Source organism: Apis mellifera, linkage group LG15 (genome assembly GCF_003254395.2).
Source record: "Apis mellifera strain DH4 linkage group LG15, Amel_HAv3.1, whole genome shotgun sequence".
Lineage (NCBI taxonomy): Eukaryota > Metazoa > Arthropoda > Insecta > Hymenoptera > Apidae > Apis > Apis mellifera.
This window is the reverse complement of record NC_037652.1, coordinates 4761726-4886639: the sequence shown is the minus strand read 5'-3', so window position 1 is coordinate 4886639 and position 124914 is coordinate 4761726. Positions and strand designations below refer to the sequence as shown.

Genomic DNA, 124914 nt, shown 5'->3' with positions numbered 1-124914 from the left:
TGGAAAATGCAATTAACGCGTAAACGTGTTTCGCGCCAAGTTGTTGCGCGTTAAATTTGGCCGAAATTCGGCGCGCCGCCAAATTGTGATTTTCCTAAAATTAAGGATGGCAAATATTTGGAGGGGTGCGCGTGAGAATCGGATCGATTTTCCGCGGTCGGAGCTCGAGAGTTTGTCGGGAACCGGTCGATGATCCGTCGAACGCGCCCGGCCTCCCCGGTTTTCGCCGATTTTTACCATTTTTCATCAGCCGAATACACGTCGAGGAAGGAATGGAAGACTTTTATGGATTAAACTTGAAACTTTTGAAACGAATTTCTGCGTCCATCTTCTTCCGTTGAATCGCTTTTTTTTCGTTTGTTTCATTTTTGTTTTTGCCTCGAAACGAAGCGTTTATAATATTGCGCTTACGCGGTGCTATGGCGATGTAAGAATCCGTGAAATTTTGAAAGCTCGATTAGTTTTAATTAGAATAACATGAGGAGTTTTTAAATTATTTGAATAGAGAAGATTTGTTAGTTGGAATTTGTAAATTTCGTGAATATCCAAATTTTTGTAATTAAGTATTACTTCTTGTCAGAATTTATAGAAATCGAATCTAATAAAAATTAGATTCAGAATAATCAATATTTTATTTCAGACACTTCGTGTGTTCTTCTTTTTTCACTTATATATTTAATTTTCTCATAAATAAAACGATAGATCAAAATAAAAAAATCTGAAACTCATCATTTCGATCCGCTTAATAGTTCTAGCGTTATTAATAAACTACTTCGTATCGTACAAAAATTATGGAGGAAACAATTTGAATTGATTTGCTTCTCTTGGATCACAGAATCACTTCATCGAAAGCATAAATTTCTCGCTCATCGTCACGGATTCTTACCGACACATGACGAAAGAAAGTTGTTTTCAGGCTCGATTCATCTGTGCATGTGTGTGTACATATGACGTGCGATTTTACGAAGTAGGTTGATTTTTCTTATTGCTGCGTAAGTAATAATCGTTTCGAGAATAATGATTCCACGATTCATTTTGAAGAGGAAACGAGATGTAAGGAATAAAAAGAAGGTAGAAAAATCGATTCGACAGTTCGCTTTGTTGAATCGCATTAGCTTAGCTCCCAGTGTCAGAGAACGTGTTCCTCTTTTTCCTCCCTCTCTTTCTCTCTCTCTCTCTCGAAAAACCTCTTTTTACAATTAATCACTAAACAACGAGTATCGAGATCGATTAAGCCGTCCAAAGCTTGTTATTCCAACTACCAGTAAGAATAAATCGCTCTCTCGCGGTAGATAAACAGTATAGTTTAAAAAATAAAAACGGAAATTGCTCGCCTAGACGGTGTACAGTTAGATCGATGAGTCTTAGCGTGACTTAGCGGAATAATTGGAAATTTTGATTTACGTTAGAATTGCGCCGGGTTCCGTGCATTTCATCGAACGAACGAATCGCTACGGAGGGGGGGAGGATCGTATTGGTACTGTTTCGTACCCCGTTCCGTAAGAGGAATTGGTTAGTTAGCGCTTGGAATAGATCTGGAACGGTGGTATTACACCGATTTACACATCGATCGACGCGACCTCGCATTCTCGGGCGGAGGAAAGGTCGAAAGGGGTGACGAGGGAACGGTTGTTTCGTGATCGGTATTTGTATTGCATCGTTCTTCGTTCGGATGATTGTTCAGCCGTTGTTTCGAAGTGGGAGATGCGTGGTTGTCGCTGCTTTAACCCTTATGTCGATACCATTTCATCCGCACAGGGAACATCTTTAGATGGATAGATCCTTTGGATTTTGCAGGGTATCCAAATTAAAATTTGTAAGAGAGAGAGAGAGGGAGAGAGAGGGAGAGAGATTTTCGAGATACAATATCTCGAACATCGCAGAGCTCGAAATAATTTGACCTTTTCGTGACTGCAGCAATAGGATTTTTACCGTATCGGAATGGTAACTGCGGTATTACAATGTATTTGGATCGCAATAGGTATCCTTTTAATTGAGATCGATCTTAAAATTGTCTTGAAATTGCGTCAAATTTTCTACTCTCGCCTATATTCTTCCTATTGATCTGCTATCGATTTCAAAAAATTACATTTTTTTCTGGAATAATGGAATTAATTTCGGGTACAGGCATAAGGGTTATTAACGATAGTAGCGATCGTAGGGAGTATAAAATCGAAAAGGTGTTGTTCCAGACTCGCAAAATTCCAATCGTTCTGACGCGCAACGCGTGAAATCCTCGATCCGAGAATGTATTAAATTACGCACTTCTCGACGAGTCGTGTACGAGTCGGATTAAAAGGGACATCGGCGATCGAAATGTATGATAATGGATTATTTATATCGGTGGAATAATTGTATTATTCCGTTCGAAGTTTCGTTGAACAATTTTAATTAATACCGCGTTGGCGCTAGGCGATCGATTATTCCCGGATCGAGGCGTCCGAGGCGAACGATGGTGTCTGTTCATAGAACAGAATAAGAGCGCTCGTTGCCACGCGATCGAGCCTTCGAAGGGCGGCCGTGCGAAAGGTAAAAAATTGTTTTTCGATTGCCTCGAGGCGCGTCCGAATGAAACTGCGCTTCGGAACACAGACGAATACGCTCGTTAAATTCCATTCCCCGCGAACGAACTGCAACATCGTGGTTTTTCACCTCGCAATGATCGCCCTTCGGATAATCTCGACCGCTGACAGTTGGTTCGCGTTACGTTTAATACGCGTGCTCGCTATTGTCACTGGATAGAATTCTCAGCTTCTTTCTTTTTTTTTTTCATTTTTATTTTCAACGGAGATTACACAACGCCTCCTTCGTCTCGCGCGTTTCTTTTCCTTTATCGGCGATCGATGGCAATTTCGGAGAAGGATCGTTATTCGCCCCTGCTGTTCAGATTATTTAATTTTTGCCTACGAGAAGAATCGAGGACAAAGGATTAAAGGCAGACGATTCGCGTAGTAATAGAAGCTTAAGACTTTAGGCCTTACGCGGGCCTATCGTATTGCCGAAATTGTCCGAAATTGGCCGAGACTCACCGATGTTGGCCGATGTTGGCCGATGTTGGCCGATGTTGGCCGATGTTGGCCGAGGCTGACCGACGTTGGCCGGACAATTGCTGAACAGCATTGGCTCGTACGCTAGAAATACTCTACTATTCGAAGAAAAATCGGAACGAACCGGAACCGATTGTCCTTGGTCGCGTTTCCGGCGAAGAACGCGATTTTTTTTTTTTTTTATCTCTACGGTGATCATCGCGAACCGGAAACGGGAGTTTTCCCGATCTGTCGGGCTTCGTACATTAAAACATCGTTGACAGAAATATCGTATCGTTCGGCTAACTGTATTTTAATTGTTGCGTTCTCGGTTTTGATGTTGCGTAACTGCGCTCTCTTTCCGCGACATACGAATAACGCTATTAGACAGTAGAACTTGTTGCATCGATAGTAATGTCGGCTAACAACGACGGTAATAATACGATGACGTAGTAGTCTTTAGTGATTATTAATAGTAATCCGTAATATCGGTACACTCTACGCGTATATGTATATGTATATATAATAAGTATATATACGTATATACAATATAATATGATTTACAATAATTTACGATACCATAAATCTTATTTTCTTCTCTTTCTCTCTCTCCCTCCCTCTCTCTCTCTGTCTGTCTTCCCTTCCTCACAAATACCTAATCCATTTCTGTAATTAATTAATTAATTAGAAACGTAACCACGCCCAGCCTGGCGAGTATGATAGTAATCGTCGATCCCAACACACACCTTGAAAGCGTTTTAGTGATATCACAGTGATTTCATTGCTCCAATATATTATCGATAGAGATCGTTTCGCGGCCCCTAGCGCAAGATCGTTCGGATTATTTCTCAAAATTAAATTTTGTTAATCCTTTTCATCAAAATAATCTTCGTGATAGAATTGGATTATTGTTATTCCGTGTATTTAACATTGGATAATATTATTATTAGGAAGATATATTCAGAAATCAAAAGTTGAACGAAAGTTTTGTTGTGCGAATACATACGTTAAATAATTTATCGAATCGATTAACAAAATTAAATTAATTCGCGAAAATCTATGCCAATTTAAAGATACGGCGCGATCTATGGGAATTGAATTAAATTAATACGTGTTTCAAATTGTCCAAACATTTCGTTTAACGTTATAATCGTAAATAGATAGGATGGGGCTTTAAGAAGAGGAAAATGGAGGTTCGGGTCAAATTAATTATTCGACATATGTATATATATATATATATATATGTTGAAATTCCAAATAGTTGTACATTTAATACGGTGGAAATTCAATTGACTGTTTAGTTTGCATAAATTCTCTCCTCTAAATGTATTATTAATGGAAAGATTATCCGAATGTAAAGTTTACAAAGTTGGAGGGTCGATAAGTCTGGATTGCCAGAGATAATTAATTCAACTTTTTAGCCGGTGATTCGGAGTGAAATGTACCAGTTTCTCTCGGTTATACCAACAGATTTTGATTCCTGGAACGGAATATTTATAGAAATTTGGACGAATTTACAACGTAAACGAACGATCTCGCTCTCAAAATCAAAGAGGTGATGGCCGCTCCACGGTCTTAAGAAATAATAATTTCAAAGTTCGATCGTTGGATCCTTAGGGCGACGCTGGATTATATTATTTTATGTATACTATGTATATATTTATATATATGCGTGTATATAAGAATGATCGATGGTAATAAGAACGAGAATGACAAATGGCGATAATAAGAATAATGGTAATCTGTTAATAATAATAAGAATAATATTAGTAACAATATACATATCTGTGTACAATGTGTATAAATACAAAGTATCGTGTCGTTCGTTAATTCATTATTTAATTTCTCTCGACAACGTTATTATTAGTCGCGTTATTTAGTGATCGCTTAAGATTATTTATATAAGACGGTACGAACGTTACGAATATTAATTAATTTTAATCAATTAGAATGATCGTTCTTGCTTCTTAAAACATTTTCTTCTCTAACATTTTTTTTTTCTTTTTTTTTTCTTTCTTTTTTTTTTTCTTTTTAATCAACACCATCGAAATCGCTTTCCCTTTCGTCGTACGTCACACGACGCGGCTCGCTGTCCTCGTGTAATATCCTTTCGCTTCGAAAAATGCAAAATTTCCCTTATCCTTAATTTAACATCGTGTGTACGTAATGATAAGATAATTAAGTTACTGACACACACACAGAGAGATTCATGGAAAAAATTTGGTTTGCAAAAAATCTCGGCCGACCGCCTAAGGCGAGATCGCCGACGTACACGTACAGTAGTTTTTTTCGTTAACATTATTTAATTGGTAAACGACATTATTCATAATTACTTAGTACGTTGCTTTTTACGGATTCACGGTATTTCCTCCTCCCTTTTTTTTTTCTTTTTTAATTTTTTCTTCCTCTATTCTCCTCGCTCCTCAGCGAAGCCAAGCTTTCTTCTTTTTTACACGCTAGCGTAGTTTCTTTCTCTTTCCTTTTTCAATCGATCTTAAATCTTACGCAAAGTATCTTACACAAGTAGTCGTTTCGTTTACAGGAAAAAGTCGATTCTCGTTTTTTAGCTCGCTTACATCGATCTAATTAAGAAACTAACAACGAGGAGAAACGTTTCGACGATTCTTTCGCTCCTCCCTTTTATATTGCCCTATTATATTTATAATATACATATGTATATTTATATCTCGATCATTTCGAGGATAAAGGATAGAATCTTTTTCGACGATTTTCGTTCTTGCTTTCTTTCTTTCGAAGGAGAAACACGGCGAGGTGTAATACAACTTCACGAAACGAGCGAATAAAACGAAACGAAAGAAGAAAAATTGAAGAAGAAACGAGAAGTCTCTCCAGCTCTCGAAATTACTCGTAGATAAATCGCGATTCGTACGAGATTCACAGCGAGAAACCGTAGCTATTGGAAATCTATCGGAGGATCTGTGGGTGGAGGATCAAGAGTGGAGAGAAAAGCATCGATTGCTTGATCGTCTAAAATATTACCGTGCATCCTGTCTCGCGGTTAGAACGTAAATTCCGCTCGGTTCCACACGTATCCGTATCCGGCTTTCGTTTACGCGAATATAATATGTGTGGAAGGGGATGGAGAGGGGAGGGTCTCATCTCCAGCCCTTTTATTTCGTGCACGATAAATTCCCGAGAATCCGGTGGTCCGTCTAATACGAAGATTTACAAAGTATGCGATGTAATATTTCGCGGAGGTCGAGGATATCCCTCTTTGGATATCGAAAAAGGGGGAAAAAATCCATCCCTTTTTTCCCCTCGTGCCCCCGGTATTTTAATTTATTTGATGTTACGTTATCAAAGTGAAAATATGGAAAATATGGATTGGACATTGGATGGTTCAAGGATTATTATTCTTCGAGAGCAACTCTCAAATTATTCTCACGTGTAATCTCTCACTTTGAAAGTAAAAAAAGATTATTCTCTCGAACGATCGACTCGAGAGAAAAACACTTCTGGGGAAGGTTGGATAAAGCAAAATTCTCGAGAATTGTCGGACAATCGCCTCGAAGATAAAAACTTACCAATCTCCATTTGAAATAAAATACTGCCGATAAAAAATAACGAACGCTTGTCACGTTTCTCGAAACATTTGAAATCAATTTCCTATACGAAATATCGACTGTGAAAAATCTGCCTCCACCCTCCCTGCCATTCTTCCTCCGCGAACCGTTGATTAATCGTAATGCAGTTTGCGCCTCGTTCGAAAAATTATACATCAATCTTTTTCAATTCCCCTTTTATCTGAACAAAAATCTATCAAACCGGTATCGATCTACCTATCTCTCTCACTGATCACTCATACGCTAATAATCCGACAATTTGCTCAATCTTATCGGCTCGCCTCTTATCGATACATCCGAGGAACCGTTTCCCTCTCGACACTTTGCCCCAGTTACAATGCGTCGAGCTCGAAAGAGACAGAGAGATAACGCGGCATGCAGGAGAAAGCGCACCACGACGTACGTATGCACGCTTTATTGATTTATCGTTGCGTGTGCACGCGTGTCGCACACGCAGAACGGGGAGGGAGGGTTGGCTGCGAAGAGGCCGCGGTTAATTCGCAAATTAGACGCCACTGGTCCATCGAGCCGATGTTACGCGAGAAATGGACTGTTTTTCGGGCTGGAAAAAAAAAAACTTCATTTACAATTACGTAGTTGTCGGAAGAGGGATAATTAAATTTAATTTTGGTTCAATTCGTTTTAAATTTTAATAATCGATAACCGTTGGAATAGGAACGGAATATTTCGACGAAATATTTTTATTTTCGAATGAGAGAAATGTTTAGTTTGGACGAAGTAAAGGCTGGGCTGTAAAAGAAAGAAAGAAAAGTAGAATTGTCGTTAATTTATCGATCTCGTATGCCGTCGATGTAAGAAATGATATATTTATTACTTACTAGAAATCGAATGAAAACCGATGACGCAGGTATAATTATAGCAATCGTTATTAAAATTATTGAAATATAAACGGAAAGAATTCTATTTTCGAAATAGAAAATGAAATTGAAATGGAATTTCTCTTATTTTATATTCTCGATACCACGGTTCGCTTCATTCTGTGAAAGCTTTTACGAAATACGGAATACCTGTCCACCTCGAGAACAGAAAATTTGTACAAGATCGTGTTCGCAAAGGTACGATGGCACACGATGTGTTGGCCGCGTGAAACGTATCATGGCTCTTAACTCCTAATCCCGGGCCGAAAATAGCCGGATTTCGAACCGTTACCTTCGCACAGAAATTCGCACGGAGTAATTTTTTTTTATCCGCGTTCCCCGTGGCCAAACGGCGGGAGGATGATCTTTAATCTGCGAAATAGAAAGGGCAGATTGAATGCAACGGTGGAAATTGTTTCCCGAAATTTTGTCCCGAAATGGGTTGGGCGGGCGGGGCCGCCCTTTTCGATTTACGAGCAATGTTCCTCTTTGATTCGTTCCGGTGGATCCCTGTCGGTGGAGAAAGTGCGCCGATGTTTCGGCCACGCGCTCGTGGAAAATCGTTTTCGATACTTTGCGCGTGAAACTTCGATTTCCTAAAAATTAATCAAGGAAGAAAAGAAAATTATTGAAGTATTCGAGAATGCTCAACTATTTTCATGAAAATTCCTTCTTGCCATTTTTTTTCTAACTCGAAACTCTCCGAATTTTGAATATCTGTTTCCCTTTCTTTTTCGTTCGTTGCAATTTTTAATCCTTTCAGATTTACGATATCTCAAAAATGAAGCGCAAAAGATTAATAAATTTTGATTTTTCGAAATTCGATGTCTCCAATAAAAATGTATGATTTTTCAAATACGTCTTTTCAAATATTGATCTAATTTACGCAAAATGAATCTGCGGTTGAAAAGAGGGAAGATGGCAGATTTTTAAGACGTTAAGTTTGATCGAGTTCGAGGATAGATTGGACGAGCAGGCGTTAAATTATAATTGGCGAATTGGCGCGCAAACATTGCGCAATGCTGCGTAATAATTGAAAGGGCGCAGGTCTCTCCTTCGTGTTGGCGGTGTCAATATAAACAAATAAAACTGGCCGTTTATCTTTGAACAAAGGAGCAACAAAATTGAATATTTCACACATCGAAATTAATCCTTGGCGAGCGAACATTGCATCCTCTTCTTTTCCTTCCCTTTTCGTGCGAATTTTTTTTAAAGTCGTCGCACGTTTAACTACGCGAGAACGAATAAACATCGGTGAGATTTCATACAGTATATATTTTTTTGTATGGTAGAATTCCATTCACATGGAGTTCGTGTAAATTGTTAGCCGAATTCCTTCGCTCGTTGTAATTTTCGAATAAATTACAGGAATTCGGGCTTAGATTATGAGATATAATACGATAGATCACAAATGGATTATACACAGAGAAATTTTCTAATATAATATCACTTTGTCCTTTATCAGTTTCCTATAATATCAGTTTGTCCTTTCGACATCCTGTTGTAAAAAAAAAAGAAAGAAAGAAAGATTATTTTTCAATCGAAATTGCACGAAAAATGATAAAATCAATTCTTTGGTCGAGAAACCAATTGCTCCACATACAACCCTATTCTCTACGCATTTGTGAAATGAAAATTTTTCGAGATGTCTTTATAATTGACCGTACGTGAATTCAATAACACGTAACACGTTTCCTCGAATCAACGCGGCTCGTCCTTCTATTATACGTCGTTGTATTTATATTTTCATTTGTTGTAGCCAGAGACGTGTGATTCGAGCGACGCTTACAACTAATCCAGATAATAGGAAACTCTCGGGTAGAGTTGGCTTAATTACGAAAATTTCGTTCCGTTGAATGGAGTACGGTTGAATGGAATTCTATTGTACATATTTTAATTAGAAACGCGTCCATTTAACGACAACAGCAACAACCCTTCCGTATCCCTCTCGATAGTGGCACGAGTAATAATAATAATTATTATTAACTAGGTGTTTGTTCAATTTCATTTTATTGCAAAATACGTATGCCTCCCTCGTATATAAACAACTTGTTACTTGTTTATTGCTGATGCGTGACGTTAAACTTCCACGCAATAACACTTCGACGCTGCTCGCCGATACTGGCCACTGGTTATTAACAATCCCTTCCCTCCCTTGCTTTTAACATCCGACGATCTGATCCCAAATCCATCGTCCGAGATAATCTTCTCCCCGTGTTTCTTCCCTTTCCTCCCCCACCATCCCATTTTGTTTCCAAACCGGAAAAGTTCCTACGATTCTTCTTCTTTCCTTCTCGCTCTCCTTCCAATTCTTTAAATCGATAAAATTGGAAAAAAGCGCGGTTTAAAAATTTGATTAAACCGCCCCTTTGAACGCTTGTGTGACACGTCTATTTATAATAGACAACATGCTTTCATTCGAATCCAATGAGATCTCGCTTCGAGATCCTCGTCCCTCCGTGAGAACGCATCGTCAGTTTCGCGATAATTCCTCCCCGAAAAATCGTCTCGATCGGGGCGAGAGAAATCTCTCCCTCTTTCTTCCGTCACTTTTCGTCTTATTCACACGCACACGCATACACACACGCACGCACGATTCTCTCTCTCTCTTCTCGAAGAAAACTTCGATTACTCGCGCATCGGAAATTTCAAATACACGAATCGAAGAATAATTTCGGCGTGAAATCGAGCGAAACTAGACAGAAGTGTCCTCTTTCATCCAAACTCCCCTACGATTCGTATTGAAGATACATATATACAGATATATATCTTCAATATACGCGGGGAGGGCATTATATACACACACGCATATGCTATACATATCTACATTCACGATACATCGATAATTAAGTGGATTGTCGCGACGTTTAATTATTTTTTACAATCTGCAAGGAGAGGGAGGAATATACACGGAATATCGGAGAAGAACAGGCCGTGTACTTGCCGTCTCTCTCTCTCTCTCTCTCTCTCGTTCCGTTTCCCCGTCGGGAAGGAAGATAGAGGTGGTGGGCGAGAGGAGGCTCGATTTCGAGGCTCGATCTCCGTAAATCAAGGATGAACGGAGGGGACAATAACACTGTCTTGGACACTTTTCGATGGATTAATTCGAGTCCCTCCCGAATTCCATCCGTCTCGGATGGTGTCACGTTGAATCGACAACCAGTCGGAAGTTCGCGTATCCGTATCCCGAGAGGCGGCAGCTGTTGGCGAAACACTGTTGGCGCGGATCACATCTCGAGCGAAAGATTCATCGATTCGACGTAGCTCGGTCGAATAATTCGTCGTCGACGAGCTTTTAAGCTTCTGGAACAAAACGCGCTTTTTTAAACTCTTTCTCTCGCGCGTGGTCCAATCCGCTGGACGACAATTTGAACGCGCGTTTGAATAGAAAAAGAGGATAATTCTAAACTCCGTCTGCCTCTCGACGAGGAGAAGGAGAGTTCAGATGCTCTTGCTGGATCCTACGATCGGCGTTCCACCCCGGTCCAACCGCGAGAGCGATCCGCACGCCCCGCGATTCTCGTTTCTTTTGCCTGGAAGAACTGGTTCGCGAACGTTCGTCCAGGGACGACGGGATTATTTGAAGAGTATCCTGCGGAAAGCGCGGCGGAAGTCCTTGTTGAAGACGGTGTATATGAAGGGGTTGAGGGCAGAGTTCATGTAACCGAGCCAGAAAGCGATCACGAACGCCTGGATCGGTATCTTGACGTTCGGGAAGAGGGGTTTCGCGATGTAGAGGACGAAGAACGGCAGCCAGCAAGCTATGAAGCTGCCCATTATGAAGCCGAGTATCAGCGTGGCCCGTTTCTCCTTCTTCCTCGCCAGTCTCCTCTTCTCTCTCTCCGGGTCCCGCGGCTTGGACGACTTGGCCTCGCCGCCCGCCTCGTCCTTGCCGCCCGCGCGGCCCCCGTCCCCCCCGTGCTCCCTTCTCAGCTTGCCGATGTTCCTCCGCCCGAATATGGGCTGGCAGAGGCGAAGCTTGAGCGGCTTGACGACCGCGCATCTCGAAACGACGCCGCTGTCCGACGACGACGGATCGAACTCGGACACCATGTCCACGTCGATACCGACGCTGGGCGCCCTGCATCGGGACGGGACGCTCGATTGCTGCCCGTCACCGTTCACGGACAGCGTCGCCTTCAGGCTGCTCTTTTGCACCGGAACCGGCATCGTCACCTGTCCAACAGATTCGTAACCATTTGAAAGATAAATCGCGCGGCGGGAGAGGAGCAGAGATCCTTAGAAATTTTTGGAATTGAGATTAGTCAAAGTAAAATCGAATAGAAGGGATCAAGGATATGAGATTAATGAGCTCGTCTCTTTCTTGTGAGAGATGTTAAAATATGTATATGATTGTATTGCGTAATAGAATCTTAATACGTATAATCGGAACCGGCATCGTCACCTGTCCAACAGATTCGAGGAGTAGAGATCCGAAACTTTTGGAATTGAGGTCAGTTAGAGTAGAATTGAATAGAAGGGATCAAGGATGTGAGATCGATAAGCTCGTCTCTTTCTCGCGAGAGATGTTAAAATATGTATATGATTGTATTGCGTAATAGAATCTTAATACGTATAATCGGAACCAGCATCGTCACCTGTCCAACAGATTCGTCACGATTTGAAAGATAAACGGTGATAAATAATTGCATGGCGGGACAGAAGCAGAGATCCTTAGAAATTTTTGGAATTGAAGTCAGTCAGAGTAGAATCGAATAGAAGGGATCAAGGATGAAATCGTCTCTTTCTTGCGAGAAATGTTAAAATATATATATGATTGTATTGCGTAATCTTAATACGTATAATCGGAACCGGCATCGTCACCTGTCCAACAGATTCATCACGATTTGAAAGATAAACGGTGATAAATAATGGCGGGAGAGGAGCAGAGATCCGAAATTTTTGGAATTGAGATTAGAATCGAATAGAAGGGATCAACCCTTGGATGTGAGATCGATAAGCTGGTCTCTTTCTGAAAAATGTTAAAATGTTCGGGTTGTATTGCGTAATGGAATCTTTGATACGTATAATAAAGCGATTCCTAATATACGAAGCCAAGAAAAGGGAAATTAAATTTGTTTCAAAAGAATTCGTTTGAACGAGTAATTAAATATAATTGGCTTAGAGTATCTTGAACGTTGGAATAATATCTACGAGCGCCTCTTGGATTGCACGATGAATTGAAATTTGCTTAGCGACGACGAGAAAAAGAGGATATCGATTCTCTATGAAATCGGTATACGACGAAACCGAAATCCAATAGCGAATTTCTGAGATTTACGGGCTCGGGTTTTATGCGGTGCACGGGGGGGGGGAGGATCTCTCGAGGAGGTTCGTGACTGTAACGTCAAACCGGATCTATTCAGATTCCCGCCACGAAACTGAAGTTATTGGGTAAGTGCACTCGGGATACGGGCGCGGAGACAGGTGTCTCGCGTGTCTCCAAGGCTCGAGAATCTGCTACCACTTAGGGAAAGGAAAGGCCTGGAAAGATGTTTGACGTTACGGAATGGATGAGGAAAATTGAGAGGAAAAATAAGATATAAATATTCGAGTCGAACAACTTGCGAACTACGTTTCTTCGAGGATAACGAGGAATAATATTTGTTCGACGATATCGCGTCGCGTTACACTTGCGAGACATGGATACAATAGTTGCAGGGAGAAGGAATATTTTCATTCCTCCTTGCAACTCTCGTCCAACTCCTCCTACAAGAATATAATCCGAAAATTACCCGAGTCGGATCGTCTTTATTCGCCAATATTTTCATTTTTATCGAGACTTCTCTCCCTCGACTTTAAAATCGAATCTTTCGAAAGAGGAAGCGGCAATGGTTGTCAACCTTGAGCGTGTCCTTCTCCTCCATGGGGATACTGCTCCCCCCTCCGGGATCCGCCTCGGAGGTGCTGACGTCGCTGGCAAAGTCGCACGTGACGATGGGTATCTGAACGGGCTGGTTCTCGATGGTGGCGACGTTCTCCATGGCGGAGCCGGAAGGCGGCTTCTTCGCCTCGGTGGCGGGCGTGCTCTGCGTGAAGCTCGTCTGCCTGACGTCCGGCGACTCGGGCGGCACGACCGCGCGTGGACGCGGCTTCCGGATCCCGCGCCGCGCCCGCGCCTTCGCTGCGAAGTAAATGCGTATGTACACGAACACCATGATGCACGACGGGATGTAGAAGCTGCCGAGCGCCGAGTAAAGGACGTAGCCTATGTCCTCTGAAAGCTGGAACAGAAACCCGGCCAACGGTTCAAACCAACGGTTCAATCTCCATCAAGTCTCTGAGAATTCGAAATTAGAAACGCGTTTGTTCGAGTATCATTATATGGATTTATTAAGGGATCGAGATAAAATTATCCTTTTCTCGATACTCGAAAAATCCTCCTCTCGTTCTTTGAGGAGAAGGGAATAAATATTCTCCTTCTCTTTTTCGCAAATTTCCTCTCGACATGGAAAACGGGCTCGATGCGAATGAACGAGCATTCGTAATTTTCCATTTCCATCCGAAAGTTTTCTCGATCGTTGTAATAACAACTTTTACGAAGTGGGTTACCGTTGCCTCACAATGGGCAACGAGCGAGGAGCCTCGTAAAAGTCGCGTGGCGTTGGCGTGCATGGAACGTGGAACGACCCGCGTGCGAGTATTACGCGAGCGTTAAAGTCTAATTCAATTTAATTTACGCCCTGGCCTCCTCTCCTTGAAACACTCGGCTGCCATAAAATGGGACGTTGCCTCCTCCTCGCCCGTGGACAGGGGTGAAATAACTTGTTCGTCACCGGCCACTGTAAGGCATCCCCATTTGCATTTCAATTAAGGACGAGCCGTGTTCATTCGGTTTATAAGTTTCATTATTCGCGGGATAAGTGGGACGACGACACTGGCACGATCAGAGCGGATGCTCGTGGTTGGACGAGCGAAACTATCGACCAAATGATAGAATGGAATAAGACAAATGAAATCGTAAGGAAAAAGGTAAATCTTTCTTCAACCTTTCCAAAAGTTGGAGGCGAATAAAGGTACAAGAAAGAGCAGTATGTATATATATATATAAGTAGAATTAGAAGGGGACGTTTTAACGAAAGATTTAGCGAAGGCGTTGAATGGCGAAACGAATCGAAACAATTGGCGGATAAGGAAACTCTGGAATGGATCCATTAGAGGGCCCGGATAATGGATAGAACGGGATGTCTGGAATATCTCGATCGACGCAGAATTAAGATCAAAGTAAACGGAGGCAGACTCGTTTCACGGACTTAATCATCGGGAACGGGGATGAAACCGATTTAGATCTCCTTATAAAGCATTGTATTCTACCCTCCTCCCTGCTGACGCTCGGTGTCGCGTTTCGTCCTTCTCTCGTTCTACTCGAGTACGACGTTCCATTTGTTGTTGCCGCGGAAATAACACGAGGCCCTCGAGGGGATATACGTGATAGTTAAACGGGGACGAGAATTGGGTCTATCTCGCTATCGTAATTCGTGACGCGATCTCTTCGACGCGATTAATGCGCACGCCCCTAAATCAGATTCCGACGATTTAATCTCCATCCTCCTCCCACCACCTCGAAACGATTAGCGCGTGTAAACTTCAATCTTTCAACCGGTAACCGTTTAATCTTCTTCTTCTTCACCTTTTTCCTTCTCTCTCGCTGTCGTGTTGCCGTTTTTCCAGGGCTTTCATAACGCCGTTACACCCTCGAAAGTCTGAAAAAGTCTCCGACACCTAACCGGTCTGCGCCCGCTTTCTTTCTTTCTTCTTCTCCTTTTTTTCTCTCTGTCTCTCCTTTTTATCCCGTGTCGAGGTCGGTGAAAGGCGACGAAAAGAGTAGAGTGGAGCACCTATCGCGCAAACACGCGGAATAACGAGCCGTTTCGAGGAAATTCGAGAAGAGTTTGAAAATTTTTTCGCGAATCGATTCTTTTTTCTTCTTCTTCTTCTTCTTTTTTTCTGCTTTCGAGAATCTCGTTTGACTTTTCCATCGAGAGACAAATCCCTCCCCCGAGATGATTCCTCGGATGATCGTCGGTGGACGAGGTCGATTCTTCCGCATCCTTGAAACCGAGGGTTCGGTATTATCGGTCACCTGGTCACGCCACCTCCATTCTTGCCAAGAGAGAGGAGGAAGGGCGAGGCAAAGTCTGTCGTGGTGACGTCAAACGTTACTGGGCCACCCCTTCCACGGCGAATTTTACGGTTCACGGTTGCAGAATGTGTATATATATATTTTTCTCTATTTTTCTCTCTCTCTTTCGACCGTGCATTTACACTCGCTCGGTCCTCTTCCTGTCCACCACCTTCCTCGTGAACAAGCCTTCTCACGCATCTTTCCATATCCGGCTTAAGTAACGAGCAATCTCTCTCTCGAGCCACGAGGAGAATGAAAATTCATGAAATGATGAGTAATAAGGTCGGTTCGAGGGAAGAGACGCGTCATATTGGTCAGCTGGAAGAGAATGCTGGAGGATGGATCGAACGGCGTTCGCCTTTTATATACATTGAAAAATTGAGGATAAATATTCGCGCGATCGAAGATTCAGAGATCGAATTGAATCTGGGAAATCGCGCCACTCGTGCTCGAGGAATTCGCTTTCAGGCGTCGATGACCAACAATTTCAATGACGAATGAACGATAGACGATATAATGGAAATTGGAATAAGCATGAAAAATATCACGTTCTCGAATCATCGAATAACGAACTTAACGAAGCTTTCTACAATTTCATTCCTTTCTTCGCGAGCGCGAGAATCGAGAAAATTCCTCGAAGCTTCGAGAGTCGAAGCGCACAGCTCGGAGGGGGAGGTTCAATTAAATTCAACGGGGCCTAGGGAAATGGCGGGAGTGTCGAAGGCGTTGTGTACGCCGTTTTGTCCGCCCCAATTACATCTCTTTCCTCCTTCTTTCCATCCGGATCCGGGATAAGAGATCGCGCCCCCTTTAAGCGCGGCGTCAGCGCGAAAGCCGAGAGAAACGATTACATCTCTCCGCCGCCCTCTAAATAATTGCATTCCGCCACTCTCTCTTTCTCTCGCGAATATGGCCCCGGGGAGGGGAAAAATTACATTTTTCAGAATGCTCTTAATTGAATTGCACGGCCGTGATTAAACGACGAAGCACACGGGCAACCTATCCTTCCGTCCGCGAAATATAATATCGCGAACGACAGAGAATATATTATACCCCCCGTGTTTCCCCCGCGGTTAATCGAGTTTGACCCTTTCGAGGCTGGAGGGAAGGGATGGGGTGAATATTTTTCTTCCTTCTCCAAGTAGTACGTTGCATTTACACGAAATTTCTTATCATTCGAAAATTATTCGAATACTGCTCGAAAGATTCTTTTCCTGGAATTTTTGTAAAGTGCAGGATCTAAGATTTTAATTTTATTTTTCAATTTCAATTGAAGAAAGTATCGGTTGTAAGAGATTCGATGAAATATTGCAGGCTTCGTAACGAATTGTTTTAATTAAATCTTCTTATTCTTATTCTATATCAGTTTCGTTAGTATTATCATTTCTACAAAATCTACTTGCATTAGAAGAATGACACGTGGGAACACGTGTGACCCGATTTTTAAAATTGGCACGCACAAGTTTGAAATTTGATCGATAACGTGGTAAGAATTAAATAATAAAAAGAACCTGCCCCTTGTATTTCATTTGCATTATTCCATTCTCATCGTCTCGAAGGAGGAGACGTTTCTTTTGAAAATAGAGAGAAGTATAGTTGAGCGAGAGATCAGAAAAGAGAGAATCGAGATTACATCCGCGAAAGAGAGCCAGGGATCCGAGTTATCGGTTACCAAAATCCATCCCCCTTTCGGATGCAACTTCTTGGATTCTTTTCAATAAGAACATCTCACCGTTTTCACGAATATATATATACAGCGTTCATTCTTATTCCTACGTTTCTTTCCCTCTTGGAGGAAACTCGCAAGGATTAGAAATTCATCACGATGGTGGGGGTGTGGCGGCGTATTTTACGGTTTCGTTGGACGCCGCGATTGATACTCCCTTTGTCCTCCGCGGGACTATTGTTGCTTTTCGGTCGCGGGGCAGCCCGACTTGAAATGGAAACGCGAAGAAATGAATTTCTCCCTTTCTTTATCGAACACCATGAAAGTCTTGAAAGGGGAAAAAGGGAACAATGCCCGTTATTAGTGTGTAACGTTAACTAAGGTTAGATTAGACTTGCTTCCTCCGCCTAATTGTGATATAATGAAAGAAATCTAATTTCTAATAACTTTTTATTATCTTATCTTGTAAAAAAAAATTAATTATTAATATGCTCGTTTCTAATCTTGCAAATGTTTCAAGAAAAAATTCAAAGATTCAAGTAATATTTCAATGGTAAAGATCTACCTGTTATACGAATATTATATATATATATATATCTTCCTCTTTGAAATATCTTTAGAATTCAATTTCTTTTTTGTCGCTCGAAGAATTGAGAGAAGAAAGTGTGTGAAATCTTCCATTCACGGGAGATTGATCGAGCGCGACGTTTAATTGAAAATCATCCCTGCCGAGTATCGAGACGCGTTATTCCAATATCGGTGTACATTTTCTTTCTTTCTTTTTTTTATGGGACTGAGAAAAAGCGGAGCGGAAAGAAATAAGCGCGGGAATCGATGAGTCTGTCACGCGCAGATGTAAAGTGTTTGACATTGAAGTCGCTATGGGGATGAAAGGGATGGTTCGAGGCGGAACAAGCGCTCTGTGGAATCAAATTCGCGTGACGGCCTAGTATGACCTGGATCCCTCCTTTTCTCTCTCTCTCTCCCTCTTCCTCCCTCTCACTTCTCCGCTTTCGCGTATAAAAAGATGTTGCTATTCCAACGAACGCTCTTTTTTTCTCTCTCCTACTCTTTTACCCTTTTTCTCTCTCTTTCTCTTTCTCTTTCTCCTTTTCAAACGACGCATTGTGACATGGCAGGATAACGTGTTACCAGGTCATAATGGTGGATGAAAGCGAGAGTTTATACCGTCGAATCGAAGGTTTATCTTGGAAAAAGAGAGATGGACGAAACGTTTCGTTTTCTTCGAATTCGTTAACTCTTTTCTTGTTATAATTTCAAAGAGAATTATAGAGATATTTATCGTTGATTTTTGGTGAAATCTTGACTGAAATATTTTCCAAATCTTAAGAGGGGATTTCTTTTTAAAGAGGATCGTTCGAATATTTCATTTCCCTTAAATGGAAATACGAGTTCATCGAAATTATATATACACACACGGTTGAATACGGGATTAATAATTGCTAGGCACGAGGAACGTAATCTCTCAGCTAGATTCCCCGAATTTGCATCTTATTAAAAAATAATTCGCCCAGCTCCGTAATTTCAAGCCTATTCCACACGGTCGAGGAAACTAAAACTAGGATCTCCTCGAGCCTGTGTCAACCTTTAATCATTTAACACTGTGGAATTGGAATAAAAATGACGAATATTCTCATTAAACGCGTTTTCATAACGTATTCAATCTACTTCCTCGTCACACCGATTTTTCGAATTTCGGGCAAATCTGTTGCTAAGATAAAGGATATAACTTTTAACAGCCACTGACTGTACCCCATGCACGAACGATATCGCGTTTGTTTATATGTAAAACAGATGCTTAGGTATTTTTAGCGCGAAGAAAATTACAAGCGATTTTGGAGGGGGAATGTTTCATTAACCACCCTTTCGTGCTCGTTTCTCGAAACAACAGCAATCATTCGCTAATTAAACCACTCGCTTGCGCGAAATTTTCGCCTCGAAATCATTCTACGACTGTGTATTGCACTCCGGTAATCTTCGTGTATCCCATGGAACAACAATGTGACACGGAAATCGACTGCATATAAATTAATAAATAAAAATATAAATTATCGTATCCAATTCTCGAATGCGGTCGAATTAATTTTGCCCGGGAAAAAATAATTTCGCATGGATGAATCGTAAAGAAGTCGTTTTCGAAAGGAGTCCCGTGGGGATAAAAATTTTTACGAAAAATTATCGTTAAATGTTATCGAGATCAAGGAAGTACTCTCCGTAAACAAAAAAAAAAAGTTCATATATAAAATATCCAATGAAACGGATATTTCTGTATTCAAGAACGTTGTCGTGCGCAGAAGATACTTATCGTGGGCAAAAGCGAACTGTAGAAATTGAAGAAACGAAAATTTCCATTAGAATAAATCGATGCGAATCGATCTTAGCCGCGTGGAACGATTGCTCGATCGAGCGTGCGTCCCCTTCCCTCGTGCGGCTGACAGCGGGGGAGGAAGGGCACGTCAGAGCGTTTAAAACGGAGCAATTTCGTACGGGCGGCGAGTATACGTCCGGCAATGGTATATGTCTAACAGGATTCGCGAAACGAAATTGGATGTTTTTCTGTGCGGGCCGATGGAACGGGGAGGAAAAGTATTAATTCGATGCGGACTCCCTTTCTCTTTGTATGCGCGGCGAAAAAGCGAGGAGGAGGGGAGGAGGAGAGAGAGCACTGCGCGCGTGGCGGGCGAAGATGACAATTTAATTGCATCCAGCGCAAAAAAAAAAAAAAAAGGAAGAAAAAAGGAAAAAGGAATGAACGAAAAGCGAGGCCGGCGCTGGAACTAATGTTCCCTTTTAAAACTCGCCGCCTCGACTACCGGTTTGCCTCGGAAAATTGTTTGGCCGTGTTTCGTTGGGCTTCGACGATACGCGTAATCCAACTAGCGATGGGATCAAGCTTGACACCCGTCGCGTGTATAAATTTCGCGCTCGAATCTGTCGTGATTTATTTTACGGAATTTTTCGAACAGATATTGAGATGTTAATGGTTTAATTTTTTTTTTTTCTTCGATTGTCAAATCCTCGTAAATTTTGAATGTTAGAATATTTCTAGATATTTTGTCCGTAAAAAAGTACTTTGATGATATATTTGATGAATTTTGAGGAAGATCTACATCATCCATCTTTTATTAATATTATTTTGTAATATTATTTCACTTGACTTCGAATCTGTCGTGATTTATTTTACGGAATTTTTCGAACAGATATTGAGATGTTAATGGTTTAATTTTTTTTTTTCTTCGATTGTCAAATCCTCGTAAATTTTGAATGTTAGAATATTTCTAGATATTTTGTCCGTAAAAAAATACTTTGATGATATATTTGATGAATTTTAAGGAAGATTTTCATCATCCATCTTTTATTAATATTATTTTGTAATATTATTTCACTTGACTTCGAATCTGTCGTGATTTATTTTACGGAATTTTTCGAACAGATATTGAGATGTTAATGGTTTAATTTTTTTTTTTTTTTCTTTGAGTCAAATCCTCGTAAATTTTGAATATTAAAATATTTCTACATATTTTGTTCGCGTTTGTAACAAAAGTACTTTGACGATATTCGAATTTTGAGGAAGATCTACATCATCTATCTTTTAATATTATTTCACTCGACAAGGAGAGTGAAGAAATAAATCAGATACTTCCTACTTAACGTACGATTAAATCGAAATAGCCGAAAATTCCCAAGACTTTCCATCTTTCGACCAAACTCGAACGATAAATCTCCTCCCTCCCTCTCGTGTAATAAATACCGGACAGATTCTACACGCGAAGACTAAAGTGCAGGAGCTGCTGCCTTGGCGGAATGTTTGCAAATTGTTCGGCTAACTTCAGTCAGTTTGATACTCTGTCGACTTGTGTCGAGCAAAATGGGCCAAATTCTTGCGGCTCGATTAATTTGTAATTCGAAAAATCGGATAAATTATAGCGATAACACTTGGACAGGCGAGGCACGTCTCGAAAAATCCCTCAACTCTTCGAGGAATTCCCGAGATCACCTTTTCCAACGAAGAAAAGATGGTTTCGCTCTTGACGAAATTTCATTTCTCTCGTTCGACGCGTAACGCGATCGTCCCGAATTATTTTCTCGTCGATTTAATTTCAATTCGAACCAGACTGCGCAAAATTGTGCAGAGAATTGTGCTTGCTTGCTTGCTTCTTCTTTTTTTTTTATCGCATCGGGAATACCAAATACGCGTTCGTCGAGGATCCGTTGGAAGACGCGAAGGTGGAGAGAAGAAGGAGTGGCATGTGTGTGTGTGCATCGCGTGGAGACGTGCATCGCGTGGAGACGTGCATCGCGTGGAAAAACCCTCCATTTGCACGTGGGACCGTGGAAAAAGTGACTCGTAAAAGGTGTACAGTTGTAAAGGGATAAGCGGCTGTGTTTGTTCACGCGAAAACTTGGAAAAATACACGACGTCGCAAGATTGCCGCTTTCTAAGTGAAAAAGTAATTCTCTAATAATAGGTTCGCCAGGCCAATGGATACCTTATTCCACTCGACGCGATTCTATCTTGAAAGTAGTTGCGACCTGTGTGTTAGTCAGGCGATTTTTCTTCAACTATATAAAATAACGATATATCAATTCCAAATCTCCATTCAGTCAGACGAATTCTCTTAAAGTATTGGAATAACAATATTTCAATATAAACAAATTTTAAAATAGCAATAACTCGTATTAAATCAGGATAATTTTTCTTTTAACAAAAGTTTTCAAAATCTTGAGTTGATTCATTTTCACAAAAATTTTCGTTCCCTGTATTATTTTTTACAATTAGATGATACGATTTTCCTTAAAGTATTGGAATAACAATAATATAAACAAACCCTTCAAAATAGCAGTAACTCGTACTAGATCAGGATAATTTTTCTTTTAACAAAAATTTGCAAAATCTTAAATTGATTCATTTTCACAAAAATTTTGGTTCCCTGTATTATTGTTAAGTGTTACGATTTCCCTTAAAGTATTGGAATAACAATAATATAAACAAACCCTTTAAAATAGCAATAACTCGTACTAGATCAGGATAATTTTTCTTTTAACAAAAGAAGATTTTTACAAAATCTTGAATTGGTTCATTTTCGTTCCCTATTATTGTTAAGTATTTCTGCGGTATGCCATCAATTTAAAAAAGAATTAAACGAACATGATCGACTTTAAACTCTCCTCCTTCCTTTCGTTTTGTCTTCTCGACACCAGGTTTGGAAGCTCGTCGAGGCTGACTCGTTACGCGAGCAGCGATCACGGTTTATTTAACCCTTCGAGCTTCGAGCATCTGATCTCGAAAGAAAAAAACGAACGACCGAAATTCGGGGAGGATTCCTTTTTTTTTCCTTTTTTACGAACGTCGGTGCCGCGACGAACTTTTATCTCGGATTATCCGGCCATTCAGTTTTTATCTACGAGCGCGGTTGTGTTTCAAGATTGCGTAACGTGGCGGGATTTCGTTTATTTTTCACGCGAGAGCCTTGATATCACGGGGGGTGTGTGTATATATATATATACGTGTGTGTTTTCTCTCTTTTTTTCTCTCTCTCTCTCTCTTTTTGGGATTTTACGCCCCAGAGAAAATAACGTTTCAGCACCGAGGGAAAAATTATTTTTCGAGGATTGAGTTACCGCTCGAATTACGTGGACAATTTATGCCCACCACGTTGCCAACTCGTTCCAGGGGGAGGGTGGAGTTTCGATTTTCGTGCGAAGGGACACCCATCGGCCTGCCCCGGCTTTTTCTCGACCCATACGCTCGAATAATTGCGGCAAACGATGAGACAAGAGGGTGATTTCCTTTTTTATTCGGATTTTTTATTCCGTTTGTTTCGAAGAAATTCGATTCTCAACGGGTATTCTTTTAATTTTAGCTTTAGCGGTGCACGGTGTATGCCCTTTAAAGGTTATTTCGCAAGTTTCGTCCAATTTTACACGCAAACTTTGCGTTTAAAATACACGTAAAATACACGTGAATTTCCTGTTCGCAACTTGCCTTTTTTCGTAAAACGTGGGAAACGTTGTGTGATAAATAACGTATAAATATAAACTATAGTGTTCCCTCCATTACATGCGTACCTGATTATCAAATAGCTATTTTTGAATCTCTATCTTTCCTCTTTCCTTATTCTTTTCTATAAAATATAAGAAAGGAAATTTGAGCTTTGAATCGAAATGGAATTTTATTTTTATCGTTATATCTATTTTCGTCCTCCTTCTCTTTTACTCATTATTCTTCCCACGTTCCAAAGTATAAAGTATCGAGATTAAAATTTTAACACCACTACTCTATGTAAATGCACAATTTCGAGTTATTCTAAACTTTCACCATAACTTTTCAAGGATTCATAGTCCTTTCGGATAGCCCTGATAAGAAGAAGAATTTTCCCGGATAAGAGTGTGTGTAGTAAGTTCGATCATATTAGAATTGAAAAGTTGAATCTTCAAGTTGAAAGAAAATTTGTAGAGGGACGCGAATGGACTGCCTTGTCAAGCGCACTCTCTTCGAGAGAATTTGGAAAACTGGCAATTAACTGGCATCTCTCCGTGGTGTTTCATCTCAACTCCTTTTAAAGGACACTTATCTTCCACCTTCCTCCTCGCCAACATTTTCCACCAGAGAACGACTACTTTTTAAAGCCTTTCGTTGTTCGTCGTTAATTATTTCGACGAAGATTGTTGTTGTTGTCACTGATCGATCGAGTTGATGCTTCCTTTAATCCTTTCAAAAACTAATTTAATCATAACAGTGAATTTTTTGACATCGTATAGGAGATGTTTAAAATAACGAATGTTCCATAATTGTTTTGAAATATCAATCGATTCTTTCTACAATGATAGCCTTTCTTTTCTTTTTTCACGGATTACATGAAAAATTTATTCGAAGCGCGTCAGTCGCATTTCGTTTATATCCAACGTCTCGATTTTCAACGATATTCCCATGATTATCATGGCTACCATCCACGGTCGTAACCATGGAGATCCATAACTCTTTCGAGTGCTGTTCCACCCTCTTGGATGGAACTTGGTGATTTTTCGTCGAGATATTCTCGTCGAGCAGAGAGAGAAAGAAAGAGATCTTCGCGTGATTCCTCCTCCGTAGAACAAATACCGTCCCACGCGTACGCCCATGCTAGAGACCAGGATCTGTGTGAGGCCATGCGACGCATACGGGTCGCTAATTTGTACGACAAACATTTTCATCGCGGACCAACCGGTGCGTGTAAATACACTTGTAAAGAAAAGAACGGTTATCGATTATTCCTTCCTCTTCGTATTGGATATCTGCATTGTTTCGTTCTCTCTTGAGAGGGAAGGAAAAAAACGTATGACATTCAAGATAACAATTTATAACACCATCGTCAAAGTTAATTTAAAAAGTTAATCAACGCACAGTTTAATGAATTCTAATCGAAGAACGTGACATTCAAGCTTGGCATCGAAGATAATTTTCAGTATATGTTATACAACGATGTGACAACTAGCGCCACTTGGCCACTAACTACATTCATAAGGTTCACCCTATGCTTATTTTATTTATTCTTCAATTTCAATTTCGCGCTTCCCAAATATTCGAAATACTCGTGCATCCCCGTAAACATGTCAAAAACAGATTTTTGAAACGTTCCATTCCTGTCGTAAAGTTCGAGAACACGTTTCGCCAGGATTCTTTCATCCCCCTCTCCGATTTTATTATCCAATTTCGAATCTCCCGTCCTTTCTTACGCTTCCTCTTCTCTCTCTCTATCTTATCGTCCATCCGCTCTGCTTCAAGATTTTCCATTTTGCTCCCAGCTCAATTTTTTCCCCTCCCTCCGAGACCTGTCCAAACGGACTGGTCGTCAACTCCGCGAATAAAAAAAAATGGAAGGCTAAACAATAAGGAAGAAATTACGTTATTACGTCAACGAACGTCGTCTTTCCATCGATTTTTCGTATTCTGCTCGAACGACGTATTTATGAAAACGCAGTCTTCTTTTAATAGCAAAAGTAGCAGAGTGCAAAGAAGGATTCGAGAATGAATTTTAAATTATTATTGTTCATCGACTTCTCGTCGTACGAATTGGAACTATTACAATGTTCGATCGATATCGTATTTTATATAAGAATCTCTGTAATTTTATCCGAGGAACGATTTTCATCGAACATTACATAGACTCGTGAAGAGGATTTATAAGATTCAAACCATTCCTTTCTCAATTTCTTGATATTATACGAGAGTTTGCGTGCACTGGTTTCCTAATTTTTACAAAAATTTGAGGAGAAGATGGTTTCTTAAATCTCAAAGGATTCCAATTTTCGTGTATCCTCCGAATCTGTACCTTGTCTCCTAACAGAGAACATCCGCGCAAAACATCCCGTAAGAGAGGAAAGAAACATGTTCGATCCATTTTTCACTCTTCTTCGTGTTATCACTGCGCGCAATTTCATTTCGCAGTTGTTTCGACGGACGTCTACGTCTTTCGGACGTAGCAACCCGTGAACAGCGCGAAAAGAGAGAGAAAGAGAGGAAAATAGGAAAAGAAAAATAACCGTTTCCTTCGGACAGATTAATTTGTCATGCCGTCGAACGTCGAGCACCGCCGCCCACACCTCCGGGTTTAATCAATATTTATAAACTATTCAAACGTCTCTGCGCGTGCAAATATTTCGAATGTAGGCTGTGCGGGGAAAAAAGAGCGGCACCAGAGACGAAAGAACAACCGGCGTCGTTGATTTAAATTTCAGAGCCGCGTGTTGCGTCGCGGAAAAAAAGAAGAGATTCGAGGAGAGAGAAGAAAAAAAGCAGTTGGCGGGAAGAAGACGAAGGAGGAAGTTAGAGGAAGCGGTCTCAAAGAGGAGACAATTTTTGCGTCTCGGGGAAATAAAGACGTCAGACGCTGCGCGTATTTTTCAATTTCGCGACCTTAATGCGGCCGCGTGAGCTGAACCAGGGCGCTTTTACCCCTCCCCTCGCCTCGCCTCGCCGTTTTTCGAAGAAGAAGGTTTTTATTTCGAGCTGTTCGTCCCGTCGTCGTGCAGCCGCATACATCTGCATAAGATCGAGGCGGCGGCGGTCTCGCGCGAACGCGGGGGAATAAATTTCCGCCAAGTGGCGGAAATTTCGCGTGTTTGCTCTGTTGGAAACACACGTTGGATGGAGAAATATTCAAATTGCTTTTGGCGCGGCCAAAGAATCGGCGATGAGAGCAGCGTGGTGGCGCGGGGGGATGGAGGAGGAGGAGGAGGCGCGGATTCTCCCCCTCCCTCCTTGTTCCAGCGTCCATCCGTTTTATCCGCCGATATCGGGTATCAACAGTTGTTCGATTATTAATGAATCAAACGGGCCGACGGGCAACGCGCTTGTTTGGCATGTGTTCCAGTGTTGTTCGCCTGACTTTGAGAAAATTATGGGAAACTCTCTTGTGAATCCAAATTTCATTTTTCTTCTTCTTTTAACGATCTTGTAAGAATCTAGGATATACCAAGGCCAATTTTGTTCCATGAATTTAAACGTTTTCCTCTTTTTTATTTCTTTAATTAATATAAGATTTGAAATTTGGACATCAAGAAATAATTCAACATTGTAACGATATGATTTTCAAGTTGAAGAATTAGAGCGTTACAGTTGGTCCTAGAAATATTAATTTATCGTTTATTGTAATGAGCATTGAATTCGTTCACGGATTTAATCGGACAGATTTAACCTGGCGATTAAAAAAGGGTCAGTCAGTCGATCTCCCTCACGGGAGAAGACAAATAGAGGGATGTCGAGTTTTCGACTAATCTCGAAGTCAAACCACCCCTAACTTACCTCTCCGCGATTAAACTGAACTTCTCTATCTACAGCTTCGAAATTATGGAAACTTGGCTCCGATGCAACTGCTCCGTGAATATATTTGTGTATCGACACGTGCAAATCGTTCTAATAAACCTGCGTCACGACATGTATTCTCCGAACGAAGAATCGAATTCGACTTCTAAAATTCTAGATTTCCATTTGCGAAAAAGAATATCAAATCCAACAAAGTTTGGAACTCATCTGAAATTTGTAAAAATAGTACACTGTGTTTCGTTTTCTCTTCGCTAATCACGTTTCAATCACGATTTTGATGCGAGAAACACGGAGGAGAAGCTGAAGAAAGGAAAATTTATTAGGAGGATTAAGCGCCATCTCGAAACGCGTGTTTCGATCGAAGCCGTTGCGTTCGACGCATTGTTTCCGTTGCGCCACACTCCTCGAGGACGTTGCGTTACTGACCCCGTTACGCGCCACGATGACGTGGGTACGCGGCGACCCCCCAACCTGTGATGGCCGCCCCCATCCCCAAACTCTGGATCGCGAACTCTGCACGCAAATTAGGCGCGCTGCACCTCCCACGAAAATTAATTTATTGCCGGCCAATGTAGCAAATTGGCCGCCCTGATTGGCCGTCTCGTTCGCCCCCGGCCATAGGTCGATCGACGATCGCCTAACTTGTTTCGGCTTGTGACGTGGGTCGAGTTTTACGTTTTCCAGCTCGAAAAAGTTTCGTTGAAAGACCACGTTGCGCACATTTTGTATTGATTCTTCTTCTGATCATTCGTTATATATATATATATTTGAATTTAATCGAAATTGAAATTAAGAAAAGTAGTAGATTCTTTCTTTTTTCACACTATTTCGATCTTGCAGCTCCATTCCAGCGAGCAGGGAAAAGCACGACAGCGTGAAAAGGTCATCGGAGATGAGCAACAAAAGTTTTGCAGGGGACATCGTACGGGGTGAGTGAACACGAAACACATTTATCCCTTACGTGTGGAGAAAATGATGGGACACCAAGTCCCATACTTTACGATCGCGATCAGTGATCCGTGATGGTGAAACTAACCGTACAGTTTCGCGTCAATCGATGCTCTCGTAAATTATTTTCGAATAATATTCTCGAAAACGTGGACGGGAAAAAGCAATGGAATCTTTTCAGATCAAGACAAGATCTACATAATAAGCAATGGTGAATTGATTAATACTGATATAATAACAATAACACGATAAAAGTATCGGTTCAACTCGTAACGTCACTCTTCTAACTAATTGCTGCTTCATATTCCGGTTTATCATACACGCCCCTCCGTTTCCGCCCAATTAATTAATTCGAATACAATTAATTGCCGTGTAAAACAGTGAACGGAATATGAGGGAGGCTCTCTATCGCTTGGCCCGTTTATCGCGAAATGAAATAATTACGGGGTGGTTTAAAAGCGTTTTACGATTATTACGAGCCGTGCGAAATTTTCCATTCACCCGGATGGATCATTTTCCATTTAACCGAATACACTTTTAACGATAACGATAATCCGTAATTTCGGCCGAAATGATCGTCCCGGATCTCTGTTTCGGAAATGTCACGTGACGTTATTGCGCGTAAGTCTCGCGTGATATTATAATAAACGTTACCGAAAACGCCTGCCACGTAATAATACAACCCCGTATTCTGGCGGAAATTATGCGATCGAGGTGTAATTGTTTGTAAACGTTATTTCAGAAAGAGGGTTACGTTTCGTGCGATAAATTGGTCTGTTCGTGTTCCCTAATTAGTTTTATTATTTATCGGAGATACAGGTGGTGTTCAATTTGATCTTGAATGGATCCTTAATCGATGGTATTCAAAACGTATCGTCCACTTGGCTTCTTCTTCAAACGAATCTCGGATGAATACCGTTCAAAGTTTCAGCTCGAAGTTTATTCTTCTTCAAATTAGGATAGCAAGCTAGATCGTGTTATGAACTTCTGCACCGATCTTGATCCTCTTCGGTCTGATCGTTTCAGGAACTATAGTTCTCTCTCTGAAGTCTCCTGTCTTCAGGAAGAAATTCTTGCCACGAAATTCCGAAACACGTTGACGGTCTATAACTCGTTTCGAGCTAACTCTAAGAATTCGCGAAATTCCGGGTGAAACGAACGCTCGAGGAATAACTCACGAGTTTCGCTTCCTTTTCTCTTCGAGTGTCTTTATCTTGATATGTAAATGCGTTTTTTTACAAAGTTTCTGTCGTCACGAGAACGATTTGATCGATGTTAATTTAATATCGCTTTCTCTCATCAAGAATTGTCGAATTTAATACCATATTTTCTCTTGGACGATTTTAAACGAATAATCTCTGTTCGCGTATTAAACGTCGTCCCAATATCGTCACAGTAAACAGACTTCGATGATATTCGAGTTAAATTTAATTAAATTTGATTTCTCCTAAATCCTTAAGGTGGTCGATCAATTTTTCCACTTTTCGTTTCTCGTCCAAAAACGAGCTTCGTTTGTCTTTAAAAAAGCATATCGACGCTACGATGACGCGAAATTAATTATTGATGACCGATGTATTTATATATTTATTCGTTTCTTCGATATATTTTTACCTTTTAAATAATAGAATTGTCACAAGAATCGCTTTTATTGCAATTTTCGTCGCGAGAAACAATTTTTCTTTCCTTTATCAAAATTGTTTGTCGATTGCATTACATTATTGTACAATTAAGAAATTATACACGCATTAGTTCGCGCTTGGATATTATAAAATAATTCCTACGGTTGAATGGGGGAAAAGAAAAAAAAGAAAGAAACCTTTGCTTTATCCAATTATCTTGTTAATCGAGTCGAATACAAATTTCATTGGCTTTATTTAATCGTTTAATATTTGTAACGAGCAGTTACACACGATAAGAGACAATTACAGAGAGTATCCATAAAACTATATTTACTTTTAATCGATCGAACGGATTAATCGACCTAATTGAAAATCAATTTAATTACACAGGAGATTTTGAAATTTTCCACTTTATTTCATATATGTATAACTTATTATATTTGCGGAGAGTATAAATTTTATTCTCATTATTTAATCATCATAACGTGTATATAAAACTGCATTCATATCGATCAATTTTCAATTCGATTGAAATATCGCAAAATACGAGAAAGAGAATTTCTTTCACGATAAAGCTGACTCGAAAAATTATTCAATTATTAGGATTGACGAAAAACTAATAAAGTTTTGAAGAGATAAAGGACAAGTCAAAATCAACTTGCATCAAAATTTATTCCCCAAGTATATATATATATCGATCTACGCGAACAACGATACATCGACTGGTGGGGGAGCAATCGAATCGCGTCGCAGAATTTATCCGGATAATAAACCGTGCAAGTCCACGCGTTTAACCCCCCCTCATAATGAACACCCACAAAGGATATTGCGCGCCGATATTTGCGCTGGGAATTAACGAGGCGTAACCACCTTCCGTCAATAATTCGAGACCATCAACAACAACTACTCGTGTTTCCTATTCGAGTACGAACCCCCTCCTCCTCCTCCTCTTCGAAATTGGATCGCCGCCCATTCGCCTCGTTATTTTTTAAATACCGATTAACGAGGATACTCTCGTATTTTCACCTTTGTCCTCGTATCGAATCGGCTCGGTGTCGGCTTACCATGTCGTCCGTAGAAAGGATCCCGTTAATTGTACGTCGAAACGTCGCCCCCTTTGCCAAAATCCTGTCTCGAGTGCCGCTTCCAATTTGTTCCAATCGAAAGAGAAAATAATTGACTCTCTTCCTCCGCAATAGAGAGAGATCAGAAAATCGTTATCCCCATGCGTAACAAATCGAATCGAAAATATCAGGTTCCACGAGAGATCGTTCCTCTCGATTCTATCCTATATACGAGGCTGTACGTATTTTCGTTCGATCAGGCTGGAACAGGGCGAGGGAAGGAAAGAATAGAACGCGAAAGGGTGGTCGGGGAGGCCGCGGTATGCGTAATAATTCGGCGGGAATCCGAGGTACGCGGGCCCGTGGGCGGAAACAATCGAAACGCTCTCGCGGGTATTCCGATCTTTCGGCTGCGACTTCGGGAAATGGGTCAGTTGATAAATTACGCGGCACAACTATTTCCCGTCTCAAGGGGCGTCCGCAAAGGGGAAAGAGAGAGGTGCAAACGTTTCTCTCGTCGCATAATCCGATTCGAAATCATAGCGTGGACCGCGAGAATAATTGCGTTATCCACGATTACGCGTGCCGTTGCTCGTGCAATTCGCCACCTGTTTTAGGCAAATCGTCGATCACGATGTATATCGATGACGATAATGTGGATCAACGTGCTTATAGTTGATTTAGTTTCGTTAGAAAAGAATACGTGCAAGCTTCGAGGATAACAGTTTTTCATTCATCTAGATACGAGATTAAGAAAATTTTGGATCAGTGTAATTTCGAAGACAGCTCATCCTTCGAAAGCTTCCTTGTTCATTCATCTCGATAGAATTTCTAATTTCCGTATTGTCGCGTAATTTTTTAATCGTTTACCATCTTTTTCACTGACCTTACTTAAACAGTAGACGAGTGACAGGTGCGATTCCCTTGAATAACGTGGAGGGAGGGAAATGTGTCAGTAGATCATCGTATCCCATTTATAATCCCTTTTCGAGCCATCGTATCTCGGCAATCGATCGAGATATCGGGACGAAACAAAAAGAAACTTCGATAGCAAGCTTTTCTCTCCACTTCTCTCTTTTTTCGAAAAACAATATAAAATACACACGTGTTTTACGACACATTATTCAAATTTTCTTTGAATATTAAAGATTGCCACTCTCTAATATTTAAAATACGAAGCGAGACTGATCTCGTCGCGAGCTGATCGTGTATTCGTTCCCTCGCGTCGACCGAGAAACTCGTGGAAAAGCGGAAGGAGGGGTGTCTTGCTCGTTATAGCGGATCCGTCGTCGAGGCGAATACCTTCCTCGTTACCGCGCCTCCGACTCCTCGCGCTTCCGCCTCGCGGTGAAAGGGATTCCGACCGCGGCGCTGTTCATCGAAACCTTGCCTCGAACGTACAAACAAACCGACAATGGGAAGCGGTAGCTTCGGGTGCGACGAGATTCAATTATCCGCTCGCGTGCACAGCTGCGGCGGCATGCGAGCCTTGCCCAACGCGGGAGGAGCCTTGAACCGCAAGATTAAGCCTTTAGTCGTCGAGGAGGACGCCCGCGGGGCCTTCGTTGCCCCGAAACCCTCCTCGCTTGCCTTGCCTGCGATTCTCGCGTATCCTCGAAGACGTGTATGTTGTATCGGATTCTCTTTGTGCGCTTGTTCTTTCAAGTTGGTGATTCGATTGAATTATCAGCGATATAATCAGCGATTAAGATAGTTTTACTATGAACGTGTTATTCGTATGAATTGGAATCGATGTGATCGAGATAAGCAAGAAAGGCATGATATAATACGATCTTTTGTTTGATCTCTTTCTTTTACGATTCCTCTTTTTTGAAATGTTATCATTGTTTACGAAGCTTTCTTTTACGATCCTCGTAAAAACTCGGTGTCTTCATCGGTCATCTTTCGAATGGAAATCATCGACACGGGTCTCGATATAAAAAAGAAATATTCCTATATTTTCTTTCTAGAACCAAGTTCATCTTGGATAAAAAAATAAAGAAGAAGAACACTTGGTACCTTGGACGATTCTGGAGTAGCCAACTTTTCTCTCTCTCCTTTCTCTCCTTTCCTTTCCTTTTTTCACTCGACGATCTTACAGGAGGACTTAAAAGTTAAAGTACCATCCGCGATTGAAGGACACCGGTTAATTCCAACCGCTTACAGAACTACTCGAGATAAACATTGAGTGCACGATCAACGTCTCGATCTTCTTTGCGCAAAGAGGAGGAGGAGAACGTGTGAGAAAGGGGGAGGGAGGGGGGTGTGTGCGAAAGGAAATTAAGTTGGACAAAATGAAGGGCGTTCCAATTTCGAACGGTCAAAGAAAGAGATTCCACGAATTCCATGTAATAATTGCACTCTTTCCCGATAAGTTATTACGTCGAGATTCGCGGTTTTTCTTCGATTTTTATCCGCGAAAAGGTTATAGCGTAACCATTTTTTTGTTTGTTCTTTTTGGAACGCATCCACGGTCGGTTAATTCGGTTTCATTGCGCCATCACTGCCGCAATAAGTCGCCGATACGAGGGTGCTCTCTGCTACTCGCGGATCTAATTTAATTCGGTCGAGAATTCCCTCTTTACGACCCCTTTTTTGTGACGTTCCAGGCTAATAAGGAGAGAAAGATACTGTTTCGTGTAAATCAAGTCTTTGAATGGTAGAAATGTGGAGGAATTTTTGGAAAATGTATGTATGTCGGAATTGTATTAATATTCTATTTTTTTTTTTTTATTTCTAAATCTAAAAGTCTCATCTTGATGAAAAATCGTGGCGACTGTCCAGTGATGTTTTTAGAATTTTTTTTTAAGTTCTGGTTATGGAAAACAATTTTCGAAAGTATAGCTCGATTAAGGTATCATTCTATGATCTGATGTTTCTTTTTGAATATTTTCTCATTTTCAAGGGGAAGAGACTAAAAGAAGGAATCGTCTTGCTTTCCCGATTTCTTTCAGAGAAATATAAAAATCGGTGATCTTACCATCATAAAATTCAGACTGCGTTCAATTCTTGCAATCTTTCGATAAATACGTAGCTCTATAAACGATGGAAACGCACGAATATCGGAACAAAACCGGTTTAATAATATTCGTCCGTCCAAAAAGAATCCATCTAGATTCGCTCGATAACAGATATACATCAAAGTTTGATGACCAAAAATTATTAATATATATGTGCAATTTGAAATTGTGCGGAGAATAGAATTCTGAAAATAAAACTTTTATTTCCGCTGATTCATTGATATCAATATTCCATTGAACGCAGAGCCATCGATTTCCCATAATCTGTCAATCCACGTCCAAGCATTATTTTGACGTAGCATATATTTTTTTCACGGAACAAATCATACATCGTATATCACACAAAAATAATAATAATATTTTTTCAACATTTATTTTTAACATCTTTGGACGCTCGATTGATTACGAACAAATATAAAAGAAATTTAATTAAACGGATTGCGAATACGAACCATGTACACGATTTTTTCAAATTTCCGCTTTCCCGCAAGACAAATAAATATCTCGAACACGAATATCCGTCACGAATTCAGTTGCAAACGTTAACTCGTTCGATACACGAAATTTCCCTTGAAAAGCTTGAAGGGAGAGAACATCCACCCTACTTACATTCCAGCGTGCACACCCTACTTTTTACCCGCACATTTTCGCGAACGGGGAAACGAATCTGCCGTTGTTCGAATCGTGCCGTGCATTTGGATAAGCGACGCGGTGAATGGGAGGAGAAGAGAAAGAAAAAGGAGAGGAAGAAAAGGGCGATAGAATTTGTCGAGAAAAGAAGAGGGAATCGAAAAAAAGAAATGGCGTAAGAGACTCGGGAGGAAGGGCGGCATTAAACTGGCGCGCACTCGGCGGAAGTGCACCGTCATTAACCGGAATGTCCGTGAAACTGCACACGTAACGCTGAATCTCCGGCTCGATACTCCTCGAACTCCTCGCGGGCCAAATCCATTTTAACAGCGCTGAGGGGCGAGACAAATATTTCTCCGTCTTTTTCAACCAGCAGGAGAAGGAGGAGGAGGGGTAAATTTCAGAACGCCCTGACAAAGACCACTCCCCTCGATCGTTCAAGATGGAACAAGTTTTTTAAACTTGGGGAAAAGAAGAATCGAAGAAAATTTTGAAAAGTATTGAGGATCGTTTTCTTTATGCGATGTATATATATAGCTCGGTATAATCGATTATGATGTATTAATTTTTCATAAAGTTTTATCGAGAAGCAGGACTTTTTTTTTAGCTTGGACAGCGCAACTCGTTAACGAGCTTACGTAAGGACTGACTTGGCGAACGTTGAAAGTTGTTTTTCACCCTTTTAATAAAGTTTGTAAGCGGTAAATTTTTATGGGAGGGATAGAAAGTTCTCCGTTTTTATCGATTGAGCGTCAATTGCGGGTTTATGATCCGGACGTGACAGGAAACCGCAGGAAATGCGGTGCGCAATGAACGAGAGCTGTCCCGTTCCGTTCGAAGGATCGGTTTAAAAATTTCATTGTTATTTATCACGCGTCGCGAGCATCGTGATAGTATCGTAAAAAACTTTGTTTTTAGGATAGAGTCAAACATTCTGGATCGAAGTGCCAACCAATTGCAAGTAAATTTACTCGAAACGAATTCAGATATTTTCAAACTGTTCCATTCCTTGTTAACAGTTTGAATTACTACGTTATTGTATCGAATACAAATATCCGATTAATTCTCGATAATCGACATTCCACGATAATCCATCATAATCGACGAATAAAAAAGCGGTTGAAAGGAACAGATTTTCTTTCATCTCCTCCCATTTCTTTTCTCGAAGAAATATCGGTTGGTTCCCCTCTCTTTCTCTCCTTATTTTTGATAACGACACCGCACCCTTGCCAAATATGCAAATCACCCTGTCGCCCAGATATTTATGGACCGCCGACTCCCCACCCTCCCCTGTCCCCTATTGCGTAACGTTCTTTAAGCGCTGCTTATTTGTAATATCCATAATATACAACTGTCTTTGTTACGACCCATACCGGCCGAGTTACGATCCAACGAATTTCCTCGAATGGAATTTATTCGATGGACTACCAAGTTGGGCCACGATCCAACCTTTTCTAAGCATCATCCCTCTAAGACCCCCCCTCCCCGTCAACTTTTCCACTCGAATTTTTATATCTTGGCCGGGATACACGCTATGATTCTCAGTTAGGTTAGGGGTGACGCTGTATGTATTCGATATCTGTTCTTTTTGGCTCGAAATTTTTGGCTCGTTCGAGAATAAGATCGGAGAGAATCTTAAGGCAAGTTAAGTTTGATAATTTTCAATTTATCTATTCTTGTAATTCTATCGTACGAAGATCTTGGCGGTTAATTTACGGTTCGGTAAATGAATTATTCAACTAATTTGCCGAAGTAGTTTTCGATCGTTGAAATTTTATCTCGAATCGACGAACGACGCTCGATCGAGAATTGTACACACAACGTTGCATGCACGTTGCGTTCGTTGGATTCCGGGAAATATTAGTTTCGGGAAATGCGATTTAATTTCGAAACGATGCGAAGATCGCCACGAATTTTCGCGATCCCCTTTCGCGATTTGCCAGGGATTTCGGCTTTCCTCCCTCGTTATTTCGTACGTATCCCTGCCTCGCGGATTCGGATTTTCGATACTCGCAAATATTGTTGTTCGGAATCAGGCATACCGGAACCAAATATTTCGCCCAAATATGAAAATCAATGAAAATAATTTGTCGTTTATTTCAGTGATGTATAATAGCAACGCGTAACAAAAATAATTAAATATATGAATATACAAATATCGAACGATATTAAATATATATATATAAATTCACACTTTAAAAATCTTATACGAATCTCGTGTAGATTATTAATTTACAAGAATGAAGCGAGGCAAAAACTTCAATTCTTTACATCGAATAAACCTTCTATTTCTTTCCAACCACATTCCAAGCTTCACAATCGATCCCTCAAAGATCGATCTCCACGTTAATTGGTCCACCTGCATCGCACATTTCCGATAACACGACGACAAGGAATTAAATGTATTCGAATCATCCGATCCGCGTTAGATTTGGGATGAGAGAGCGAAATACGCTCGATTTCGTGGAGGAGGAGGAGGAATCGGTTCGCGTGTACATTTGGCCTCGACGGAGAGAAAGAGGGGGTCGTTTCGCGGCGGGCAAATGGAAAACGTTTTCTGTCGATTTGGGTCGGCGTGAATGGTTTCGGTCACCGACAAACACCGTTTTATCCGGGGCCACGATTAGAGAAGCGGCTTTGTTCGAAATGAATGGACGGGGGAACGCGAAATTCTTTTGCGGGCAAATGTCCCCGAAACGACGCCTCTCGCTGGGTGGATGGGGAGGATTTAGCCGAGATATTCGCAGGGATTGAAACACCTTCCTTCTTCTCCCGTCTTAGGAGAGCCCGTCCTTGTTCAACTTGTTGGATTGATTCCCCTCGAATTCAAATTTCGCTCCAACCTGGAATCTGATTCCATCGGATTTCGAGGGCCCGGATTTTATTTTATCAGGGAGAGGGAACGTTTCGTCCTATCGTTTTATCATCAGAAAAAGTATGCAATGAAAATTTACGTATAGTTTCTTGCGAATCGCGTTTTTTCCCCTAAGATTTTGTGTTGGACGATCGAAAAATAGTTTTGAATAATTTTTTCTTTCTCGTTTCAATGTGTAAAGCGAAATAAGGTGAGATTAAACAGGAGATTTCTATTCTTCTCGTGTATTATTAATGCTCCATTATTAATTGATGGCAGTAAAACCACTTTCCCTTTTTCATACTCTTCTCTTTTAATTCTATTTTCTCCCTTTCTCTCTCTCTATCTCTGTTGCTAGTTTCCATTCATGTCTCACTGGAAAGGAAATGAAAAAGAAGTTGCAAAATGCTGTTCCCCCTGTCCGCTCCCCTCTTCAACCTTGGCTGAATAGTATTAATCCGGAAATTCCCGCGGTACGCGTTATTTAAACTCTGTTCGCGTTCAAAAATCTTAATTTAAAGGGAACTCGAGCGAGCGCTACTTAATTTGCATGCCGTTCCAAATGAAAACAGTGGCGGTTGGTTTGGTGGGCCACAGTGTTGCGCCCAGAAGTGAATTTGTTTAAGCGAGTTATTTCGGGCAAATCTTGCGGAATTAAATGGATTCGTTAGAACGATCATGGAGGGCGAGGGAATGTAAAATTCGAATAATGAATGTTGATCGAAGTAACATCATTTGAATAACATTCGATTCCTATAATAATTCGCCATTTTATTTGGAATTGGGGTAAAATTTTATTTCCTTTATTTGGGCAAAGTTTCGCGCGTATGGGATAAATACAAGTGTAATTAAGGCCGAGTATGGTAAAGTGTGGGGGTAATAATTTCGAATTACACGTGTACGCTTCAACGTTGTACGTTTGAATACGTACGTTGCAATGTTTCGTGTGTTATTTTAATTACGTTGCTTTTCAACGTTGCTAGAAATATAAACGGGACAGGATTCCGTGCAATGTTATCATTTTGATTTAAATTAATTGGTATATTATCGATGGGTGAACAATCTTTGAAATAAAAATTGAATAATTTCGAGAGAAATATATATATATATATATTCTTCTTTCTTTCTTTCTTTCTTTTTAAATAAAAAAACATTGGAAAATTAAATTAAGAGATACGAATTATAAAAAGATTTTAAAACCTGGCGTGCAATAGACAAGAAAAAAAATTGCACGATAATGTCAGAAACTTAATTGGGTATATTAAATTATTCTTGCATTCGCAACCTGAACATTCATAAATTATAATATACGTTGATATTCGTGTAATTTTATTCTCGCGAAAGAGTGTATTAAAAATTACACTGTCTTTATAATAATCTCCAATTTTATATTCCTAACTTTTTTTTTAAATAATTCTCAAATAAAATAAAATAATCCACATATTCCTCCATAAGGAAAATAATCCTTTTATCCAGCCCTTTATCCATCCGATTTATTTGTTTATTAATAAATAAATGATTGAATTTAATTGGGAGGATTGATAAAATTAATAAACTTTATTTTTATTGATTTATAAATTATAAATAAAAGAATAAATTACCTTAGGGGGTAATATCTTTTGATACAATTGATAAAAACGATTGCGATGTTTGAAGTAGAAAGATAAAAATTAAATGCAGTTCAAATTTTTAAGTCTTCGACTTTCTATCTATGATAAGATAAAAATTAATTGTTACTGAGAGACTTTAATTTGCAAATTATTTACACACAAAAATTAATTAATAAATTAAATATTATCTTATAACCGCGTTTAAATTTAAAATTTAATTAATACTTTCACTTTTATAATTAATCAAATTCTCTTCTCTTTTTAAATTGATTTCCCCTTCTTCAAATAATTCTCAAACAAGATAAAACTATATATATATATTTCTCTCGCCTATTCTTCCTTTCAAGAAGAAGAAAAATTTCCCCCCAATCTATCCCCCAATCTACGCGTGTACGATCTGCCCCCCTCCGGCCATCTTAAGTCCGCTCATCGACGACTACACAGGCTCCAGACTCACGGTTTCCTCTTCTCTTCCCCATGTCAATTCCCCTGCGAACCCCTCTTGGTCCAACGACCATCCCCCTTTTATTCACTTTTATACCTTTGAAAATCTCCTGTGGGAGTGCTCGACGTGTAATTACTACGCTGTGGTTGCTGCTTCCATTCTCCTCCTCCCTCCCTCTCCCTCCGATTCCTTAGATCGCGGCGCGTAAAGCGCGAGGCTATCTCTGTCCCTCTCGGAGAAAAATCAGCCGGTTACTCTCTCAGAAACTCAGTAAAAACTTTATTCTCTCCTCCCCGCCGAAGAATTCTCCCCCTTATCGCGTCTCCCCCGTTTTTAGCGACGAATCTCTCCCCCTTTCGGGGCGATTCATTAATTTTCCTTCCTTTCTTTGTTCGCTCCCGATCATTACGGGTGTATTTACAGAACGGATTCTTCAACAGACGAAGAAATACACCGATCGAATACCCTTCCAATTAATCAATCTTACACCTACTTCGCCTCGATTTACACACCAGATTTCGCCGGGTTAATAATAACTGGCGCCATCTTTGCATCTGGATGGAAACTTGACTCGAAACGGGATACAATTCGTTTCTGAGATTAATCGATCTGTTTAGGCAAATTTTTATCGTGATGTAAATAAACGCAGTTAGATTGGTCTGCTATTTTTCTTTTTTCCTCGTCCATCATTCGGTGAATGAAGAATCGACGGTTATGATGGACGGTCGTTGGAAAGAAATTAAGCGCGTTGGAAGAAGCTGGTCGAGTGGAACGATAAAAAGAGGAGAGTGGTCTTGCGATCTTGTCCGCGTAATAAATGAAACCGGTGGCAAGGATAAGGGGGTGGGATATCGCGGAGAAATACGAAGAACGGCTCGCTTGCTTAAAGGGTGCAAGGGGTGTATGTGTGTGTACGTGTGTACGGTTTATCGAAGGTGGCGCGTGAGGAACGATGGTTGAAAGGGCTGGTTGAAAGGAGAAGGGAGAGAAAAGCGGCAAGAAAGTGGAGAACGATCGTGGTCTCGAGATAAGAGTTGTGTGTTTGTGTGACGGCGGGAAGGAAAATCAAAGAAAAAGGGGCTTCTAGTGAGACAATTCTTTTTCACGAACCTATTTTACGAAATTATAAATATATAATAATTAAGCTATAATTAAGCTAGTCTAGTAAAAAATGAAAAGTCGATACATTAATGTTTGTTAACGAGTTTATTAGTCACGAGTTATAAGTGTTTAGTTTGGAATATAATATAAATATACATAATATTATTTGCATTGGTTACGGAAAGCAAAACAGAATTTTTAAGTAGACTGTATTTACATTTAAATCGTTAATTCGTGTTACGATGTTGATAGAAATATGTAAAATATATATGTAAAAGATCGCGACAGACTTTAAGTCTTTATTTTTATGAGATTATTACGAGAATTTTTATTTCATTCGTTGCCGCAAATTCTCTCGCCCTCTCCGTTGTATGCAAACTTTCAACCGTATATGCGCGTATCCAGTTAATTATCATTTTCATTAGCTCTTGCGTATTAACGATGGTGCAAAAGCACATCGACGTGTGTAACGTAACGGCGCAAACCTTCGGGACAATCTGAAATCTCACGCGTTCATTTCGAAATCCACTAAGGTAAGTAAGTATCTGTGTTAAGATAACATTAACGATTATATTAACTTTAAAATGCGCCCTGCGCGTATAGATGATTAAAGTGATACGACGAAAACGAACCCTTTTACTCTCGATTGCAAAATATAAAGAAAAAAATTTTCTTTTTTAAATCCGTCTAATATCGCCACGTACTTTGAAACTATATATAGTTAGTCGAGATTTTATTCCACTCGATTCGCCACTTGGAAACGATTTTGCCCTCCAAAATCTTTAACCGTGTTAAATGGTAATGCGGCCAATAATTCCCTCATGAATAAAGGAACGCTCGAACTTTTAAATCGTGACCGGAAAAATTTCCCCGGATATCCACCAACCCTTTTGCTCATCCCACCGTGTTCTCCGTGTCTCGAACGTGTCGCGACTTCTCCTCGACTCTTCCCATTCCACGACACGAAACGATTCATCCTCGAGAATTTCTCGACTCCTCCTCCTCCTCCTCCTCCTCTTCCTCCTTCTTCGTATATATTCATTCGTCTGCGAGCTGTTTATTAATGTCGGTGAATCGATGCTCTCCGATGTTGGACCACCGCGACCATTCAATTCGAGTCGAAAATTGACGGGTTTAAGAGTGGAGAGAAAGAAAAAGAAGGGGGTCGTGTTTCAGTCGATCTTGATGTTATTCCACTTCTTTTTATCGTGTTGACTTTTATGTCGTTTTTTTTTTAGTGCCAGTATTTCTCTTCTCTTACGTTGTTCCTTCATTGTAGCCAGTTCTTTTTCTTCTCTCTTTTTCTTTACGTCTTTTGTCCGCCCCTCTTTATCGTTTGAATACATTATCCGCACCGTTTCTTTTTTATTACTGCGAATCCTTCTTCGGTGACTTCGCGTTGATTTCTGTTTCTGGAAACTGCTTCATTTTTCGCGTCTTTTGTGGCAGTTTTTTTCTTTGTTCTCAGTAATATTCTTTTTTTTTTTTTTACGATGTTCCCATCGATAATATTTGCATTCTCTGTATTTCGTTGTTTTTATTTGTCGTTATTTATTGCTCGATTTTTATCGTTAAAATTCATTATTCGCAACGTTTCTTTTCCGTTGCTACGAATCTTTTTTTCCACCGACCTTGCGTTGATTTCTATTTTTAAAATTTCTGCATTTTCGCGACCTTGCGCTTTTGTGAAAAAAAAATTTTTTCTTCTTCTATTCGGCCTTAATATAATCCTTTTTTTTTTTTATTGATTCCATGATATTCTTCTATTGCTTCTTCTCGTGTTCTTTCATCGTTCTAACTAGTTCTTTTTTTTTTTTCTTTATGTCTTTTTTACTATTTAATATTCATCATTAGAATTCATTATTCGTGAGATTTTATCAGTGCAAATTTTTTTTTTTTTTCCCCCAGTGACCTTGTACCGATTTCTATCGCTGAAACTTCTCTTCTCTCCTCTTAATGTAACTTTTTTTTTCTTTCTTTTTTTTTCTTTCTTTTTTTTTCTTTCTTTTTTTTGACAGGTTTTTTTATACTTTTCGGTTACAAGCTGTTCTACTTTCCAATCCTGGAAAACCCTTTTTTTCCCCTCCCCTCCCCTCCCTGCACTCTTTTCATTTCTCGAATCCCTTTTTCTCGCTGTCTTTGCGATTCTTATTACTAAAGTTTCTCTTCCCTTCGAAAGTTGAGAGTTTTTATTAGAAACTTTCTGCCAATAGTAGAATTACTTTTCCAGAAACTTATTGTCTTTGCCTGCGGATTGTATCAGCAAGATATCCTCGAGGAGAAAAAAAAAAAACGAACGAAGAACCGATAATATTAATCCTTTCTCCCACGGACAAAAATCGGTGAATCGGTTCCGAATTCATTTTCGGGAACGATATTTTCACGTAATATCCACGTAATACCAATCGTACCGTTATTTATTTATTTCCGTAATCCACAATCCAAAATAATAATAATAATAATAATAATAATAATAATAATAATACACTGTCCGTTCGACCGATATCAATACATTTAATGCAATCAAAACTCGTGCAAGAATCTGAATACGCAAGATTGGATTAAACAAATCGTCAGACCTCGTCAAACTCGCGTTATTTAACGTTTTCGAAGGGAGGCGTTTTTTCTCTCTCTCTTTTTTTTTTTTTTTTTTTAAATCACGAAGGCCAACGGCGAAACGGTGGAAAAATCGGCGGTCGAAGAGAAATCAGGGATGGGAAAAAAAAAAAGGAGATTTGATATTTGACGAAGGAGGGAAAAAAGGAAGGAAAAATAAAAATTAAAAATAAAAAAGTTAGATCGTTCTCCGCGGTTATTTTTAACCCCGTAATCAGTTTCCCTCGTTCAACATTCTCCTCTCCGGCTGGCGATTTATTTTATGAATAAATCGAATCCCCGTCCACGTACGTCAATTATAATTCTCTTTCCCTTCCTCTCCCTCCTCTCTCTCTCTCTCTTCTCTCTTTCAGTCTTCCGCATCGAGCCGGGCAAAAAGCTCTGGTTGGATCTGGTTTATAGTGTCATAGGCCGATAACGAAAACGCTGGCGCGACAAGGATATTAAAAACCATGGTTGCATTAATCACACCGTTATTATTTCGACCAGATGTCACTCGTGTCGAGCGATATTTCTGCAGCGCAGTTTTATGACTGTCTATTAAACGAACGAAACGGAGTTTGATGGGTTGCGATCGTGCAGAAACGGGAGTGAAATGTGGGTCATGATTGCGCGAACGTATTTATTGGATCTGTACTTTATAATGGCGAGAAGATGATCTCTCTCTCCCTCTCTCTGATACCTCAACTTAACACTCGAGAGATCGTTCGTGGTAATAAAACCGAGAGATATTAAAAAGGGGGAAAAAAACGTTATTGGAATACGTGGAAAAATTTCCTCGTCCTAAAAATTAGTTAAAATTAATTAACTCGTCGATAATTTTGTCGATTGAAAAAAATAAATTTCTCTGGAGGAGGAATAAGTAATAACAAGATAACGCAATTTTGACTTGGTTGTGGTTCACTTTTATTTTGCCAAATAATCGTTGATCTAATTAAATATATCCGAATTATTTTCACAATAATCGATTTCATCATCTGTGAGGATTTCTTCTCGAGATCTCCTCTTCCTTCCTCGAGGATTTTTTCGTAGAGCGTAAAAAAAAAAAAAAAGAAGAAGAAGAAGGCGCGAGGCTATAATGACGACAGAAATTAGAGAGGCGGCGCAGCGTGTGCACGGGTAAAAGTTCTCACACTCCATTAAGTATTTGTGCTGTCGGTGGAGCGTAGGTGTGAGAACCACGGCAATTTTCTCCTGGGTTAAATAGAGAAAAATGTGCCGTTGAAGTTTTGAAGTTCGCAAGCCGGATCGTTTCGTATTATTTTTTCTCTCTCTCTCTCTCTCTCTCTCTCTCCCACGTCGACATCCGCGTCAAAGAATAGCTATTATGGGATCCATTAAGACCCTAATTGTGCAACGCGCAATACGGAAAATGTATTCGCATTACACGCTGGTGATCCGAGTGAAAAACACTGCTCAAATTGTTAACGCGTTAAATCTCTTTTTTTTAGAAAGAAAATATGAAGTTTCGAAAATTGTGATTATGCGGAATCGAGTTTATTTAGCACGCAACAGGATATCCATTTCAATATTATAATAGTCCTTTGTAAGTTTCCGTTTCCGAAAACTTCATTTCGAATTAGAAATTTAATACTTTCTTGCACCAGCTGGATTAATGACATTAACCGTGACTAAGTTTCGTTTTATTTAGATAAAGAGCAATTTTATTAGAGTTTGTACCGACAATTTATTTCTGTTTCATCAATTTTCAGAAGGAATATTAATAAAAACGGGGACAGGGTTATTGATTGAAAATATCGTATCAAAAATCCGAATGATTCCGGTTGAACGATAAATCTCGTTATCTTTTCCCCCATTTCTCTTATCGAATCGATCGATATTCATTGACAGTCATCGTCACTGGTCGTGATCCCCGTTTATATAAATTTTCCGGGAAGATGAATTTATTCCATTTTGTGACGCATGCGTGGCCATGCCTGATTATCGGCCCTTCCGGTCTTCCGATTTGTTGTCGCGGAAGAACGGATGCAAATGAAGAAACACCGGGCGGGGATGATTCCGGGGGAAAATTTTCATACATCTGCATAGGATAAATATTAAAGAAAGAAGGAGGGGGAGGGAAAAGGGTAGAGCGCCGCGCCATCTGCCACCCTGCACTTCCCACTTTCGCCCTGATTTGCCTCGCCTACGAGAGGCGACGTAAAAATCGAAAATATCGGAGATATTCAGAAACCCTGTTATTTATCCTGATTTTTATTCATCAGTCTGAAAACTTAACATATCGGGAAATTTCTTCGAATTGAAGTATGTTCTTCTTTGCGAAGAAAAATAAATTGTGATGTAATTATAAAAATATAAAACAATTCTTTATCATTTATTTTTTCAATCTAGTAAGTAATTAGCGTAAAAATTTATTAATTAAAAAATTCAATTAATTTTAATATATATACAATTATTTATATTATAGTCATACGTGTATTTTATTCGAATAAAAAAGAAAAGAATAGATTTTGAAGAAAGAGATGTTAGAAGATCTTCTTACAATTTCTTCTTAACAATTGTTCCTTCGTTAACGTCGGATTATTATTTTTATACAATCGCAGTTGAAATTCCAAGATTCTCCAACGAAGAGAGAAGGGAGAAAAAAAACGTCGGCTCTGCGAATTTTCATCCCCTTGAACGACGGGGATGAAGGGAGCGGTGATTCGATTATCGCGAAATTCTCGAAACACGTCGCGTGTGAAAGCACAGCCGGCCGTCAATTATTGTCGCGAACAGACGTCGATGAACACGCGACATTTGCGTTTTTCGTGGCACGTCAGCCTCCACCTATTTCGCCATTGACCGCCATCCCTTCCCTCCCCATGATTTTTATCTTCGAGAAAATATAGGGGAATTGGAAATCGCAACAGGCGGTGGAGGGACTCGTTACTCCAGTTGGCCGAGTTTAATTACGTGGAATTGATGACAAAGGGAAAAAGAGAAATGTAACACGTTGGGATACGAAAATTTCTTATATTCGATGAATATCAAATGACAGTCGCTTTCGTGACTTTAATTAGCGAGATTGGAACGATGGATTTCAAGATTTGCACGCGCGTTACGAAACGAAGAAAAGCAAGAAATAGCATTCGCGTCACGTGAGAATAAATAATGGAAACGATGGAATTTTTTATATTAGAAATGATGAATAATTCTAATGCTCAAAGTTTTTGAATTTGAATTTGAATTTTCAAGGGATCTTTCTTATTCAAAACTCGTTTTGATATTGAGAAAAAATAATATAATCGAATGGAATACTTTCAACTCGCGCTATCGATATTTATTTTCATTTAATCAGCGTAAAAAAGAAAGAAAGAAAAAGAAAAAGAAGAATCTAATATTTTTAGCAATTTTTATTATCCGATATATAATATTTCACGAGCAGAAACGTGTATATGTGTGTGTGTGTGTGCAACCCGAGCCAACAATATCGTTTTACGTTGATATTCGACACGCGATGTTCTCCTACGTAATAAACGAAGGGAATTCAAGTCGATGTTTAAACGAAGCTATGGAAAAAAAAAGAAAGAAAAAAGAAAGAAAAGGAAGGAACTTGCATCGCGCGAAAGAGACACCTTAGGAAGGAGCGAGATGTCTCTAAAAAGACAGCTTCTCTCTTCGTGCTGGAAGAAGTTGGAAGAAGGAGAATAATCGCAAAAAAAAGAGAGAAAAAAGGGAAGAGAGAGAAGACTTCTCGACCGCGCGTAAATCAGCTTCACTTTTGACTTTTCTCCCTTCATACGCTTGCTCCTTTACACTTGCAAACTCACTCACCCTCACCTTTAGCCTGTTTTCTTTTTCTCTCCCCTTCTACTTGCCTCGTTTCTTTTCGAGAAAGAGATCAAATTAAATTCTCGATCGATTCTTTCTTCGTTTCTTGCCCCTTTTTCTTCTTCTCCATCTTCTATTCTCTCTTTCCATCACCTTCCATTCCTCTCTCTCTCTTTCTGTATTTCTCACATCCCGATTATCGTTAAAGTGCAATTCATCCTTCGATCGATCGAGTGATTGCACCGTAATCCGTTTCCATTCTTCCCTTCTTCTTCGTTCTTCACGGAGCAAAATCTTTTCTCACGCGAGGTTAATAAATTTTCGATACTTTCCCACGACGTGTGCGACTTTCCTCGCGGAAGAAGATTCGAGGAAATTTAGGTATACGACGAATTTATAAATAATAAACTTTGTATCGAACTCGTATCGCCGTATCGCCGTGAAAGGTTAAATTTGTAAATTGTTTTTGCCTCGAAAGGTGATCGACGCAATTTCTGCCGCTAGTTTTGTTCGAGCCGTCGATCGAGGATCATCTCCATATCTGAATTAATACTTAATCAATTCGCAGCTGCCAAACGCAAAGCACGTAAGTAAATTTCACCGATATTTCTCTCTCGCTGAGATTCCACTATATCTTCAACTCGTTGGAAATTCTAATCGAAATATCCATAAGGAGAAATTTAATTTTCAATTTTGGATCTTCTAATCGCGAGATCGAGTCTCTTTATCCGAAAAACAAAAACCATTCGCCCGGTTTCCTTCGAAATATGTAAATTTAAAACTCGAATTTTTCCACCGTCGTTTTATTCCCGAAAGGAAGGAAGAAAGAAGAAAGAAAGGGAAGGAAAGGGACGTCCCCGGATGGAATAATCCTCCTAAAACATATTTTCCCAGCGAGGCGGTGGTCCCTGGCATCTGCGACTCGCGTGTTACGACCTCTCAACTCTGTACCCGACCACCTTTTCCACGTTTTACAATATTCCTCTCCTCCCTCGAGACGGATAACTTGCCAAAATTGGAGGAACGAATCTCCGGAACAAAAATCGAGAGAGATACTGGTTCAAACTGGAACCGATAACGTTTACATTTTCATCCTCGCTCGTTTACTTCTTCTTTTTTTTCTCCAATGGAACTCTCGACGAAACCACGAAACAGCAACAACAACAATTGGCTTGTAGCTAATCATCTCTCCGTGCGGATAGCCTCGTAAATTGGAAACTATCATCGCAAAATATCTCGTCTGGTTGGAAATTGGGCCATTAGCGAGAGATCGGTCATCAGCAAGAACGTTCTCCCATTATTAGACGTATCTCGGCCCATTAAGAAACTTGGAGACTTGTGGATAGAAACCGCAGGGACTCGTTGTTGCGTTCATCAATCATCGGCGGGTTTCGTGCGATCGAGAGAGAGAAGTGGATAGATAGAAAGATGGAGAGAGAGAGAGGGAATTTTGGGGTGGAGCGCAGGCGTGAACCGTGCAGGATCGGCGAGGAAGTGAGCGACGACGGTTTCGTAGCGGCGGCAAACGGCTCGCTTCCGGCCCGGTTCCGCTTCCAGTTTCCGCTTTTAACAGCCGCTGGCCAGTTGCCCGACCCGCAAAGGGACAAGGCGTCCAAGGGTGAGAGTAACTCGTTTCGAGACTCGTCTCTTAATTTCGTTTAACTTCGTTCGAAGATTATTGTAGATCGAAATAATTTTGAATATTTTTATCTTCGATGGTAGATTCGAACGGATTCTTCTATATGAAATGCGAGGAGGAATGAAGAAAGGTTTCGAATTGTAGTATTTTTTATCATTCCTTTGTGCGCTTTAAGGAATTTTGATATTGTAAGATGTCGTAATAGGTTTCAGTTTTTGATATAATCTCGATGATGTAACGTAAAAAGTTGTGACAAAAGTTGTACGTGAAAATACGAAGAATATCAAATGTTGGAAGGAATGGTTTATCGATCGGTGCTTGATTTTCCGAATTAGATTAATAGAAAGGAATTGCGTGGAAATTAATTAATTAATCTTGCTACCGATTTCAATCGTTCTCGACTCGGGGAATAATTTATTGGCTATAATTCTTCCTTCCCCCTCTCTTCGCTCGAGATAATCATCCGATTTAATCTTTCGACACAAGAAAACGAGATTCGCTCAATCGCGTGATTCGTGATTATTCGCGATGAAATTGATTATTAAGAAAATGGGTAGGCGCGGTGTAAACCGAGAGAGGAAAATTGTTTCAGAATTAACGAGTTAATTCTTTCGCAAGATGGATTTTAAATTATGGAATTATTTATTCGCCGATGGACAGGACGCGCGTTTTATTTGTTTTAAATGTTTCGAGGATCGATAATAAACGCGCCCAGTTTGCTTTTCGTGCATCATCGTTCGTGATCGGTCAGTTTTCAATTAACGAGACGAAATCAATGTGTGCAATGTCGTCGAAAAACGAAAGGCGGGGTCTTCATCCACGTTATAATAAATATCCCTCCTCGACGTTGCCAAGAAATACATCGCGTTTCCAATTCAAATTGTCGTAGCGCAGAAAAATTGGGATCGAGTTGTTCACTTGCGTGCTCCTCGTTTCTATTTCAACCGTAATCTCTCTTTCTTCACTCACCGAAATTGGCAGAAAAATGTGAAAAGTGGTATAGTTAGATCGAAGATAATTTTTCCAATTTCTATAAACCCATAAGCATTATCGAGAACTGTAACATTTCTTTCCAAATCCAGCGAATCCATTTACAATTCGCTTCGAATCTTTCGGTAAAAAATTACAGAATTAAATCCTCCAAAGTAGAATTCTTTCCGTCTCGAAGATCTCGTCAAAAATCTCCTTCCTCGCGTCGTACAAACATTCGGTAGATTTCTGAGGAGATCGCGCCTCCAGCGTGCGAACACGTGCTCGACGCGACGATAGCCCTCGGCGAGGCGATCCGTGGTCGTCGGTTCGTTAACGGCGCGCTGCGGGACGTTAACGATAATGGCGGAATAAATGGAAAGTGGAGAAGGAGGAAGAGCTGTGGAACCAACAGAGAGGAGACCTCTCTCTCTCTCCCTCTCGACCCTCCTTGCCTTTGCGCATAACGAGGAAAGAAGTCCTCTCGGAGCGTACGTGACGAAGGTGACGTTTCCCTTGGCGCGCGGATGAAAATGGAAGGAGGAGGAGGAGGAGGAGGGGGCGGTGAAGTCGATGTCGGGGAAAATGGAACGCGCGGGCCGCACTGAGAATTCCTGATGAATATTATCCGCCCGGACCCCTGCTCGACGATTAAGTCTGTTTGAGGGCCGACCGTCTTTCCTTTCGTGGACACGGAGAGCTTAATCATCCGTGACCCCTGTCGCGCGACGACCCCCCTTTGACGAATATTTGAGGAGGTCGATCGAGATGTCGACCCTTGATGTCGCCAAATTGCGTTACGTACGTAGAATCCCCCCTTTGGACTTTGAACAGGGTTCGACCGATCGTCCTGAATGAAAAATGACTGTTTAATCCTGTTCCTCTCCTCCGGGGATTAATTGGAGAAATTGTCGAGAGATTTTTGGACTCTGATAAATTAATTTGTAATGTATATGTATAGGAAATAGGTTTAATTTAATTCGAATCTAGATTAGAAAGGAATTATTTAGAATCTTTCGAAATATTCTCTTTTGTTTCTATTCTTCGGATATTGATCGCGTAGAAAGAAGGACGATTTTAATTAATTGGCGTTATATAAGAAACTTGAGACTAGTGACAAATGCGATTCCTAGAAGAACATAGCGGCGCTAGAGCACGCTTGCAGGAAAAGATGTGGGTCATTGGGTCAACGCGTGCTCATAGCTTCGCGAAGCTTCTGCACCGCCTTAAGCGATACGGACGTTTTGAGTCTTCTCGTGTTCGGGATATCGGTTTGAAATATGCCGATCTCGAGAGTTTTCTCCGCTTTTTAATAGTATTTTACAATATATATATATATTATATAAAGTTTAATTGGAAAATAGAAATAGAAAAAAAAAATTAACGACAATTCTAAAAAAAATGAATATTAAAAGGCATATTGCAAGTACGAGGTTGCCACGCTTTTATGAACAGAGAAAGCACGATAGCGAGGATTAAAGCGGATAACGCCTCTTTCATTAAAAATCATGGAGACCGTAAATCACTTTGAAATATCCCGCTTCCATTCGGTGTTGCAATATCGAGCCGAATGGCCCCATTATTTATAACGAAAATCGGTTAATCCACCTCCCCCTCCACTCTTCCACTTTTCATTATTTCGAAGGAATAAATTCGTCGATCCTTTCATCGAAACCTAGAAAAATAAGCCTGGATCTCCTCATCGGCTCTAAATACTTAAAATTTGATTCGAACGAAATTCAAACTCGATTTCCACGCCGATTTTTCCACCGATCCGGCTCGAATATCGAGGAAACGCTTCGAGTTACAATATCTCTCGTCCACCTGGCACACTCTTTCATGCAACAGAAACGAATATAGAAGGAGCATATCGATAAAAGCAATAACATTATTATTCATAGAGCAGAGAAAGGAACTGAAGAAAGTGTTTTCGACGATAATATTACGTATATATAAAAACTTTTCGAATCATAACTTGAGCCGAATCGTGGAGGGTGATCGATCAAGCGTCAGTCAACGACAGGAGAATACGTTGGAACGTTGAAGGGAGGGAGGGATGGAGAAATGGCGTGAAAGTTTCGTTTGGCCACGTTTTAAAAAGTTGTAATCTCGCGGTTCGGACTACTCGCGGATTATTAAACCGCGTCTTCTTCTTCTTCTAATCGTGGACGCCGAGGCGGACGTCAACTGGAAATTAAAAGTTTCGATAGCGAATTTTCGTCGCTTCCATTTACGAGAGGATGAAACGAGAGCCAAGCTGGTGAAGCGGATTTCGAACGAATGGGTTTGGATGAAACGAAAGGGAAGATGGAAATTGATGGATCGACTTGATACGTTGATATTTGTTCGTTTATCTAATTTGTTTGATGGGTTAAGCAATCTTTCGGCGTGCAGGATAATATTTATTACTTTACATTGATCGTGATGCAGTTGATGCGATCGGTGTGATGCGAAATTGATTATATTTCGAAACCGATTAATCGGTTATTCGATATTTCACATTTATTATTATTCAATAATCCGGTGTAATGGTATAAAGCTCGTCATCGAACGAGAAAAATTACATTCGATCAATTCATTACCGTAGTATACATGATGATATTTTGTGTTATAAATTCATGGGGAATTAAAGGGAATAGAATAATAATTGGAAATATAAAAGTACAACAATCGTGCTTGTATGGTATTTTAATCGCAATATAAAATTCATGCTCGCAAAAAGTTGTTTGACGATCGAACTTTTAAATCCTTATGTTTTTTCAGAGAATCAAAGGAAATATTATAATTTCATCGCGTTGTGAATTACACATTTTATTCCCGAATAGAATGGAAGACACATCGACAAAAGGAATCCCCGTTTCGTTCAAATTTCGACCCGTTTTTTCAAGAGGATAACAAACTTTTAATTTTCACGCCGAATTAAAACGCCGTATCCAGAGATATTAATCTGAACGAGGCTCGACGATCAGATATATCGAAATAAAAAAAAAAAAAAAAAAAGGAAGAGAAGAGGAAAAAAAATCCCAATGAAAATTTCTATTTTAATCGACGTGGCGATTCCCTCCTCCCCCTTCGAGTTCGCTTATTCATGATAGCCCCGTTAATTTCTATTCACGGCCAGAAAATAATCGTTGCATGAATAATTCCACGTTTTACGCCGTGTGTTCACGGATGTCAACCTCCCTCGCTTCCGGCCAAGGCAGCCCAAGCGCTTGGGGAACGGCTATTCGTTAAACACCGCATATCAAGGTACGCGTGCCCCTCCCTCCCCCTCTCTGGCCCGCACGAAAACACGCACACGATCCTTACACGATCCTTCCCCGTCCGGATGGGTGGCCGACATCGTTCTCGTAATTATGCGCATCCATATACACCGTGAAGGTTTATATATATATGTGTGTATACACATAGATATATAGAAAATGCACCGTGTTGCATGCAGAGACGCGTAAGGAAACACGGCTCGCGTGATCCCCTTCTCCCTTCCACCTTTCTATTCGAACGTCAATCGAGACACGCGATGATATTCCATTTTCCGCGCCACCCTCCTTGGAATACATCGACCCCCGTGGTCGAAAGGGGGATTGAAATCGATCCGCGAGAATTAGAACCGCCTGTTGGCGGCTAGATCGGGATAGATTGCCTTTTACTCGGATTCTGGGAGAGGGATATAATGTTTTTAAGAGGGTATTCTTTTCGATGATGTTAATATTATTATTAGTATTATTCGGATTTCGATAATTTTTTAAAAGATAATGAGAGTAGTAATGTAGAGAGTAAGAAAGTGATGGAAGGCACTTATTTTAAATTAAATATCATGGCGTGAGGGCCGTTTAATTTATTTTTTAATTTATCGTTATATTGCCACGATCAACGATAATACAATCGCGTATTTGATACATCCCTGCTGGGAATTATCAAAGTAAACTACTTCGCGATAATTTCCACCGACCTCGCCCTTCCGCGTGACAACCCAACGTGGCGGTAATAATTCAAAAAAGGAAAAAAAAAAGAAAAATAGTATTTTTCATTTCGACTCGGGAAGTTGTTGAAAATTATCCGGGTATGGATCGCCTATGGAGCGAGGTGAATTATCGAATCGAATTTTGCAGGAGCGGAGGCTCGTTTCCCGAATTACGCATACGCATGGGAACGGGATTGAAATTGATGGTTACCCTTTGGAACTCGATTAAAACCGTCGATAAATCGGCGACAACCGATCCCCCTTAAACTCCCCTGTATAATCGGTAACAACGAGACGGTGTTTTTCCGCGTCCGCACAAACGACAAACCCGTGGCAACTTGTTGCCCTTTAATCGACAACGCGTTAATGACGAAATTACTCGTTACAGGAAATTCGAAGGGAGGGAGGATGGAGGGCTGTGTGACATTTCAAACGGGGCCGATAACGTTATTGCGCTCTGCGGTCGGCCGCTCGCTCGCTTTCGAAACGATTATTAATAAAGACGGCCCATTGTTATAGAGAAGTGAACAATAAAAATAAAAATAAAATTTCAGAATCTGAGAAAAAAACGTTTCTTCTTATCGGAATACATAACGTTGATGTATAAACTGGTGATTATTCGTGAACCTCTTGAAATTCGATCGATGTTGAAGGGAATTAAATGCGTCGATTACGAGTTCTGTGAAGATCGACGATCATTTGGTCACGAGTCATTTGCATAAAAAGCACGGGGCGAGAGGAAAGTTGAAGTGGCTCGTTGGAATTTCTGTTGGCGAGCCCCTGGCAATAGGCCACGCCACGTGTTTCGCGAGTGGAAGAGGCGAAAGCTTTCTTTCTCTTGAAACATCCGTTCCTGATTCTCCGGGCTTTAATTGCAAGCACGAACTGGCCGGCTGCGTGCACTCAAGCCTGCCAAGGTTTACGAGCCTGCCAGGTATAAACAATAGGGCAGCGTCCCTCAAACAACCGCCTGGGACGAGTGCTTCTACTTTTTTCCTTTTTTTCTTCTTTTTTTTTTTTTTCCTCCCCAGTTAACGACAAGCTGTTGCGCTATTGGATCTCCAATGTTATCTAATTCTATTCTTGTTTGTCGATCGAGTCGATCTTTTAATCCTCGATCGATACTAAATATTTGTTTCCACTCGATAATTTTTCATTTCTTGGCATTCGTTTAAATTAAATATTAAACTATACAAGTTTCTCAGTATTTCGAAAATTCGAGTCACGCGAGAATCATCGATCGAGGATTAATATTTCTTCAGAAAAAAGAAATAAGAAAAAATAATTTCTCCATTAAATACATTTCATCAGTTTTTCCTTATTTCTTTTTCTTTATATATATTTGAATATAATTGTAATCCGAAAGAAATTTCATTCCAAAATATCGTCTAATATTCTAATCTCCAAACAATATTCGCAGAAATCAAATATACAAGCAATCGAAATAACGCAAATCGAAGGAAGCATATTGAATCATCGACATAATAATCGTGTCCAAACAATTCTTATCACGATTTAGCTACGATTATTTCGCCCTTCCACCCCGAACCGTTGCACCTTACTTTCCTACTCTGATCACGAACAACTCCGTGCCCACTTCTGTCGGGAGCAGAACTCCCGAGGACCATCCACGACGACTTGGAGCAAACACAATCTTGCGGAACGGTAATCGAGTTCGATACCCACGATCCACTCCATCTTGTATCTTTCCTTTCATCTCAACCGAAACAAATCTCTCTGCTAGATACACTATATATATATATTTCTTCGAGCGTCAAACGAGGAGCAACAACGAGACGATTTAATTTTAACCTGCATCCATTCAATCGATATCGCACCTATACTCATTTTCATAAATCTTGATCTCTTTTGATTTCACCATTTCTTTACAAGACGAACAAGATGCAGCTTTAATGATAAAAGTTTCCTCTATTTACAGAAAGAAAGCGCGCTTCGATCATAATTTCGAGAACGGAAAGATAAAAGAAGAACGACGATATTATTCGTAAATACAAAAAAGAAAGAAAGAGAGAGAGATAAGAAATTGCAACGATTAATCAATCCTGGAGTTAAAGTGGCAAAGCACCTCTCCCCTCCCCTCCTTCCCCCGCGTGTAACGAGGGCTGTTGGTGGGCTGTCGGGTTGGCAGGTAAGTTTCAGCAAACCGCCTATCAGCCGAGGACCCACAGGTTGGCGTGACTCGGCGTCTTTGACCGACGTTTCCGCATGAATACGTGAGCGGAACTCGGCGTGCTGCGCGCGCGCGTGTGTGTGTGTGCACACCTCGGCCGACGTTATCCGCCCGCCTCTATTTATAGGGGATGAACGGCCCGGTAAAATATATAAATAGAGGAAATTACCGGTGCGCGCACGGGTGGGCGGGCCACGCCGGTTTTCTTGCAACATCGATCACGGTATCTCGACGAACGAGATACGATCCTGGTGGTGGTGGTGTTGCGCCCCGGCTTGAAATATTCATCGCGCCGCAGTTTTCCCGCTCCCGATACCCTCGACGACTATTTTTGCTCCCGGGGTTGATACCCCTTTCCCTCCGTATAAACCGCAGGTTTCTTTTCGAAAATATTGTAAACAAATTCCAGGGAAATTTGGAATATTGAATAACGAGATTCTAAAAAGTATATACGATTGATATCTCGTTTCTGGATTTATTCCATCGATTCTATTGGGTTGGCAACTAAGTAATTGCGGATTTTTTTTAGAAAAAGAAAATTTTTTCATGGAACTAAATAACTTTATTCTGTAATGCGTTGCCTATTTTGATCAGTGACCTTTTGCCATCTTTCAGGCAGCTTCATAATCCTACGTTCATAAAATTTGTGGTTTTTATTAGCGAAAAACTGAATCAGGTACGATTTGATATCATCATCGTTATTGAAATTTTTACCATTCGAGGAGTTTTGTAAAGATCGAAAGAAAAAGTAATCGGATGGTGCAAGGTCAGGAGTATATGGTGGATGTAGCAAAACATCCCAACCAAGCTCCAATAATTTTTGCCGAGTGACCAAAGATGTGTCTGGCTTTGCATCGTCACGATGGAATACAACACCTTTTCGATTTGTCAATTCGGGCCGCTTTTCTTCAACCGCATTGTTTAATTTCGTTAGTTGTTCAATGTAGACAAAATAGAATTGATCGTTCGATTTGGATGGTAAGAATTCAAAATAGACGATTCCTTCGTAATCCCACCAAACTGATAACAAAATCTTCTTTCGACCAATACCAGCTTTCGATGTTGTTTGAGCTGGTTCACGTGGCCTGCTCCATCTTTTCCACTTGATATTGTTGTAAACAATCCATTTTTCATCGCCAGTTATCGGTCGTTTTAAAAATGGATCATTTTCATTACGTTTCTTTAACAAATCGCAGCTGTTAATGCGTTGCGTTAAATGCTTTTCTTTCAGTTCGTGAGGAACCCATGTATCGAGTTTTTGAACATAGCCAAGTTGTTTTAAGTGATTTTCAATGCATGTACGCGATATATGAAGCTTCTCTGCAATCTCACGACTTGTACTGTGACGATTCAAATCGATTATTGCTTCGATTAGGTCGTCATCAACTTCAACTGAAATCCGCAATTACTTAGTTGCCAACCCAATATATTTTTGTTGACAAATACGATGGTCGATGAATAAATTGATCTTCGGGGAGGAGATCCACCTGTAATTACGCGCGATTGTTTGGTTATTAATTACAACGCGGATTGTGTCGAATAGGAAATAAAATAACGGGGAGCCCTTTGATTTCGTAATTCCGTCCCGAAAGCATAGGAAATTCATTAGGGGTGGCAGGGAAATGGATATAGCCTTCGAAGGCCCGTTCGTTGGTAAATTCTGTTCTTCTGTGAAAAGGGATGGATATTTCATTTCGAAAACAGGGGTAATTGCGCTTCTCTGCGTGACAATCGGAGAGGGGGTGGAGATGCGATTGATAGATAGGTCTATGGGACGGTGAGCAATTAAGCGGAGTTGCTTTCCTTTCTTTTTTGTTGGAAAGGAAAATGGAATAATGGGTGGAAATACCGTGGAATGTTTCGTGAAAAACATTGAGGGGTTTCTGTGTGTGTATAAGAATAGTAGATGGAAACGTTGGGGTGTGTTGAAGCAGCAGAATCTATCGGTGGTTGAATGTTACGTTAAATGACACTCGTTGCGCGTCAATTTAAAACTTGACGTTAATATTGAATACAATGTGTCGAACGGTATTTTATCATTTTATTACGAAAGAATAAATGAAATTGTATATCGCATTGATTGTGTGTGTTTTCAAAATTGTTAAAGGAACGAATATTGATTGATATTGGTGTTAAAAATTTAAATCGACGTATATATAAATGAATCGATTATTAATTTCAATTGCAATCATTTTTGTTTTTACATAGACATTTTACATAATCAATTCTGCGTTATATTTCGAGAAATGGAATTAATTAATATTCCACATCTTACATTCTCTTAACGTAATATCCTCGCGTTTCTAACTTATCCTCGGAAATCTGAATTCTCAAACTACGCGTCTCGAAACTGTTCCAAGGAAGAGCTAATCTCAACTCTATCCTACAATCGTTTCGAAATTTCGAAATTTGATCCGGAACGAGGTCAAAGAATTGGAATATTTTTAGAAATTTCTCCAAAATGTCGAGCGGGGTCCGACTCCCCCTTTATCTTTCCGTTCCAAAGAGAATCGAGAAAGTTTTCTCGAAGAAATTGGCTCGAAGAAATCTTGCAAATTCGAGCGTGCCTCCATTATAGAGATAACACGTAACAAGGAATTCTCTCGGGAGAGGCGCTCGATGAAAATTCAAGCGGCCCCGACTCGAGAGGAGACACACTCGACTGGCTCACTTTTGCCGCGAGTGAGTACGCGAGCGAAGATGTTGCGCTTGCTAAGTGGCTACACTGAAAACCCATTCGAGATCGATCGAAACCGGGTAAACGTTTGAAAACGCGTTGTCTTCTCGCGAATCTTTATCTTCCTCTCTCGCGACACGAGTTGGTGGGATAAGGGTGGAGGAGGGAAAGGGTAACTACGCGTAGTTACAAAGCAGTTTCTCAAAGTAAGACAGATTTTTCGTGATTCGATATTTTATCTCGTTTCGTTGATTCGCTCTTTTGCGAATATGTTGGAAGAAATCCTAGGCCCTATCTTTTACAAATGATTATCGAGTAATTCTTAGCCACTCGAAGAAGAAAAAAAATAATCGTGAAAGTTTGAAAATTCAAATGGATTGAGGGTAAGGGTAAGGGTTTTTCGGAGTTTGAAAAATTGCCGCTTCGAATCTACGATTTTGAAAAATTCGAATTAATTCGAAGAGAGGAAACTCTTTTGGAAGTTTTGGATAGCTTTCGAGCGTTGAGAGTTTCGACATGGTTTCTCTTATAATAGAATTCGAGTCGAGCATAGAAAAGATAAATAAAGGGGTTCCTTCAGGTGTTGGAACGATAAAAGGATGGGATATATTGTGTCAATTTAAATTGTATATTTGAATTTCTCCATAAGTCTTCGAGTCATTTTCAAATTGTTATTCTCCTCTATATTCGTCGCATTTATGGAAATTAAATAATTAATGATTATCAAGGACGATGTAACGCGATTAATGCTACGAGACCTTGACCTTGTCTCTCTCTCTCTCTTCGATTCTTCACGTTTCCCCTCTTTTATCGTTCTTCGTGCTTTTATTTCGACGTTTGACTTCGGAACACGGGAAATTGGATTAAATTGGTTTTCGCAACAAGACAGAATTGGCACTGTTTATCAATTTTTTGATTTCGATGATGAAGGTAATTATTTAAGGTTTAAAAGTAAAAATAATGTAATTGAAAGAAAAATCTTTTTCACGATGTTTCGAATACTCGACGTAACTTTTCTTCGATTCGATTCTTTTATTCACTTTTTCTTTTTTTGGATATCGAGGTTACATAATGGAAAATTTTTGGATCTAATAATAATTTCGAAATATCATTTGATCGATATGTTTCGATAAAATGTGCAAAATTTGTCTAGGAGATTTCAAACTTTTTAAAATCGTCGATTATCAAACGTTTTTATCATAATTTTGTAATTTTTCGTCAATTTTAAGTGGCCTTTCGAGTCGCATCGAATTTTTTCTTCTCCTTCCATTAGAATTATGGCGTAAGAAAATAAAGTTGCCTTTGGGCGTCACCCGTTTTGGCTTCGTTTAATCTCAGAATCCTGAAATTTTCGATCCGCAGACGTATATTTATTCTATTTGTCACTCGATTCCCTTCGATTCCCCACTCGATTATCTTCAGTTCCATCTTCTTCAAAATTTTTCGCAATCTACGAATATCTTTTTAATAAAATCCAAAAACCGATCAATTCCATTCACTTTCGAACGTCTCATGTATAATTAATATTTCGTTCTTCAGCATATTGATAGAATCAATTTGAGAAAAAAAAACATTTTAAATTGAAATATAAAACTGCCCTGTTCGATTCGATCCATTTCTTTGCCCCCAAAAGAGCCAAGAATACAATAAGCACCATACTCGGTCATTCAGAGTTTCCGGGTCGCCGCGATGAAGCGTAAAATATGGTTTTCCTTCTCGATCCTGGCTCCTCGATTTTTCACCCATCACGAGAGACGACGAGCTCTGTCACAGGGCGCTAGATTAAGACTAGGAGGGGAGCCGATTTCTTGGCCTCTCCACAGGTCAGACAAGAGGGATAACGGGAATGAATGTAGGTTGGCCAGCTAATCCCCGATGAAATGTTGACCAGTCGACCAGTTTATATTTTTCAATCTTTTTCTCTCTCTCTCTTCTTTCCAACGTAGCTCGCAACGCCATTACTCTACCCGGTCGCCGCTGGTACAATGCAAGATAAATATTTGACGTCCGGTCGTTGTCAAAAATTTATGATGCAAATTAGTGCCTCGCTTTATCCTTACCCTCTGTACGAGAACTCCCCAATTCTTGCTTGTAATTTTCTCGAATATGAACGTTTTCCTCTTCGATTCAACCCTCAAGAAAGCTCGAAAATCATTCGATAGATATTCCAATCACCTCGTTGACACATATCAATCATCTTTTCTATAATACATCCCATATTAACATAAAATATAATTCCAATATTCAGTTATAAAAATGATTCTTAATTAAAGATCGTATTTTCATGGTCTTATTTTCATCGTAACAATAATTCGATATCAAATCGAATTATATAATAGAATTTCAAAATCATCTTCCGAATGAAAATGAATAATCAAGCTTAATCATAGAATCGCACAGTTTCGCTTATGAAAACCTGTTATTTAGTTTGTATATACGAGTAGACGACACTCGGCTGACCTGCGGCGTGCCGGTACTACTGGCGGCAAGTGGAAGCAATCTGTACCTGATCAGCCAACCTATTGAAGCGTCTTCCCGAATCAACTCGAAACAAACCGCAATTTATTTTACGCGGAGCATGGGTCGAGGGAATGGGGAAATCGGTTTGCTAACGATCGCTTGCCGCGTAACAAGCAGGAAAGGAAAGATATGGCTGATTACGAAGAGAGCCGTTCCTTCGAACCAGACGAAAGGAGAATTTGTTCGAAGACGAATTCTCGCGAAGAATTCTCTGTGGCGTGCAACATGACTCGCTATCACATCCTTCCTTCGAGAATATAATAGAAGGATCCCTTGGAAAAGATTAAGTTTATAGGCGAGATAAATTTTTTAGAAGCCACCTATTTTTCGTTATTCTTCGTGAAATAAAGTCGTGTTTATTTGCAAATTACGGATGGGATAATTTCCTCGAACAACTTGTTCTTGGCTCTCTTTCTGCCACTCGCGTGGAGGAAGGGAATCGTTTCCAAAATGTTCGCTAGGATGATCGGATCTGAGGGAAATGACGAGGAGGCGCGACGAATGGCGCCGATTCCCTGTATTTTAATAGCTTCCATTTCGCGCTCGATTTCCGTTTGATTTATCGCGCCGCGTCTCTTTCTATTTTTCTTCTTCTTTCTCCTCCTCCACCTTTTCGTTCCCTTTTCGAAACGAAAGATCGATGCAATAACAACCTATTAAATTCCGACGAAGCGAAACGATTTATCGACAAGCGAAATAAACTTTGTTCCTCACCTCGGTGGAGGGGACGCTTGCTCGGAGAAATCGTCGAAAATCCTACTTCTTCAAAGAAGAAATCAGCGTCCCTCTCTTGTCATTATCGACGTCCTCCTCTCAGGGAACGCTAGCCTTTAACGTTTCCTTTCAAACGTTTCCACGACGACTTGAGAGACTTCGTTTCTTGGCAAACCTCTTTTTCCAAGGATTTATAATTTCATAGAGGGAGATTTATTCATTATTTAACCGCCTCCCTCGAGAGACTCCCTCCTTGTACACGGAATATATCATTACGTGTAACGCATTACGTTTCGTTTATCTCTCTTAATTTCGCCGCGAGAGGATTGCGTCATGGGGGTGGAGAGGGAGGAAGGGCTTCTGCCGCCGCGTTTCAGTTCACGAGAAAGGAAAATTTAATTACCAGGCTCGAAACGAAAAAGCTTGGGATTAATGGTTGGGCACGCTGGTGTGGCCGAGGGAATCGAATGAGCGGCTTGGTCCCCTTGCACTTGGCGCAACATCGAATTATTGCGGCGGAATAGGACTTGGCGCAAACAGTGGGCCGAAACTTTTCGTGTCAATTTACTGATTTATTTCTTTTGCGTGTTCTGATAAATCGTGATTTTTTGACATAAAATTGTTCAAAAATTCCATTAGCCAGGATTCGTTTCTTTTTTCTTCTTAAGAACATTAATTAAATTGTTCTAATTTGAAAATTGGGAAACGAGATTTTTATATGTAACAAAAATTGTGAAAAGTCACGATAATAATCGGTATAATTTCGGGACGAGAATCAAGATTAACGGGTTTTCGCACCGGGTTCCTGTTAAGGAATCAGGAATTTTTAATCCGTTCTGATAAATCGTGGTATGGAATTTATTAATAATTTTTTGACATAAAATTATTAAAAAATTCCATTAGCCAGGATTCGTTTCTTTTTTCTTCTTAAGAACATTAATTAAATTGTTCTAATTTGAAAATTGGGAAACGAGATTTTTATATGTAACAAAAATTGTGAAAAGTCACGATAATAATCGGTATAATTTCGGGACGAGAATCAAGATTAACGGGTTTTCGCGCCGGGTTCCTGTTAAGGAATCAGGAATTTTTAATCCGTCGACCCTCCCGCTATTAATGTCACATTCTTGAGATTAATTACGCTTATCAAGTCGTCCCAGTTTTCGAAGAAAAAAGGAATATCCATTCTTCCGTTCATATTTAACGTCGTTCATCGATCGTTCCGGAGGAAGGACCGATGAAAAGTATTTATAGAAAATTCTCGTGCGATTGAAAGCGATTAGACTTTTCGAAAATACACGCGTAGAAGAAAAATCTCCTGATCTATTAAAATTTAATTTAATCGCGTCGTGTAATAAATTCATTCTTCGTAAGAGTATATTAAATATACAACTTTTTACATTCAATGATTTCCTATTATTTTTGTTTCTTTGATCTTTCTTTCTCTTTTAAAGAAAATATCAAATTTGACGATTAGAAGAAGTCGCTTCAGAAGAATCATTTTAAACTTTGCAGCATGAATGATGATCACTTTTCTCGTATAATTGTTTTCAATTCTGTCTCCCGATCTAAAATTTAATTTAATCGCGTCGTGTAATAAATTCATTCTTCGTAAGACTATTAAATATTTTTTTACAACTTTTTACATTCCGTTCAATGATTTCCTATTATTTTTGTTTCTTCGATCTTTCTTTCTCTTTTAAAGAAAATATCAAATTTGACGATTAGAAGAAGTCGCTTCAGAAGAATCATTTCAAACTTTACAGCATATATGAATGATGGCCACTTCTTTCATATAATTGCTTTCAATTAATCCAATCGAATACAATATATTTCAAATTTAATCACGCGATTAAGTTAACAAAATACTTTTACAACGCGAGTAATATTTTTATGGATCGTCGACGAAGCTAGGAGATAATGAAGAGGAACTGTGTGGGACTTAAAGGTGGGAGAAATTTCATCGTGCAAGGATGATTGGCCTGTGTGAATTCGATCCAAACTGATTCGAAGAAATTCCGGGAACAAATCGGCCCGGCTTGCTTTGTAACCGAGGAATCGAATTTTTCTCCTCTTCTTCGCCAAGTAGTCGATCGCGCGCTTCATCTCGCTCGAACGTCTCCCCGTCTTTTCGTCTCCGCTCGTGAAGAAACTCCATTATCGTTTCTATCCGATTGCACGCTCTCTCGCGGAGATCATAAATTGCAGCGCGACCATCGTTCTTCTCAGGTGAACTTTTTCTTCTTCTTCTTCGAGGACGAGGCATCGTTCCTCCGAAACGAAATCGTCCATTTTTATTCTCTTCCTTTCGTTTATCCAAACTTTTCGGCATCTTTAACGAATTTCGCTTCATTTTTTTTTTTTTCTATTATTTCGTTTCGCGAATAAATTGAATGCAACTGCGAAGGGAGAAAAAGTTCTTTGAACCGATAAAGAAGGGAGAAAAGATCGCCTAGGACGAGGCAAATTGTGAAACTTTAAAGAGGTGAAGAATCTACTTCGATAAGTGAAAAAGGTTCACCGAGTTCCTTCAGCTTATTAACCTGATTCGAACAACAACCATCGTCCCTCTTTTTTTCTTTTCCATCTTCCTTCGAAAGAGAGACGCGGGTTACAGAAGAGGGTTGCTAGGTTCCATCCTAATCGTGGATCTGTGACAAATTGATAATATTTAACTTGATGGAAGGGAGGAAGAATTATTTGCTTTTCATCGAAACAGTTGCTTCTCGTAGTAACGAACGTAGTACCAGTATCTTTCTTGATTGCTTCTCGAGCAATTCTATAATCAAATATTTATTTATGTGTACGAAAGATTAAAAATTCCAAATACTATCTCCACGATTCTTTCTTCGCATGGAAAAAAATTGATGCTGCTCGAGAAGCAATCGTATCGTATAACATTAATTTTGATCAACATGAAAACTTTCGATAGAATCCAAAAAGAAGAAGAAGAAGAAGAAAGAAGAATTGAAAATGGTGACATAATATTGATCTATTGACAATCGTTACTTTAAAATCAACTCGGCCAATATTTAATACGAAACGATGGATGATGAGACGCACCAACACCTGACCCTTCTCCCTCTCCACATTTCTCTCTGTCATTGTGAAATACCAGAGAGAGATAGCTATATAATTCCAGTGCCAAAAGCGGTAGCCATTTGTAAACAGGATCGAAGCTCACCGAGTTTGTAGGCCATTGGAATTTCCAAGATAAAGCACTGAACGTTGTGGACGTGCTAGAAATCGGGTTAACGCATGGGAAGAAGTCGATTGTGGAGAGGCTCGTGGAGGGGGAAGGGGGTGTGCAGGGACGACCTTTCCAGGATATTACCGAGATCGCTGACGCGGAGGTGGATTTATAGGAGTGTCTGGTGGGTTAAAGAATCCCTCGCTGTACCCGGGGGGAGGGATTCTGCGCGCGGAGGGAAGACGAATCGTAGCCGTTGGATCGCGAACGAATTATTCTTCCGCGATAAAATTGCAATTCTCCTCGATTTCGAGTGCGAATGGCGTGGATAAAGGAAGGTGACGTGCCGCTTGGATGGAGAGGGGTGTCGAACGGAAAGGTACTTCGTACGATTTACGTACGAGATGAATTTTGTCTAATATTTTATTAAGGGGGATGATTTTTCTCTTCCTTTAAAAGTATTTTTTTTTTATTTCATTTACGAGGTAAATCTTGTCTATCTGTATTTAAATTTTATTTATTTATTCTTTTCAAATTTCTTCTAGTATTTTTAAGATTTTATTTTTTAAAGTTATTTGTCGATAATTAAGAAATTTGGAAGAAAAAATGAAGGAATCACAGAAAGGAGGAAAAAAACTCTATCTCGTACTCCACGGTACTCCTCTTGATTTTTCGTTCCTATTTAGAGTTCTTACTACATTCACTATTACTATTATTTATATTACAGGGAAGATAAGATAGAAATATGAGAAACCAAAGTTACACAATAAAAAAAAAAAAAAAAAAAAAAATACACAGCGGCGAGGCAAAAGGTGAATAAAATGAAAATGAAACAACGATATTTCAAAACAGCCACTGTCGTTTATTAATGTTCTCTCGTTTAATCAAAGTTTCTCGTTCCCATGGTTACAGGAAACTTTTTTTTGCGCGCAGATTTAAATTTTAAATGAATTTATCCTACTATCCTTTTATAATCTACAGAAAAAAGAAAAAGAAATATGAATTACTACATAATCGTAATTTAAAACGTTTCTTTTTTTTTTTTTTTCCTTTTTAAAATTTATCACACCAGCTTTAAAAACTGGTTTTATGAAATTTATCCGATTTCCGAATTCGTGTCCCTCGCTTCACCTTTCCCTCTCCCTCAATTATTCTTCACCCCCCCTCTTCGATCAAAATTACATTTTCCTTTGGATCCAAATCGAACTTATCCAAGTTGCAGCATCCAAACATCCCCCAACGATCGGGGAATAACCACCGCGATCCGCGCGCGCCGGTAGAAATTTGATTAATAGACACGGTTTAATAGACGCGGGCCGCCGTTGATCTACATCGTCGATAGGGGAACTTAATTAAATAGACGTCACCCGTGGAAATTGGCTTTCCCTTCCCCCGCCTCCTCCTCCTGCGGATTAATTATCGATATGCCGCCGCGTTAAAAAGTTTCCTCGTGCGGGCCGTCCCCCTTCTCTCCCTCCATGAAAAATTCCGGAAAACGCTTTAACTTGGAGAAATCATCGCGTCTTTTCGGAAACGTAATTTTACATCAGGTTCTGGGACAACGATTCTCGTGGATGAGGAGGAGGAGAAGGAGGGAGGGAGTTATCAAAAATGGCTCTCGGCCAACGGGATCGTTCAATTCGAAGCTTATTATTCTTTTATAAACGAACGTGAAAAATGTGCTGTAATATTTGGTGAAGAGAGAAATGGGGGAGGAATAAGATCTAATTACCGGTGATCCAATTACGGCAATGTGCTCTTTAAAATCGTCGGATAATTTTATGGTAAGACACGAGGAGTTGAGGAGTTTGCGGCCGAGGATTGGAAGGAGTTTTATTCTTTTCTTTTCTTTCGAATATGTTGAGACAGGATGATCGTTGATTCGATAATTGGATATTCGATTAATTCTTCCGACGAGGATTTTTCAATGAATTTAAATGGAAGGAACAGTAATATTGTACCGTCAGTCTTTTTTTTTTTTTCTTTGTTATAAAAGCGAGAATATAATTGCATAAAAGATAGGATGAGGGAAAGTGAATGGACACTGCTTCGTGCGTTTATAGGAAAAATAACAAGGATGTACGCAAAAGATATAAAATATCTCGAGGGTAAAGTATATTTAATCCGATTATTATTTGACAAAAAATTTATTCAATATATACTAGTCTAGTGAGTCGGTGCATAAGATTACGAATCCTTTAAAAAACGAAGCAATCTCCACGAAAAAATCCAAACAAAAATCGAAGAGGAATAATAATTATATAAATTAGGAATCTAACTCCATCCTCGAGCTTCAAATTCCTCGATCGAGAGAGATCTTGGAATTAAGAGAATCAAAAAAAAGGAATCATCGAGCCATTTCTTCTTTGTTCTCCGGTTAAACTTTTAAACTCGAAGAACGGGGGGGAAACAGCGGGGGATGAGCAGGTGTAATTAACGCGCAACGTGAAACGCGAGAGTGGAAAAAAAAAAGGAGGGTGTAACGCGTGTGCAACCGTGTTATTTTTCCCTTTGCCATAAATTCACCGGTTCTCTTTGCGCCCACGTGCGACGAGATAATAAAAAAGTTTCACAATCTCGGGACACGCGCTTCGCCGAATAAACTCGACTTGTACGTGCCTTTGTACGCAGATGTCGCTCGCTCGCCATTCATGAATCTCTAAACAGCTGCGCCTTGCATTCTCGTGGATGACGAAGCGGGCATTTATTTACGGGGGGGAGGGTGAGGCTTCAGTGATTCGTGAAATTGGCGATCTTTTTTTCGACAGATCGCAATTAAAGATTTTTTTTCTCCCCTCCCTCAAATTATCTCTTCTATCGTTTATTCATTGATCGTGAAATGTACACGATTGCTTCTTTTTCGATGGATATCGCGCGTTGTTTACTCCAACTAGAAAGAGAGAGGGATGGCGTTAAAATTTTATAACGCGTGAAAGAGTGCTGTTAAAATACTTCTCGTGGCTTTTTATAACAAGCGTAACTATTTCATGGACATTGTAAATATATTTTCGACGCAAGTACATTATTATCATCGCTCAATGGCGATTATATCGTAGAAAAAAAAATGTCGACGTTCGAGAAACGAGAACATCCTCGAACATTCCTCGTTTACAAAATGACAATAATTATTCTGGTTGCAGAAATTCGACAACAAGATTAAATATCTTGTACAAGATCAAATTTCCTCCTCGAATCCAGAGATATCTCGTTCACCAAGTGTTTATTCGAAGGCGGACGGGGAGGGAACATGTCCTCGAGAAGCGAACTAATCTTCTCGAGATAGGTTCGTTGCGGAGGCGATGCGTGTCGGTTAGAATAGGGTAGGTTGTTGGATTTAGGTGGGAGGGGGCTGATTGGAATTCGATCGGTGGATCAAACGTTTGTGTTAGATTGGAATGCGTGCACGCAATTGTACAACGATGTTAGACTCCCTGTTTCGACTCCCCCTCCTTTTCCTCGAACCGCTTTTCCACAATCGTGGAATTAAACGTTGCTCCTTCCTTTTTCCTTTTCCTTTTAGCCTTCGAATTACAGGAACGGACAATCGTTCAAGGATTCTCCACGTGTGCCGTTCCCTGCCCGAGGATTCGTTCGTGGATGGACGGAAGATTGATTTCGTCGATCGACCGCACCGATTTTATCACCTCGACAATTTGTATAAGTGGACCAAGGTATAATACACTCTCGAGGGTGAGCGAATCCTCCTCCATTTCCGCTCGAATTGTTCCGGACACGTGTAAACGGACTGAACCGTTTTTTCCTTCCTCTTTTTTCCGGGGATGTTTGGCTGTGCGTCGGGTTAAAAAGCGAGACGGGTGAAAAGTTTGAGGGTGAAAGATCGTTCAACTCGAGGGAAGCAGATTTCATATTCGAGTAATTGTAACCGATCACAGAATCTGATGATCAGATCACATGTCTTCGTTTGGATTTTCCATGAAATACTTGTTGCACTCGTTATATTATTTCTTCTTCTTTCTTTCTTTCTCCCTTTTGCTTCTCGCCACAAAAGAATCGAAGTTTCAATGAAGATTCAATGATATTTATATTTGACGGAGAGCAGAGATTGGACTTGCTGTTACGTTACGTTAATCCTTAATTTTATAACGTTTTTTGAAGATTATAAGATGTTTGGATGCAAATCTATCATTCCCCATGCAAAGTACGAACGCAAGATTATAATATTCGAAAAGTTACGTTTCTTTAATTAAAGAAATTTTTTTTTAAGAATACTCGAAGAATTCGAAGCTCTTATTTAAATCATTTTTGCAATTTGTTCGCTCGAGGAAAATTACGCCTCGACTCGCAAAGATGAAAAAGCTGGAAAAATGGGGGTGGTTGGGTGTTTGAAAAATCGTGCCGCGGATCGAGTTTTAAAGCCGACCGCATCCGCCATTTACCGGAGCATGGTAAACAATTTCCATTTCGCCGCGGTGGTGGATCCCTGCCGGAAATATCGAGAGGGAATTCTTCTGTGTTCGATTCGAATAAAAAAAAAAAAAAGAAAGGGAAAAAAAATGGTAATCCCTGATGAACAAGTCGATGGAAAAGTGAAATGGGACGCGTGGAATCGCGGAGAGTGGCTTCTTAAGCCACTCTCTTCGAAACCGCGTATCGACGTCATCGAAGTTTCAACAATAAACCCGTCGATTTAATTGCTTTAATCGTCGCAGAGCGAACGATTCCGTCGTCGACAATTTTCCGTCCGGAATTTACGATGATATGGAGAGAGAAAAAAAAGAAAAAAGAAAAGTCGACATAGTGAAAGAAAGGAAGAGAAGCGAGCAAAAGTATTTCCACAACGATACTCGGTGGAATTGAAATAAAACTGATCCTCGAAGATTGATACTTCTCTTCTATCTGCGTAGATACTTCCTCTCTCTTTTTCATCAATTTTTCTATCTTCTCACTCCCTTTTCTTTTTCTCTCTTTTTCTCCCTTTTGCTTCTCTCCGAACAAAAGGATCGAAGTTTCAACGAAGATAGTGAAACGTATTGTTTTACGTCTCGATTCGGCGATACTCAACCTCGCGAACGGAAGAACGAGTATTCCTTACGATAAGTCGAGGGGAAAGGCGGGCGAGGGAAGGAGAGGCTCGAAGATTCATCGACATGGCTCCTCTCATTCGATTGGACACTTGGAATCGCTCGAATTTCGACCCTCAACGATGGTAATAAGTGGAGTAGAGAACGGGAGAGAGGGATGAATTAGGGTTGGGTTAAGAGGGCCTAGTTGGCCGCCATTTGTCGAAATCGTAGAAACGAGTAGTTGCGGGATGCGTAAATGAATCTCGTTAATTTTCAGAAACGGGATAAAATTCGAGAACGCGTGATAGATTGGCTCTTGATTCCCAATTAAATTTTGGAAAATATTATATATATATATATATATAGAATCGCAATAGTTTATCTTCAGATACGGTTTGGATAATTGCTTGCATAAAAAAATTTCGTTTCCACTTTGACTACAGTGGCGAAAAATAAGAGAAACGAAGCGAGAAGAAGAGACAGAAGGTGCAGAGATAATCCGTTATAATTATTATATTTAATTTTCTTCGAAGGAGATTAATTAATCGAAATTAATTAATTAATCGAAATCCAAAATTGTATTTCTCTTTTCATCCCGTTAAAAAACTCCTCGTCTCTCAAATTTTCGCGAAAGGAAAGGAAAAAACGGAATTTAATAAAACGGAAAAAAATAATATAATTTTCACCGTGGCCCCGAAAGAATATTTCCAACGGAAAGATGTTGAGAACGAAACGAGGATAAGACCGAGTGTAAGACCATAAGAGAGGGGTGGAGCGAAGGGGTGGCTTTTAGCTCGAGGAACGAGGGGGTGGTGGGCGAAGGACGCGATACCGGTACGCGAGACTCGAGAGTCTGCGGTATTTTAATATCTGACATTCCTGAAACGAGCTATCATCGAACTGGGGAAGCAGCAGCAGCACCAGCAGCACAGTCTCTCTCTCTCAAACCAGAGAAGTTTGCATCGGTGGCCAGCTGTTGTTAGCTCAGATATACCAGTGTGTCACGGAGTTACTGTTATTGCAGCCATCCACGTTCTCACCGGGTTATCGTTAAAATTGCTGTCGATGATTCGCGCCTTGGATCCAGACGCATTCATTCGAATCGTCGTTCCAACGATTGCGATAAGTCTCTTTTGTTTCTCTTAAAAAATATCCCTTTGGATACCCTTTGGATATAATCTTGAATCGAACATTTGTTGCTGCAAACATTGAGAAGAATACGAGAGAAATACGTTCACAATTTTGGAGAAGATTTTAGAAGACTGAAGTATCCGTACTTATTATTATTCGTTCTAGGTGATCGAACATTTGTTGCTGCAAACATTGAGAAGAATACGAGAGAAATACGTTCACAATTTTGGAGAAGATTCTCGATTTTAGAAGGCTGAAGTATCCGTACTTATAATATTCGTTCGAAACTAGCTGATGGAACATTGAGAAGAACACGAGAGAAATACGTTCACAATTTTGGAGAAGATTTTAGAAAACTGAACTATCCATAGATCCATAGATAGACTTGTAATATTCGTTCGAAACTAGCTGATATATATCCAGCCTCAATTTTTAACACAATTTTTTTTATCTATTCCACGAATGATTTAACACGATCGGTGTTCTTCTTCGCGGATCGTCACGGAATAACACGTTAAACGGCTGGTTTCGTCCCGTAGAGCGTGCCGCAAACTCGTTGGTCCGAACTCGCAAACTCGAAATGGGATATTAATGTCCGGCTGTGAACTTGGCCGCGTCCCGGCCCATTTCCGACCGGAACAACCGGCTGTTTACGAGGGTCACACTCTCCCGACGGCGGTTTCCAACGGTTAACAGCCGGCAGCGATACACGACTTGCAGATCCTAGGTGCTTTTGCGGTCCGGGGAGCCGGAATTGCAGTCTCGGCAGCGGCGTGGATTTAACTTCGCCACCGTTTTAACGCGTCGAAAGATGCGAACGGGGGTTGGGATCGGTTGTAACGTTTTATCGGCACGAATACACGCTTACCACCGATAATTGGTGTGTGTGTGTGCAGTGTCAGCAGAAGGTAAAGGTTACTGGATAGAATATACGGTTTTCCTACGGTTATATATTCGTAGGTTAATATCCAAGGATGATTATATAATAACGAGATGCCTGTATCTATCTTTGATAGATGAATTCTTTTAGGATGATCATTTTTTGGAAATTTTAAATATTTGCTAAGAAAGAGGAAAAAGAAAAAAAAGGACGTGTGATATGGTGACATTTTTAAAGAAAATGAAGAGGAAGAAAATTACCCAACTCGAGAATCGATCAAGAGAATTGGAAACGACAAATGATACGTAAAATTCACCTTCAATTCCAAATCTCGACCGAGTTTATCGATATATATTCGTGATATATCCAAGAATTTCAGGGAACTCTTGGCCATATTTGGAGAAATCGCTTCTCCTATCTGTGTATCCGATCCAAAAACCACCAAAACCTGGTGGTAAGTTTCCAACTTTATCGCTACCATTGCGTATACTCTACATCCTCGCAGTTTTTCCATTTTACTTTTCCCAAAATCCTTTCTTCTCTCCTCTCCTTTTTTCTATCTCCTCTCCCTTTTTCAATTTAAATTAGCTGCATCAGAGATGGAAAGGGGTGGGCAAACTCTCTTTCTCTCGAAAAATTCGCGCGCGAGGGCGAATCTGAGATCGTCGAACGTAGCGTTGATCGAATCTCCGACCAAGAATTTCGGTGTATAAACCGGTGGCGGTCGTAATACACACGTGAAGATAATTTGGAATTCTCTTTTCGAATGCCACGCCTCGTTGCCTCGGTTTATACGTCCGGTTTACGAGAAGCGCGATAGGGTTGGCTCTCTCCTGGCAAGGGGGATGGGGAAAAAGGGTAGTGGTTTCCGGAGAATGTCGAATAATTCATAACCGTCCACTATTTAGAGAGGCTCGATAGGATTCCCTTCATTCTGGACCATTAAATGAGATATATATACATATATATGTGTGTGTGTACGCCCCATTTCTCGAATTCAATTTTTTTAATTTCGTCGTGGAACGAGTAATTTTCTCATTTCGATTCTCTTTTTTCTTTTTTATTAATGAAAATCAAGGTCGAGGTATTAATTTAAGAAATCCTGCGATTTTTTTCAATGAAGTTTTTCTTCGAGGAATAATTTTTTGAGATATCGATTCGAGAGAAAGATTTTTTTTCAGGATAAAATTCTCCTTTAAACTTAAGACTGTATTAATTTTAGATTCCCCAATTGTTCGATTTTGATTATGATTTTTCCCCTAGAAACTTTTCTATATAATTAAACGTCGTTTTAAATTTCTAAATTTCTTCCAAGTTTCTTTTTTTCCTCGAACAATCGAGAATATTCTTCAAAAAAAAAACAATCCATCTCCAAGAATTTGATTGTCGTGAAAATTTTAAAAGTAAATAAAAAAAAATCCAGAAGAAGTTATCCAAGAATGGAAAGGAATCGGTCGCGTTTCCAGCGACCCAGTGTCGAACGTTTAAATCCGGTTTGGAGGGGTGGATCGAATGTTCGTGCGTCATTTGCCGGGCACAATGAATGAACGCGGCCGCGGGAGGAAAGAAGGAGAAAGGACGGTTTGGAAAACGCGGGATCCGCCTCGAGCCAAATCGTTTTACCCGCGATAATCCTTTGACGGGGGTGAAATTTACCGGTGGCTAATTAAATCGATTCCCCCTTCTCCCCCCCCCCCTCTCGATAATCGGCGAATTTCGAGATCGTATTATCCGGGGTAGTGGAGAGGCGACAAAGTGATGGAAATGATAATTGGTCGACCCAGAATTCGAATCGTTATATATTGGGTCCCTGTGTGTGCGTCACCAACATTCGACCGGATATTACGATATCAGTTTTACGTGAAAATAATAAATTGAACGTTTCTTGTTTTCGTTTATACTTTCTTCTTCATTTGTTCAAAGCTTCGAACCTTTCTATCTTACGAATAAATTTAAATTTTGGAAAATTATTCGGTCGAATGTAAATGAATGCGAATTTGGATAATTGCTCGTAGAGGGGATTGTAATATTTTTTTCCTTTTTTTTTTTTTATTTCGTTTTCGAAAAAATACGATATGAAAATTTGTCGTATTTGTAGAATTATATCTATGTATAAAATTACGTGCAATTACGGTGAACAATTGAACACGAATATGAATAATTACCAAGTGAATGGGGAAGTAGTGAATAAAATTTAATCTCTCTTGAAATATTCTCCTCCTCTCTTCAAACATTATTAAATTTCATGAATGTACATGTTAAAATATATTCCCACGCTACGATAATTCCCTACATTTTCAAATAATACATTTTTTTTTACCAATATTTTATTAATCAATCTTGCCCAAAAAACCTACGCAAAAAAATCCTACAATATTATAATAAAATATACGATATCTGACCTGTTTTCATCTCTGTCTTCCTGTTTTCATTATTAAAAAAGAGTATTAAAATCGTGGAGAGACGAGATTCACAAAATTTTTCACCTTGGCGAAAAATTCACGGCGTAATTGTAACATATTCAAGACGAGTAAGAATGTAGCCGAAGCGAAGAAACGGCACTCGCCCCAAGGTTGGAGTGAAAAAGAAGAGAGGAAAGAAGAGGAGATAGTGGATTTCACTTGCTGGATTCCTGGCCGTGATGGAGCGGGCCCCCGTTATTGGCGAACGGACGGAAAAATCGATCGAAGCGGCAACCACTTTCGATTCGCCGAAGCGAACGTCTCGTCGCATTTTCTCACCGCGTGACACTCGTTCCCTTTTTTCTCTTCTTTTTCCTCTCTCTTCGAATCCTTATCCTTGCGATCCTCCCTTTTTCCTTTCTTTTTTTGCAGACACATAGGAAATTATTCTGGAAGAACCGTTCCCGAGTTCGAGTTGAAATTCTCTGACGACGATTTTAACGGTTTCGTGGTCTCCAAGAGGAGAGAATAGAGATTGAAAGGGGAGGAAATAAAAAAGTTTATTAGACTTCTCGATAAATCAAGGGATAATAATTAAAATCGGAGGAAATGGATAGAATATTCTTATTCCTTGTTGATTTATATATCTTTTCTCTCCTTACGTTTATATTTGCCTTTTTTAAATTTATGGAATAATATCTATGCTTCGACTCATCTAATCCAACCATCCCAGTCGAAATCCTGGCCATATTTATCTCACTCTTATAAACGTATCCAACCAATTTACACCGCTCGTTCCCATCACTAGCGGTATCGATCACCAGGTCCATTTCCTCGCCGCTTAAAGGGAGAGAATAAAATAGGCTCCAGAGTACATTAATAAAACCCATGCAAACCTGACCTGAGGAACGCAACATGAACCCGCCTCTAATTATTTCCATCGATTGAAATTAAGTTTTATTCTCATTTTAATTCCCGTGAATAAATAAAAGTTGGAACGAGCAAAAATTCCCGATTCCTGTCGCGGATGGGTTTGTCGTAGCCTGTCGAAACACGACGCATTACCCGTACAAATCGCTCGATACCGCTTCGAGTTATTGTTCGAACGAAAGGGAAAGAAAGAGAGGAAGAAACGAGACGCCCTCGACTCTCTCGTCGAGAGTACGTCGTCGGCCGGATTACCGCTGCACCCTTATCGAGGCTTGAAATTCGAAATTCGACTCGCGGAGGCGGTCAGGTCAAAATCTCTCGATTCTTCCTTTTTATTTCCTCAAATTTTCTCGAATTTTTTATTCGAAGATTTTTTTTTTCTCTTTGCACATTTATTCTGAACGATTCAAGTGATTGATAAATATTAATATATTATCCTAGTTTTATCTTCGCGTGATTCTTTATCATTCCTCTTGGAAAGTATTACGATAAGATAAGAGAGATTCGAATTTTCCAAGGTATGTGTGTGTATAATATCGTTAAAAATGTTGGCGAGGAGTTGACAGAAAAAGAAAGAGCAAGAATTGTTCGCGATCGATCGAGCTCTCTCTAGCCGGTGGTGCCATTGCACCCCGACGAGGAGGCATTGGTCGATAAGCCGATTGCGTGTTTAGAACGCTAATAAAAATGATAAGCGATAGCAGTGAGTGGGAGGGGAAGGGAAAGGGGAGAAGGAAGAATGGAACGATAAGAGAGAAATGGTTAGAACTTCTTAACGTTCCCTTGTTTATCACATTCGATGTCCATTCGTTGAAATCCATCCGGCGGAATTGCCTCGTTCGAATCGCGATGGGTCGTCTTTGAAATATGGACGAGAGCCGGGGTGCCGCGATAGGGACGGGTTTGAGCAACGCTCGAGATTTCATTGAAATGTGCAAATTTATTTCCGTCGAGGATCTGAATCCGAAAATTTGACTCGTCGGTCATCGTTGTGACATTTGGAAGATATTTTACATATCTTCGCGACATTTATAAACTCTTCTTAATAAACGTTTAAAGATACTTTATTCTTGAAAATAAAAAGTTGCTTTATTGTTTTCAAAAGAACGGAGAAACTATTAAACGAACTCTGATAAGTTAAGCAAAGTTATAACTTAATGGATGTCTTATTAAGAAATTTTCCGCTCGTTTAAATTGCAAATATCCGTTCGGTGGTGTCAAAAATTTTCTATAAAATCATCTCTATTATCTCACGCGTACAATTTTAGACGGAAAGGAAAGAAAAAGTAAAGAAAATAAAAGTAAGATTTGAATTAAAGTTTAGTACGGGAACTAGTGGGGGACTCGATCCCATCGCTACGCTCGAGGGACGATCATCCATCCGATCTCCTTTACGAATGCAGTTGACAGGTTTATTATCTCGTTCCAAAATTGCTCCTAGACAACAGTTCCTCTGTTGTTCCGTTGTTTGTTAATTGTAATGTTGATAATGTTCCGTGACGTGGCTCGCGACCGCCGCTTGCCGTTTCGCCCCTTGCTGTTGTTGCACGAATGTCAAAAACAGGAGTGGCGAGTCGAACGAGAGCCGGTTAGTCGGCAAATTTTATTCCGTACCCTTGTAATTTCGCACGTGTGCACGAACGTTTACGAATTTAACGATCGACTCCATTAAAGTTTTTCACGCCGATCGAAAAAATTATGGTAAACAAAAATATTTAATCGATCCAACTGTGTCAACGGTGCTTCTTTTCTTTTTTTTTTTTTTTTTTTTGATTGTCTAAGGCTATTTTCTCGGTATCTCAGGGATCTCGACACGTTTCTTTCTAATTTTATTGGTTCGATTTTAGAGTAATGTTTGTTCAATTGTGAAAAATCGCGGTGTTCAAAAACAAAAAAAAATATCCTCCCTCTTGTTTCCATTTTTGCGTTTAAATTACGAGGTAGATTTATGCGACAATTTTTTAAAGAGAGCATTGATATTTATGTTTAGAGTTATTTTTTTTTTTTTTATAATGGTCGGAATAAATAATGATGACAAGAGTCGGATAAACGATGACAAAAAATATTAATATTTCGTTTCATAATTTTGTAAATTTAAACTTTAACCGTGAAAAATTACGATGTTTTTTCTAGAAAATAATTCCCCCTTCTTTTTTTTTTTTTAAATAGGTGAAAAGATTTATATCGCAATAACGGAATTTACTGTTACAATTTGTAGTTATAATTTGTGTATCTTTCATTTTTACGGTAAGATTGTTAACGATCAAATAAATAATTCGTGTCGATTTCATTATCAATTTTAAGTTCGCATTGTGGATAATTCATTAACTAATCACGTTAATAATTATATCGCGATAATATTGATATTTTTTCTCTTTATACCCGATATAAATGCTTCTAAAACGGAAGCAACGGATTCATGAATAAACATAACTGTTATTCATGTACGTATTTTGATACACGATATCGTCGATTGTAATTATAATTAACGGGATTTCGATTTCTTTCAAATTAAATTAAACGTCAAGTTGAGAAGAAAAATTATTGAAAATTCAAAATGCTTTATTCATAGATATTTTATTTATAGATAGAGATACAACTAATAGATAGAGATACTTCCTCGAATTTCCATTCCCTACTAACCGAAGGATTAAACGAAACATAATAATTCACTTGATATCAATATTTAATACTTAATTTAACCTCCCAAACTTGCACGTTCCAAAAACTATTTCAACAAGTGTCGTAACCTTAAAAATAACAAATTGGACGAAAGAGCTGTTCGTTTCCAGGTATAAATATCGCGACAAAGTTTAAATATTTCTGGAGAACCGAGGCGCACAAGCCCACACACAGGGGCTTCACTTTCACGGGGAAAGAAAGTTTAGGGGCTCGTGTCCCGGTTTAACGTTGTTCGAAACCCGTATTGTTTCCGTTAAAGCAATTTCGGCCACGAGATAGGCCGGGTTAATGTTGCAAAATTCGATAATCACCGGATGATCCACGTTGCATGCATCTCGCCGGTTGTATCGTAAAATCGAATATAATAGTTGGATACAACGCGGATCGAATTGAAAATTCGAGCGTGTTTCGACGAGAGTTAATATGGAGGAGGAGTTAATGCAGAGGGTCCTATATCGACGCGATGGTTGTCCCGCTCCTCGTTTGGAAAAGGGGGGCACGTAGAAGGGGCATCGAAGCCTCTCAACTTGCTTCCAACTTACGCAAACTTTGTTATTCCACTTAACAATGTGGCTCGTACGTCGCGTTCTTCGTCGCTGCACTGCTCCTGCGCCGAGTTATCGCGTACGCTCGGTCTCCTATTTACCATCCAATTGCCATTCTATTCGTCTCCCCCCTCCCCCTCGCGCGATATCTGATGCATTCGGCAATATTGTCCATCGTGGAAAATCGCGGAATTGTGCGTGATAGTGTAAAATTCGATTTTTGCTAATTTACTATTGCGAAAATGTTGATGGATGTTGTTTAAATTAATAAGAAGTAAATAGAAAAAATAGTACTTTTGATATAAGCAATTCTCGGTGGTAGTAAAATTCGATTTTTACTAGTTTTTATTGCGAAAATGTTGATGGATGTTATTTAAATTAATAAGAAAAAAAAGTTTCGTACTTTTGATATAAGCAATTTTGTAAGATCTTTAGTATTGGGATTTTGTTTTACGAATTCAATCGAGATATACGTGAAAAGTTTTCATATCGACTTTTAGATTACAGGATCGATTAAATGATAAATATTGATAAATTAAATGATTAACAATACACGTACTTGGAGGCAGAAATTTTTAACTTTCCTCCGTCTGAATAAAATTGGCAAAATTTTCGTACATATTCGTCCTATATTTCGATACGCATTCTCGTCGTTGAAGCTTTTAAAAAAGACACGATCCTCGAGTGTCTCTGCTTGCCGCTGGCATCCTTCGAATAATATGCACGAAAGTCACGTACGTATCCGAAAGGTTTTATCGAGAAAAAGAAAATGGCCTGTGCACCTATGCGCTCTCCCGGCTATCGTTCCGCCCTTATCGGTCAACCCTTATTTATTTCTCTCGCGCTTCTTGCTCCATCTTACTTCCCTCTGATCGATACCTTTGCGTATAAAAAGCATCCCCCTCTCGATTCCATTCATTTTTCCCCAGTAATGTACGATTATTGTTATTATTATTATTATTATTATTATTATCCGAGGGATGTGCAAGCATTCAACTTGGAAATCGCGAAGAATTCATTCGTTCGAATTGAAAATTGAATTGGATTGTATTGCAATGAGTGATAAATAATGGCCGGCCGGGGAACGGAAAGATTGGGGACCCGTGTTAATCATGATCGATCCTCATGCATCGATTCTCGATTAATTAACGCATCGCGGGGTAAGTGGTTGTTTTCGCTTCGTTTCGCCAAATTTCCATATTTCATGGGATCGATCGTTTCCATCCATGTTGGAAATATAACGATGTCGAGAACGGCTGTGCACCAGCCCCCCTCTCTCTCCCTCTCAGTTTTGTTATAACTTCGAAAAATTACTTCCAATCCCTTTTTTCGAAAACAGGTTAGGCTAGATTCGAAAATTTTCTTCTCGTTAAAAAAAAAAAAAGAAAGAAGGAAAAGATTAGATCACGATAAATCGTTAAAAGAAAAGAAAATGAATCGAATAATCATTGGACCAGAACTCAAGCTTTGTAGGAAGGACGAATATTGCGTGAAAAGGAAAGCGGGTGAGTTGATGCAGATCGATGTTTCTGCTCGCTATCGACTTCACCCTGTGCCATTGTCGTTTCTCTCCTCCCCTTTCGCTTTCCCTGCACACGATGCCCAGTTTTCGTTAATACAAGGCCAGTCAATAGCAAAGCCTCGAAGCTTCGGGCTGTTTGTCATACAACCCACCACGAAACACATTTCGTATTGGTTCGCGTCGTCCAGACATTCCTGTTTATGCATTTCTCCTATCTAGGACAAACCTCTGTCTCTCTCTCTCTCTCTCCCATGCCTCTTATTCACCAGCCTGATTCCCGATACGAAACGGATAAGCGGTGCTTCCCCCTCCTCTCTCTCTTCCCAAATTATTTACGTCCGCCTACGTGACCGGCGTTTGAACGATCACGAAGGTGCGGCTCTCTCGAAGAAGTCGTTCCGTGTCATCGCGGAGCAGAGCAGTTTCTAATCAATTTTCCTCGTTCGCGAAAAAAGCGTTGAAATAATAATAGTGAAAATGAAAGAAAGTTTAGTTACGGTGGTCAGTGAAAAGAAATTTTAAAAAATTTCTTAAATTACACCAAATACCTGCTTCATAGCAACGTTTATATATTTATTCGCAAAAACTCGTCAAAAGATTGTTTTCACGAGACAAGTGTCTCTTTTTCTTTAATAATAAACAATGGATTAACGATATAAAAGGAGATCTCTTTTCAAAAACGTGTTAACTGTAAACAGTCAATGGGATGAATGAGAACGAATTTTTTTCCCCCGCAACGATGAAAAGCGTGCAAACGTTTCTTTGTATCTCGTAGACGATATAATAACATTTTGCTAGACGGAATGTGGAGAGTGAGAGAAGAATAGCGGTGGTGTGACTCGTGAACGGAATGAATCTCATTCGTTTACCGAACAAAAAGTTGAACAACGCCATAAGAAGAGGTGGGATACCGTGCATGAAACATAGCCGCGATATATATCTCTCGCCTGTGTTTAAACGGCCGGAATTCTTTAACGTCCCCGATAAAACGGGCCACGTGGGAAAGGGTTGCTGGTTTATTGACGATTTGAATATTTCGCGCGTTTATTCTCCAACACGGCCTGCCTGAAAAAAACTGCCGCCCGGTTGGATAAAGAAGCATTGGTGGGGTGTATCGCGGTTTAAAGAATACAGCGATATAAATCCGTCACTTGTCGGTGTATCTTCCACGCTTTTCATCCCCTTTCCTTTCGTAACGAAGGCGAAATTGTGTTCTAACGAGAATTTATCTTAGAAAGATCTAATTTATAATCTTTCCTTCCTATGATTAAAAATTTAATCACCAATCACCAATAGCCTACAAGACTTCCTCGTCTTTCTTTCGAAAAATTTAATTTTCATCGCTTATTCCAAAGAAGTTAGAAAGACAGTCGACCTGCCCATAGATACAGGAATAAGAATAGACGGAGCTAATCCCCGTGGCAGCTCGTAAACCATGAAACCAGATAAGGCATAAAATAATGGGCGCGTAGCCCCTTTGTGAGAGAGGCGAACGTCTCTTGCCAGGTGAAACCTGCCTGCCTCCTTCCTCCTTCCTTCTTCATCTTCCAGTAAAAATAAAGCTGGATAATGTGGGACACTGTTTCCCTTGGAACAATGGCCGCGGCGTACCATTCAACGCGCGCCAGTTTTTTTCGATGTCTCTCCCTCTTTCGAGAGACAGGGCTCCTTGAACCTACCCCGTATAATGAACGATCCTCTCTTTCTCTCTCTCTTTCTCTCGATTTCAGATATCCCAGCCCACTTCTCGAGTGGCTTAATCGCGCACCAGAATTCTTCAATTCGGGGTGATTCACGCCGATAGGAAATCGACGATCATGGTTTCGTTCCATTTGGAGAATGTCGTTTCAGGAAGAGAGAGAGAAAAAATTGGTTGGACATCGATCCCCTTTCTCTCGTTTCGCGGCCATCATTGACGGAATTGAAGGAATTTCACGGGCTGGTGGAGCATAGAGATTAATGAACTTTATTTAGTAGCGGCGCAACGAGGCCGGCACAAATATTTAATCGGTCCATCGACACTTATCGATTCCTCTGGATAATGCGCGGGTGGATCGTTGAAAAAAATATACATATATAAATGCAGCGTGGACGTGTATTGGCCAGCCGTGGTTTAATTTCGACCGATTGATCTTCTTGTTGGAAAAGTATTTTGGAAAATTTTCGAGAGGAAAGATAGTGGAATGGAATATTTTGTTTTCAATTCTTCTTCTTTTAATAATGCGGCAAAATTTGAGGGAATACACGTTTCGTTATATTTTACAATATAATTAAACCGCCGTATTTTATTATCGATTCAATATCATCCACCGCTTAACCGAGACGTGATTCAATTTCATAAATTTACCCACACTCTTGGATAAAGATTCTCGGCCGATAAAATATGACGAGTGATAACTCGTGCAACTCGCCCCCCTTTAAGAAGTGAACTTGAAGCAGAAATTGGAATTAGAACGATCCAACACTTTATTAAACTACCAACCGAACCATCCTTGGAAAACTTCGCGGAAACTTCATCGAACGTCGCAATTTATTAGATATCCGAACGTTATCGAGAGTCCAACTATTAACGTCTGCGTCGTTTCTTGATTCTTAATGAAACTTGGTGGCCGATAATCGAAAGAACAACTCCCGTCTAATCCTGCCTATTCGCGAAACATCACGAATTATTACGCGGTAAAAGTCGAATTAGGATTTTTCGTCTCATTTATTTTATTAACATTCGCCAAAGCTGATAAATTTCGCCGGCAAATAAATTAAACACCTGCAATAATGGAAACGATCTTAATCCTACAAGCAACATCATCCATGATCCAAAAAGGATGAACATTAGATTGTGAATATAAAAATTGGAAGGAATTTCGATCGAATCGTATAGAATTTTGCCCAAACGATACAAAATTTCATTGGAGCCAAAAAATGCTAGGAGTCTGTTCGTGATCCCATGATGCAGTGTCAGTGGTGTTTGTCAACCGCAGCCGAGCCGTGTAGCGGCAAGCATCGATCATCTCACGCGCAGCGCGCTGTGATCTTGTCAGGTGACAATCCGCTCGATTGTTGCTACGCCGACTTAATGAAACTAATTAGTCAGAACGGGACGCTCGATCATGGAACAATCAGCCGTCGGGTTGCATCGAAGGTACGCTGCTCTCGATAACGTTGTTCCCATCTTCTCTGCGGCCGCCCGATCGCGAGACACTCGAACAACGCTCTCGTTAACGTGCCTCCGCAAAGGATAATAATGGTCGTCTGCAATGCGGCCTCCGTTGCTCAATCGTTATTTCGCGTTGACAGAGCTGCGCGAACGACGCTATTTCCATACCCGATCTCTACGATCCGAGAATGGATTTCTGCGTTATCCATTTATCCATTTATTGAAACACCCCTTTGTTGTGATTTTTTCATTTTCTTCATTCGATATCATCTCGACGAAAAGGAGAATTTAACGATGATCCTAAGAGGAGGAGAGACAGGATAATTTGTGAAAATTACGAAAGAAATTGAAAGCTGTTCGATAATCTGGTTAAATGGTGTCAGATGCCTGGCTCCTTGTTAGCGTCTTGGAGAATGAAATTAATGGTGGATGCGCGAGCAAACCGAATTCGAGGCGTCGCTTAAAGCCGCCTATTTACACTCGCGGATGATGCTCGAGGTTCGACCCACGGCACGAGCTCCGCGTTATTTGCGAACTTGACAATTAGCGAGGCATTGAAGAGGTGGGCTGGAAGAGGATGGTTAATGAAATTAATCGGTCACGTAGCGCGCAGCCCCACGACAAAAGATCGGCGGTTACTTCGTTAGCTGGCCAGGATGTAATTATCGGCTCTTGTACTCTTGTCTCGAGCTGCCACGGATCAAAGCAAAACCAAATTCGTATCCAATCTTCTATCCAAACACGTTTCATAATACAATTTTCGAGATTATTGGAAGAAAGAAAGGACAAGCCTACGACTTTTCGATCTTGAATTTTAAATTTCTTCGCAAGGGCGTGTAATTTGTACACGATGGAAGACAATCTATATATAGGAAAGAAACAGAAGTTGTTTCTTTCGACAGAGAAGGAAGATATAATTAAAATCGAGACTAGAATCGTCTCTGGATCTTTCCTTCGATGACCGGCAATTGAATTGATTAAGCGTCTCGATGATACTCGAGGAGAGATCCTCTTCCACCGAGTCTTCTTCCGGCGGAAGGATTTATATCGTTCCAGGCGGAGAGAGAGAGAGAAACCGTTCTTGTTATCTCGTTTTCACTCGTCGTTGCGGGTCTCCGTGTTTATCGTATCCACGGTTTCGATCATTCCCTTGCCAATCTCCCTTGAACGTGAAGAAGGAGAGGAGGAGGAAGGTTAGGTGTAATATGAAGGAATAACGGCGTGGACAAATTGGATTTGCGAGGATCGCCGGAGGAGGAGGAGGAGAGAAAGATTGAAATACGAGTGTCCTCCAAGTGTCTCCATGGGAACAGCTGTGCACCAGCTATCAACCAGAACTTCTTCTTCTTCTTCTCCATTCTCATTAGCGTTCGCGCTACAGTCTTTCCAGTCTCTCCAGTTTCCAGTTCCTTCTCCCCCACTCTCGACCGTCCATTCTCTCTTCATATCGAAGAAAATCGAGGAATCCAAGGAAGGAAGGAGATATCCCCGTCCAAACGCGTTAAATTCGAGAAATTCAATTCGATATCGGCAACCATCAATCGTTCTGGCAACCCGATACGATGACAAATGAAGGGAATGGAGATATATATATAGTGTACAGAGTTTCTTCTGTCTTGTAGTTGGAGGGGAATCAGGTCACAAGGGCTTAAAGGGTTAAAAGCAAACGGCTCGCCGTTAAAAACCCTGTTTGTCGCCAGGCCAACTAATGAAACTCGTCGATCACGTTCGGTGACACGTGTGCGAAGGTCACGAGCGCCTTTTCCGTCGCCTTCCACCATTTTCTCTTTCTATCTCTGTCTCTGTCTCTCTCTCGTGTGTTCTCTCATCAAGGGAGACCGAGAATGCTCGGCCACCAAGAGTAAGAGGCGCCTGTGTGTTGGCAGATAAGACAGAAACACTGGAATTGTATATATCGATCCTCGGTCTCGATAAGAGATACGAGAGAAAGCTCTACAGCCTTGGACTCTCGGAGCTTCACGAGGAGTTGGTTGGCTCGCGGGAACAGTTTCGTTGGGAGGAAGATCGAGCAAGGAATTGGATAGAGACAGAGAGAGAGAGAGAAGGAGAAGAGACGGCTTTGTTGCCTTTCTTCCCTTCTATCGACCGTTTTGGGCCCCTTTTGCCCAAAAGGGGCGAAGGATCTGATAACGAAGGAGATCCTTTCGATGATTTCGGTTTCGAAAGATTCCTCGATCGATTTCTCGAGGCCATGTTCAGAATGTCCTGGCTTGCAATAGGATGATCGAGAATTTTTTTTAAAAATGAATTTTACAAAATGAAAATTCTTTAAACAAATTTAATTCGTAGCTACTTTAAAATTAATTCGGAATGAAGATAATTTTTAAGATGATCCTTGTAAAATATAAATTCGATACACGATACGAGTTTTTCTTGTTCTCGGAGCTTTGGAAAATATAGAAAAATCGTGTTGCACGCGAGAGAGACACGGTCGAAAACGAGGACAGTTTTCCATTTTAATTTTCCACGCGGAAGAAATCTCGTTTTCGAAAAGTTATTCCACAATGCATCCCGGCTCTTGCCACACCGGATGTGCAGGCAAAGTATTGCGTTCGTGTCTTCCCCTCTGCGTACACGTGTACCCAAACTTTCAGAACGTCGTTGTATCCCTCGTTCCCGCATCTCTCTACTTTTTGTCGCCTTCATCCATCCATCCATCCATCCACCCCTTCCTTCCTTCCTCTCTCTCCTCCCCACCGAATTCATCTCGCGGATCCTTCGCCAAGTTTCACCCCCGCCCCGAATCGCGAGATTTTTCCATACTCGCGAGGAATCCATCGACAACTGTACGAAAGTTGGAAGGAGATCAATTTTCGAAGATTCGAGAGAGTTTTCCAGGGCGATTATTACCACCCGGACGCCGGGACGCTAGGTAAATTTTGCGTCAGCGGGAGGATTTATCGGGGATCCCACCTGGGAGCAATAAAATCTTGAACGAGCCCTCCGTGTCCCCTGCTCTCCTCTCGATGGGGTTGACCCGGCCACGCGAATTAATGTGAAAAATGACTCCCCCGGAGAAGGGGAAGCCGGGAGTAATTTCTCGAGAAAGGTTTTTTTTTTTTTTTTTTACAAAGCGTTGGAATAAAATCGAGCCATTAGTTTGAAATTCATTAAAGATATTGCCCTTTCTTTCTCTTTTCTTTCTTTCTTTTTGAAGGAGATAAGCGTCACGAATCGATACATTTGGAGAAAAATTTGACGGGCAGAGATTCTTGTTCGGCAAAGATCGATTCGATAAGGGATTAAATGTGAGATACAGAGATCGAGAGAGATCGTTGCAACGGAACACGTTTCACTTCTCCCTCCCCTGTTTATGGATCGATGGGAGAGAGCAAAGTTCAAAGGTCGGATCGATTTGACGGATTCGTGACGTAAGCGAAGGGCCGATGACGCACACACTCTTCTCCACCACTCCTTTCTCTTCTCCCTGCGTTACGTTTAAATCACGCTGGCCGGAGAGACTTTGGAATCGTCAAAGAAAAAACTAATCACGACTCTTTTTCCATCGACCGACCCAAATCGAATATATCCACACCCTTCTTCGAAGAAAATCCGCTCTTATCTATCTCTCGCCAAGACAACGGATCGAATATATATATATATATATATATATATATATATATCCTGACTAACGTCACCGCCGGCATTGTAATCCAAATTTGCAGAAAAATAGGCGAGGCGAGGTCCAGAAGGATCGAACGACTTTTTATTGAAGAGAGAAAGAGAGAATCGATATACGGAAGGAAGAGATCGAAATCGGCGAGAAACGATGAAGAGTGGTGAAAATCATGCGTGAAACTCGACGAGATAAGCCCTCTGCCCTGTTCACGATTCCTTCTCCTCCCCATTCAGATAAGAGGGGAGGGATATTCTTAGCACGTAACAGCTGGCGACTATGGTTGCCTGCCCCTTTTATGGCTGTTTCGCGCCCTCTCCCCACCCCTCTCTCCCTCCCCAGCTTTTCATTTGCCAGCTGACTACTACCGCGCCGGTGTTGGCGGTGTGTCGAGCTCGAGAATTGGCCTAGTTATTGATTTTCCTTTACAAATTTGCGAGCGCGGCCACGCAGCGACCGACCACCGCGACTTTAATATTTTCATCTCGCAGTTGCTTCCGCGAACGTGGTGTTGCGTTATTAGAATTTGAATCGCCGTTTCGTATCCGAAGTGTTTCTCTAAACCAACGCTCTTCTCCTTCCTCTCTTGTTATCGTTCCAATCTAAGGAAATATCTTGGTAACTTCTTTAGCTCGCCACAAATTACTTTTTTACTAGCTTTTTTTTACTCCATTTAGTAACGTTATTACCGTTTCGTTCCACTCACGACCGCCTTTAATCCTGGCTAATTCATCTGTCTTACTCCAGGAACTAACAGGTACTGTTTTGTTCCGCTCGTTCGAAATCGTTCCATTTGTCTGATCGCGGCCAACTTATTCCATTTGCGGGACTCTCTCGTTCCACTTGTTACGAACGATTTTAATCCATCTGTCTGGACGGTGGTCAACTTATTCCACTTGTCCGGCCGTAATTACTTCGTTCCATTTATCTGATCTGTTCATTCTCCAATTTATTATTATTGTTATTCTTATTCAATTTTTATACCTCTTTTTCCCATTCTCCATCCAAATTCGATTGCTTTGAATTTAGATTAAAAATTCAACACTCTTGCGCCACATTCTTTCCCCCTTCTCCCAAAAAATTTTCACGAAAACCTGTCTCTCGACGACGAAATTTCGCGCGCAATCCCCCTCGATCCTTGATACGCGTATCATTTTCATTTCACGGCGAACGGGGGAACGACACGTCGGCCTGTTGCAAAGCCGCAATTTCGCCTCTCGGGGCGCGACACCCCGAGAAAAAAGGGGGGCGGAGGGAGAAGAAAAGCAAACGGGATACGGCTTAAGGCGGCGTCTACGGTTACAGCCAGCCGAGATTGCGTTGGTGGAAAATTTTTCGAAAACATTTTTAGGAAAAGGCGCGTTTATGAAAAGACCGAGGATCAAGCGAGAAATTTCATTATTATATCTGGTTCATCGTGCGAAATTCATGAAATTTTTGATACCCTCTTCTTTCCTCCTTTCTTCTTCTTCCTGTCATATACGGGGTTGCATCGATTCGATCGGTGAACCAGATGCAGCGCGCGACTTTTTTCGCGTTGGTGGATCCCTGGCTTAACTTGCTCGAGATAAATAATCGGAGGATTTCGAGGGAACATGAAAACCTTACGTTTCACGAGCCGTGTCCAATTTCCGTATCCCAGAAATATTGTCGAGAGATTAATTTGGAGTTGTTGGTGCGCATAAGTTGATGCACGATACTTTTTTAAAAAGTTTTTGCGTTTCGGTTTGAAGAAAAATTGGGGGTAATAAAACGGGTAAAGATTACGGGAGAAATAATAAAATCCAAAGATCGATAAACGATTTATTCACGAAATAAGGAAAGGATAGACGCCTCGATTAACAGAGGCAAAAGTTTCTTATTCACGAAAGCTTTTCAACGCTAAAGCCTCGACGAATTTAAAGAGGGGGGTGGGTTTGTACACCTTTCTCCAAGCGGTGTGACAGCCACGTGATAAGCGTGGCTCCAATTAACGGGGACAAAAATTTATTCTTCGCTCGCTCCTTAACGAGTTCCTCTTTCGCAGGGAGGGGGGAGGGCAATTCGCTTTAATCGTGGTCGAATTACCGTTATCCCGTGTTGTTAATCGCAGTTTCGTGCCGCGGTATTTCCCGCTTACTTCACCACCGGGTTATAATTCGCTCGAAATTAATCCAAACCGTGGAAATTCGCGCGCTATTTGCCTGGTCCGCGTCCATAGAACTCCTAGTCTCGCGAGGATTAATTTCACTTTCGAAATTTTTCGTCTCTGGTCTTTGAATTCTTTCCCCAAATATATATTCAAACTTCACATTTCTAATGTCACTTCAAGATTTTTTTTAATTTTCAAATTGTGCATCCAATTATTCTCTGATATATATAAATCTTCGAATCGTACGAATAATTTCTCTCTCTCTCTCCCCCCCAGTTGGACAAGTTTACATATCGGGAACGGATAGTTCTCGACCGTCCAATTATTATTACATTCACGAATCCGTTTGGAATGTTGTTCCGCCATCCGGACGCAGCATCCCCAAAATCGATCAGCCGAAATAAACGAGCGGGGCGTTCGTTACACGCGATCCAACTTGTCGAAATAATTTCCATTCCCACCCTCTCGATTAATCGAGAGGATTTCGCAGACGCGGTAATATAGCCTCGGTCGTGGCATATTTTCCGTGACGCGCCGAGGGGGAGGGAGGGAGGGGTGCGGATGGAATGGCCGAAAGATTGGTCGGCATACCGGGTCAGGGGTTTCGATACTCGAATTCCTTATCTTCGGGCATCGCGTTTCATCTTCTTTCTCTCGATCTGTCTAAGTGATGAAAGAAAAGTGGAGGGGCAAAGAGGAGAGATCGTGCGTGCTCTTGAATTTCCACGGAATACTGAATTCATTCGGTGAAATTTTTTCAGTTCGAAATTGTATAGAATCGATAACCCTCGGATCTCGTCTATGGTTGACTGGTGGGTGTCTGTATACATTTATATGAGAGATTTATGGAAATATGAGATTTCGTGTGAAATAATACGAAATACCTTTTTTGTATATCATTTTTGGAAAGTGAAGTTAATTATAACAGAATCTCGTACTTTAAAAAATGATCAGATTCGAAGATTTTTCGCGCCTAAACGAAATTTCCTCGTACAATTCATTAAAATTGGACGAGCATTATATAATCGATAGACGAAGATGGAACAAGAGGAAGGGATTTTTCCTCTACTATCTTTTATCTATATTCTAAGAAAAATTCTAAGGATATTTCGAGGAAACCTTACGCAATTACGGGTTGGCACCAATTGAAATTAATCACGAAAATCCATTTAACGATAATACAACCAATTCAATCTTCCTGTTCCCTCGCCTTTCCCCTTCAACGTTGCGCAAACTTTCCTCACAATTAAATTTTGCATTAAAATCCCATTACCCTGTTCCATCTTCGCGCTTACCACTTACTTCCTGTTCCGAGCCACTGTTTCGAAAGGGCAAATTTTTGAATTAACTAATAACCCCTGTGGTAACCGACCGACCAGCTGAATTCTGAACTCTGAACCCCCCGCGAATGGAAATTTACACGAGGCAGATTTCTGAAATTTCGATGAGGAGAATGTTGCTCCATTTTAACCTGGACGTTGTTCCCCCCAAACGTTTTGCTTCGGTTTCGTTCCTCGTTTCGTTCTCTCCTCAGGGGGATGAAAAGGGGATGCAACGAGTAAAATAAATGGAAAATGAAGGAGACAACAAAACGAGGGCTAATGAGGAAAGTTGCGACAGGTATCTAAGAATATTTCGAGGAAATTAAACTCGCAATTCCTTGGCGCAACCTCCCCAAGGAAAGGGGGTTTAATTATAATAAGCACATTGAATAACCAATTAGTAGAGGAATAATTAAGAAGAGTTGATGAAGAAAGATTCGTTTTAGATTGTGTGTTTCTCAGACCGGGAATAATAATTTAATATTTTTTTAATAGTTCTAATCGCGAGTATTTTTAATCTTCCTTCAGAGATTTTTGTTAATCAATAAAATGACGAGATAAGTAATATTATCTGTATAGTAAATTCTTGGATATATATATATTTTTAAAATATTCCGTTTAACGAGTTACAAGTTCGGTGAATAAGAATATCTTTTCCTCTTTTCAACTTTAACAATTGAACGAATCGTATTTCGATTAGAAAAAACGCGTAGGCGTCGAATTTCTTTCCAGATCACCTGGAAAACGAGCAAAGGTTATTCACGAGAGTAAGATAAAAAAAGAGTCGTCGATAAAGGATCATTTTGCGGGAAGCAGCAGCAGCTCCATTTATTTCTAGAATTATCCAATAAAAAGGCATTCCCTTAGGGGGGCACCTCCTACCTATGTCTAATTTCTCACGACTCGAGTCTTCGACGAGACTTTTTTTTTCCTTTAAAAGTTCGGGATCTAACGTAAAAATTGGTAGTAAACTTTGATGAAAGTTTTCTCGAAAAGAATTTCATCAAAGAATATTACGAGTATATCCAATAAAGGTAACAAGTATCATCGTCTCTTATATTCGTAGGTATGAATCGATGTAAATGACATTTTTCTGAAAATGTTTCCCGTAGTTTGAAAATTACTCAATCGAGTAAATATCGAAAGAGCCGGATAAATTGTGTATTCTGATTTAATAATTGGCTTCTAAATTCTCTCGATATCGAAAAAATTCTCGATAGTTTAATAAAATTCAACGCAGAAAAGTTTTCTGTATATCGAACAATCATCGACATAATAAACCATTGGAAACTATTCAAAGAGGATGGTGTTTAAACAACGTTCCTTGTCCCGAGGCGCCTCTTCGAAACTTTCTTCTTATTCCCTGTTTATTCGATGTTTTGTTACATTCGATCGTTCACGTGATCATTTTACAACGTTCCTTGAAATTAATAGACGCAATAGTTATCGATATTATACACCAAGATTCTTATTTATCCTCTCTGTAAATCCCTGAAATTTTTTAAAAATAAAGAGGAAGAAAATATATATATAAATTAATTACAAAATGTGTAATTATATCTCTGTTCGTCTACAATTTTTCGAAAAAAAAGAAGAGTTAAAAAATCTCAATCTCCAAGAGACAAATCGATGAAAAATCATCGTCCAAGTTTAGAATCGGACAAATTGAATAATTGTAAACAATTATTCAACATTTATAAGACGAGGAACGATCCAAGAGTTGTTTTTACCCGCTCGAGCAAGGCTTAGAGATGGATAGCCGAATCGAATCCCGGAAGGGATGACTAAAAGCGTATAAATTATGGAGATCCGCGCGTCAGGCCGGGAATTCGATATGAAGATTTCGCGGAATTCGTGGAAACGGGCCGCGTCTCGATAATGTTCGCCAGTAATTTCTCTCCTTCGCTCGGGGTCAATCTCTTCGTTCCTTTTTTTTTTCTTTCTCCTTTTGCCGGCCGTGAGCGAGGGGATAATGGCCGAGAACGAATTTTCATTCGTCGCGACGCTTTTATTCGCACAAGTGGATGGATCTTATCTCGATTATTATTATTCTTATTCTTGTTTTTAATCCATCCAATATTCATTGACTCTCCAATACTTTTTCAACATCGTCTATTCTTCGTAACGAGTTGTTACAAAATTCAATAACGACAGAAAAAAAATTAAGATATATAAAATACGCTTAACAAAGAAAAATTATTATTACAAAATAAATGTATGAGATACGATACAAGGAACTACGTGAAAAAAGAAAGGGTTGTGAAGTAATTCTTCTCGAGATGCAATAAATCTTTCGTCGAGACGAAAGAATGGCAACGAAACCGATGATGTTCCTCGAGGAACGATCATCCATCGACGCGATTCCGCCCCCAACTCGTACGTGAACGCTTTATTAGAACGTGTCAAACGCGCGGCATTCGAGGTTCCGCTCGATCCCCGGATCAACATTTATGGTGATCGCGGGGCTTGGAATTCGGTATGCAGATAGAAGAATCGGTGAGGGGGGTTATGGAAGACGAATATCTCGGTTCTTTCTTTGGGAGAATGAGCTCGTCAAGTTTATTTTCATAGATTCGGATGCAATTTTCTTTAGTAGATCATCCAAGCTTCTCTTTATCCTTTTCTTTCGCGATTTTGAACGAAAGGTATGAGACAGGATGGAGTAGAGATATAATTTTAAATAAATTTTAATAATTTTCGAAGAGTAATTTTTGAGATTCTTCGAGGTTTTAGATTGAAGAATTTTTTTTTATCGTTTCTCTCTAAAGAGAAGAAAAAAAGTATTATAACTATTAAATTTTGATACAAGTTTCTCGATCACGATTTTAAGAATCACATCCCTTCCTCTTCGTCTTGAAATTTAAGATGCCTAGCTCGTGCCATCACTCGCCTCCCTTGATTCATCGACGAGAATATTACCGGCCGAAGCTAAAGATAAACCCGTAACTCGATGCGAATATCATCGACTCGATCGAATGGTCGAAGAGGAGGGGGGAAAAAAAGGGTTTTATAATCAACGCGGCTGTGGCTTTGAGTGCGATTAAAAATCCATCCCCTCTCCTTCTCGTCGTTTCATCTTTTCGAGTCTCGAAAGTTGAAAGGGATCGTTGAATATCGACTCTATTTCTGCACGGCTCGAATAATCTTCACGAGCGCGGAATCTAAAGCCCGATTCCTCGTCGATACCACCCCCTTCTTCTTCTCGTAAGAAACTCGATAGGTAAATATATACAGAAGCAACAAACGCCGCGTTACATATTGCTCCCAGCGGTTCAAACTTGCGATCACGTCGCCTCTCTCCTAAGTCGCGTTCCGCCAAATCTATATTAAAACCGTTGGAAAAGCGTGGACGTCGAAACGAAAATTTCTCCAAGGAACGAAATGGAAATTACGCAATTCCATCCTCAATTTTCCAAGCGAGAGAAAGAGAAAAATTCTTTTTCTCCGATCGTTTACTTGGAAGAAAAAAAACTCCATCCGACACTTGATACTCGTCGAGCTACATTTTTAGAAATTAGAAATATATTCCATAAATCGCTTTCCCTTTTCTTTTTTTGATCCAATTTACCATTTAGTTTTTACACCAGTCGGATTTTCACTTATCCCCAATCATCACTCCCTCTCTCTCTCTCTCTTCCCCTTTTCTCTTACTTCGAAAAAAGCTTTAATATTTCGCGCGAAACTTTCTCAATTTTCGTGCACGATATTTCCATCGCGAAAATCCGGTCCACGTTTAATCAAGTCCACCCCCGGAAAGATCGAGATCCATTTTAAAACTGTTCTCTGACCGATGGTACTCTGACAATGAAATGAAGGGGGGCAAAGGAGCGAGAAGAGAATTCCTGTCGCCCCTTTTGTTCACCCCCTCTCTCTTTCTCTCGAGTAAACTAACTCCGAAGTAAAATTCGCGCTCGAGTGTACACACAGGTTTTGAATAGCGATAGAAAATTTGCTTTGATCGTGAGGAACTGTTTTAACCCGTTTCCCCTCCGGGTTATACGGCCAACACGTGCACAACGCCGCCGGTTGAAATGGAAATTGGATCGCGATGACAGAAAACCCGTTGATCGTGGATGCTTTCGTTTGGTCCCTCGGTCGTTCCACCCTCCCCTCCCCCTCCCCGATACTTTTAAAGTAAACATCCCTGCACTGTCTCCGTGTGATCGATTATTTTGCCGGGATTGAAGAAGAATTTGAGCAATTTTTTTTTTACAGAATCTTTATATTATTTATCGTTTCTTTCTCTTTTCTTTTCTATCTCTCTTCCCATCTAGGAGGAGGGGAGATTTGTAAAATAAATGAAAATCTTCGCTCAAGCATGATTTCAATTTCCGTTTTATTAAGAATCTGGATACCTTACTTAAGATTCATCCATTCGTTCTTCATCGTCAAGAAGAATTTTAATAATGGTTTTATTCGTGGGATAAACGATATAATTTTGTATTTTATTATATCTCTCTTTCTCCTTTATACGTGAAATTTATATTTTAAATTTGTCGATGTTAATTTCGTTCACGGAAAATTATTCATTGGAAAATTTAAAAATTACACTTCAAAGTGAGTATTATAATAATTGTAACAGTAGGATTAAGTAAATGTCTTTATTTTTGTAAAATATTCTCGAATATTACATCGAGATTCGACTTCCTTTCGCAGACAACTTGCCAAGGGACGATTTAACTCGCGTCCATCCTCATAGGTGCCGTTCCGACTCTTGAAATTATTATAATTCAAACGTGGAAATGGCCCCACGCGTATCAGCGCTCGGCCTAAACGTTGTTACATAAATCCTGGCCCCGGCTACCAACCCATTCTCGATATGATAATTAGAGTTAAACACGACTCTGGCGGGTATTTGTGCCGCCGGTTAACAACGGCATTCACTTAACGTTATTGAAATGAAAATTATCGCTCCATGAAATCGTATTTTCTTTTTTCTTGGCTGACAGGTAAAATCGATTTAGATTCGAAATTGTAGAACGAAAATTTTCGACACGAGATTTCGTTTTGAAAAAAAGATAATTAAATTAGTAATAAAAATCTTGAGAGTCAAATTGCTGAGATTAATAAAATTACTTTGGAATTCATTAAAATAAACGTCAATAACAATTTCCTCGTATCAAAAATTCTCAATCTTCGATTCATTTTTCCACGATCACTCTCGTTCGTCTCTATTTTCAATACCCGTATTTAACACATATTCTTTCAAAAAATATATCCATTACCTTGTTGCAGAGCATTGAATCGTATAATTGAACGAGTTCCGCTTTCCTTAAAGGAAGATTAAATCGTTGCGCGAAAAAAATAAGAGCGGAGGAAAACCGCTCAACCCTCTCTAAAGCCTCTTTCCCTCTCGAGAAAGAGAAGTCACACTCCTCGAGTCACGTCGTGGCGAAATAAATAATAATCCGGTACAAATAACCGCGATGATCGTCGAATCGTCGGTAGAGAGGAAGCGCGGAAGAAGGTGGATGCACCGCACACTCCTCGGCTAATTCCTGCCCGAGTTGGCGGCGGTTCGCTCGCCGATGAAACCCGAAGGAATTACGGCTTATCCGTGGAAGCTCGTCGGGCGGAAAAGAAAAATATGGAGCTCGCGTTGGAGGAAGAAGGACGGTTTTGGAACAAAGTGAGCGGCCAACGAAGGGCAAACACCTTGGTTCGTTCGGCCTCATCGACGGCCGATCTTCGCTTTATGGCCTCGTCGAACGAGTTGCTTTAACGAGTTTGCAAATAACCGCGAGAATTTTTATATATATATTCCTCTTTGTTCCTCTTCTTTAATTCTCTTCCCAGTTTTAATTTTTCGTTGTCGCTTGTCGTTCCGCGTTTTCATTTCCTTTTAATTCCTCTTCTTCTCGTCACGTTTCCCTCTCTCAATGGGGCCACGAGTTTTCCGTTCGGTTTCCCCTGGAATTCGAGCACCTCGTTTTTTGGAACGGTAAATTCCTGGTATCTGCAGGGGTCGCCCTGCATCCTCAACCTTTTAATTATGTTTCGGATGCGAGTAATTACCGGGGGCCAGGCCTGCGGCCGTAATTAAATTTCATTAATCCGTGGCCGGCGGAGCTTCTTCTTTCCGGTCTCCTCCGCTCCTTTCCCTCCTCTTCTCTCGTCCCATCCAGGATTCTCTGAATATTTCTCAGCTTTTTACTCGGCTGGCGAGTGCACAATAAGAAGGGGTATCGTTGGTTTGTCCCCGCCGTATTATTTCTCGCTCCTCTCGCAGAAATTCCGTGGGACATTGTGGCCACGTTCGTCCATTCATGCCTCGATTTTTTTCTCGAAAAAAAGAAGAAGAAAAAAGAATCTCGATGAAACGCAGACTTTTTTAAAAAAAATTCCCCCTTCGCAAAATCACAACTGTTCTTTATATATAAATTTCATTTCCGAAATGCGTCGACCTTCTCACATCTTCCATTTCTTCATAATTGAAAAAGCTTAATTAGAGTTCAAACAAGGGATCAATAAAAAAAAAGTATATGTTATACAGTGAGTTAAAACAGAATTTTAAATCGAAGCTCGATATTCTGAAATCGTCTCCTTATTATTTTCGTAAAAATTAATTCGCGAAAAATCGTTCGATCGTTTAAGAATTGTTGGAAAGACGGAAGGGAAAAAAATTCGAGCAACAGGAAGAAGTGGTCTAGCGAAAAAAAAAATATAATGGAGGCGTCACCGGTCGGACGATTAATGGCTTTAATGGCGCGCTTTGCATCCCCTTTGGTAGACGCTGGTCCAATTGTTTTTCAACCGTGCACCCGATTACCTGGGAAAAAGCGTGAACTCGTCGCCGATACTCAAGATCCGAGTCAGCCGTGTTATATTCGAGTTCCCCTAACGATTTATTCGTTTGTCATTGCGAATCATTTTCCATTTTTATTATTTTCCAAGTTAGAGCAATATTATTATTGGTATTATTCGTTTCGATCAATGATTGAAGGATTATCTCCTCATATCTTTCGAGTTCAGAATTAGATTCGATAAATATTGATTGACTTTGATAAAGATGGAAATAAAAGTTGTTTCTTTGAACCGATTCTGAGCGGAATTAACGGGAGAAGTGTGGCCATGCTAATCTTGCCTAATTTCAAGCGAATTACGCAAGTGCAGTTCGATACCCGATTCAGATAATCCAGCATGTCAGTGATTTAGTCTCTCAGAACTACATTTCCTGTTTATACCTGTCTGATCCGAACAAGCGGAGAATCCGCAACGTGAGAATATTGTGTAATGCGATAACGTTTATGCGTTGCAACGAGTATGGCCGGCATCAAATGTGCACAGATAAAAAACATTTCGCGATAAGAAGAAAATATTTTTTCTCTCTCTGTTGACCATTTATGAAATTAAATTTAAATTTAGATCCAAGAATTGGTTCCAATTTAATTTTTTTTATATATAAACGTGTAATCACACGAGATTCTCACAAAGAAATATTTCGTCCATCCATAATGCAATTCGATACGCGCCAAACTTCCCTCTTGAGAACCGCTGGGCGAAAAGTTTCAAACCCCCTCCTCCCGCCTAGTGATCGTTACACAACACTTCCTTTCCAATCTGTATTCCGGAAATTCCTTTTTAAACACATCCCGCCATAAAACATGCCCTCAAAGAGTTAAAGATCGTCTCCTTATACAAAATCCAGTCTCGAAAAATTCAATTTGACACTTCTATAATGTTCAAACTTTGCGTCTTCTCCGAATAAGAAGAAAAAGAAATCAAAGAATATCCGTGGGAATATTTGAAGGTGTTTACACTTTTCCTCTTTATATTACATACAACGTCTTTCTTTCCTCCGAATGAAAATTTGAAAATGAAGAAAAATTCAATCTCGTATAATTATTTAACATTCCTGTAATATGTTTGATTCAGCACTTCCTCTTTCTCCTGAATAAACATAAATAAATCGTAAAATAAAAATTTCCATCCATCCCTTTTCGAGAATAAAATAAAAAAAAAGAGGGGGAGGGGATGAAAGATTCGTTAATTAAACTTTTAATACGATATTTCCCCCGCTATGAGAAAAAATAATTTCGAAACGGAAAGTTTTTCACTTTGTAAATGGCGGCGAGTCAGAGTGGTTAAAAGGAACGGAGGAGAAGGAAGGAGAAAAGGAAGTGGGAAAAACTGTTGGCCGTTGGATCCGCTAAAAATTCCACACTCTCTCCATTTCCTATGTTTACCGCGCCCTCCCTCTCCCCTCTAGCTGGCTTTTCGAGTTTGCTCTCGCACTTTTATCGGTCATCAGCGCGGTTTTAACCTTTTGATTCGAGCCGGTCACCAGTTGGGTCGGAGGACACGATTTGTTTTCACGATTCTCGACCTCGATCGTCATCATCCCCCTTGGACTTATCGTCTACTTAGCACTTGGGATGCGTATCGATTTAATCTTGCCGTTTCTTCTCGATCGAAGAGTAAACGAAAATTTTTATAATTTATTTTTCGAATCAGGGGCTCGAAATTTCCGAATTTTATTATGGGGATTATGTATCCTTCCTATTCCATTTTTCAATTGGATGGGGAAAATCAATGCTCATTATTGTTATTATTATTTAATTGCCGGGATTATTAAAATATTCAACGATCTCGTTTACTTAAAATTTACCAACGATGCAATAATAAGCAGCTTGAACGGATAGCAAAATAATTTTCTTTTTTTTTTAAATAAAAAGTTAAATTAAGATAATTGTGGAGAAATAATTTGGCGAAATGTCTTTTTTTTTTAAATTTATCTTCGTGTAAGCGATATAGAACGTTCTCTCTCGTGAATATAAATAATGGAGGGTTAACGTGTAGTATTTTCACGGCCTTTTCATCGGATTACCGTAACAAAGAGCGGTGAAGAATAACCGAGGTTCACGGAAAGTGAGGAGCGCGAACACGCGAAATCGCTTTATTCGACACGGATCGTTGGTTATAGAATCGTGGGTGAAAGACGAGACGATGTTAAATTCCTTTCTGTGCCGGGACACCGAAGCGAATTTATTAGGCAATGCTTCTATTGATAATTGTATATAAAAGTCAGTTGAATTAATGTAAACAATCACGAGCTACTCTTTCGAAAAAGCAATTACTTTAATTCGCGTTTCTCGCGCGATTCCATTTTAAAGTTATTATTATTATTATTATTGGAAGAGAGAAAGAAAGAAAGAGCGGTCTCTCTATCTTCTAGAAATAGGAAGACCTTTGGAATAAATTTGTACAAACAGTGGAAAGAATTGATCCAATGAATCGAACGATTTTGTGTCAACAAAGCGGCAAAACTGTTCTTCCACGATGGGATGAGAAGAGAGGAGACTGAATCAACAAATCCCAAGGAATTAAAGAACGAACAAATCCCAACCCTTTTTAATTCCATCCTCCAATGAAAACACGCAAACGCACACAACGTGAGTTGTGTAATATCATCGGATGCCAATAATAAACGACCGACTCAACCTAACCTAAGATCCATTTGGGGGGAAAAAAAAAGAGAAAAAAGAAGAAAAACATTAACCTCCATTCGAACAAAAGGGGAGGAATCGGGTTCATCGTCGTTTTATTCTTCGAAAACGCGAGAGAGATTGTCTCGCGATACTAATTGATCGGGCGGGGAGAGAATTGAATCGCGGACGAATAAAATGGCCATTTAAACGAAGACGAACGGCCATGTTTGCCATTGTTGTTGCTCGGCGAGATGCATCCGCGAGACTAGATGGCGCGTCGATCTTTCCAAAGTGGTACGATTAATTATGGAAGCTCGCGTATATATATATATATAAAACTGTTCGTTTCCGTTCTCGAGTTTGTTATTTCGATGCAATTAATCGGGCAAAGTGGCGGGAGAGACTTTCGCTAAAATGTGTTTACCGATCGAAAAGAGATTCGTAAGCGATAATAATAGCGGGAGAAGAACGGGGGCACGAGTCTATCTCCAAAATAAATGGAAATATTTATCGTCGAAAATGTTGGGAAGCAAGCGGAAGTTGGTGCGGAATTCGAGGGCAAACGTATAATTGAATTGTAATCGACAGAGAAATAGACAAAAGAGTACGCTTTAGATGCGGATAGAGTTCCAAAGTTGCTGATCAAAGCGACCCCATTCGAATACACGAGTACACTGATATCCCGAATTAAAGGATGGATACAAAGGAGGCGTAGAAATATAACTAATTTCGTGCTCTCTAAAATCAATCGAATGATTCGTATACGCAACAATCATTATATCTCGAACTAATTGTGAACACGTGACGTTTCAACGAGGCGAAATCGTAAGACGAGACACTGTCGACGATTTCGTATAGCTGTAATGGCGCGAATCGATTCACATAATTAGCAATATATATATATATATATATATACTCTGGCAGAAGCAATGCGACTTGAACGTTGAATCTTAGGCCATATGCAAATGAGCCGTTGAAATTTCCCCGCTACAAACGCTTTACATATTTCCTCTGACTGTATCACGTTACGCGTATCGTGTTTGAAATATAATTTGTTGCCTCGCTTGGAGGCACGTTGCTCGAGTCGAGTCAAACGAACGCCGCGCGAGGACCAGGTAATTAGAGGAAGCGCTTTTCGATGAACAAAAATTTTCTTTTCCAAACGAAAATTATTCACTTCGACGGGATAGAGAATAGAAGATCGATACTTTTTTTTTTTTTTCACTCGTTTCGATCGAAACAAATCCTAATGGACGTCGCAGTATCGATCAATAACGAGATGAGAGATTTTCGATTTTATACGAAGAGATTCAACCGGTCGAATGCAAATTGGACGGTGTCAAAGTTGTGCAATTGCTGTACGCATATATATTCATTCGAATCCGGCACGGAATTTGAAATGTGCTAAGATCGTTCGAGACGAGCTGGAACAGCGAAGGGAAAGCTCAAGACGTGTCAGGACGATCTTCGAGTGGTTTCACTAGAATTCGGCTATGCACACTGTTATTCCCTGGCAATAAAACGTGCTTATACTACTTAGAACTGCAATTCATTTGTAAACCGTGTATTATACTATTGCATGGCCAAGTGGAACGTTATACCACTCTTTGTCTCTGATTAACATGTTCTTACTCAAAACTATCTTTAAATTAAAAAAACTTCACTTTCCTTATTTCTATATGTAAGATGAATACAAAATGAGAATGAAAATTTTTATTCGATAAAAGGAATATGAATCACTCTCTGTCCACAAACAGATATTCAGAGACTCGGTGGAAAGTCGAAGACCTCGAATCTTTAGATAACTTTCGATATTGATCAAGCAGAATTATTCACACCGCCCCCCTCTCGTAGATATTGTTGACTCCATCTTATTAGTCCTCGTATCGAAAGCTTCGGCTTGATGAAATTTTCCATCGAATTACGTAGACCACCCTTTGGGGGATTCGAGATTCTTCGGAAGCCGCGAAAGATTCATCCGCAACGCGAGATGATAATTAAATGTCGCGTTTAATCATCCTTATTATTGTGGCGCAATATGTAAATTAGTTAAAGGTAATGAATCGCATATGGGTGCTTCGAGATGGGGGATTAAAGGAGAAAGAGGGGGAGATTGAATGGAGGGACCAAGATTAAGGGAATACGGAGATGTCGAGGTTGAAATATGTAGAGGCGGTGTTTCGAAAATCGAAGCGAAAAAAAACGAGATCCAGTTACAGGATAGAATGAATACGAAAATTCGTGAAATTCAGGTGTATATATATATCTCGTTGTTGGATATAAAATTCAAGAGGGAGAGAGGAATTCGAACGAGCTGGAATTTTTTTCAGATAGAAAAAATCCGTTTAACCAGTGTTTTGTATTTATAGTACTTGGAAGTAATATTTTTTTCACTCGAGTTTCCATGAATATTTTTCATACAATTTCTTTCTTCCGTTCACGAAATGCTTCGCGATAATTTATAAATGGAAACTTTTCACGCGCCAAAGTTTTCAGAAAAAACGTTTATTATTATTTGTTCGAAAATTGGAAGAAACGGTGATGGTTACGAGCACTGACTGCCGTATCGAATAAAAGTGGCGCCAGAAAAAAAAAGAAAAGTTGGAAAGACGATCGGTTCGATAGTTATATTCTATTCTATTATTGATTAAAATGGGAAAATCGTTTGTTTTCTCTTTTTTTTTAGTATCCTGAGAATAAATCGATGCATTGAATCAATTATCCGTTAAATTATTGTGATTGAAGTATCATACTTCATTGTGCAATTGAAACTTGATACAGAATATACCAGAGTTGACTAACTTCTATATTTTTTTATGTAAATTATTTTTGATAATTTCGAGAATTAAAGATTAAATGAAATATATTATTTACTGTTTCAGTAAGATGATTTTCAATCTTTTTGAAATATGTTCAACCTCGGTCTTTAGTCTCTTAAAGCAATTGTCCAATCGATTTCTCTAGGCCGATAACCTGTGTTCCTTCTTTTCGACGACTCGTGTTCTCTCCCTTCCCTCCCCTTCGATCTGCAATTTCCACTCGTCCGTGGAAACCAAACGAGCTGATATCGCCACGATTAAATGCATCAACGGTGCTGATAACATCGATATATATATATATAGGAAAGTAGATGTCGTATTTGCACGTAACCGTGTTTGAACGAGGACGTTTGCGGATAAACGAATTAACTTGTCGCCGTGAAATGAGTTTGCGGCGGCCAGATTCACTCGTCTCGTCTTTTCCATGTTTGTCTTTGAAAACCGGTTTCGCGAGCTTTTCTCACCTTCGCGTGTTTATTCGGCCAACAACCGATTAATCGAATCATCATTTCGTTGCGACAAGTTTCAAATTTTCCAAGTCGAAGAAAAAAGAAAATCTGTGCGTGTAAAATGTTTCTAAATTAGACACATCGTGAACAGGATATACATTATTATTTCTTTTCGTGTTATAATTTTTCACAAATATTCGTTTTTGTATACGTTTGAAAAATTAACGTTTTCATTTCGCATCGGTGATTACTATTTAATTAATAATTAGAAATCAGAAAGAATGATAGAGTCGTGTCAGACTGTTGTGGGTTAATTTAAAGGAATTTTGAAATTACTCGAGAAATAATTTGTTCTCCATTCCACGAAAAGTATAGAATAAATTTTTACAGTCGATTTACTTCAAAAATTCCGATCTTGATACTTTGTGAAATATTTAAATTTATTTATTATCATTATTACCATCATTTTTCAAAACTTCAAACGAATTTCATCCAATAGACTTAAATGAATCGAAGAGCTCCAATTTAATTTACACACGCACATGTATATACACAAAAAGGTGTATCAACGCCGAGTGCGAGACTATAATTGCTACAAACAACAAGTTATTCGTATCGTTAATTGGAATATCGTTTAATAGCCTGTGAAAAATAACATGGGATAAAGGAGAGCGGAGAATACAATTAATACAATATCCTATTCTCCTCTTCATATTCGAACGGAGACACGATATCCCTCCTAACAAAAGATGTGTTCTTTTTCCATCTCCTTAACTTGGAAATCCTCCTCCGAGTTTGTTCACACTGAGGGAAAATACTTAGTTTGAAAATAGTCGGATAGATATATGCTCGTATGAATATATATATATATAGGCGTGAGAAAAGTTGTGAAAAAGTTGGCGAAAAGGGAAAAAGAGAATGTGCTGGGGCTCCGACAGATGGGTGTTTCCTCTTACGATCAACGGAGGATCGTCATTTTTCAAACTTGACAGATTCCTCCCCGAATCTTGTCCAACTATCGGCCCGCAATCCGTCGCGAATATTCTCCAAGATTTGCCCGTATTCGCAATTCCCCGTTCCCCGATTCCCGGCTAAAACTTGGATCGAGTGACGCCAATTCTTCTAACGTGATAAATCACACTGCGGATTTTTGGACAGCGTTGCGACGCTCAGCGAAGATTCGAGAAATCTCCCAATTTTTATTATATTATTGTATTTTAAAGATCGGGTGATATATATATTTTTTTTTTTTTAAGAACGTTCGGAGAAATTTTTGTTACAATTTTGTTGTAGAATTTCTTTACGTTTCTGTGACAATCTCTTCCTCTCTTATAATTCAAAAGCTGATGAAAAGGAAAAATAAAGTCGAGACTTCTTTCTTTTTCTTTATTATTATATTATGGAAAATTAAAAGTAGAAGATATTCTAGAATTTCTAATTTTGAAAAATATTTATTTCACAAGTGTGTGCACACGCGATGGAAGGGAAACATCTAATTAATTCAAGCTTTATTAGCGGATGTCGGGTGCGGTCTACGGTTCACCAGGGCACACAAGAGCCTTGTCGGATTTATCGTGCCTAATCGGGGGGAGGAGGGGGCGGGTGGCCGCAACCCCGTGGCCGTAGAACAATCGTCGCCGCGACGCCGCCTGTTAATCCGTGTCGTCGATCGCTTTTTCATCCGATCCGGTGCCAACATCCTCCGTTCGTTAACGTAACGTGAAAATCTCGTAAAAAAAAAGAAAGAAAAATTCCTATCTTACGACATTCCACCGCTTTTTAATCCAAATAACGTTGAAACGATTAAAATAACTTTTATACAGAATGGGCTCGTTTGGAAATTTCCACTTGTTTTAACATTTCAAATAATTATATTCGATCCTCGAGAAGAAAATTTTCCAAACATCTGTTCATTTTTCAGAGCTGTTTAGAGAGGATGGGGGACAAAAGAGTGAGGGAAAAATTGGCCAAGAGCCGATTTTTTTTCTTTTTTCAAGGGGATAAATTAGAAACGTTAAAACGATTTAAAAACCGCGAACGTGATTACTCGACTCGACACCAGAATGGATCGCGTTATCATAATCGCGATAACAACGAAGCGTTTTATGGAAAGCGAGGGTGGGACGAGCGAAAATATTCGCCCGCGGGACCACCACCCACCCGCCCCGTTATTATAAGATTTCACCCCTCCCGTGGTGTCCCGTTTAACCTTATATTACGTACGCCAGGTTTTTGCAAATGAATTAAATTTTGTTTATTTTATATCCCGCGTTTTTAAACCCCGGTGAATTTCCATGGAAATGGTCGTTGTTGGAGTTGTAATGCATAGCGATATCGCGGGAGAGCGAAGTGATTCCACGGTAAATAAATATATGTGGGATAAATAAATTGATATCTGAAACTCGGTGGACGGTGGTTGTTTGCGTAGAAAATTTGACAATAAACATTTTTTCTACTCGAAACGTTTTATTTATTTCTTTGTTTATTTGTGTATATATATGTATACGTATTTCTATTATTCTATCCTTTAAAAACGATGCTCCTTTATTAACAACGTGGAAGATTAAATTCACCTACGAATTGAATTTGTGTTTAGTGTGAATGATAAATCAGAAAAAAAAACTGTATTTGCTTCTTCAAAAAGAATAATTAATGCAATTGCTCACGAATGAGATTTAACGTGATAATTGTGTTTTTAAGAAAAATTCATTGTCGCATATATAAAGTATTCCGTTGATGAGGAACGCGAAAGGGTAAAGTTAAGCTTTCGAGGCATTGTTACGGAAAATTTTAAGAAAATAGAAATATTATAAATTTGATTAAAAATTGATGAGAAAGTATATATATATTTTACAACAATTCGTTATACGTAAACACTTTACGTTAAAATCCGAATGATGAATTATTCCTTGCAACGATTTCGCGAATAATTTTAGATTTCTGTGTAATAATCGTAGTGTGTTTACAAATGAATGGATAATTGATATCAATTTGGCGTGGAACGAATCGGTGGATTCACGTTCGATTTTGTTCGATGTGCCATTGTCTTTTTCATCCTTCGAATGGCCTCGATTGTTGTTTTGTTTTCTCGATGTAATTTATTCGAGTAAAGGCCGTGTGAATGGAAGAAGGAGATCGATTCCAAACGTTTTCTCCTTTAATCACGGTTAATTAGAGTTAATTGAAATATAGGGAGAGGAAGTATAAAACGAGGGTAGTAATTCGAGTAACTTTATCAAAGAAATAGAATTTTTTCGCTACCAAAGTCTCGACGAGGGATTCGGTAAATTTCGAGGAAAATAGAATTTCCATTGTAAGAGAAATACTTTGGCAAAGGCCACTGTCAAAAGGCCCAGAGTTCCTCGAATTTCTCGCCCGACCAAGCACTGGAACTCGCTCGATTCCAAGACCCATGGATGCTTGGAACACGGTCAAACGTGGTGGCAGTTTTTACAAGTTTGCAAATTTCATTGCAAAAACCGTGGACAAGCGTTCAAGCGTTCAAGCGAATTTCGACGTCAATCAGATGCTCAGATGCGATCGAATCGATAAAGAAACGAGAAATCTTTCGTGAAACGTGATGTTCTGTTCTAAAGTTTCCATGCGCTCGTTTCAAGTCTGTTGAAAATCTTTTCGAGAATACGAGATGTTTATATACCGGTCATTGTATCCTTCGCTTTCACGATCTTTATCGAAGTAAACATTTTTGTCTCTCTCTTCTCCGTTTCGCTTCAAATTGCGCCCGAAACGAAAGGTTTAAACAACGATATAAAAATAAGAAAGAAGTACGTGAAATCTAGAAGTTTTGGTTTCGAAAGGTTTTAAAATTATTGTGCTTCCATTACCGGATACCATAAGTTGTTTGTCGCAAAGTTAAACAACGGAAAAATGTGATCTGATCCCGATCCTTTGTTTCTGTAAACGAATCTGCGTCGTCTTGAAATTTTCTTCGACTCGATCTTTTGAATAATCTCGAAAATAAATAAGAAACTTATGAATTATACGCAAATTATATTTTCTTTCCACGATGACGAATAATTACGAAATAATTATATCGTTGATGATTACGACTTTTAAAACTACTTTCATCCAAAAAACTGATTCGGTTGAGATTAAACGTTACGAGTTCGTTTCGCAACAAAATTTTCACTTGGATCCTGCTTAACGAGCGCGATGTAATTAATAGAAAACCACCAGATGGATGAAACAACAGCAGGCCGGCCGCCTCCTCGGGAAATCGTAATTCCTCCAAGTCGAAACTGGTAACCATGGTTTCAATCGTGAAAATTCTCCACCGCCGTTGATTAACATTTCCATTATTCGGGAAGAAGGGCGAGGGCTTCGAAAAGGCCGCGCAAGGATTTCCATTTCATTACCAGCCCCAGAAGGGGGGAGGGTATATAGGGTGTTGGTTAATTCGAAATTCCCCGGCCGGAATTCCCCGAACGAAATCGACTTACTGTCACGGGTGGAAGAGGAATGGATGGGGGGAGAGAAGGAGGAGGATGAGGAAGAAAAGCTCGAGTATACGGTCGAAAATTTATTAGAAGTTATAACGGATAATGCACCCCAGAGATGCAAGTTCCGCGCGGCAGGCGTGAACTTAAGCGCATTAGGAGATTGAAGCACGTCCGTGCCCTGGAGGTTGGCTGCGAAACTTAAACAAACGGCTGGCCCGCCATTTATCCGCGCCGCTTAAACAAAACCTTTCGAACCGCGTCTCGTGCCCCGATCACCCAGAAACGAAGACTCGTTTAAAAGGATTCTGTTCCGGCTTCTTGAACATGGTGGATAGGAGAGGCGAGACATTTTTTCGCCTTTTGGACGATGATTAAATGAATGATCGAATGGTGTTTTTTCGCGTTCCATTTTTACCGATGCAAGCTCAAGTAACGGTTGGACGCCTGGGCGGGTTGCTCGTCGACAGGCGTCTGTAAGTTATCAACGTGGATTATTTTAATTTTGAGCATCGCAATTCGTGTTGTAAATGTTTAACATATCGAAATGTCGATTCCACTAATCGATTTAAAGAAAATATGATTTATTTCACGAAATATCGTTTATCGAAATAATCAATGGTTTCGAAAAGATCTAATTTCTTAAAGAGGCTAGCTGCGAGTTTCTTACTTTTCCTTACTCTCTTTAGTTTACTCTCAGGATTCTTGATTAAGGAAAGGATTAATTACAAGAGAGGATAAATTAGGTCTCGATTCGAAGAAACAGATATTTTTCTTGCCTCCCAACCCTTTCCTCCTTCCCCTCGCTCTCTTTCAAAACTAAAAGTCGCTCGATCGGATAATATTCCATCAACTGCACTTCATTTTTATTCGATCTCGATTTTCTTTTTTTTTTTTTTTTTCGGTTGACTAACGAAGGAAAGCAGGGCCATTATAAATTCTGCAAATATTTCAAAGGCGATAAAGACTCCGTTAATTACAGACTAATGAGCGGTGTAACCGGTGGTCCGTGAGTTAGGTCGGTACTCGGACTTTATTTCCACTCTTTGAAAAGTTAATAGTTAAGGGACTTTTACGGATGAGTCGGGGGTAGAACAACCCGCTTCTTTATATTCGAAACACACTTTAATCGAGCACAAATTCCGTCCAACCACTCCTTCGAGTTGTATAGCTCGCTCTTCCAACTTCTTCCTGCAAACGTTTTATATTTGCCTTCCCTCTTTATTATGGCTCTTGCGCCGGGGAGAATCTCTGGTAAACAATGAATTCCACTGTTTCGAGAAATGCTGCTCGTATATTTTTCCATTGGGTCGATCTAAAATAATTCCATCACATCACCGTTTTTCTTTTTAACGTCGTATTTTTGCCTCGTTTTATTTCAAATGCCGCGTCTCGATTCACCGTAATCGATCAGAATTTTGGGGAACAATCGATGGGTGTAGCCAGTAAGGCATAAAATAAATGCTGTTTGGGAGGACAATTGATAGGGGACGGAGGATAGAGGCAGCGAAGTGTAAATGGAGTTTAGGCCAGTATTGTTCAATAACTGTTTACAAGGGGTAGCGAAGGATAAAGGTATGGGCGGGCAAAACTTAATGGAGTGTAAACTTAAACTTTAGACCAGAGTATTGTTGAACAAATGCCCACAGGTAATGCCGAGGCAAAGCTGCAGGATAACGAAGCCACTGGATCGGAGACTCTCGACACTTTAGTCCACTCCTATCTAGTACGACCAATTGCCGGGGGCAAATCTATGGACAGGAAAATTGATAGGAAAGCTCTAGGAGAAACTTTAGGCCCCCCACGACGGACGAGGCCCACCATCGCGAGACGGTGACTTAAACCCTTCTGTTCCTCCCCTCCGCCAATCGTTCCTGCAAAATAGCAAACTGAACGGCAATCTGAACGCTGCTGGACCATCGTATCATCCCCGCTAGAATAGAGATTATATTCGAAAGCCAGGACGTGAATGGCAACAATAGTCCCCATTCACTTCGACTATAGATTCCCTGTAGCAGATTAGAATTTTTCCTCCCAGAACAGGCAATATTAGACTGGAGTGAAAGAGAAGATTCCATTTTTGCAACGTCGCAATGCCTGTAATCCGTCCCCTAAACGAGACTATTGCACAATTGCGCCATCTAATTTCACACCAGCGGCGCGCAAACATTCTTATAAGCGATGAATCTCTCTTCTCTTCCCTCCGCCGTTTCTCTTTTCTCGCGGCCACAGCCTGTAATCATCACAGAGAGGCTGACACTCTCGATCGTGAGGAGGAGGAGACCTCTCGCTGAATCGGACAAATGAACGGGAGACAAATACTCTGGCCGTCGATGGAGGAGCAGGACGAAGAGGGGACAAGGACGTTTCAATCTTTTAACGCGATTACCAACTTGCCCTTTGCGGAACCGGGGAGGGGGAAAAAGACGGACGGCGTTTCCTTTACTTTCTCTGTGCATCTCCATTGGCCGCTTAATCTCGTTTCGCCCTTTTGCCATTTCGCCGGCTATTCGTAGACGAGAAGGAGAGGAAGGGGGCTTTGCCTCTTCCGACGTTAGCTGGATAATTTACCGGGAGATATTGTAGCGGGTCGAAAAATGTTGATTAAACGACGATGTGTTGTTGAAGGGGTTGAATTATTCGAGATATTGGAATAGCAAGATTTGTGTATTGGGGATATATCATATCGAGGATAAGCATTTGTTGCATCTAAGTCCTAAATAGGAAAACGTAAACTAGGGTTTCTGAATCTCAAAATCCAACGTATAATAGAGCCATAAATTCTCCTTCTCCAACTTTAACATTTATATAATACGTCCTAACTTCTTTGCGTTTTCATTTTACAAAATTGAGAATCTAATTGCTAATTCACTAAATTTAACTTTCTTTTCTTATTAATAATCTCGCCAAAACTTGTGTATCCACGATATACAAAGATGTTTCGAATTAATCAAAGGAAAGGAAATAAGAGAAGAGAAGAGAGGGAAAAATTGTCCCCGGTGAATCTCTATCTTGTCCGCGATAAAACCTGTTAATATGGAGAGGGGTGGAAAGGTGTGTTAATAAAGGGGACACGGACCGCTTGTTCTCGCATTACAGGTGCTCGCGGCCTCTTAATGACGCCCCAGTCGGATTTTACACGGGAGAGGAGTCGGTATCGCGGCAACTTAATGCCAACTTCCGTCAACACGCGCGGCTTAGCCCGATAAGCTCGGAGCCACCTTGATTCCACGTCGTCCTGTTCCCTGTCACCCGATTTCATCTATCCATTCCTCCAATTACCTCCTCCCTCTCTCTCTATTTCCTTCCTTATAGCTTGCATGTTCATCATGGAAGGAATTTCGCGAGCGATCGAGTTTCGTGACTCGCGTGCGCGTAATAACTCGCTCGCGAGTCACGACACGCTTCCTTTTGGACGCCTCGGGCGATAAGTTCGGTTCGGTTAAGATATTCGAACTGAGATTTCTTCTTTTTCTCTTTTTTTTTTTTTTTGCTCGCCTTCCTTTTGATGTCTGTTTTCGAGGAACAACTCGACGCTCGAGTTCCGTGGAAGAGCGTTAGTTTAGAGCGCAATTGTTAAGTTGATAAGGAAGAGTGAACAGAAGTTGAACGAAATGTATGCCATACTCTGCGTACGAGTTTTTTTATTTCTAGGTTCGTATTCTTCTATTTGATGGATAGAGAGATTTGGATTCTTTTTTAAGTATTGGAATTTTGATATAAGGGTTGATTGGATCTGATTCTTGCGTTTAATAAATATTGAAAAGGTTAAAAATAAAAGGTTTCTGTAATTCTGTATAGTTATTATTTGATTGACCTAAATTTTTGAAGTGTATATGTGTCCTCCTCGTGTACGTTTTATTTGATAAAACGCTGCCCGAAACAGGTGTGTTGAGATCAAGTTCAAACAGAAAATATAACAGATACTCGAGATGTAATTTTTCATAGTTGAGATAAGGTCGGATAGAATTCGATGTTGTTCATTTTTCTTTCATATCTGCTCGAAGAAACTTGCAACAAGTTTCACGAAGGAATGAACATTAATGAAAGAATCCAAGGGAGAGAGAGAGAGAGAGATAAAGAATCTGGACGAGTAGTTACCCCAAAGATCGAATTTCTTTGCAAACGAAAGGTCACTTAGAACACTTGACATTTTGCACCCCCTTTCCATATTATCTATTCTCCTGAAAAACTTGCAACAAGTCCTTTAAAAAGAATAATCCATAAAAACAGTAGTCTGAGAAGTAGAGAAACAAGGTGGATGAGTGGGTCTCGACAAAACGATATATATATATACACGCATCTTCATCATTTCCAACATCAAATTTCTTCACAGACGAAAGGTCAGCCGCAACTCGACATTTCTCCCTTCCATTTCACATTCTATTTTCTTCGAGAAAACTCAAATATTTCTTTGTAAAAAAAATACTTCTTCCTACGAAATTTCTCTGCACCAGGGACAGAGAACTTTTTCTCCCCCTCTCCTATATTATTAGAATCATCGATTTCTTTCGTATCAATATAATCATCGATTTTCCAGTCTTCAAAAATTCAAAAACCCCGTTGAAAAGTTTGCCAAAAGCGAGCATGAGTTTACGCGAGGCTTAATTAAACGTGTGCACCCGCGCGCGCAAGTGACGTAACTGGTTTCAATTAGCAGGAAACAACGTGATGAATGGGAACGATAAACCTTGGGCCTCCTCCCGTCGGCGAAAATTCGCGTTTCGAGTTGGAAGTTCGATTGGATCCTGACAATGGTTGCCGAATTGTGCCGCGGGTGGGGGAGGGGGAAATGGAAGAAAGAGATTGGGAAAGGAGTCAAAATCGGCGACCAAAAGTGTCGGGCGTAGAATTGGAATCTCGCGAGGAGAGGGAGGGAGGGGACGTTTCGTGGAGGCGGATATAAGCGGGTTTCGAGGATCGAGGGTGTGGGTTTCGCCGATGCATAAAAGGAAGGCGGCTGGGCAGGCGATTGTGCGGCTGTCATCGCGGCAGGACGCGAGAAAATATCCGTGTTGCGGATAGAATTTCTCGTTTTCACGCTGTCTAAAGTTTTTCGCGTGACTTGGTCGAACGGAATGGTAGTTTCAATTCGAATTCGAAGAAGAATAATCTCGAAAAAAGTTTATGAATCAATCATGTTGCGCTTAATCATATTATTATTTCCTCGAAGTAAAATATTTAATGACGATTTCTATAAATTTCCACAAATATATCTATACTTTTTACTTAGGAGAAAATCAATCAAATAGTGCAAATTGTTTTTCTGTGGAATTATTTTGAAATAATATAAGTAACTTGTTCTTTTAACTCATCTTGTTTTCGAGAGCGCGTTGAAAAAGAAAGAGAATTAAGGACGCGACGGAAATTCGTCTACGTTAATTTAGACGCGGGTAGATGGCGTAACGGATAGTTGTAAAAGAAGCGAAGGAGCTCGACATCGAAAGGTAGGTAGAATTTCAAGATGGTTCACAATGCAACCCGTTAACCGTGCGCGATCGCGTAAAAGGGACTCGAGTTGATCCGATAAATCTGAATTTCCCCCTATCCTCTCCCTCTCTCCATCGTTTCTGCCGATCTAACAATGAATCCATCCGTTCGAAGTAATCAAGTGCACGAGCGGAGTGGATTCATTCGGCGATAAATGGACGGTTTACACGGTCAAGTAACCACGATCCATCGGGTTATCATCGGCCGAGATAAATAAATTATCGATAAAGTTATCCTCGAAACGAGATATATATATATATATATATATAATTTCTTCCTCGTTTTTTTTATCGTTATTTTTCTTTTTCTCTCTCTTTTTCTTTTCCCTCGAGCGTTACTCTCCCTCGTTACGACCGATTTAATCCCTCGTCTGGAAGACGAAACACGACCTCGTAATCTGTCATCTGCAACGACCATCTACTCCACCTAACAACCAGTTTCGAGGAAATAATTAACTCTTGTATTACCCGCCCCTGTTCGCTCAAATACGACCGAGTAAATTGTGTTTTAAACATTAACCACTCCCGGGAACTCTGACTCGAGCAGCTGCATCTCGCCCGAGATAAGATCGCCGCCCGTTTTACCGGACCGCAATTGATAACGGACAAATTTATATCGAGATTATTCGTTGCTAGGCAAAGTGTGCCACGATGTTACGTCTATTTCTCTTGCAATATCTATCGTTTTTCAAACTAGATTTTGCGAAATATCGTCTTTATGTAATTAAAAACGAGGGAATCGAATTCCATTTTGGAAAAATAGCAAAAGGCAGACAGAAATACGTAATAATAATCGTCTCTGTATATCTGTTATATCAGAAATACACGCAAGAAAGATCGCTTACCTTACACTTGGGATACTCTTCAGCCGGCGTGGGTCTCTTCCATCCGAGGAGGGGGGGGATGCAAACGAGGGCGGACAGGAGCCACACAAGCGCGATCATGAGGGCCGCTCTTGCGGGAGTTCTCTTCTTCAGATAATCCACCGCCTGCGTGATGCTCCAGTACCTGTCCAAGCTTATCAGACACAAGTTCATGATGCTCGCCGTGCACAGCAACACGTCCATGGCCGAGTAAATGTCGCACCACCAGTACCCAAAGATCCAATATCCCATGATCTCGTTGGCCAACGAGAAGGGCATGATTACGAGGCCTAGGAAGAAATCGGCCACCGCCAAACTCGCTATGAACCAATTCTGTATGTTTTTCAACGCCTTCTCGGTCGCGATCGCGATTATCACAAGCATGTTCCCGACCACGATCACGATCATCAACAGCGTGACGAGGACGGACGCCAGGACTATTTGAAGAATCGTGTACCCGGACGGGTACAGGCTCTCCCCGAGCACCACGTACGTCTCGTTGCACAGGCTACCGTTGCACGGGAACAATAGACTCTCGTTGAAAGAGTCGTTGAACGATCCATCCAGGTCCTCCATTATGCCGTTCAACCCGAACAGCACTTCCAACTCCCTTAATCCTTCCACGTCTTCCAGATCCGTGCTCGTGCTCGTGCTCGTCGTGCTACCACCGACCCCCGTGCTAGCTTCCTCGATGATACTTCCCGGGCTGCTACCGTCCACGCTCCCAGTGTTGTTGCTTCCAGCCTCGAGATCCTCGCCGGCCACGAGGAAGGGAAGTCTGCTCGTATCCTCGTATCCGCCGCAGGCACAATCCTCCTCTTCTTCCGCTCGTTGTTCTTCTCCCGATGTCGTGCTCCTCTCGATCTCGATCTCGGTTTCGGTTTCAGTCTCGATCTCCTCGGTGGTGGTCGGTGGAAGAGCGGCGATCTCGGTCTCCTGGTCGGTGGCCGGTGGTCGCCGATCGGCCGGGACGCTGGGTGTTGGGCCGGTGCTAGCACGATCGACGAGTGTCGTGGCCACGTGGTCGGGTCCGGTCGTGGACAGTGGTCGGTGGCGGTCGTCGGTGAGGATGGTGACGGTGTCGATCGCGTGTGGCTCGTTAGCGGAAGACGTATAGCCACCGGTCGGTCGAGGCCACGTCATGTTCTCGTCGAGGACGCTGTTGGACGCCGTAGTCGGACTACCGGCGGCGTCGATGGTCATAATGGTGCCGAGGAGCGGCATCACTCGCACCCTCGCCGTCGACTGTAGATGCTATCTCGACAAAGTCGAGGCGGGCGTGGTGGCCGCGCGCGAGTAGCAGCGTGCACCTGGTGCAAGCTCGAGTAGGAGGAGCAGCAGGATGGTGGTGGTCTCGTCGCATCTCGAGGCCAGGGGCGTCATGCCCGTTTCAGGATAATGTCATCGTCGTTAAAAAACGGGGCAATGCCGACCTTCTCTCTTTACTCGGCCCCCGCCGGCTTCCTCTCTCTCCCCTTCTCTCTCGATCCCCTTCGATCCTTTCCTTCCTTTCCTCTCTCTCTCTCTCTCTCGAGTTCTTCCCTTCGCAGAGTGGGGAAAAGAGAGAGAGGGAAAGAAAGAGAGAGAAGAGAGGTGAAAAGAGAGGAGATGAAACTGGTCCACGCGTACAACTGTTGATGCTGTTTCCCCCTTTAAATTTTAATTGCTCGATTCTTTATACTATCCTCGATCGACGAAATGTCTCTTTTTTCTCTTCCTTTTTTTCCTTTACAGGCGATCGCTCGATCGCTGCATACCACCTATATATACACCTGTTCACCCTCTGCTGTGGTGTACTGTCGTTAGAGAGGATTGGCCCTTGATTTATTGCTTGCGTGATCTCGCGGACTCTCGCGTATTCTCCTCGATCTCGACGGAGTTAATACGGAGAAAGATACGACGTGGAGAGATTCACGGATAATTCCGGTAAGGGGATATCGATACGGGTCAGGTTATTAGTCAGGTGTGGACGTACAATGGAGGAAAAGAGGTCGGCGATGCGGAGGAGGGCGAGAAGTGGAAACTAGACCCCTAGGAGAATGGGTGTGAAAAATTGGTCCCCCTTTTTCTTTTTTTTTTTCTCCTTTTTCATCAATTTCTCCCTTAAGATTTAAACGATCTCGATCCAGGCTCGAGAGAGAGAACACCTTTGAACGCGCGTTGAAACGACGATGACTCGCGCCTCGATCTTTTCTCTCTCTCTCTTTCTCTCTCTCTCCCGCGAAATTTATCGGGTTTGGAATCGACACCGAGGCATATGTGTGAGCTCACGATACTCGATACTCGCTCGGACAAGTCGAGATATTTCGCGACTCTCGACGCCCGCCCGTTTCTCGAAACGATACGCCCCCTCCGAGTTAATTAATTAACGCGCCACGGCTAAAAAAGGTTAAGCGCTTGGATACTATATACCCGTACTGCTCCGACTTGCGACTTTTTTTTTCTTTTTTTTTTTTCTTTTTCTTTTTCTTTTTCTTTTTTTGCGAATTGTTTACGAGTTAAACACGCGTCCAAACTCGCCCTGTTTTAACGCGAGGGGAGAAAAATAGAAATGGAAACTACACACGCGACGACGACGACGACGACGAGGGAAGAAAAACTGCGAGGAGAAAACGAAAAGAAACACGCGCGACACAGATTTATTTATTCATTCGTGTATTTATTTAATTAATTCGACTCTACGCACGCACAGACACACGCACACGTAATCGCGCACACCGGATTGACTCGTAAAAACGATATTATCTATATATACGTTTACACATAAGTTAGAATCTAATTAGAATTTTTCTTTCTCTCTCTTTAACTCCACGTTCGAGGCTCGATTCTCATCGATGGTCCTTAGTCGTATTATCGTAAATCGATTTATTATCATTCTTTTTTTATTATCAATTACTCGTTATCATTTAATTATTTTAATTTGTTACTCGTTATTATTTGAATTATTATCCGTTAAAGTGTTGGGAGCTACGAGAAAATGGCTCGAGGGAGGAGGGAGTATGGAGGAAGGAGGGGAGAAGAGAGAAAGGGGGAAGGGGGAGGGAAAAAAAAGGAGAACTCATCCGAGAGAGACGCGCCTTCTTCCCAGAGATCAGAGTCGGCGTCCTCGACCCGTCATCATCACCACGATTCTATTTGCACGATTGCGTTGATCGTCCCTTTTCACCCCTCTTCCTTTCGTCTCACACGCGAGGATCAACAGGATCCTTCGTTCGCGCACACCTGGTCGCTCGAACCTTAACCTCTTCCTCCTCCTCCTCGTTCGAGTCCTCCTCGCGCACGGAACCGTGTCACCACCCCCCCTTTGAAAAGAAGAAGAAAAAAAGAAAAGAAAGAAACACACGGTCAGCTGATCGACACCCGACAACACGTCGTTCAATACGGGAAGAGCGAGAGGTGGAACAATCCCTGGACTCCTCCGGCACCCACTGTCATCAGCTTCTTCCTGACTCTGGTCGCGAAATCCGGTCGAGGAGAAGTATCTCGTCCTTCGGCCCGTCACGCTGCTACCTTCTCCACCCGAACTGGCGTCCGCCGCTCGTTCCCCTTCGAATCATCTCCCATGGGAGGAAGCCGCTCTCTCTCCACCGATGATCCTCGTTCGTTAACACAACTCTCTCCACAACTCTCCTTTCCTCGCAGCTGTTCGCCTCTTACCTCGTGCGCTCGTCGAGACGTCGAGAGAGAGAGAGAGCAGGATTTCCGCGTCGCAGTCGCGAGGCCCGTCACCGTCGCACGCACGATCCTCGCGGAACGACGAATCCCCTCGAAACGGAGCACGACAAGCGGCGGCGGCGGCAGCTTAACACAAGGGAGAGTTACACAGCGGTGTAAACACGCGCGGGAAAACTGTCAGAAGGCTGTTGGTTCCTCTCCTTCTCTTCTCTCCACGAGCGAGGCTGTGGAGGGAGCGAGGTCGGCACGCAGATGCGAAAAATACGAGATCCGTGCGGCTGTGCGGTGTCCCAAATATATTCTTCGCTCTTGGAGGAAGAACGGGGAGGGAGAGGGAAACGAAGTTGACCGCGTCTCTCTCTCTCTCTCTCGAGTTGAAGAATCGTTGGGCAGAGTTGTTGTTGTTGTACGTGGTGCGTCCTTGGAGCGAACGCGTTATCGAACGGTCGAGAAAAGGGGGAGGAAGGATCCTCGTGGTCCTTGAACGTGGTGTTGCGTGCGTGCGTGCGTGCGTACGTGCGGACACCTCGAGCTTGCCTCGTGGATGTTTGGGAACGCACTGCAGCCGCGAGGGACGAGCCAGGAACTCGGACTCCCTCTCGTGTCGTTCGCCGGATCGAGACCTCTCCTCGCAGGATCGTCGCGCGACGAGGAGGGATGTTCGGCGGGGTGGGATGGAGCGAGAAAGAAGGCGAGGGGCCGTGTGCATGTAACTCGCACACAGCCGCTCTTCGTGTGCACGCCACCGACCGTACGTGTGTCTGTGCTCCTACAACGCGTGTCTCTGTGTATGCGTACGTGTGCGGGCGAGAGGACGCGGCGGCGCGCGCGCGCGCGCCTCTACGTGCGAGAGGGAGAGAGAGAGGTTGGCTGGCTCACTGGAGGCTGACTGGTGGCCCGACCGACCGGTCCGTCCGACGGTACCAGCGTCGGGGCGCCGTCTGACGGAGTCGGGGGACGCGAGGCGCAGGCGTCGGGACGCCGCCAGCACCCGACCGCCGTGGCCTGACAGTCGACTTTGGACCATCGACCGATCGGTCCATCCACCACCGTCGAGAGAAATGTATCGATGCTCCCCTTCCTGGATGTCTAAGAAGAAATTTTCTTCTTCCTTCTCTTTTCTTTCTGGAAATTATATTATTTAGAATACGGGAATCTTTCCTTTCGATTCTTTTGAAAGAGCTTTTATTTTGTCTCATCGATCTATGCGATTATAATCTTATAAACTTTAGAGAACTTTAGAGTAGGTCTAAAATATTAGATTTTACGTATGTGTGATTAACAGGGATTTGTCTTTCGTTGATTATCGATAAGAAGGAAGGGGGAGATCTAATCTGAGATTAGATCCGATCAATCGAATTCGTCCGGGTGATTGGAGGAATGCCGTTTCGAATTGGCCACCGGGGTTACGCTCGATCGCGCGCCAATCGATTGTTCTCAGTCTCGTGGATCGTGACGCGACGCACGCGCGTACACACCATTAGGATATTTAATATTCCAATTAACTCGTATCCAATTAAACCACTCGCTAATGGATATCAGAGATATAATAAAACCGGATATAACCGGATTAGCGAAACGGGCCAAGTTCAGGCCAAAACTCGTCCCGAGCATCTATTCCAAACATCCAAACCCCTCTCCTCCGTGTACGGAACCATTCGACCGAGCCAAATTTGGGTCCAGATTTATCCAAGTAATCCACCGAGCAGCTGCAAGCATCCAACACCACCTCCTCTTCCCGCCTCTCCTCGAGCTTGATATTCGAAATAGTCCCCCTCTCCCCGCCTTCCCTCGCCACTTAATCGTTGCACTCTGGATCGCCAAATTCACGCGTTTCGCTTTTGCCCCAGTCGCCGATAACAAACTCTCGAGGGAGAACGGTGGAGAGAAAAGAGGTTTGGAGGAGGAAGGGGCGGCCACGAAGCCACCGTCCACTAAAACCGGCGTCCATTTGCCGTGATCGTAAATTAGACGACCGCAACTTGATAGTCGCCTTTAGAACGCCGAGCCACCGGATCGGGAATATATTATGTGTCGCTCTTGTCGGGGGTTGGCTGATCGTTATCAGGTAAGGATGCGTTCGAAGGAAAGGCGGGAGATAAAGAGTGTGATCAGTGCACATGTTGATACGATTTAGAAAAGTTTAGCGTTATCGCGTGGATTGGTTCGATTAAAGTTGCAATTTTCTTTTCCTCCCGTGACGTAAAATTGAAATTATGTCGCGCGTGTCGCGGAAATGTGTCGTGAAAATCTAGCGGCGGGCAAATTTCTGCGATACTCGAAAACGTTACGCGTCACGTCCACTTCTCGTCTTCCTCGTCTGTGATACAAGCACGACGAGTGCATACCCACTTTTTCCACGACACACGTGACACACGTGGCCGAAACGATCGATTTCTGGATCGTGGGAAAAATTATCGACGCTTTCATGAAAATTGGTTTCACGAGGCGAGTCGTGAATGGCGAGCGTTCGCGTGCGTGCGATCTTTAAATATTCGTTACGTTAAAAAGCTCCAGCTGGCTCGGGGTAATTTCATCGTCCCCCGACAGATTCCCCAAGGACATCCCTGCAAACAGGAAATTAACGAACAGAACGTCCCCCTCGCCCCTTACATCGCATGCATTTACCGCTATCCATCCCTCGTGGAATATTTCAAAAGGATCGGTGGCGTGCCATGTGTGAAAATTCGATCGATTCGCATAAACAGGGCGGGGAAATAATACGATTCGACCCTTCAAATTCCTCAAAGTTTCGATATATTATTGTTTTGTTCCAAGATCGTCATCATTCTATATGATCCGCCTCCCTTAAATCCATTTCTATTAATTTCGATTAAATTACGACCGGAGCTCTTTCTTCTATTTTCTGTAAATATTTTTTTTTTTTTTTTTTTTTCGTTTCTCGTGTGCGTTCGCTGAAAGTGTACATTGGATTTCCATAAAACACCGGAGGAATGTTTTATCGGTGCAACCGATGAAACGTGTTTGACGTTTTACGATTCCAAACCGTATATTGAGCGAACCACGCTCAATGGCCAATCGAATCATGGAGGGCAGAAATCCACGATGTAGCGAGAAACCTTCCTCCCTTCCTTCCTACGAAACCTTTATAGATTCTTTTCATTCTAATCTTTAATATTCGATTGTTATTCGTGATATATATCATAATGTTTCGAACGATATAAAAATATCCCGTTTCACGTCATCCTCGTCGAAGAAATATCGTAAATAATTGATAGAGAAGAAGCTCTTCTTATTGGTCCTAAAGAAATTAGTTGCTAAAAAGAAAAAAAAAGAGGAGACATTTTATAACATATTTTTCCGCGATTAAAATATAGATATCGAAGAGAATCTTATTTTATTTTTAAAAAGAACTAAGTAAGAACTAACAATTTAAAAAAAAAAAAAGAAAAAGAATTACGACGATGGTACAATATTTTTATAATACGCTCCTACGTCTTATCTCACACACACATATTATATTAAATTTTTACAATTATTTCAAAAACATATTTTTTACGACATCTGCGATACAAGAAGTAAGGAAAAGTTTGAGAGGAGCTCAAGTTTTCATCCTTTCGAATGAATGTCAACTCATAAAGATAGACGTCGTGAATCGTTTTTGTCTCCTTATCGCCTCCGTTACGATAACGATTCATACGTAATAATACGACGTCATTCTTGCACGTCACGCTCTTCTTCGTTACGACCACGCTCTGTCTTATATTAATTATTCGCCTTTATCGACCGATCGTGAACAGGATACAACAATGTATAACGATAATTCTTACAGAGGAAAATTTTCATTGATGGGGAAGCTGACGTGGGATGGTGGGACTCGGCGCATTGAAACGAGCTCGTTCGAATTCATCGTGGAAATATATATGCCGCTTATGGATATTAAATCCTGTCTATACTCTCGAGAGATCTCGATCAAATTTACCCTTTTGATTAGATAGAGATCCTCTTGCGAGATCCTCTAAAAAAACGTAATCGGGTCTGCGCCATTTAACTAAATATTGTCAGAAATTGTTCCAATTTCTACAACGTTTTCATTAACTCTCGCCAGTTTTGATTGATATTGTCGAAACAAAATAATTGAAAAATAATTATTGAATCTGAAAGTTATTACAATATAAATCGTTCTTTTTATAATGGAATAATAAAAAAGAAAGAAGAAATAGCAAAGACCAAGTTATCTCAAAAGATTTTTATTTTTAAGAAAATAGAGTTACATTCGTGTGATTATACTCTTATCGATTAGTTATTATCCTTTGAATTATCTCGTTAATTGGCTCTCGAGTGGAATAATTTCTCTCGAGCGCGAATATTTTTCTTTTATTGTTATTAGAACGTTGTTAAACTGCATGCAAGCACGCATCGGTTCCTTAAAAAAAAAAAGGAAAAGAAAAAAAGGAATCTTGCGTGCACACATTCAGATGTATATTTTTCAATAGCTACTGTGGAACAATTGTGTATTACAATCGGTGCATTTACCACAATACGGACGAACTCGTTTAAAAAACGAGTTCACAACGCGAGCCGGCAAATATTATTACGTCAATTATCATAAAAAAGAATTCCTTGGATTATTTATTGCGAACGAGAACGAAAAAAATCGCTTTTTTAATCCATTCGAACGAAACACACCAAGGCAACGAAATCTCTCTTACATTAAAATTATTTTCTATCCAATTTAACTAAAACTCGAAAAAAATTTTATCGCTCGAAAATAATTTGCATCTGTTGAATCGATTCCTTCTCCACGGTATAATCTCTCGAATTATTCCATACTCTGTTTGAATAAATCGATAAAAATTTATTTGAGAGAAACGCTTTGTTATTTTTATTCGATTAAGTAAAATATAGCCCGCGACACATTTTATAGATAAGAGGATCCCCTTTCTCCTCCCAACCACGTTGTTTCAAAGTAATCGAGAACGATTATTCGGAATCGCTCTTAATAAAAATGCTCGTGGATGATTTCTCGATGGAAACGCGATTCTTTCCACGATTCTTCCCAGAAAAGGCGGCCTCTCCTCGCACGCGAACTCCCGCTTCCAGGTTCGTCGACCTCGCCGCACAAAGAGTTTTTATGCACCCCACTTAACAGGGCCCGATACCACCAGCAGACATGCTGCTCGTGGCATAGCTAATTTTAAAATCTAAATCTCCGCCCCAATTTCAATTGGTTAATTTTACTGGATCGCTTTAAGTAAAGGGTAACCCTTAACCGACGAAATTTATCTCAACGATAAGGCATCTTCCTTCCTTCCTTCCTTTATTTATAGCGAGAGAGCGCCGATACCGATCTCTCTCCGTCGATTTTCTATTCGAGTACCTGATGATTTATCAAAAGAGGAATCTTATATAATAACAGGCTTTCATTTTCAATGTTCTTCCTCGTTTTGTTTTAATCAAATTCAAATTATAAAAACTCTATAAACAATCCGATTTTTACGCAAAAATTTCACCAATAAATCGTTTGTTAAAATTTCCAATTAAAAAAAAAAAAAGAACCTAATTTTTCGGCACGAATCATAAGAAATTCTATAAACAATCCGACATCTTCGCGCGAAAATTTCACCAATAAATGCTTTGTTTGTTAAAATTTCCAATTAAAAAAAAAAGAAAGAACCCTAATTTTTCGGCGTAATCGAATCGTAAGAAATTCTATAAATAATCCGATATCTTTACGCGAAAATTTCACCAATAAATCGTTTGTTAAAATTTTCAATTAAAAAAAAGAAAGAACTCTAATTTTTCGGCACGTATCGTAAGAAATTCTACAAACAATCTGACATCTTCACGCGCGAAGATTTCATCAATAAATGCTTCGTTGGTTAAAATTTCCAATTAAAAAAAAGAAAGAACTCTAATTTTTCGGCACGAATCGTAAGAAATTCCATAAACAATCCGACATCTTCACGCGCGAAGATTTCATCAATAAATGGTTCGTTCTTTAAAATTTCCAATTAAAAAAAAAAAAGGACCCTAATTTTTCGGCACGAATCATAAGAAATTCTATAAACAATCTTTCACGCGCGAAAATTTCACCAATAAATCGTTTATTAAAATTTCCATTTAAAAAAAAAGAAAGAATCTTAATTTTTCGGCACGAATCGTAAGAAATTCTATAAACAATCCGACATCTTCACGTGCGAAGATTTCACCAATAAATGCTTCGTTCTTTAAAATTTCCAATTAAAAAAAAGAAAGAATCTAATTTTTCGGCACGAATCGTAAGAAATTCTACAAACAATCCGACATCTTCACGCGTAAAAATTTCACCAATAAATGCTTCGTTCGTTAAAATTTCTAATTAAAAAAAAGAAAGAACTAATTTTTCGGCACGAATCGTAAGAAATTCTACAAACAATCCGACATCTTTACATGAAAATTTCACCAATAAATCGTTTGTTAAAATTTTCAATTAAAAAAAAGAAAGAACCCTAATTTTTCGGCACGAATCGTAAGAAATTCCATAAACAATTCGACATCTTTACGCGAAAATTTCACCAATAAATGCTTCGTTCGTTAAAATTTCCAATTAAAAAGAAAGAACGCTAATTTTTCGGCACGAATTGAGTCGAATTACGCCAAATCTCGTCTGTTTGACGGACAATGAGTGGAGTTCGATGGTGGTCTCTCGTATGATGCACCCGTATCTCTCGTCGCCCAAGGACACCGAAGGCCAGAACGAAGGAGTTCCTAACTAGTTTCTCCGTGCATGTTCTCCGGACGAGAACAATACCCATACACACACACACACACACACACACACATATCGCGCCAATACGCGCCCCGCACACGTGGAGACGAAAGAGAGAGGGAGATTGCACATCAGAGTTACGACAATATCCTGAACTTACCGACGGCAAACTTTCGGCAAAGAGACAGACGGAGAGAATGAGAGCAGCTCGCGGGGGTGGATGGGGCTGGTAACGCTGATGCGGCGCCGTCAAAGGAACCGAGGACATCTGCCTTATGGATACACACACACACACATGTGCACACAATGAGGGAGCGATAGCCAACCACCGTTTGAAATTTCAAGCTCGAGAATTCTCTATACCCTCCCCTCCTGTCATTTTCTGACACACTTTTCTCTCCACTCCTCGAGATCCGGAGAAGAAACGGAGACGAGAGTCCGATCAGGAGTTAATTTTTTTTTTTTTTTGTTTCTCCTTTTTCTTTCACCTTGGAGCTGATTGATGGATTGATCGATAATTTTTTCCAGCATTCGGTGAGCGTTGTAGAGTTGCGTAGAAGTGTGATTCCGCGGAAGAGGAAATTGAGCGCGAGTCAAAAGTGACCCAGTTTGGTGGGGCTGGCCGAGTAGTCGTGTGCAACAAGTAGATTCTGTCTGTAATGTCTGTGGATATGGAAGAAAGTATCTACTGAATAAGCAACTTGTTGGTTAATCGACGCATGAGCTTTGATTTTATTTCCATGATAAATTATAAATTTGTCAATATCACAAATCGTGAAAGGAAAAGAGACGCGAAAATGAATCGTCTTGTTAAGAATTTCGTAAGGGACGCGGGTGAGATCGTCCTCCTTATAATTATTACCACTTTAATGTTTCTTTTTTTTCTCTCCATCTCTCCTTTCCACTAGTTTCAAAGAAGAAGAAAAAGCCGGTTACAAAGTTAATTCCATCCGGGGGCTTCTCACTACTTTCACGAATTAATGCCCTTTCCCCCCCTTCCTTTTCCTCCTCC

At 40.5% G+C, this 124914-nt stretch overlaps 1 protein-coding gene across 1 annotated transcript; it reads right to left on the bottom strand.

Annotated features, from left to right (window-relative positions):
• Positions 1-4767: 4767 nt before the first annotated feature.
• LOC726331 (alpha-2A adrenergic receptor) lies at positions 4768-118154 on the bottom strand. The gene is made up of 3 exons (XM_001122075.5): positions 113498-118154; positions 13332-13712; positions 4768-11664 (listed from the first exon to the last, which is right to left on the bottom strand). The coding sequence occupies exons 1-3, from the start codon at positions 114737-114739 to the stop codon at positions 11065-11067; spliced, it is 2223 nt and encodes a 740-aa protein (XP_001122075.3). The 5' UTR covers positions 114740-118154; the 3' UTR covers positions 4768-11064.
• Positions 118155-124914: the final 6760 nt, after the last annotated feature.

Bases quoted from the DNA above. Each gene is read 5' to 3' on its own strand.
- LOC726331 (XM_001122075.5), bottom strand. From the start codon at position 114,739: ATGCCGCTCCTCGGCACCATTATGACCATCGACGCCGCCGGTAGTCCG. The intron at 13,713-113,497 runs GTAAGCGATCTT...TTTCTGTTCCAG, and splicing joins AAGAGTATCCCAAGTGTAAG to CTTTCAGAGGACATAGGCTA. The intron at 11,665-13,331 runs GTTGACAACCAT...TCTGTTGGACAG, and splicing joins AGGAGAAGGACACGCTCAAG to GTGACGATGCCGGTTCCGGT.